At 45.5% G+C, this 109,906-nt stretch overlaps 10 protein-coding genes across 19 annotated transcripts; 8 read left to right on the top strand and 2 right to left on the bottom strand.

The window, feature by feature from the left end:
• The first annotated feature begins 2,408 nt into the window (after positions 1–2,408).
• LOC135366862 (retinal-specific phospholipid-transporting ATPase ABCA4-like) lies at positions 2,409–26,409 on the top strand. 2 transcript variants are annotated; one of them, XM_064599813.1, is made up of 7 exons: positions 2,409–2,424; positions 23,766–23,900; positions 24,248–24,341; positions 24,465–24,594; positions 25,065–25,207; positions 25,343–25,470; positions 26,210–26,409. In XM_064599813.1, exons 2-7 carry the CDS (start codon positions 23,835–23,837, stop codon positions 26,318–26,320), a joined length of 672 nt encoding a protein of 223 aa, XP_064455883.1. In that variant the 5' UTR covers positions 2,409–2,424; positions 23,766–23,834; the 3' UTR covers positions 26,321–26,409. The 2 variants fall into 2 exon arrangements, with proteins under 2 accessions (XP_064455883.1, XP_064455882.1); XM_064599812.1 differs by lacking the exon at positions 2,409–2,424 and adding an exon at positions 7,085–7,237.
• Positions 26,410–28,387: 1,978 nt separating this feature from the next.
• On the top strand, positions 28,388–33,405 carry LOC135367566 (uncharacterized). Its single transcript, XM_064600857.1, has 15 exons — positions 28,388–28,477; positions 28,560–28,762; positions 28,828–28,973; positions 29,589–29,722; positions 29,786–29,977; positions 30,583–30,791; positions 30,875–31,014; positions 31,280–31,413; positions 31,681–31,839; positions 31,941–32,104; positions 32,191–32,315; positions 32,424–32,554; positions 32,699–32,899; positions 32,960–33,153; positions 33,225–33,405. Exons 2-15 carry the CDS (start codon positions 28,623–28,625, stop codon positions 33,403–33,405), a joined length of 2,250 nt encoding a protein of 749 aa, XP_064456927.1. The 5' UTR covers positions 28,388–28,477; positions 28,560–28,622.
• Positions 33,406–33,414: 9 nt separating this feature from the next.
• Positions 33,415–52,258, top strand: LOC135366861 (phospholipid-transporting ATPase ABCA1-like). 2 transcript variants are annotated; one of them, XM_064599811.1, is made up of 56 exons: positions 33,415–33,541; positions 33,618–33,779; positions 33,870–34,135; positions 34,219–34,340; positions 34,424–34,464; positions 34,574–34,764; positions 34,829–34,956; positions 35,019–35,101; positions 36,241–36,362; positions 36,427–36,515; positions 36,592–36,689; positions 36,787–36,971; positions 37,174–37,295; positions 37,410–37,534; positions 37,673–37,834; positions 37,979–38,193; positions 38,299–38,429; positions 38,521–38,639; positions 38,730–38,927; positions 38,993–39,203; positions 39,659–39,793; positions 39,989–40,128; positions 40,505–40,621; positions 40,692–40,947; positions 41,149–41,269; positions 41,350–41,529; positions 41,614–41,728; positions 42,553–42,743; positions 42,809–42,947; positions 43,019–43,217; positions 43,290–43,415; positions 43,708–43,879; positions 43,936–44,067; positions 44,167–44,250; positions 44,506–44,702; positions 44,773–44,849; positions 44,927–45,065; positions 45,128–45,469; positions 45,579–45,864; positions 45,928–46,002; positions 46,062–46,283; positions 46,386–46,540; positions 47,080–47,140; positions 47,219–47,512; positions 47,619–47,766; positions 48,086–48,345; positions 48,493–48,604; positions 49,145–49,204; positions 49,616–49,722; positions 49,858–49,999; positions 50,079–50,213; positions 50,299–50,402; positions 51,480–51,572; positions 51,639–51,744; positions 51,810–51,947; positions 52,013–52,258. In XM_064599811.1, the coding sequence occupies exons 1-56, from the start codon at positions 33,482–33,484 to the stop codon at positions 52,202–52,204; spliced, it is 8,382 nt and encodes a 2,793-aa protein (XP_064455881.1). In that variant the 5' UTR covers positions 33,415–33,481; the 3' UTR covers positions 52,205–52,258. The 2 variants fall into 2 exon arrangements, with proteins under 2 accessions (XP_064455881.1, XP_064455880.1); XM_064599810.1 differs by having other exon boundaries at positions 45,579–46,002.
• Positions 52,259–53,422: 1,164 nt separating this feature from the next.
• LOC135366858 (uncharacterized) lies at positions 53,423–72,444 on the top strand. 4 transcript variants are annotated; one of them, XM_064599807.1, is made up of 6 exons: positions 53,423–54,659; positions 60,074–60,235; positions 69,993–70,141; positions 70,198–70,378; positions 71,031–71,409; positions 72,079–72,444. In XM_064599807.1, the coding sequence occupies exons 4-6, from the start codon at positions 70,216–70,218 to the stop codon at positions 72,413–72,415; spliced, it is 879 nt and encodes a 292-aa protein (XP_064455877.1). In that variant the 5' UTR covers positions 53,423–54,659; positions 60,074–60,235; positions 69,993–70,141; positions 70,198–70,215; the 3' UTR covers positions 72,416–72,444. The 4 variants fall into 4 exon arrangements, with proteins under 4 accessions (XP_064455877.1, XP_064455876.1, XP_064455875.1 ...); XM_064599805.1 differs by lacking the exon at positions 53,423–54,659 and adding an exon at positions 56,979–57,155; XM_064599806.1 differs by lacking the exon at positions 60,074–60,235.
• Positions 54,626–65,628, bottom strand: LOC135366857 (uncharacterized). Its single transcript, XM_064599804.1, has 2 exons — positions 65,098–65,628; positions 54,626–57,145 (listed from the first exon to the last, which is right to left on the bottom strand). Exons 1-2 carry the CDS (start codon positions 65,258–65,260, stop codon positions 56,400–56,402), a joined length of 909 nt encoding a protein of 302 aa, XP_064455874.1. The 5' UTR covers positions 65,261–65,628; the 3' UTR covers positions 54,626–56,399.
• An 863-nt stretch (positions 72,445–73,307) lies between the features above and the next one.
• LOC135366109 (uncharacterized) lies at positions 73,308–77,963 on the top strand. 3 transcript variants are annotated; one of them, XM_064598761.1, is made up of 5 exons: positions 73,308–73,439; positions 73,538–73,657; positions 74,845–75,055; positions 75,730–75,952; positions 77,619–77,963. In XM_064598761.1, exons 1-5 carry the CDS (start codon positions 73,409–73,411, stop codon positions 77,916–77,918), a joined length of 885 nt encoding a protein of 294 aa, XP_064454831.1. In that variant the 5' UTR covers positions 73,308–73,408; the 3' UTR covers positions 77,919–77,963. The 3 variants fall into 3 exon arrangements, with proteins under 3 accessions (XP_064454831.1, XP_064454832.1, XP_064454830.1); XM_064598762.1 differs by lacking the exon at positions 73,538–73,657; XM_064598760.1 differs by having other exon boundaries at positions 73,310–73,657.
• A 2,376-nt stretch (positions 77,964–80,339) lies between these two features.
• LOC135366860 (uncharacterized) lies at positions 80,340–82,139 on the top strand. Its single transcript, XM_064599809.1, has 3 exons — positions 80,340–80,734; positions 80,802–81,178; positions 81,745–82,139. The coding sequence occupies exons 1-3, from the start codon at positions 80,581–80,583 to the stop codon at positions 82,087–82,089; spliced, it is 876 nt and encodes a 291-aa protein (XP_064455879.1). The 5' UTR covers positions 80,340–80,580; the 3' UTR covers positions 82,090–82,139.
• A 1,965-nt stretch (positions 82,140–84,104) lies between these two features.
• On the top strand, positions 84,105–87,687 carry LOC135366108 (uncharacterized). Of its 2 annotated transcripts, XM_064598758.1 has the most exons (6): positions 84,105–84,196; positions 84,277–84,538; positions 84,686–84,851; positions 85,708–86,065; positions 86,165–86,237; positions 87,343–87,687. In XM_064598758.1, exons 2-6 carry the CDS (start codon positions 84,455–84,457, stop codon positions 87,622–87,624), a joined length of 963 nt encoding a protein of 320 aa, XP_064454828.1. In that variant the 5' UTR covers positions 84,105–84,196; positions 84,277–84,454; the 3' UTR covers positions 87,625–87,687. The 2 variants fall into 2 exon arrangements, with proteins under 2 accessions (XP_064454828.1, XP_064454829.1); XM_064598759.1 differs by lacking the exon at positions 84,105–84,196 and having other exon boundaries at positions 84,480–84,542.
• Positions 87,688–88,553: 866 nt separating this feature from the next.
• On the top strand, positions 88,554–93,772 carry LOC135366107 (uncharacterized). 2 transcript variants are annotated; one of them, XM_064598757.1, is made up of 5 exons: positions 88,554–88,684; positions 88,735–88,917; positions 90,888–91,074; positions 91,576–91,774; positions 93,292–93,772. In XM_064598757.1, the coding sequence occupies exons 2-5, from the start codon at positions 88,740–88,742 to the stop codon at positions 93,616–93,618; spliced, it is 891 nt and encodes a 296-aa protein (XP_064454827.1). In that variant the 5' UTR covers positions 88,554–88,684; positions 88,735–88,739; the 3' UTR covers positions 93,619–93,772. The 2 variants fall into 2 exon arrangements, with proteins under 2 accessions (XP_064454827.1, XP_064454826.1); XM_064598756.1 differs by having other exon boundaries at positions 88,554–88,917.
• Positions 93,773–104,779: 11,007 nt separating this feature from the next.
• On the bottom strand, positions 104,780–108,745 carry LOC135367565 (uncharacterized protein K02A2.6-like). The gene has a single exon (XM_064600856.1). The coding sequence runs from the start codon at positions 108,743–108,745 to the stop codon at positions 104,780–104,782; it is 3,966 nt and encodes a 1,321-aa protein (XP_064456926.1).
• Positions 108,746–109,906: the final 1,161 nt, after the last annotated feature.

The following is a 109,906-nucleotide window of genomic DNA, read 5'->3' as shown; positions in this document are numbered from 1 at the left end:
CCCCCCCCGAGTCTAGCGCGCATCATCCTTGAGAGTGCAAAAATACGCCGTAAACACAAGTGAAGAGATAGATAACAGCAACAGAAGTATTTCTTACACATAGTCATCGCTAGTCATCAGACAACACCTTATCACTTTCAGTGCACAAATGGCATATCATCCTCCGAACCATCAATCGCGTTCGTAATGCAACGTTTCTTGAAAGAGTTCTCGTTGCTGCATTCTTGGGATTCTATTGCCCTGATTCCCGTCTTCTGCGACAACGTCAATGACTTTCACTTAAACGTGGCCTCATAGTGGGCCCGCCCTTGCTTCGTCGGAACTGACGGTAGAAAATAGTCAGAGGATGCAGTGGAGGGTCTCGATCTCTATGTTCGGCAGAACTACGGGACGCGTGGTTTCGCTTTTCACCACATTAACGCGACTAAAAGGGGGCGCTGCACGTCGTCAAACTCTCAGTCTCCCTCCACGCCATCTGTTCCTGTCATCCCTGATTCTAACGCGCTTCCCTTACGTTCGAAAAAAAAAAAAAAAAAAAAAAAACGAAAGAATCCTGAAAAGAAGTGTGCGTTAGAAAGAAGTTAGATTCGAGTAAATATGGTATGTTTGCTATTGGCACTCTTCAACTGCCTTGATCATGGTGCTTGTTCATTGAGCAAGGGTTAACAATGCCCTCTTGGCATAATGGCAGGGGCATATGGCCACAGAGACGAGCCACAAATTTCCCATATTAATTGTATCTTCAATCTTGCTAGGCGTTTAAAATTTGGTTTTGCGAAGTTGCACGAGGAGCATAGCTCAGCATTTCAGGCCTTATCACACGATCACAGTCATCGGACAAGGCGCGAGTTCGGCCCCTACTACGAACTCACGTGAAGGCCGACATGGTGTATCGGTGAGGTCGATCTTGCCGGATATTAGCGCACTCACCAGATAATACCACATCTGCTCTGTTTATAAGTGTGATCTTACCCGGTGGGTGCACTAATATGCGGCATGATCGAGCTGATTGATACGCCATGTCGACCTTCACGTGAGTTCGTAGCGGGGCCTTTTCTGACGCCTTGTCAGATGATTGTTATCGTGAGTTTCGAAGGCCCGAAATGCCGAGCTATGACGAGGAGAAGTTTTGCGGGCCTGCGTTTCCGAAGAATCTAGTGTCAACTGGGTTATCATCTACGCCCACTATTGTACAGTGAAATCCTATTAACTCGAACTCGAAGAGAACCGAAGAGTTGCTCGAAAAAAAAAAAAAAAAAAGAAAAGCGGAGTTCGACATAAAGGGAGCCTCTCTGAACGAGAGTTAGATGCGCTGGCAGCACATACTAGATGAAACAGAGATGTCTCGCTAGGCCTAGCCGCACGTTCGGTCACGATATGTATTTGCAGGCGAGCATCAAAACATCTCCTTGCAGAAAATAATCTGTTGTACGCGTTTGCACTCGTTTCTTCAGCGGTGACTCTATATCAGCATTGTTTGTGATGTTGCTGCCAACTCAATAGACCTCTGCCCGAGAAACGTCATCATGACGTTGGTAGACAGACTGAAACCGAAACCAATCGGAAGCGGAGGGCTGGGTTCCACGAATGGGCACTTGTTCGCTGCCTCCCAATGTAAAGAAAAGTAGGACCGAAGGTCGCGTCCCTTCCAAGGGCCATTGTGATCCCCTCAAGACCGTGGATTTCGGACGCGAGATTGTTCGCCCCTTAGTTTCGAGCGTAGTTCAACTCTACCAAATTGGTGGCGCTGTCGAACACTATGACGTCATTTGTTTACAACCAGGGAGAGGTCTATTCGAGAAAACATGACAAATAAAGACGCTTTCGCGACCTTTCATTCTACTAGGGTCGTTTCTTACTCGTCGGTCATTTCTTCCAGCACAGGTATCCTCTTGCAAGTAAACTAAGATTAAGTAAGCAAAACAAACAAGTAAACTAATAAATGTGTCCCCGACATGCCAGTAGCGAGCAAGGTGTAAGATATAAATCGTGCACATTGCAATCTTGCAAAGATTTGTATCTTATCTGAACGTGAGAAACAAAATGCACAGTGGTGTTCGCCCAGCAACTGGCGTGTTCCATTCTTTATCTCCTCCGTTACTAGTTCATTGTAGTCTCGCTACCAAAGACGCCCCATGGATAAACGCCGACATTACGATAGCGTTGCTACCCCTCCTACATCATGTGGCGAGCAGGAGCCCACCCATGTTTTGTAAAGGGCCATGTCGTATGCTTTCGCTCGACTGAAAGGTAAAATGTGACCATGAAAGTGTACTCTAGAAACGCATGCTGCACGCTCAGCTGACCCTCCTTTGAAAAGTGAGGCCAGGGTGACGGCAAGAGCACTTTTGGAACAAGGGTCATGTTGTCTTCAAAGACACTACTGTTATCGGTACGGTACGCAAGACGTGGACTGGCAAAAAGGTGAGCTCTTCCACAAGGCACTCCTGCAACGCGGGGAAGGTGGCTTGCACTCCTGTCGTTTTATCCGTAACACAAAATTTACGGGAAATGAAGTTCTATTCCACTGCAATATGCACTGTACTATGCACTGAAATCTTGAAGGAAATACGAGAATGTGTAGAACGTGTTGGTTGGGACTGACCATGATTGAGAACGCCTTTCTCGTTCGCGTTCTCAATCACGTTCAGCGAAGGAAATATTTCGTTTCATACGTCAGTCATAGGCTGGTTCATGCGGTCGCGTCAAACTGCAAAAAAATGGAAAGTACGGAGTACAGCCTGCGGGTATGGGAGGGATGCTGTCCTCCTGTCCTGCAGCTCAAATGCTCGAGGCTAAGTGTGTTTCTCCTTGTACAGTTGGACCCTATTGGAAAGCCGCCCTCACTTCGCATGTTGCTATTGCAGACTGAAGAGCCTTTCTTTTTTCGGAGGGGGAGGGGGGAGGTTATTGCACGGTGTGCATACATGACTCCAGGAAAGTACCATGGAAGGACTTAGGTGTCAGTTCCATGGCCAACGTCCTGGAGTGATGCCACAGGTTCAGAAGCTCCCAAACACATCCAGCCCTCCTGGACATTCTATCATCTCCGATCAGGACTCATGTAGGGGAACAACATCTCCCCTATACAAACCTGTTTGTCAATACTGCCAGCCATGCTGGTTAAAAACGTCGGTTATAGCGAAGGAACCAGTATTATTGTTGACAAGTACTCCGGGCATATCCAGCGCTCCGTTCACGCAGACTATAGCGAAATATCTCTTCTTGTACATTGTCTTTGAACTATTATACCAGGCGGAACAGTGGCTCTTCTTCCTCATGTTACCTCCTGTTGTCTTCAAGGGTTCAATTTTCTTGAACCTGCGTTTTTCAGGACTGCCAGTCATACTGGTTGCAAATGTCGGTTATTGAAAAGGATCCAGTTTTATTACTGACAAGTACCCCACCATATCCAGCGCTCCAGAACTCCGTCGTCGGCGACCAGAACTCACTGAGGGGAATACCTTCCCCTGTACATTGGACAAAAGTTTACGGAGCACGGCATTGGCGTACTTCTTCGTCGGCGCAGCCCCCTGCTAGTGATCAGGAAGAGATCTCATAAGAAACGGGTGACCGGCTATTCTTTCCGTCTCCCAGTACGTGTGTCCGCTCCTGTTCGCTGCAAGGGTGTCGCCGCAATGGAGAAATGCGATACCCCGGTGTTCTGTAAGCTTTTATCAAAAGCTGTACTAGGTGGAACAGTGGTTCTTCCTTATGTTATCCTCTGCCGTCTTCAAACGTCCTTTTCTTTACCTGGGAGTCACCAGAGGAGTCACTGAGGGGTATATACTGTACATTGTCTTTAAGCTACGTGCTTCCAGTATGTGAGGGTACTATCGTACCAGGAGGAAAAGTGCCTCTTCTTCCCGCCGTCCGCATGGGCTCCGTTTTCTCGAACCTGTCTGTGCATTCTACTGCTCTCGTCCTTTCGCTCTTTTCTGTTCTAGGGAAGGGTTGCCACTATTCCTGTGTCGTCACCCTGATCGCTGGTTTATTGGCTGGCGCCTCGTTATACGCGACAGTCTGTGGTGCAGAAGGGGAGGTGGTGGTTTGGAGAAGCCACGTGACCATGTGTCTGTCCACTCATGAGGCAGCAATAGGGAGGTATTCGTAGGTCCGCATGGGTCTACAGAAGTAACCATGTGCGCTTCATCTTGAAACGATGGTGGTGGTGGTGCTAATGAGAGAGCTCCTAAGAGAACGTCCTCACAGAGGTGGGCAACGTCACGATTAAAGCTTTGGGGAATGCGCGTCCTGGGCCGACTTCTAAGTAAACTGAAAGAGTCACCTTGGAATGTTGGCCCTTTATTTTTTGGGACAGGGATCAATGAGTTCGCTCCAAGGCAATAGGGGGAAGAGAGGAACTGGGGAGCTGCGCATATAGTTGACCTACTCACATAATGTACTGCTGGGTGATCTGTCAGCCGGTGACGGCATGGTTCTTGTGGGAGATCCTGCGTCTTTTGGCAAGAACGAATTTAAGGAGTCTGTATGACCTACCGTACCTCCCCCCCCCCCCCCATCGGTTTCTGTGGCAACCGAGTGCATGATGTACGTAGCATGCTATTCTAAACCGGACAACGTTCACCGACCTGAAGCCTGCGCAGCAAGCCCACATGCCCACGGGGTCTGTCCGCCTACGTGGTGACGAATGCGCCCAGGAAGGTGTACGAATCAGGCCATAGGCTTGTTGACCTGTGGGTTCCGGCCCACTGTGGAGTGAGTAGTGGGGAATGAACAGCGGGTTGGTGAGACGTTGAGACGCTGATGTATGTTTAATTAAAAGTCATTTATGATTCACGACATATTGTACCAGATATGCGCATGTGCTTCAAGTAATTTGAAATATAAGATATGAGTTGGTTGTATTCATTTTCAGTTTAAAAACAATTGAATGTCATATCGTATCTTAAGTATCTTAAACGCGTCATATCTTAAATAATTGCGCAGGTATCCTACAGAGCTTCGCCCCCTGTTGTCACTCTAACCTGATGACTGGACTAACGTAGATGTTGCACTTCCCTTCGCCCTTCAGAAATGCATATTCAAGTTCAAGGATAAGGTGCTTACTGAGCCTAAATAGTCTGTCTGATCTTGCCATTATCATCATATTTCTCCTGGGCCTAGATTTGCTCAGCATTGACAAGGTGCTAAAATGGGGCATAGATCCACCTCGCTTTGTCTTATAGCGAATTCCACTGGTGGATATAGTGCAGAAAAAGTTACACTGGCTCGAGTGTGCAAGTTACACTGGTCCTTTGTGCAACGTGTGTCATGTTAAAAGTGTTGGTCGGTTCGTTTTTGCACTCAACTTTCATCAACGCACTACACTGCACTGCACTGCACAAAAATGACCAATGAAATTCGTCACTAGATAGATGGCGCTAGTGTTCTTTTAGCGGTTCTATCATGAACAATATGTTACCCGGGCAAGCACCCAAAGTGCAATGCTGCGCATCACACGTCTTTTTGTATTTCAGAAAACCCGTTGAAACGTTCACCTATCTATTAGTTTAATGTCTCTGTAACTGTAGATATGAAAGGTGGTGTACCCAGGGCGACGAGAGAAATTACGGACCTCGGGGCGTCGTACCCGGGCCCCATCCTTACGTCTCAGTAACATAGTACTATTTCTACTTTATATGATTACGAGGGGTCTTGGGTCTTGCAGGCCTCTGAATTAGCCCGGGCCCCGGGGCGCCATCCTCGGCTGCCCCCCTCTCGCGGGCCCTGGATGTAACCAGCTCCTACTAGAGCAGTGCATGGACTCGGACTTACCCGAAAGCCCTACTCCGGTCGTGCTGTGTAACCTAGAAAACTTTCAGGCTGGGCCTCGGCCTAAGAATACTGTGCAGGTGCAGATTGTTCTTCAATATTCCGCAAAAAGCCTTCGATGCTGTACAATCTGCACAGCCGCACAAATTTTGCATGCCGCGCACTATCCTTCCAGAAAGCTGGGTATATCGTTGCACTTGTTCCATATCATAAATACAATTATAAGGACTACATAATTTTGTGGACATAATACTTTCGCTCGGAACACACGCTAGTATCTCCACAGAAACAATAGTTTTGATGAATACATACCAGCGTTATTCTTTCAGAAAATTCGATATATCGTTGCGCTTGCTCATATCATAAACACAGTTAAAGCAACTACATAATTCTGTAGACATAATATCAAACAAATTGGATGGTATTTTCGCGGTACTTTCGCTGGGAACACACGCTATCTTCACAGAAACAATATTTTTAAATGGTGAATACATGCCGGCATTCTTCTTTAAGAAAATTCAATATATCGTTGCACTTGTTCCATATCATAAATACATTTAAAAGAACTACAGAATTTTGTGGACATAATACTTTCGCTCTGAACACACGCTGTCTCTACAGAAACAGCATATTTTTGATGAATACATGCTAGAATTCTTCTTTCAGAAAATTCGATATATCGTTGCGCTTGTTCCATATCACAAACACAGTTAAAGAAACTACATAATTATGTCGACATAACATCAAACAAATTGGTTGGTGTTTTCGCGGTACTTTCGCTGGGACCACACTCTATCTCCACATAAACAGAATATTTTTAAACGATGAATACATGCCCGCATTGTTCTTCAAGAAAATTCGATATACCGTTTCACTTGTTCGATATCATGAATACAGTCAGCGAAACTACACAATTTAGTAGGCGTTTGAAACACCAGACAAATTGGTGCGTATTTTCACGGTATTTTCACTAGGAACACACGCGATCTCCACAGAAAAAAAAAACAAACTATTTTTAAAGGGTCAATTGATGGAAGGAGTTCGCCCGCGCGAGATCTCGGCCAAATTCGCCTTCACCCTCGAGGACTGGTTGTGAGCTGGCCAGTGTCAAACGGGCCGCTGCAAACACCCTTGTCCGAAGGATCCGCATTCTAACCCCAATCATCGACGAGCCTATATCGAACACACAAGCGAAGTCATCAGATTCCCGCTCAGCTGTGCATGCGACCGTGTTTTTTTTTGTTTTTAGTTTCCGCCCACCGCTTGTTCGAAGGTGGCGCCACTGTCGAATCACGCCGCCACCGAACCGAACAACTTTTGTAAGCAGCTCATCTCTCCCGAAAGGAAAAGTCGATCGTGCTCGCTCCAACTCTTGCAGTGTCGGCTTTTGCTCGCGCAGGTGCACAGCGTGCTGTTTCGTTGGATGCGCCCGTGTGTTGTGACATCACGTGACAGAAAGCAGGTAAAACACGATTGCTTACTTTTTCTTTCTCTGTAGACTAGAAAAGTTCGGAGAGTTTGATATCGCCGTTTAACTGTATCTGGGACACAGCTAGACTGTTGTCGTGTACGTGAAGTGCGATAATGTTCGCGATATAACCAATGAGGCGGTTGATTACGCAAAGAGAATTGCAAGTAGGACACTAAATGAGAGAATTTAAGAGGGGCTTTGGAAAGGGTGGCTTCCTTGTTTGCAACAGCGATCTACGTGTGAAGACAAAACATATAAATGTGAAGACGTGTAAATGCTATTGTCGACTGTCGTACGTGCAGCAAAATTTGCTTGTCGTACCAAAGTAAAGCAATATTTCTCGTAGAATTGAGCGCTGCCGCGTAATGCGTCAGCAGAATCTTTGCCGGACAGTCGGACAGACGTCATGGTCCTTGAGGTTATCTTTGTTTCCTGAGGCTGAATTTTGTATAGAAAGAAATTAAACCAAATGGGTCACTGTTACGTTGGCTTGCTTCGCTGTGCACATTAATAATAATTCGTAACGTGCATAGAGTACTTCCAATTGTGACATATACGAAATAACGTATACTTAGTTGGAAACAGACTAAAAAAGCGGTGCGCCTGATTTTATGCGTTAAAGAATCACATAACAGCGAGAAAAAGAAAAAAAACGGGGAGGGGGGCAAAATGTTGACACGCTTGTTTATATGGTTCGCGACAGAGTTATTCTACCTCATACAACATTCACTACTGAACACTGCATCATTAATCCTTCTAGATTATGTTTGACATCGAAATATCGTTGCGCCATAATAAACAGGTGCAAATAAAAAGACCAGTTCGTGGAATAGAGGGCTTGAAAATTGCGAGATGGTCATACGGAATAAGTCACAGAATTAAGTGGCTCCCAGCATTCCGACAATTACATCAATTCTCGATACCGAAATTTATGGTTCATTTAGAAGGGAAACCTGCTGGCGTAGCAACAATGTGGTTCAAGAACAGACCTCCATTTAGATGTTGATGCATATGGCCTCATTTTCGTTTTCTCCCGTTTGTTGTTGTAGTTTAACTCTTACAGCACAATGACGGAAGCAAAAACGCACGCAAGCACCGCGTTCGCACTACTTACAACTGGAATTAAATTAGTCTTTATTTGGCCTCAGTTGCTCTTGTGCAATAAAGCACAAAAACACCTGAATTAGTCTTTTTGCAGACACTTCTTCAGGAAATAGTGGTTTTCGCTTTACGAGTTGAAGGTTCTGGAGTGATCAGCTGCTTCCTTCGGGTTATATGTACTTTTGGCCGTAATAAATTTAAAAGGCACGGTGATGGTCTTCATTGGAATTCGTTTCCGTCCAAGCAAACAGCGCGCTGTAGGAATTATTGGTTAGAAACCTATACCGGGCCGTGGTGCACAATTCCCAGGGTGCATCACACAACAACGCATACTTGCAAACACAAGGAAATCAGCGCTAATTAACACGAGGTAAATGGACTGGTCATTATTCAGTGTTGCGCCAGTAAAGAATCATTTCTTTTGCTTCCGTTTGTAAATTAAGCGTGTGCTTTTGTCATGTTCCTAAGGTATACCACTTTTAGGTTACAAATATGTTCCTCGCTTTGTGCAGTTTGTTCTGAGCGTGTGCTTTAACTGGACGTCACATGCGCCCCACATATCACACTCCGCAACGTTCCAGCTTTGTTTTAAATACGTGTTTTAGACACACCCACGTGTTCCGCTCGTCAATTGTTTGTTTTCTTTGGGACGTTTCTCAGCGTTGGAATACTGCTTCACTGTTTTGTCGCTTTCCCCACGTTGAACCAGATCACATGGCAGCGGAATCTAGAACACCGGCAGCGGTAGAGCGAGATAGAGCATAGACTGGTGAGAGATTCTGTATTCATGGTATCCTCCCTTTGTTTATTTTCTTACGCCAGGTAAGATGGCCTTGTCGACAGAAAAAAACAACTACAGGGTGCGCACAGACGCAACGTGCGTCATTGTCACGAGAAGGTCACTTATGTTGGTTGCTGACCTTTGCCGCTTTCTGAAAAACGACCTTCCGTAATGCCGTCATCTTTGCGATGTCCACATGGCTTGTTTTCTACGAGAGTCAGCGTACGCTTCCAGCGCCTGCACAAGCTGTATCCACGCAAGAGAAACTCGCATTGTAGCTTGTAAACTTTCTTTTCCTGGAATTATCTCGGCGATTTTCGCCTTTCTCAGCACAGCCTGAGGTTGCTTTCGTTTCCAAAAGTTCCGTTCACTTTGTGGCTTTCTCCGGCGGCCGCTTCTCTTACATGTCTCTAGACATTACTGCTGTTCAACGGCAACCGCTGGCAACCACGTCTTGGTTGAAGTGCTTGACGTACCAAGGACCACATGGCAGATTCTTGCAAAAGCGATCGTGGTGAAGCTCTTGTTGTCAGCATGTTTCGTTTCGTCCACTGGCAGAAGAGTCGCTTTGCCGCAGCTCTTCTGCCTTTTTTTTTTCTTTTGCAGAGCTTGTTTCGGCATTCTATTGAGCCTTGCGGGTGCTATGTACCAGAACAAATGGGTCATTACCCAAGCAGCACTGCAACTTGTCCCAATATTGGCTGGATATTGACAGTACTTGGCCGATATTGCCGATATCTAGCCAATATTGGGCTGATATGTAGTATGCTGCTTGGGTAGTCGGAGACGTTCATTCTTGTCACAAACTCCATGCAAAAAACATACAACTCTGTAGGTCTTGTCTTATGTTATCTTGGGTTCCGTGCTTCTTCCAGCACGTCACGCGGGTGCATGCCCGATCATTCCCCGATCACTCCCCGACCATCTTACAATGCTCACGTAACCCGACCTGTGCGATGTAGAGAACGCCCTTCCACAACACAAGCAACGTCGAAAACAAGGCACAACACTTTCCCTTTCTGTACACGCGGTTGCCTTCCTTACACACTCATTAAATTGCGTTTCGGCATGCAGATCGTCATTTTCATTCATGGACTCGCAGATCATTCAAGCGAGATCGGTTTTAGTGTTACCTGGACGGGAACGAAACGGAAACCCGGCCTTGGCATAAAGACAGCTCTATCGCTCAGGGCGTGAATTTGACACCCTCTTCAAGACCTTCATCGTCCAACCTTCTCGTGAAGTTCTATTTAGATACAGAGCCGACGAGATCTCAAGAAGGCAACGCTCCTTGGTCATGGCCTCATACAGGAGGTCGCCGTGCATCGACGCTTCCCGAGCGCTGACGCGCATGGCGCTCCAACAGGTGGCACACACATGCGCTCCGGTAGGCTGCCAGAACTTCAACTCCGATTTAGTGCTGTGTTTTCCTTTTATGTGGTTGCAACGCGAGCGGCAGTCGCAATGCAGTTGCCCAGCCACTGCGGTCGCGGTGCAAAGTGAGAGTGCACCGTCAGTTCTATAGTTAATATTTATCCCTATAACACACAAGCAACCTTTTGCGGCTTTTGCCCCGCATTTTGTCCGTGTGTGCTTTAGTCAAACTGAAACCGGAATACGGGGACAAATTAAGTTGAAAATCACCCTCCTGGTTCGTGGGAGCATTGCGTGTGTGGGATTAATTAATTGGGCGATTTCCATTGGCGTTGATTCGAATATGTCAGACTACCGGAAGAGCTGTCCGAGTATGTTACCGAGTTTCCCTCAACCGCTGTAAGGCGAATGTCTGCACAGTACCCAGTGAAGTTGACCCATGACGCACGATTCTTCCGACGTGCAACATTCCGCCATTTCGACGGACAGATCGCTCGGCAAAACGACGCCACCAACGAATCAGCCAATGGGGGCTTTCCATAAGACCGTCTTCTTTCGTGAACTGCGTACACAATCACTTCCTATACTTTACTATTGCATGCTTGTCCAATACCTATACTGGTCCAATCTTGAACCAATATTGGTCGAATACTGGGCCAACATGTTGTGCTGTCTGGGACATCACCGTTATGGCCCATACGTACCTAATGTGACAGATGTCCCTATTTAGGCGGGATAGGTCCCCGTGTCCCACCAGCCTGCTTGTGGACGGTGTTCTCCGTTTTTTTTTTCAGGAACAATACCCCAATGAAAAAAAAAAAAAAAAAACAACAGGTAGCTAAACAAGGGTTTTCTGCTCCCATGTTGCCCTCTTCCGGCTCACATCTTTCCACGATCTAACCAATGGAACGGTATGATCCGTGGGCTAATGAGCCATCCCTTTGGCAATACCGGCTCCGTGGAAAGCAAGGATAGTGCATGCGTACGCATCGCTCGTCAAGCTACCTCGGTGTGGGGATAATGGCGGTGTTTATATAATGATCAATCATCGCGACGCTGACGATAAGGACGAAATGGAAGTGCAAGTTAAGCGACTCAGCGGGATCTGACTTTCGAGTTCGGATATTTTCAGTTTATATCCGTATACAGGGTATGAGGAGACAATAAACAGCATTCTGGTCAAAATATTTGATGTGCCCGCTCATCAGTACGGATATTGCAAACTGTAATATGGGGATAACCTCCACATCTCAAATGAACTACAAGAGACGGAATACAAACTGGACAACAGCACGAGACTCGCGGACACCTTTTAATGCTACATCGTCCTCGTCAGTGTTCAGTTACTACAGAAACCACAAAGAAAAAAACAATTCTAAATTAAAATTCAGTTAAACGTAACAGTGGGAATTGGCGAAGTGAAATGTGTTTGATTTGCTGACTGACGCCCCTCTCCCCCCATCAATAACCCCCCCCCCCCCCCTTGGTGTCCGAAGAATAAGGACACATTACCCACACGGTATTTGTGACCGTGGAGAAAGCAGACGGCTGTGTGCGGAATCCCCACGCTACGACGGCGCTGGTATACGTAGGGTACTCCTTCGGACAAAAGTTCACGGAACACCGCGGTGTCGCATTTTTCTGTTGGAGCGACACACAAGCAGCAAACAGGAGCGGACACAAATACTGCGAGATAGATAGAATACTCGGTCACCCGTGTCTTATTCAATCTCTTCCTGATATCTAGCAGGAGGCCGCTTAGACGGAGAAATTGCTTCAGTTCCGTGTTCCGTAAACTTTAGTCCTAAAGCTGTGTGACATCGAATATACTGCACATCAAGCTTGTATTTCTTTACGGCAAGTGTACAAACTGATGGGACATTAGTGGCGCGCGCAACGAACGGCACAAAGAAAGTTTCAAAGGCAACCTTCGATATTGCGGAACTTCCCATAATTCCACCACTGCAGGTTGCCATTTCGAAATTCAAGGTCTCTAACTGCGAACGTTTGGGTGTCTTTTGCAGCGCGTACTCGGGTCCTCCATTCGAAGGCCCAAGGGAACTCAATGCAGGCTCCGACTCAATCCGTTGCCTTCCAGGGCCTTGCTTGCTGTTTTGGTCATCATTTGCATAGCTCGGTGGTTGCACGTTCAACGTTTTTTTTCTGCGCTGCCCCGCAGTGCATATTTCCGCTGAAGGCAGCGTACGGGGCTATTGAAAGTACAAAAGGGTCCGATGACTTATCTAAGGCACATTTTCATGGGTCTGCGTCTTGAACAGGATCCATCGGAGAATTTTACCTCGATTAATAATTTGCAAGCGTTCAAACCTTATTCGTTTGTGTCATCTATAGTGATTTTTTCAATAACAAAGCGGGCCTTCTCGCTCTCTGTATTTAGCAGTGATGGCCAGTAGTTAATTACATGTAGTTAAACTACCTGATTGTAGTTAAAAAGTAGTTGTCACTACATTTCTGCAAGTAGTTTATAACTACTAGTTAAACTACTATTTCGAGTAGTTAACTACAGTAGTTAGGTTACTGCAGGCGCCAACTACTTCCGATTTCGCCGCAAGCTTTACGGCACGATTGTGCTTCCGACTTTTACCTTGAGCTACTGGTTTGATGAGAACGGAGGTGCAGAGCAATTGTGCCGTGCATGTGTACTAAATCCTCACTTTTATCATTGCTTGTGATTCATATTTAGGTGTCCAAGAACACTATAGAATGGGATTGGTGTTGATGGACAACGTTAAGTAGTTATAGATATAGTTAACATACATTGCAGTAGTTAAAGAAGTTTTAACTACCTCCCCTGAAAAGTAGTTGAACTACTAGTTAAACTACTCTATCGCAAAGCAGTTGTGGCCATCACTGGTATTAAGCAACAAGGCTTACGCGTTCGACGGGAATGAAGGGGCGCGATACGTGGTTCTGACAGAATGTTTTACACAGTCAGCAAACATGCTTCCTTCAGCATGGAGGTTTCAAATGAGGACGTATGACTATACGTCCACCACGGGGTTGTCAAATATTGAGGACTAGGGATGCCGTGGTCATGACAGGAACTACGTTACTACCTACGCGGAAGGCGTACGACACACGTCGAAGTTCGACTCCTGGGAGTGGCGTGGGCTGAGGCCCATGGTCATGATGCCCCCAGCACACCTGAGCCCACTTGCACGCACGTTGAGGAAAGTCCTCAGTAGCGTCATCAGTAGCTTTGCCGGTACTGAAGAGAAGCGTTGACGACAGTAGCGGGTGTACCCGAGCACTACCGAAGCAATATGAGGACACCAATGAGGAATTTCCTCAACGTTCGTGCAAGCGGGTCCTGGCCTTCTAGGACGTTCGATAATTGTTCAACAGCACTCGTCACAGGATATCGTACTATTCCAGGGCGTTTTTAGCATTGTCGATTAAATGAGGTAATGCCGCATTGGTTTGAAACACTATTGAACAGCTATACAAAGAACACGGACTGAAAACGCCGTTTCTTCTTGCGACCTTTCGAAAATGGTGCTAGCAGAAAACAAGAGTGCGTACATTTCTGAGAGGCGGTACATGACAGCAATTTTTATTCCCTTCCTCCGACGCCCAAGGCGGTATCAACTGTGGGGCTGTCTGACGCAATTGGGACTTATCATGCTGCCTGCTTAACAGTGAAAGGATGTGCTGATTCATTGTGTGTTGGAGATTTCGCAGAAACGAGTTGATTGCCATGGCCAGAACGCAATCGGGCACGCTTTGGAATTCTCGCTTGCTTTCTCTTTCCCTGCCTTGGCACCGTTTGTTGGCTACTCTTGTTGACTTCGAAAGTACGACAAGTCGTCTTTGTCAAGTCTGATGCACTTTGATCTTCGCTGTATGCTGCGGCAGTGTTCTCCTTGTGGTGCTAATACAGTCAAAACATTATGTATGAATAAGTAACAGCTTTATTTGGCCACCTACTGTGGAAGTGCATCCGCGGCTTTATAGGGACGCGTACTCTTAAATTGTATAACCACCGCAGTAACAATACAAAAAAAAAAGAAACAATTTCACTAAACATAAAAGGGCTTTCAACCGAAATTAAATGGCATTCCAAAAGAAGTTTCGTCAAAAATCTACCAGAAACGGCACAATACCCGAAATATACAGGGTGTCCTAGAAAACGCGTCATTGAATTTTAATTAAAAAAAAAAAAACTACGCCATACGGAATCATGCGGTCAACGACATTTGTTCTTACTAGGTTTTTGCCACCTCCTGATGTGCATGTCATGTAACCTAAGTTTCATTATGTAAATTTTTGCGAACTGAATTCGGAAATTTGCCAAGTAAAGGTCACTTTGTGAAAAGCGTGCCGAATTTACTCAAATTAATGATAATTGGCAGGAACATTGAGAAGCTATCATATCGGAAAAATATCCGAAAATCATGCTCTACGGAGCTCGCAGAGGATAGCGCGCGACGAATTTTTCAGCGGAATCATTGTCAGTCTGACGAAAGGAGGTTAGAAACCCAGCCCACACCGGCATGGTAGCTTATCGATCGATCCCAATATCCCAATTTCAGGAACTGTCACTTTTTCGACTATCACTCTGTGAGCTGAGTTTCCAACCTCCTTTCGTCGGACTGACAGCGATTGCGCTCAAAAAGTCCTCGCGCGTTATACTCAAGCGCCCCGAGAAGCATGATGTTCGGCTATTTACCCGACAGGATAGATCCTGAATATCACTGTCAATTATCATGAATCTGAGTAAATTCGGCACGCTCTTCATGTTGGTAGGGTAAAAAAGTGACATTTACTTGGCAAATTTCCGAGTTCACTTCGCCATAATTTACATAATTAATCTTAGGTTACGTGATATGCACATCATGAGGTGGCAAAAACCTAGTACAAATGCCGTTGACCGCATGATTCTAGGTGGCGTAGTTTTTTTTATTATAAGTCAATTACATGTTTCCTGGGACACCCTGTATGAACTGCTAAAAAAGGGGGAAAATAGGGGGGGTGCAAGGACTTGGAGCAGGGATGCCCGAATATGTCTTTTAATCGTCTGTTACCTTGACCTGTTGGATACAGCTAGCCCAGAAGGTGCCTTCGGTTATGACGTGTTAGGAGCTTAGCAATCCGAGCGCAACATGTGTGCTTCACTTTTACGGGGGGGGGGGGAGTAATTTTATTCATTATCTTGACTAGATGAACTGCCCCAACCGTTTGTCCCTTTCGGGAGTAAATGCGCTGAAGTATATTTGAAGTTTAGGCACTATTTGCAGTACTGGAGAAGATAATTTCGGGGTCAATGGACAAAAAAATTGGAGTAATTGCAACCTAGGGAAGTAGAAGCTGTAATTGCTCCTCAATTTACTCATTTTCTTAAAATGTATAACCAAAGCATACCATATCGAGCACTCGCAGCACCTTGTTATGTGGCCGGTGACACTATTTAGAAGACGTCGTGCACATGTATACGACGTTCCATGCTTTTTGCCACTGTCTGGAAGTCATTTAGACATTAGTGTCGAAGATCAGGCTGCGGTATGACGACACTGCGCAATCAATGCCGAAAGCGCGAGCACAGACGGATTTCCATGGACGACAGATCGGTTCCCGTTTCGGCTCCAACGGTCAGTTAATGAGTTGGGCCGGTCAGGACGTCACGCATGGATATAACTCATATGCATCTTTACTCTGAAGAGGAAAGGCGGTTACGTGCCTTTCAAGGTCACTCGGTTTTGTGAACACATCGTTTTCACGGATGCTTGCACGCAGTGGGCCATTGCCGTTCCCGATCAAAGAAGATGCAACAACCGGTTTCGGCCATCACATCCGCATATATCTTTCCAACAGAGAAGGGAGGCCGAGTCAAAACAGGCCTTGGGCAAGGACGGCAGAACAGCAGGAAACAACTGCGCCACCCGATGTACACGAGGCGTACTGAAGAATGGGCGCTCGTTCGGATGAGACCATTTTCTTTTTTCTTGTTTGTTCCAGGGAGGCTGACGACGTGTCAGAGGATAATGAGACACCCAGCACGTCAGCTCCTGTGCAGCGCGAGATCTTCGAGGTATGATGGGACGGGTGTCGGAATATCGCGTGTACTGTTGCGCAACTCATACATGGGGCGCGGGGAGGGGGCTGAGCTATAGCGCTCTTGCGTGTGCAGGAAAATAAACATGGAGCGAATGATCCGGAACTGGTGGTTGAGAGCGGTGCGTTTGCTGGTGTCTTGCAAGCTTTTTCCTCTTTCTCCGGTGTTTCTGAGGGTAACAGCGAGTTCTAGTACACAGAAAGCCCTCAAGTACCCAAAGTACCCAGAAAATGATGCGGAACAGCGACATGGCCGAGCGGATTTAAGGGCATCTCGCTCGTTGGTGGTAGCCAAGGTTCGTGCTGAAGACTGGGAGATGGTGGGTTCGAATCCTACCACGTGCTGTGTTGTCTAAGGTTTTCCCTGGGTTTTCCGAAGACTTTCCAGGCGAATGTCGGCACAGTTTCCACTGAAGACGGCCCAGGACGCATACTAACTCCCTGTCCCCCACTCCTCCCTGCTATCCTCTCTCCATCTGTGCACATCTGTACGCCGCTGATAGCCACAGTTGCTTCGCAGCGCTAACACGGCATAAAAAAATATGCGATGAAGGATCGCGTCAAATAAAAAATAAGCAACGTGTCAGCCAAGTCAGAGGAACAGGTGCCGAACGACGCCGTGCCTCTTGGCGTGATTGCAGGAATAGACTTCCCAAGCAGCACAACGTCCTGAAAGCCGGGTGCAATGGGGGTGGACGGTATGTGTCTTATCAACGTCCTTTGGCCTCACCACGATTTCACGGGTCTGTTCAAAGCCTTCCACATGCTCGTCCACCCACATTGCACTCGACCTACAATACATTGTGCTGCTTGGATTTTCGCGCTTCCACACACTAGAGTGACATTAGCCAGCATATTGTGGGATTCTACAAGCGAGCATTATCGGTACAGAACGGCGAAGGTCGACCCACATCTGTCAGGAGCGAATCTGAATTGGAGGGCCATTTGGGTCAATCAACCCTCCCAGATGCTTACACCGCATAGCGATGTTTTGCGGAATGCCCCTCTCGGCAGTCTTCCTTCTACTGACTGTCGTTACGTATAGCCGAAGGACGGGGAAGTGATGCCTGCTTCTTGATTTATATTTTCGCCAGTACACAAAGTGCTACCCATGTACATACATACGTTACGTACCGGATTCGGGTTTTTCAAAGAACCTGCTTCGAAGAAGTCTCTAGTGCTGCAATTTCCATAGGCGGTGCACCAATTTCATATGTGACTGTTAAGCCTGGGTGGCAAGCTGCATCGTCCGCAGCGTGGCATCGTCTGAAACAAATGGGTACGAGGTGCCCCGTACCTATAGCACCGCTCGCGACGACAGTGATATATACTGAAAGCGAAATGTCCTTCACTTCATGATATGCCTCTCATCTTTTGAGGAACCTGCATGAAAGGGAGAAAGTAACGTCAGTGCCCCACTCCCGAACTTCTGCAGAGAATGATTCCCAGAACACGCCGCCCTTTAACCAACGTCGTAACTTAGACAAGGCTCGTTTTGCTGCAGCAGTGGCAGCAGCAGCAGCAGAAGTACGCTGCACCACCTGAGAACACGTGACAGAGCAATAAATTGTCGTGAGTCATTTCATTTACGATGAAAGGAACGTGTTTCCTCGTAGAGCACCTCGCAGATTTCCGTGAAGAAGCAGTGCTTGCTCTCTGTGTTTAGTTTTTCTTCGACTTAATTGCTCCTTGTTACTTTTTTTTTTCCGGTCTGGAACAGCCGTACTCAGCGCACACGTCAGGCGTAGCGCACTCCATCAAGCGACAGTTCAAGGGCAGCCTTCCTGTGGCTTGAGCAGCGACTAGAGCGTTCGTGACGGGGTTGGACGTTTTTTGTGAGATATGCCTTGCCTGGCGTGCAAACGTTCCTCTTACAATCGAGCGTGCGAGGTCCACCACGTGTGTGGTACGAGGAGAAACCCGTTAAGTTCTCAGTGCGACACAGGAGAGCGCTCGGAGTCAAGAAACTTTACCATAGGACATAGGCATGTTTGGCGCTACCAGAAATGGCGCATGCGCACTACATTGCCTTTCTGTGGCAAAATTTGAGCTAAAACTGAGGAAGTGAAAGCACGTGCGAGCATCAAATATTTGTCTCCAAAGGGCCTAGCTTCGGCAAGCATCCACCTGAACTCTGGAGGTGGACGCCCCATTCTAAAGCACGGTGAAGATGTGGGCCGCGGGAATGAGGTGCGTGGCGACGCCTCAAAGACGACACTCGTCCTGGCAGGACTTCAGAATTGACAGCACGAGAAAATGTTCACCGTGTGCATGATGAGGCATTAGCAATCTCCGAGTCGACATCCGGACCATTGCTCAGGTCATGGGCGTATCCAGCAGCACAACTCAACACATTTTGACTCGGGTTGACGTGCAGCAGGTACCTTTTCACCAGGACAACGTACCTCCACACCGTGCAGCTGATTCATTGATGATGTAAAAGAAAAACAAATTGAGAAATTGGCTCCACATACATGGAGACCGTGCGACCTTCCTCTGGCCATTCACTCACCATACTCGGCGGACCTAGCCCCATTGGACATCCCTCTATTCCCCAAGACGAAAAAGGAGTTCCCTCGTTTTTACTTCTCAGTGATGAAGATGTCATTGACTCCACTATCCGTTTCTCTTATTTCTTTTCGATGGGGATCTTAGTATCGTTGGGCGAATGGTGTGGGTGCTGGCGGTGACTACGTTGAACAGCACCATTGGTGCATTCCTCTCGACCACTTCCCTCCGCGTCGTGCCAACAACTTGCGAGACATCCGTCGCATACGTCAGTGAAACTTCGGACAAAATAAAGCTGTGTCATATCTCAGAGATGTGGTGCACAGGCAAACGTCCAGAATGAGATGAATGAACGCTGGAATTTTTTTTTCGTCGAACAGGGTTTGTTCTGTAAGCTTGACTGACCGGACTAGAAGTACATACATAGTTGGTTATAATGCGCGGGTTGTGCTGCAGCAACCATCAGGTACATTTTGTCGCGCTTTCCGTAGTTGTAGCAAAAGTATAAGTACTCGATATGTATGGGTCAGCTGCAGCCAGTTGTGGCTCTTCCTTTACCCAGCCCTTTGTACCCTTGTTCTTACTTTGATCTTGGCACTTTCTCTAGGTCTCTTTGCTTCGTAATCCTTGGCATCAACTCAAGCTCTACGGAGCGCTATTTAGGTTTAACATGCTCATTTATTTTCAATGCAAAGAAGGTGCTTCTAACTTCTAAGTAGCATGTGTGACCAACACGTCAATTGCTGCGCTGCAGGAACGTTTTGCTTGGCTTTGGTACGCCTTTTGAACTTGACTGCAAACTAACTAGTACTTGTGCTTACAGGATATCGTACTTTTAATCTCGAAGCCACATCTGGTTAACGTGTGCGGCGAGACATTGGACCGTGTTTATGCATGGAAATGAGCGCGAAAGTGGAACGTACTTGCACCATGCCTTTAGATTCCAAAATGTGGGACAGCTGTGAGCCCAGGGGCGGTTTTGGCGTTGCTCGGCCTTCGTGCAAACGATCTTATTTTCTTTCTTTTGCTAGTAAATCCTAGATCAACAGACATGCTTTTGATTTTTGGTTTGCTGATTTATAATGTCGTCATTGCGTACGCGCCTTAGAGTTCATGTTGAGAGGATAACTTATGCGCTGCTTTGTCTAAAGGCTAGTCTTAAGCCACCACCACCATTAAGAAGCCCATTATGCCGTGTATGCCGCGTCAACAGTGGTGAATAACGGACAGGTGAGTTAAAGCTAGAAAGATCAGGCTAAGAAGGACATTAAGGGAAGGTACGCAAGAAAAAGCCTCATCTAATGATGAGGCTTTTTCTGCAGCGACGTAATGTGAACCAACAGATAAAACATAATTGGGGTTCACGTCGTGGCGTTAACATATCACCAAGGTATGTGGCATTGTATTCAGACGACGAAGAACATGCAATATCTTGTCTCGCCGTCCACAACGGCTGCCACCGGCGCAACATGAGAAGTGAGCGATACGACGACACAGCGTCATGTGAACGTTTGCATCCTTGGCGAGCAGAGCCAGCGGACCGTAGAAACGGTCGCCGGCATTTCTCATACCGGAAGCCAAACTCCGGCGGTGACTGGCTGCCGAAAAAAAAAAGGGGGGGGGGGGTATACACAGTTAGAAGGTGACATCAGGAAGTGAAATTATAGCACGTTTCTCTCGGATCTCAAAATGGGGTCACTCAGATATTCTGCGCATTCGTGCCATTCATCAACACGTTGCTAGGCTGTCTGTCATGCGACGACATTTTATTTTTACGTGTACTTATTTATGTTTTTTTTGTCGTATTAGCTGTAGTTTGCCGATACAGAATTTAGAACAAGGGTTAAGTAGCTGAAATCGGGGAAGAGTGCAGCAAATGCCGGAAAACTTTCCACTACCTGGATAATGATGGGGGTTTACCAAAGAGCAAAAAAATTTTTTTTTGTTGGGGTGTCTATACAAGGACTGATAAATAAAATATCTAGAATAGATTAAGCACACTCCCCTATGCTTTTCTGTGCAGTTGTTAGCGCTACATGTACACCGGTACGACAACCTGGGTGTTATGACAGCTTCGTCGTTCCGTGCCATGCAACCGTTTGACCAGCTGCATTCGCGTGCGTCCTTGCAGCTGTTTAATGCCTTTCTTGTTCGACCTCACGAATACTCTTGTTTACACTAGTGTCTTCCTCGTGCAGGGACGACAAAGGGTTCCGCCCCACAGCGCTGGCAAACAATAGTGAGTTTTCGTGCGTCTACGTTGTCGCCTTTGCGTACGATGTACTAAAACTCTCTAATGAAGCCTCCTATGTGGCTGTGGGTTTCTACTGATTAGTTGCTGTTCACGGTCTTCAATGGGTACAGATGTACAGACGTAGCTAGTGGTGCTTTATACATGACAGGACGACGTATACCGTGTATTCGCACGAGCGTCACCAATGTGGAATATTCTTCTGGAAGAAAAAGAAAAATTCTGCTCATGGGCGGAAGTTCCGGCCGCGTCTTATGTTGAGCATTCGCACAGCACCGGAATATGGGGGACGTGAAGTGGGACGTTGCAGAACAGCAGACGACACCGTAGGTCCTGTCGTCTGCTACTGAATGTCTTGCAGCTGAGCCGTACGACATTCCACATGATTATACAGATTTAAGCATTCGCACAGCACTGGAATATCGGGGATCGGGAGTGGCACGTAGCAGAAGACACCGTCAAGCCTGTCGTCTGCTGCTGAATATCTTGTGGCTGAGCCGTACGACGTTCCCCATCATTACAAGGACACGGAAAGGCTCGACGTTGAGCGGCCACGAGGCAACAGAAAGCTATGACGTCTTGCGCATCTTTCACTGGCGTATTCTGGGGATTGTCGCTCGTGTGTATACGCGAATGGACACAGCGGCAACAGGATTTTGTTTACATGTTGCTACGAAGTACGATCCTACTGGAAACATTTCTGACAGTCCCTCAGGCTAATGGTCCTGATGCGTTGTGGGACCCACCGACCTCATCAGGTCCATCAAGTTCTGAACCATTAGGATGTGTATCTGAAATTCATTAGGACTGCGCTTGCGGATAATGACTGGTGTCCTTCTAATCGCCTATACAAACACACAGAATGATGATACTTTACTACCTTAATTTTACTACCTTGATTTTTTTCTCAGATGGTCACTGAACTTTTCGTTTACAGTATTCTTCTGAACCGCTTTATCCTTGCTGCTACCTCACTTTCTGAGGATCGGGATCGCCTCATCTCGGTGATGAAAAACTCTGAAACGAACCCGTGACCAATGTCAGCTGGAATGAACAGATAGTGAAGCAATGTTAGGGCAGACAGATTTTGAAATGAACAGAAAGTGAAGCAACGTTAAAGCAGACAGATGGACGCACAAGCACTAACTTTCAAGTTTTATTAACAGGAACGCATCCCTATATTTAAGTAGAATGATACTATTTTTCTTTCTTTGTCAGTGATAGTGAAGCCCTGCTCACACAGTGTACCTCTTAGTTTGTGTTACCACCGCAAAACGCAGTGCATACACGGCCGTTTCGTGAACCCTGCGAGCTAATATTGTTGTATCACATATATATTGCTTACATCGGTTTCAGACAAGTGGAGTTTGTGCAATTCTATACAGGACCAAAGTTATCCATACTGGCAAGTTACCGGTTTTACCATCATTCGAGAAATGCCGCTCCATGCAGAGATCAGTACAGAAAGCTCTGGGTTTTTCTTCCAATTTGACGTTACTAGCAGTGTGCTGTTTGTAGGAAGAAATTAATACCTATATATGCAAAGTGGAGACGCGCCAGTAGAGTCCGCTGACGGGTTATGATAGATGTGGCAAGTCTACCAGCACCTCCTGAAGAGGGTTATTTTGCTCGTCAGAAACCCTTGGTGGGGAAACATTGGCCCATCACATTATCTGTTGATTGAGCAGAGAGCACCTAATGGACCAAGCTGTCCCTTACAATCCATCAGGCTACCATCAGGTTCCACTAAAAATTATTGCTGCGCCATCAAATAGTTTTCCAACAGGGCCCTGTTCCACTAAAAATTATTGATGGGCCATCAGATACTTTTCCAATATTGTCCTGTTCCGCTAGAAGTTCTTGATGGGCCCTCAAATACTTTTCCAATAGGGATGGCCCATCAATAATTTTGAGCGGAACAGGATCCTGTTCCGCTAAAAATTCTTGATGGGCCATCAAATAGCTTTTCAATAGGTCCCCGTTCCACTAAGAGTCCTTGATGAGCCATCAAATACTTTTCCAGTATAGGGTCCTGTTCCTCTAAAAATTCTTGATGGGCCATCAGATACTTTCCAAATAGGGTCATGTTCCGCTAAAAATCCTTGATGACCCATCAAATAGTTTTCCAATGTGACAATAAGCACGCCGGATGCAACGCATGCGCAAGGAGCACTGGGATTTTCGTCAGCTTCGAAATCGTCCCTTGACGCACAGTCTTCTGACGCACAAGACGTTCTTGACGGTCTTGACGCACAAGAGGATCGTGCAGGCAGATCTCTGTCATAACAACGAAGCCAAATAAGTCGTAGGGGTATTATTACTGTTTATCACATTCAACGCGTGATACACCTCTACAAAGCATAACAAATTAGTCACGAGCCTGTCGCTGCATTAGTGATACATTTCTCTTCGTCTCATTTTGTGCACTTTAGAAGCGGGAGAAGTGAGAGGCTGGCACGGAGACAAGCATCGAAGCCCAGGCGGGTGTGGCAAGTTGTGCCATGGGAGCATACTCCCAGCTGAAATTGGTTCTATGGAAAAACATCACCCTGCGTCTTCGACAGCCAGTGAGTATAGCACAGGGCTTCCTAGCGGTGTAAAGTGACGACATGAAAAGTTAACTCTATTCATCGTTGTATTATCCTGTGTACTCATTTATTTTTATGCCTGCTGTGTAAGCACATAGCCCCACGTAGTTTGTTCTTGAACGTTTGGATATAACTCGTGCCTTTCTATTCGGAGCCCTACACTACACTGATGTATCGCAGAATAGGACTGCGAAAGGCGCAGCCTTACCCTGCATCATGTACAGCATATCGCCGCGGTGCTGTTCCTGAATATGCAGACGCCCAACGCGGACACGTAGTACTTGGCAAGCCGCTGTGAAATTCTACTTTGATTGTCCCCCGCACAGGTGCTGCTATGCCTGGAGCTGTTTTGGCCCATTACAATTTTCTTGCTCGTTTTGGCGCTTCGAAAAGTTGTCCCACCCACGACTCAAGAGGCCTGTGAGTATCGGTTCACGCTTTCCTTGTCAGTAACCAATCGCCATTTCGTAGCGAACGTTTTTTTTTTTCTCTTTGAAAAAATGAGCGACTCCAACCGAGCCTAACTTTTGCTTTCACTTTCAGGCTACTACAATGCGCGCGCCCTACCGAGCGCTGGTGCTCTTCCCGTACTACAGTCTTTAATCTGCAATGTTGACAATGACTGCCTAAATAGGTCATCGTTCGAAGATATACCCTCGTATCCAGGTTCAAAGTACGATGCGAAGGACGAGTTGAACCTTACTACAATTTTGGAAGATTGTGTAGGGAATTCAGTAAAACCTCATTATAACGAAGCGTGTGCGATAGAGGGAAAATTCGATATAAACGACAGTTGGATATAAGCGGAAGTGATAAGTTGGATAAGCAGTGAAAGTATAGCCTCAAGTGGGTGGGAGCACCGCGGAATTTTAAAAATAATATTGGGGCAAGGAAACAAATTTTGGTGATGAGCACCTTGGCAATCTTTTAGTGCAAAAAAAGAAATAGAAAAGCGAGCTGGGTTTGCCGTACGCGCTTCCATATTCAGCAATTCGAACAATCCTATACTTCGGTCGGGGCAACGTAAAACTTCGCATAAAGCGATAATTCGAATAAAGCGGTTTCGTTATAAAGAGGTTACTGCATTCTTTGCTGCAACAAAGCTTAACCGCCATTAATAACCTTTCAACGTGTCCATTTCAGGATTACGAAACTAGTCGATAACTTGTCGCCCCTCGTCCATGACCAACAAATCCTGAATGTCGTCAAAGCCCTCCCTGTGTTGGCGAAAGTACTTCAGCCTATTCAGGCTGTACTTAACGACGAAAACATCGTTAAGTTACTAGGTAAGAGAGAGTATAGCAACTGCTGCATGTTGCGTTATTCTTGTACATTTGTCTCGCATTGGCTGTTATACCCCTGTGCCAGTGGTGATGGTGATCATCACACAGCACCTCATAATAAGTTGTTTGGTTGTGCAGAGCATGGCTTTCCCTTGCATGAAGTACTGCGGAACACGAGTGAAGCTCAAGATGTATTAGTTCGTCATGCCAGGATGTCGAGTGGTGACAGCGAAGCCTTCCTCATGTCCGATCTCAACGTTCCTGCTGTAAGTGACGTCAGCAGTCAGTGTAAACTTCGTTTACTATGATTGACACTTTCCAGTTGCGTCATACTTAGAATAGTGGTGAAGTGTACTCTCCTCGAAAATTATCATTTGCAAACATGAAATGGGTTTTTCGGGAGATGGTGAACCAGCAGAGTAGCGCTGTGGAGCATGCTGGGCCCATGACTCATCCGTGTATGGAAACCAAAACTCAGCTCACTTTTCACTCCTCGCTGAAACGAAATATTTGGCCGCTGGCGAAACTTCTTATTGGAGCGTTTTAGTTTGCGATTTTACCACTTCTGATAACTTTCCGACTCATCGCTGTGCCGAACTGCGGATGGAATCGAAAGTGCTCGAAGAGGAGCTAATTGACGTTTCTGCCGCTAGGTGACGTTACGGCTAATGTCCTATCGATCGGGGATTTACCGGATCGGATTGGTAACCACAAACTAAACTTTGCTCTGGGGGACCGATATGCACTGTTGTTATCGCACTAACGTTATCGTATTGTTGTTAGGGGCACTAAAACTCGCTAATCACAGTCCCGACTCGTCTAAGATAACGTGCGTATCATCTGTTTGCCAGGAAAAGATTATGTTCGCGGTTTATCAGTAGATAGGGGAGAGGTGGAGAGGAGGAGATGCAACGGTACTCTCTCGCGTCGACAAAGCCCGAGCCGGAAATGCGTTCTACTTCGTAAAAGCTCGCGGTAGTTGCTAAGTTTTTTCGTTGTCCACAGATCCTGAACGAACTTCAACATGGAGGCATCTCCAAGCAATCGCTCCCATGCAATGAAAAGACACTGCGAAAATTCATAATTTTAAAAACGATTCCGTCGCCTTCAATGTGACGAGGACTCTCTGCCATCTTGCTCCTGATGAAGTCCACGAACTCTTGCAGAAGTTTCAGTCTAACGTGCAATACGACCGTCTAGTCGGAGTGGTAAGTGACACTCTGGTATTCTCCTGTGCTAGAGGACATCGTGACTACGGAGTTCGATCCTGGACTGAAATTTTGAGGTGCTTTTATTATTTGCAGGTAGGAGACGTCATGTCTAAGGTTGGCCGCCCAGGGATTGGCGATGCAATTCGCGGAGTCGCGGACATGGTGAAAGCCTGCATTGTACGTTATGACAGTGATCCCGGACGTGCCTGAACTTGCGGCAACCGCCGAACAACTTCAGCTGACCATCCAGTCAGCAGCGAACATTAACTTCGATTTCCGCATGTGAGTTCTGTTAATATAGTCTCGGTTACATATTTTCGAAGGCAAAAAAAATATTACCGAGGCAGGGAAACACCGCCTCTGTCATTGAAGAACTGAGAACTTTAGGATAACAATAGCGGGATAGTAATTTAGGATAATAATTAGCGTACGTGAATCGCAAAATAGAAATGAAGAGGAAAAAGTACGTCTCTCAGGATGTACTTAATCAACCAGAGGCTGCCCTAAGAACTGCAACGTATATTTGTATTATTGTTTTTACGTCGGTAGTTTTAAAGAAATCTGGAGCGATTTCGGTGGCTTGGTAGCTGCAGAGCACAAGGCAATACCGAACCGCGTATTGGGATGGCTTAGTGGAGTGTCCAGCTTTCCAGGTAAGACACAGAGTGCCCCAATGCTGGGTATTTGCTCTCTGTTAGCGCACCTAATGGTACGTCTACCCTCCGTATTCTACCAAGGCCAGGACAAGAAGGACGACTATGCCCGTAACGTTGTTGACGAGCCAGATGTGGTAAGAGCTTCTAAAAAAAGTAACGTATGGCTAGTTTCATACTTTTTTTTTACCTCAGTATGACGAGCTGACAATGTGTTTCAGGAAGATGTAGCGAAGGCCTTGAATGCGACGATAGACTACGTCACCTCAGTTCAGACGGGACGGCACGCAATGAGCGATATCGGAAACGCGTTACGTTCATTGGAAAACCTCGCCAACCTCAACGGCCGGTCGACAATGTGAGCCATCTTATTAAAGGGCACTGCTCAAGTGCAAAAGTTTCTCATCGCAGAACGAAAGACGCCGTTACGTTAAGAGCGATACAAAAGGAACGAGATTCACTCGTCGCGTCGCTCGTGACCGAAGCGCGATGAAACCGCAAATGACGCTTTCCCTCATCTATCCTTCTCAAGGGCGCGACACTGAGGGGAGGATAGGACGTCCAATCATCGTGGGATACCTTTTGCGAGCACCAATGGGAGGCCGCACCGCCGTGTCGCGCCTCTTGGGGATGAGAGAAGGGGAAAGGGAAGCGGGAGAGAGAGGGGAAAATGGCGGTTTTCTTCGCGTATGTACCACGAGCGACGCAACGGATAAATCCCGTTCCTTGTGCATTGGTGTTAAGGTAACGGCATTTTTAGTTCGAAGAGGAGGAATTTAAAGAGGAGAAAAACTCTAAGCGCTAACGTGACCTGTATAATCTGCTGTATCTCGTCTCGTTTCAGTGCTGAAGCGGTTGTGATAGTGCAGGAACTAGTCAATGCAAGCACCAACTCCAGTAAAGACATTATGAATGCTCAACAGATTCTTTTCTACACCAGTCGCTTCTTTGGAATTGCAGTTGACTTGCTGAAGCGCGGTATGTTTCCTTTTATGCAGCACTCTTTGTAGCGGTTGCCCTTTATTGTTTCCTTTGCGTGCAGAATAGTAAAATGAACCGCAGGAATGCGTGCCTTCACGTGTAACTGAAATATCTATTACAGATATTGCTGCCAGCAAGCGGACTAATATATATCCCTTCTTTCCTGTTGTAATCGAGAGTGTGGCATCTACGCTGGGAGATATCAAACGCGTAAGGCTACTTCTATTTTGCGAGTCGATTATGCTGTGCCGTATGTTTCCGTAAAGCCATTGATTTACGCAGGTGAACGTGATTTTGTCATCGGGTGGACTACTGAACTCCGTTTGCAACATGGATCGTTTCGCGTCCATTTTTGATGCAGGATCAAATGTCAACAAAAGCGTGCTGCAAGACTACACGTGTCATCTCTTAGGGACGTCTTTCCTGCGGTACGTCGCCTATATCTTCACACAAACGCACGCAAGGATACATCAATGAACAATAATATTTACGCTGCTTGCTTCATTCTAGCTGTTACGAACTGTTCAAGGACTATCAATCGTGCCAGAAGGCGGTGTCAAGTCGTGGAATCCAATGGGTCAGAACATCGACGACGTCGTTGCTGCCATAGAGGATTTCATTGCTGTCAGTCAACCGAACTACAATTGGTCTAAACTATCCGAGACTATGGACACTGTACTCAAAGCGTGGACGTCTATGCAACGAACAAAGAGGTGGCTTTCACGCGCACCGCTATTCGCCGTCACCAAGTCACGCTCGTGCATATATTATTTTTCAGAATATCTCACGCAGCCAAACTCTTGCAAATCGCATCTACTTACATTACGCCACAACGACCGAAGTACTGGAACGACGTGCAAGCTGTGTTTTACATTGCGGATCAAGTGGCACGTCTGTTGAATCAGCAGATGGAACAGATTCTAAGTGAGTATATTGCTTCACCTTAACGTTTAGAGGTCTGTCGTCGGTCCAGGACTCATACCAACACACTTGTCCCCCACTCCTTCCTACTGTTCTCTCGCCATCTGTCCACATCTGTACGCTGCTCATAGCCATAGTTGCTTCGCGGCGCTACCACGGAATCAAAAAAGATAGTCTGTCACGCAAAAAAAAAAAAGATAATGATGATTTTGGGAGTGTAAAATGTCACCGACCTTGCATTTACCCGTAAACTACAGTGTAAAGTGGGCTTCACCGCAGTTGCGGCATGTGTGTGGCAGAGCACGCTTTACAGGTACAAGTCAAGAGCAATGCGAATTTCGAACTCTGTGGCTGTGTGGTAGTGTTTGTTTAACAAAGAAAAGTGTTGCATTTTTGTAAATGTAATAGTTTCGATAATTTTTTATACCAGCAAAAATTTCGCTTTTCTTATGAAGTCGTATATCTGTGGATGGAGACTGAAAATAATGAAGTGAGGGCGTCACTTCGCTAGAATTCTCTGTACACACATTCAAGTTCTTGATTCTTATGGTCAGAGGCCCCGGGTTTTCGTGTTGCGTGAAGCGGTGTAGCCTTATCCACCCCTTTGATGTTTTTCAGAAAAGGGGCAAGTCTTGGTGTCACATCTAGGATTAGAGATCCCCAGTCTCACATCTGTCAGTCACAACATTTTGAACTTCGTCCCCGATGCCATCAACATTGCTCTCGAGGTGGTCAAAACCGAATTGGGTCCCGTAAGTATAGGTTCGGTGCCTACGACAATACCTTTCGATAACAGTATCAACGTTACTTTCCAGGTTATCGAAAAATTGACAGATAAAAACCTTAAAACCATTTACGCTCCCTGCCACAAAGGTCTGTTTGCTGACTTCCTGTCGGTGCGGAAAAAACAGCCGCTAATTGACTTCGAGAAAAACCTTTGCCGAAGCATACCTGCTCTCACGTCAGAATTTCTTGTAGAGCCTCATCTAGCGGCAATAATGACCATGGTAGGTCTATTATTTACATTTTGGGCACAGAATTTACATCTTTCGCTCGTTTATGTGGTAATACAATTATTATTTTATATAATTATTGACTGAACAAAGGTACATCAGAATTTACTGCCTCGGCTATGCCTGTGGCTGGCACTTGAGAAATTTCATGTCGCGTTTTCATGTTACAGATTAGTGTACAGTTACATGGATTAAACTAATGTATTAATATGCATTTATATCAATATGTCTCATTACTTCATTAATTAGGTGAATAATTATTTATATAATTTTAGTTAATTGTATTAGAAGTCCCCAGAGTAAAATCTACGCCCAAAACCTTGCAGACCTCTTGCAGAAGCCTTAACAGGGGAAGACGATGAAAACTGCCGAGCAATAACTTTATAACAACGTGTAACAACATTATGATGAAAATAAGACTAATGTCAGAAGGAATGGAGTGAGTGACTTGTTCTAAACATGCCTACTCATAAACAACAACAACAACAACAAATACTTCATGTAAAAAATGACACTGCTTGTAAAGCCTTAACAGTAACTGTAGCTTAAGTTAAGCTGCTACTCGAATAGTTGTATGTGACAGGATAAATTGTTTCCAGCTTCAAGTTGTGAATAGTGGACAAGCCGTCTCCTTCAACTGGATATCAGCTGGATCAAACTTAATCAAGCTGACTAGGAATGCTGACCACATGAGCAAATTCAATGGTGCAGTCTTTCCAGATGTTCCCGCTCTATCATCATCAGCGTTAGATGACGCGTTAAATAATGTTAGGGCAGCTCTTGGACTTCCGGGCAGTACTCACTCTTCGTAAGTACATGTTTCGTTGAAATTGGATGATGATCTAAAAAATGATGCTTCGTTTTATATGTGTAACTGACTTTTGTTGGCAGAGTCCTGCTGCAAGGTTTCAAAGTTGTCCGGCACATTTTCAATGAGCTTGATAGGAATTTGAATGACAGCCTCTCCGCATACTTAGTAAACGTCGAGCCGTTCATCGCTCACGCTAAAGAAGCACTGTCGCTCAGCAACGGTACTGTGCTTCTTACTTTCATCTTCCCGTGTCACTTCTGTTGTCAGTGTTAATACTGTATTTACTCGTATAATTGGCGCACTCCCGTAATTAGCGCGTCAAAAAGTCAGTGCCTAACGCGTCACTTTCAGTTTTTCAGCAGTGTACCATCCAACTGCTTGATGTACTTGTCAACAAGTCCTTCATAAAGGTTCCTTCTTATGCGAGCAAATACTTGTATGTATTTTATGTTGACATCACTCAGCACAGTGTCCTTTTCACACAGGAAGCCACCCAAAAGTGATTGAAGAGCTTTTTGCATCGGAACCTGATGTTGCTCCCTTGGTTCATTGGGTTGAGACCTATCTGATGAAGTTCATTCATTTATTACTGCATACACTCATGCATGACCCAGTCAAGGTAGGCTTAGCAGGTATTACTCACTATTATATTATTCGTTAGATACATTCTTGAAAAGTGGTCAGGTTTATTCAGCGCTAACCTATACGAGCATTGCTGTGTTGAAAGTTTGCCTTGCACAACTTTCCAGTGTCCCGCGTGTTTACTCACAATGCTCTGTTTTTGTGCAGACTGCTAACCTATGTGGGCACTGCTGTGTTGAAACTTTACCTTGCACAACTTTCCAGTACACCACGTGTTTACTCACAATACCCTGTTTCTGTGCAGATGGCAATTTTCAACAATTCTGCAGATATCATGAGTGTAGCATGCAATTATCCAGTCGATGACTATTTTTTGTTGTCGCCCGATGACCTTGATATTGCACGCACGGCGATCAAACACCTCTGCGCAATCAATATGTCATCAGTGATCAAATGGGCTCAGGTACTGCCAAATACAACTCATATAAATCAAATATAGAATATCAATTCATTGTACTGCTACAGAGTATTCGAAACTAATTATTTTTCTTCGCCCTTTGTTAGGAAAGGAACGACAGTTCAAGCGTAGGAAGACAATTAGACAGTGAGACCTTTTTCGAATCTGTTGCAGACGTTGTTAGTAGCATGTATGGTGCGGAAGACACCCCACCTTTTGCAAATATATCCGTTTGGAGACAGCTTATTGAAGAATGCCTGGGACATGACCGGTAAGTAGTTTTAATTTAGTATTGACGCCATGAAAGTGCAACTGATAAAATGAAATGCAGTCACTGCCTCCCTTTTACTTTCCCAGGAACGAGAGAAGGACAAAACTGGAGTCCCTAATGAAAGGCGCAGCCACTCTGATGCATAAAGAGCGGTTCTCTAGCCTTGATAATGCGCTGCATTTGACTGCCTGCAAAGCCAAATATTCGTTGAGTATGTGCATGATTGCTAAAAGTTCATTGCTATATTGGTGGTTGTGTGAACAGGTAGATATTTCTGAAGGGCTCGCATGATTCATTATTATATCCATATCTCATTCAGGGAACCTAAAGTGGGACTTTTTGATGGAAGCATGGAGTGGACAGCCCAACGTCATTGCCATTCTAAAAGCAATAAATGGAAGTGTCGACATTCTGAACGCTGTGATTGATACTGTCTGTGAGCCAGACCTAGTGAGTACTATAGTTAAAAAAAGAAACAAAAAGTCCTCTCTCAATCTGTCCACGTCTGTACGCCGCTTATAGCCACAGTTGCTTCGCGGCCCTAACACGGAATTTAAAAAAAATTACAATTACTCCCACTTGCTTCTGTTGCAGGTAAAAACCATAGTGTTGGAAATAGCCACGGACCTAAATGGTCGGAAGAAGTTCTGTTCTATGAAGGTTTCTAAATGGAACAAGTATTTTGCATTGAAGGACGAAGACATAAGTCTTCTCGCTAAACATGTACGCCATTTGGTTTGTGATTTCGACTACAAGGCGCTCACTGAAGAACTCAAGTCTATATGTCTGACGAGGGTAAGGATCGGGTCATATTATCCCGAGCTCTGAAATTCACTTATTTCTCCTCTCATGTAGCCAATGTTACGCAGAGACACTGCTTCGTCCCAACTTGTAGACGATACCATGACAGTATTAGATCATATCGACCACGCATTTCCAAGCAGCACTGACAAAATGCCACCGTTTCTGGATGCAAAGTACTGGAAAGACACAGTTATTGCATTTTGGAACCTCCTCAAGAACGGTCTGGTGAAGATGGACCTAACAGAGTGAGCTGCTTTACATTCCTCAAGCAGGGGGTGCTTAGAGATCAGGCCACACTGTATCTCTTGTTTCGCAGGCTCAACAGCTGGTTGTCCCTGCTGGATAGCCAAATCTCCAGCAAGAAATCTCGACAAGAATTTTCGCTCGCAGTTCATGGAGCAAGAACAGCGGCGTTTGAGATGCTTCGAGGTTTCCAAGGTGAATATTGGGCAGGCAGTAGGATCTCCAACAATTCATCTGACCTCCCTGAAATGTAGATTCTCGGAACTGCCCCTCGAGAAGGCCCTTGCCAAGCTGCCTAGGACGTTGTCACTTTTGAAAACTTGGGTTCCAATGCTTCCACTTGCGACAACGTCACTGATGGCTTCATTAATCATCCAGTACAAAAAAAAGGTAAGAACGTTGAATGAGGGTGACTGCGTGAAAACCATAAAATTAGGGTTTGGTAAACCGTGTTGTGCTTTTACAGGAGATGTCTCCACTTGAGAACCTCCTCAGGACGCAAGGAATGATTTGCCGAAACAACAACACGATGCCTTGCTCTAATCCCGAAGAAACGCTTTTCAGGGATGCATTATGCGAAGTAGACTTTTCTGGAATGGCAGTAGAGTTGATATCATTTGTTAACAGTGTAAGTACAAACAATTTAGCTTTTTAGCTTGTCAAGCCTCATATCGATCATTTGTGTTCATTCCTTTATTCTTCTCACTTCCTCCTTCAGGATGGTATTTCAGATGTATCCGTAGCTGACATCCGCGAAGTCATCAAGACCCTGTACGATGCCTTTGGGAAGGTTACAATGGATCCACAGCTCATAACTGAAGCGACATCTAAACATGCAAGCAGACTGACACCCTTTGAAAGATTGATATTTCTCAAGAAGCTACAGGGTGTACAAAGATACAGTAATGACGCACAGAACATTGCCGCTCTGCAGCAATGGAGGAGCAGTGTAGAAACAACTGACGTAAAGGCCACATGGAAAAAGTATGTTCCAGTCCTCCATGTAGCGTATTCTGTTCAGAACTGTTCATGTGGATATGATCTACAGACGCGTTTCTTTTGTTCAGGTTGAACACGTTTGTGAATGAAGTGATAAGAACATATGAGCTACAGCATGACGAAGATAAGCTCGAGGAAGACGTAAGAAAATTTTTCGGTGCATCCCAAGAGCACCACAAAGGCGCTGACGGTAATGAAAAGCTCTATTGTGTGTTTCGCATGAAAGAGAAAGATGGCACTCTTTGAACTTGTCTGTTTCATCCTGGATTGTAGCCGAGGACCAAAGTACATTTTTCAGATACTTGAACTGTGAGGTAGGCAACCTTCTCAACGTATTGTCATGAGCGTCAGAACTTGCTTCCTCATCATGCAGGACATTTGTGTCCTGCCGTTTGACAGTAATATAAAAACTCTTGTCTAAAGGAAACACGTACGAATGACACGTCACCTGGCAACATACTATCGTTTCTGAAGAAGGCAACAGAAATATCGGAGGACATCGATAATGGTCTGTCTGACACTACAGCCCAGTACATTGGATTGTACGCTAAAACACACACAACTAAAGCGATTGAGCGGTTCATTAACTATCATGGGAATCGACCAGCACATAGGTAAGTCTCCTACACGTTGCTTTCTTACTGGTGATAAGCTGTAGCATCGAATTCCTCTTTACAGTGCTGTGAGGCTATTTCTTAGCTCCTTGTGGATGATACACGCAAAGGCGAACAGTATTCCAGCGTGGAACGCTGTGGCTCCAGCAATGCTGGATATGGCATCCAGCATTAACAGACATATTGAGCTGCGTAAGTCGACGAAATTCCAAAATGTTTGATAAACTGATGTTTGTAAACTTAGTCCCTCATAGTTCCTCCACAGGATGCATATTTTGTTGACACCGCGAAATGGTCTACAGGATCACGAGGAAATACACCTGGTTCTTCTCTACAGGTATGGTACTTTTGACACTTATCGCAAATTTTTATTTCCATTACTTCACCGCTACGGTATTTTGGTCCATGTTGTATACTGTCACTATTACAGTCGCCGACCGATTTTTCGGATATGCTCGATTATTCGGACTGGTTCGCGGAACGCCCACGGGTCCCATAGAGTTGATGTATAAGAACGTCCAAAGTTTCAGATGACGTACAGCCCCTTCTTTCGATATTTCGGACTCTGTTTGCCCAACAAGTGAATCTCTCTCTTGGGATGAGGAAAAATATTGGTATCATCTGACATTCGTATCAAAAGAATTCAACCAACTAAAATATTGAGGCAAGAAAAGAGACAATGATTCTTCATTTTCCATTCCACTGAGTAGAAAAGGTCCTGTCCTAACGCTTTTGCGTCTTCATTTTTGACCAACGGCATGATTCAAGAGTCCCAGCACTGCTGTCTGCTCGCGAGTCGCGCAACAGTGTTGTAAAGTGAGCTTCACCTAAAGTACGCAGGCGGTAGGTAAAGTCGACTTGCGGAATGGTGGTGATGGCGGTGCCTCCGTCAGTGTACATGACGAAATGGGGTCTTCGGGTAATAGAGGTGATGTTATCAGCAGAGCTGGAAGTCCGTTTGGAAAGTATTGGTAAGTTCTTCCTTCCTACTACTGCTGCTCAGCCAAGTTGACTTTGAAGCGTAATTGGTTTTTTCGGACTGCTGGATTATTCGCACTTTTGCGCGAACCCCGGTGAGTCCGAAAAATCGGACGGCGACTGTAAAAAGCTATGAGGCCTACTTGAAGTAATAGACATTAAACTTGCCTAATAATATCAGCTAGCTTTATAATTTGCCAAGATGTGGGAACACGTCGCATGGAAAGAGAAAGAAGAATAATATTGGTTGTCGACAATTACCATACGCTTTTCACTATGCTCTGTGTTACAATAACTGCAGTAGTTTTTAAAATTTTAACTCCTGTAGAATACAGTTCCACCTTCCTCTCGGAAGGTGAGGTCTCACCCGCGGGGTTCCCACTCCTCCATAGGCGCTAATGTGCGAAGTGTCAGCATCCATGTTTACTCACTAGTGCAACGTCCTTTAACTTAGTGGTACTGCATTTACTGTTGTTTAATTTCAATCTTGTTTTGCAGGTGGTTACAAAAAGGCAAACAATGTTGAAGAACCTTCTCGACAAAATTATTTCCAGGAGGTATAATGACCAAGCAATGCTTAAAGAAATCTTGAACGATGTCGCAAAGATTCTGGATGTTGTGTAAGTAGAAATGAGTGATGCACACTCCAGGATGAAGTGTAACTATTTCTCAAATACGTCGTAGGAACGAGTACCTTTGCCCCGACCACCACACTCCAAGTATGCAACAATCTATCTACGCTGCGACTGTTACACTATTGCGAAGCTTTCCAGGTATTCAACAAGCACTATTAGTGTTCTTGAAATATTTGTTTGTGTTTTCTTGTTTTAAGTGTTCTTTTTCACTTAGACCCGGAAGAGTTGCTCTGCGAGCTGCCGCAAAGCACACTGGGAGATGCTTACAAATGGATTTCAGACAGAATGAACATCCGAGGTTATGTTGAAAATGTGAGCTATTTCGTTTCCTGGTGCTCCATGTACAGGATACGCAGTATGGTTGCTTGTATGTGTAATTACTGTGGTGGTGAAACGTGCCTGATTTCAGGTAACACTGATAAAAGCTGGAAAAATCACCAGTGAAAAATGCACAACGGCCTCAAAAGTATTGGCCGAAGTAGCACGAGTTGTATATAATTATATAGAGGCCATCACCAGTCCTAAGGGACAGAAGATGCTGAGTCTGTGCATAGATCGCATCTTAAACGGACCTTTGTATGACAACATGAAAAGGTAAATGTTGCCTATGCTGATACATAATTTGCCTAAAGCACAATGTCTTTGCAGTCTCAAGCAGTTTTAAACAGAAATGTCTTTGCTTTGAATCTATCTTTTGCTTCGTTCTCGAACTTTGGGCCAAATGCTAACTTGTGGTGTGACCAAGTGGTGTGCATATCGCGACTTCTCATCATAATACGTCAAATTGTTTTTTTAGAAACCTTGCTTTTGGTTCACACGTCCTGAAGCTGGGAAAAGAAGTGTTGTTACAGAATGTAAGGTCTACTAACACCAGTCTCCTGAGTTACTTAATTGACAAGATAACATCTCAATTACCTGGTGAGGGATCTTGTATGTCTTGTTTGGAACGCCTATAGCTTATAGTACTAGCATAACGGTGTTTATTTCCTGGCTGTCACGTTTGTTGAGAGGAGATTTTCTTTTCTTTTTCAGTATACGGTACATTGCGTCAAGTAATCTTGGAAGAACCCCTGAGAAATTCATTAGAAGACGGAACGTCTTCCACCAACTCGTCATCACTCGATTGGATTCTGCAGTTCAGAGTAAATTTAAACACGGTAAAGGAACCTTTTGCTTGGTCTAAATATAGAACACACAGCCATACTGAATCGCTTGTATGACCAATTTTTAGTGCAACATGATTCATACATAATGCTAGTAGTATTATCTTTCACTGCTTACTGTCATCTTTACAGATTGCTTTACATAGCTTTTCGACTGATTCACTTCGAAGCATACTTTGTGCACTAAAAAATGACACCAAGGCGCAGGCTTACCGAGGCATCGAGACCTTGTGCAATATGAACTTGGAGAATGCAACGATACCAAGAGAAGCAGTTGACAAATTGAAGAAACACGTAAGAAAATTTCATCGTCAAAAAAATCCCCCAAACAAACATTTTTATGTGAATACAATCCTGTCCCAAAGAGACACCCAGGAGAGCCTGCACATTTCAAGATTAGGTTTTGCGTGTTCACATTCAGTTTCCTTGCTGTTTCAGATAGCGGAAGCCCAGAAAAACAGCTTCTATTCTGGCAGCTGGCTCTATGACATCATAAGCAACTGGCAAGTACTTAAGAGACACTTCGGCGAGTTGCTGTTATCAAGCAAAGAATTATCCTCAATTCTGAGCATGCCACACGGATCATCTTGGGACATTATTCTGTCAGCATTCAAGTTATTTGACGGCGAGAGCATACACAGGATGGCAGAAAGGTATTGGCTACAAAGTGTTCTCTTGCGAGCATTACGTCCATATTGCATACGTTGTTTCATTTGAGCGTTCCTAGTAGAAATGTCATGCCACTTTTTTACATGCAGCTTAGGTGGTATTCTGCATGTTTTGGATCCCATCTTCTCGGGCGGAACATTAGTTGACACCATACAAGGAATAGTAAATGGCTTAAAAGGACTAGACATTCTTGAAAAGGCTGGAATGTTTGATGTCAAGTGTAAGTGATTGTGCCTGACTTTACACTTTCTGTGGCCGTAAGTGAAGAAAATAGGTGAACTCACTGGTGATTCCAATGTTTCACATTACAGATGACTTGGAAGCTCTTCTGGCTAACATAACACAAGCGATGAAGACATTAAACTGGACAGAAACAGACACAGTGCATAAAAACCCTGTGACACGAGATATAACTATTGATCTCAGTAAGGTAAAGAATGTGCCATGCTGCAAAATCTAAAATTTTGTTTGTTTTTCTCAAATCTAATGTGAAAAAATTGTTTCGTGAATTGCATGTCAGGTCAGAGTGAAAGAAGGTAGCCACAGTGGAAACCTCAATGAACTTCTTTGCTCCTCTGAGGACAACAGTCAAGTTTTTGGGAACATCACTCACCGTGAAATTATTAGGAAAATACAGGATGCATCATGCCGGAAAGACAATGCCCTGCTTGTTTCAACGCCTCTATCCGAGCTGATAGTCGGAAAAATATTGAGAAATGTGAGTCTTGCATTTTGTTTTTTACTTAACAATTATTGCTGTGCACTATGTGTCATTGTTTGCAGATCGGGGACATTGCATTTGATGGCATCTTGAAAAGCTCTGGTCTTGCTCGATCAGGAGTGTCCTCTGCATTAAATAACCTGAGTGCGGCTCCGAAAATTGTGCCCCTTATCAGAGAGAAATTTTCGCTTCTTGGAACAACACTAGATGCAAAAACATCGAATGCCCTGGAAAAACTGAACGTCAGTCATGACGGTGTGAGAGTGCTGGCAAGTAAGGCACAGTGTTCATTCCTGTCTTATAATCACACTTTATAATTTAAAGAGTTAGGGTACTAGATTTGTAATCTGCTGCAAGCATCATTGGCTGGTGTGCTGTCTCTTCCGCCTGATACATGGCTTACTGGCTAACATACTTACTGGCTAAAGTACTTGCATAGCTAAGTCATTCAAGTATTTTCACACTGCAAGAACAACATTGAACACTGAAGAAATGATATGTCCATGAACAATTATGCAATCTATGCAGCACTGACAGCCTTTGAGATGCATATGGTTTCAGTCCTCCATCAATTAAACGTCCTCTTTTTATTGCTCTTTTTTTAAGCTGTGGCAATATCAGCTATATAAGCAGTGTTATATTATAGTGTTATCAGCAGTGTTATATTATCAGCTCTGACAAGTTGTAGGATTCAGCGTGTGACAGAAGGTGAAATCTTTTTTTCGCAGCCCCAGCAGCACTTCAACTTGTGGGTACACTTATCTGTGGAAAACCATTGAAAGCAGTCCAAGAGGAGTTCAAACTTCTTGAGGTATCACCAAAAGAACCCACCTTGGACAAACAAGAAACTGAGGAGCTTCCAAGTAAGCATGCTTTTAGAAGAAATAGGCTAATTGGGATAAAGCAGGGTTATTCCATCTCAAACACCTAACATTTTTGTATGTATGCATACCTATGTAGGGTCACACTCCTAGTACGCTTGACATGGAATGAGCCCATAATGGTACACGTGTGCATGTGGATGTTATTAATTTAGTTTCCTTTTCTATCGAGTTCAGGTGAATTTTGTCGCCATGGTTACGAACAAATCATGCACATGACTGGTGGCCCCATTATCTGGGGGTTCTTGAAGCCAATACTTCGTGGCCAACTGCTGTATGCACCGAACACAGCAAATGCCCACACAGTCATGCACCAGGTAACAAGGCAGCTACCACTGCACCATAATCAGTAAATATACAGCAATGGTTGTTGGCAAATGTTTGTGATATAACTGTATGAACAGGATATGTATGGTACCACCAGAATAATACTGAGTGCCATAATTGTAGGTATTTGTGTGATACAGGTCTGCGGTTTGCTATATCTGTGGTATGCTTTTATTCTGCAGCCCTAGCTCTGTTGTGTATGTTCCTTGTGATTTCTGCTTTCTCTAAGCATTTTTAGACGGTTACCTGACTGCTTCTTAGTACATGTATATCCAACTTCAGGCAGTCACTCGCTGTGCCTACAACCATGCATGCATATATGCTTCGAATTCACCATATTCAACCACATGTATTCACTTTTCACAGCTGAACAAGACCTTTGATTCTATGTCAGTCATAATTGATGCATTGTACATATGGGGCCAGGGAACATCTGGATTAAAATTCCTTATTGAAGAGGATGGTGCGCTTACTAAACTGAAAGTAAGACCATTTATTTGGACATTGTCGAACACATCACATCTGCACACTGCTGAAGCAATTACACTTTCAGAATTTGGTGGCATCTGAAGAATTGCAAGAAGTTGCAGAGAGAATGCTGGGAAAAGATATGCAACAGTTCCTCGGGCAACTCGACGTGGACGACATTCGGCACGAGCTCGGCGGTCTAAAAGGGCTACTCGATTTCGTGGAGTTGGTCGGGAACATATCGCAGTGTTTCGAACTGAACCGATTCCGTGGGTATGACACGGAGGATGCCCTTGAAGCTGCAGCGATACGTCTCAGCCACAGAAGGCAGTTCATATCGGGTAACAAATAAGGCTGTGCAAATACTCTACATGCTGTTGTCATTTTGTGGTGCCGGTCTCTTCCAGGTCTTTACTGAACTAAGAGAACTTACCACTCATTTTTGTCCTTTTCACACTTAAAAAATTCAAGTAGTCAATAATCCCTCTGCCTAATTATGCTTGCTGTGGGCAATATTCAAAACTTACAACTACTTTTCTTAGCTGTTGTCTTCACCAACTTGGAAGATGCAAAGCCTTCAGGCAGTCCTTTGCCTCCCCATGTGCAATACAAGATCAGGATGGACATTGATAACGTACCCTTCACTCACGCAATACGAGACAGGTAACGTGATTTGACACGTGCTGCATGATAAGCTTATTGGTGGATATGTTTACAATTTACTATTTCTGTCTACTTCTAAGGTTCTGGAGGCCTGGACCGAGAGATGATTTCCTCGACGACATGAGATATCTGAGGGGATTTGCGCACTTCCAACAGCTCATCGACCAGGCTATTTTAGCTGTACAAACCTCTGACAAAATACCGCACTTTCCTCCAACATACGTGCAGCAGTTTCCATACCCTTGCTACCAAAAAGACAGGTGAGAAACACTGTCATAGAGAATGACAGCAATCAACGCCGCCTGCCCCATGATGACCTAAATGTGGTTTTACTCTGTTTGCAGCGTTGGATATTACATCAAAGCTATGCTTCCTCTAGTCTTCACGCTCGCTTGGATTCTATTGGTTGCTTTCTTCATCCGTGAAAGGGTGCTTCCAAGAGAACTCCACTTAGAAGAAGTAAGTAACCGGGTACAGGCTCTGTTCTACAGCAATTGCTGCAACACTTGTGGTGTATGGTGTAGACCATTCTTGGCAAACCTCAATGAAATAGAAAAAGTGATTCATCTCAACAGAAATGGCGTGCCATTGATTTCTGAATCATTCCTGGCTGTCATACAAGGCGACTTCACTCAAACCAAATGTGCACCGAGAGGAACGTGCCATATGTTACTGGAATATGATTATATGGTCCACGAGCAATGGTGAACATTCTGTCTATAAAATGGGCACCAAGAGTCAAGGCAAAAGGGAACAGTGCAGAACTTCTGAAGAGGGGATGGGCGTGGACATAGGCCAGCTGGAGGACAAGATCCATGGAGAACACAGCCTGAGATTGAGCAGCAACCAAACAGAAATAGCACTGTGGCACAGACGATAGCACTGTGTTGTCTGTGTTTGGTTGCTGCAAAAGCTTAGGCTGTGTTCTCCATAGAAAACTTCCCAACAGCTTTTGAAAAAGACGTTTGAGGGGGGGGGGGCAGCTAGAGGTCAGCTGGTCAACGTTCACAGTAACTGCAAAACGTATCATAGAGGGTTTGTCGTATATGGCACAAAGATGCATTGCAAAGATTCAGTAGCAGAGCAGCCATTCGCTGCAGATGAGAGCACTATAATGGCCTCCAGTGTACCAGCTTATAGCATGCAAGCACAATTCATTGATCCGAGAAAATATGAGCCTCACTATCGGAACAAAGCATACTTTTCAATATATTGGGACAAGCAAGCTGAATAATGCGATAACATACAATATATATATATATATATATTTTTTTTTTTTTCAGATTATGCACGTTATGGGTCTCAGGCCTTGGGTTGACTGGACCGCGTGGTTCATCATAGCCGCTTTCATCTCCTTTGCAATCATTTTCTGCAATACTGTCATCTTGACAACAGGAGGAATTTTACCTCACAGCGACCCACTACTGACCTTTATATTCTTCGGTGCATTTGCGCTTTCTGTCCTAATGTACTGGTAAGTAGATACCTTCTTAACATGTCCAAAGTGTCTTACACAGGCCTGTCTTTCTTTTAATCCAGCAATATGATCAGTACACTTTTCCGCACTGCCACTATAGCATCACTGACTGGAACAGTAGGATTCCTCGTTAGCTTTCTACCATTCGTAATTGCGGTCAGCATGGAAGCCAACCTGAAGCTGGGAGAGAAATTATTCATCGTGAGTAATATTTCTCTTTATAATTTTAAAGGCTTAGTGAGGTTCCTACATAGTTCACAATTCACTTTCAGTGTCTGTTTATGTCATCGGCGTTTTCTTACGGATGTTTGTACGTCACACGCTTTGAAGAGCAAGGCCTTGGAATTCATAGGGATCTCTTGTGGAGCAGTCCCATTCCAAATGATGACATGAATTTGGGATACTGCATTGCAGCGATGCTCGTAGATAGCTTGATATACTTTGCGCTTGCGTGGTATATTCAAGGACAAAGTGAGTGACACTTTCTGTTATCACTGTGCAGTAGCAAGTCTTGATGTGTGAACTTGCGTTATATTCGTCTAGGAGGAGGCAATAGCAGCCGTCCGTGGTACTTTGTGTTCTGGCCTTCCTGCTGGAATAGGCCCAAACGTGCCTGCGATGGTGACTCCATTTCTACTGCAAACCACCAAAAAGGAGACTTTCTAAAGGGTGAGCATACCCATACCCCAACAACAACGAATATTCTCAAGATATGCGAATAATGTCCTTAGGAATTCGTACAATCGATGGATATCCCTCAGATATCCATCGGACGTATGAATTCGTTTGGTCATTATTCGTACGTCCAGAGGATATTCGGTGTTGTTAAGGTAGTCTCCCTTGGCGCCTGGGGATTTGCAGGTGTAACTCATGTCACGACGATTGTTTGCATGTTTGTCATGAAGATGACACATTATTTTTTTGTTGTTCCGTTAAGAACATTTTCCCCCCACATGATTAGGCGAGGGAATTGGAGCACGTGACCTTGGAATTTCTATAAGGAACCTCCACGTGGCTTATGAACTTGGAAAATCTAATGAACGCGTTGCAGTCTCTGGACTCACATTGGACTTCAATGAAGGTCAGATAAGCACCCTTCTGGGTCAGAATGGAGCTGGCAAAACTACCACATTGTAAGTTGAGGCTTTCGAGAAACCAGTCACATCTGATACACATAATTACTCCATAGAAAGGTGCTTACGGGTCAGTACCGACCGTCTTCTGGCCACGTGTATGTCTATGGGAGGAACGTCATGGACCGCTATAACCATATCAGAGAGTTCTTGGGGTACTGTCCTCAGTACAATACATTGTTTGGCAAGTAAGCAAGCTCTTGATGCATTGCTTTCAGGACTCACCATCCTCAAGACTGAGTTGTATGTACACGCATTCTTCTAACACATTTTTACGTTTAATACAGGTTGACTGTTAGAGAGCACCTAATCTTTTTCGCGAAGCTGAAAGGACAACTGTCGACGGATGAAGCTCGAGACGATGTCGAAATGTAATCAATTAATTTATCATTTAAAGGGGCACTATAGAGCAAAAATTTATCGTCGCGGACAAATGCTGTGACCCTGACAAAAATACAAAAGGAACGGAATTGATTTGTTGTGCCATCGGTGATTTATGAGCGAAGGAACCTGAAATTTATTTATTTTTCCTCTTCAGTGCCCCTTTAAATTTGATTGTGCAATAAGATGTCTGGCATTCGTGTGTAAGATCTGCTGAGTAACGTAAAATTGTTTAATCTCAACAGCATGCTGAATCAAATGGGATTAAGACACGTAGAAGACCTGCAGGCATGTCGTCTATCCGGGGGACTACAGAGGAGGCTTTGTGTTGGCCTCTCGTTTATAGGTGGTTCGAAATTGGTAATTTTGGATGAACCGACCAGCAGCGTTGACCCGGTGGCACGTCGAAATATATGGGACTTGATACTAAAGTGCAAGGAGGGTGAGAGGCATAACAAACTTACTGAAACACTTACTTTCATGACATGTTTTGTACTTTCTTAAAATTTCAGGGCGTACTATCCTTTTGACGACACATCACATGGATGAGGCTGACATTTTGAGCGACAAGGTTGCAATCATCCACAGGGTAAAAAAAGCCTTCATGAGCACTGCATGTCTGTTAGTATTTAAGATAATTCTTATAGCTGCTTTCTGCCCTTGCAGGGTCACTTGCTCTGCAGCGGACCTCCTCTGACTTTAAAAGCCAGATTTGGTTGTGGTTACCAGCTGTCATTGGCTCGATCATCCAACGAACCCATAGGAGACAATGATTCTGGACACGCATCAGCACATTCCGCAGAAGGTAGATTGAAAGTCTACGGAAAGATTGGGCTGATGTTTCATTTGATCAACCAACCTTTGCAGATGATCTCACTAACATTAACGGTCTCCTGAAACTAATACGAAGTATCATACCGTCCGCCCTGCTAATAGAAGAACACGGATCAGAGGTCATTATCAGCTTGCCTCAGCGTGATCCGGAAGGCAATATGTATACTTTTTCCGAGCTGATTGCACTTTTGGATGACAACATGCTCGAATACGGCTTCAGCAATTACGGCCTGTCCAGTACGACGCTGGAGGAAGTGTTTCTCAGTCTGTGCACCATGTGCGATGCAGGACGAGATTTTTCTTCTGTTCAGACAGCTCACCAGTTTTCCAAGGTCATTCTTCTCAAGGCTTTGGGAAAAGCGAATGTCGAACCAGGCAAGTATGTTTTGCAATACCAGGTACTCTTGTAACATGTGTTAATGCACCAATAGGCACTGTGCACAGGTTTAATATGAAAAAGGAAATGCATGATGACTCTTTACAGGTCCCGCACTGGACGATGACGATGTGGCATGGACTGCAAAGGAGAGCTTTCCACTGACAACTCTTGATGGAAGTTCCTTGAAAATGCAGCAGTTACAGGCGTTACTGCAAAAACGGCTCTACCATGCGGTCAGCGACTGGAAGGCCATTTTCTTCAGCATCGTCATGCCTTGTCTCTTCATTGCTCTCGCTATGGGTTTCACTTTAATCGTTCCCGCCACAATGCCCGAGCCTCCGCTCAAACTGACAGCGGAGCTCTATAGTCCTGGAACTGTAGCATTCATGAGGTTGTCTTTATCAGAAATGTACAATATTAAGGCAGTATCTAATGTTTTATCTATCCCTCGCAGTGCCAGCTCGCTCCACGAACGTTCTCCGAGCCTTCTCTCTGAAGCTACAAATATAATCACAGAATCTCAGAATGAGTATGCGCGGAAGTGTCGATGCTCGAAGCAGCAACATATTTCTATTTTCAACGTTTCAGGGCAAACTTCTGGCTCATTGAGAACGTTGACTTTCACGGTAGCAATTGGAAGCAGAAATCTCATCATGAGGGTCAGTGCAACTATGCCTACTCGTCTAGCGTCGTTCCCAGAAATACCACGGGGTCCTTTGAAACACCGTCTTCCAACGTCTTGTACAACATTTCCGAGATCAGTGTTGTCGATTATCTCATCAACACCTACCCGGCATTCACAGAGAGGCGGTAAGATATTTGTGTGAGCTATGATAATCTTGGGTATGTATTAACGAAAATCAAGTAGCCATTTTGCCTGGATCCTCCACTGACATGGTATATTGCTTTAAGATACGGTGGATGGTCCTTCAACAAGACGTACGCGAAAGTATGGTTCGAAAACACTGGATACCACTCGCTACCTGTGTACCAGACTGCTTTGAGCAATGCGTTCCTGAAGTCGGCAATAAGGAGATCGAACCCGTCGATACCTTATTCGTCCGTAGGTATGTTTCCCTTTTCCCTGATTTTATTTCTGTCGTTGTCTTTGCGGCAATAAAAATATGTTGCCATGTTGTAACGTCCATCAATATAAGATTAGGGTGGCTTAATACTAGCTCCCTCTGCATAGGGTGAAGACACGAGCGTCGTCTGCTACGAATTTCCGCCATCTTGACTCCCGTGCACCAGTTAGTGATGCCCTCACCAAACTGTAGCTATACGTTTAGCGACACACTATATTTTGGAGTTGAGTAAATACATAGCAAAGGAGGTTTGAAAAAGTTAGATGAAATCAATACACAGCATTCATGCATGGTAAGCGTGGGAGTCAACATGGCGGCTCTGCGGCATTCTCTTCCACAAAGGGTGACTCCACCGTACACAGAGGGAGCTAATACTTAGGCACCCTATGCAAGATATTCTTGTAGCTCTGTATTGGTTCATGAGTAAAGAGACCAAAAGTGCTACCGTGCACCAGGTGGCACGCTTTAGAACTCACACTCCTTCAAGTTCCTGATGTATGTATTCTCACGATGTTTCACAGGCATAACAGTTTATAACCACCCTCTGCACTTAACATCGGAGCAGCTCGGCAAGCAAACTATGTAAGCTCTTGCTGTTCATCCAACGACACGCTGTAAACTATCGCTGGCCCAAATTTATTGTTTCGTTACTATTTCTAGCATCAACCACATTGCCGAAGTGGGCATCGCGATCGTTATTCTCATGGGCCTGGCTTCCATACCATCACGGGTAACTGTGTATGTCGTGAATGAACGTGCAAGGGATGAGAAGCAAGTTCAACGCGTCTCCGGAGTGGGTCCTGCCCTCTATTGGACTGCTGCTTACATATGGGACATGGGTTTAGTGCTTTGCACTGTCCTTCTGTCCGGTATCATCCTCATAGTGTTCGGCCTACCAGTCTATACCAGTAGACTTAACCTGCCTGCAGTGCTGCTGCTTCTTCTCGGTTTCGGGTCAGTATCAAGTCTGCGTGCCACACATGGTTAAGTTTATTGTATTCGCTAAGGTTCGCCATGTCTCGCGCAACTTGTAGTTAGCAAAGTTTCTTTTTATTGGCAGATGGGGGACAACTCCACTGATGTACATACTGTCAAGACTCTTTAAAGAAGCCAGTATTTCCTTCATGGTGCTCTACTGTGTAAACTTATTCATTGGGCTCAACATCGCAATCATCATGCTAGTTCTTGGTCTTATGAAGCTCGACACGGTATGTTGGCTTGTAATGAAATGAGGTTAAGAGGCACTGTATTGCTCTGTGGTACCAATTACTTTCTTGCTGTGCTTTTAGCTGGCACGCAGATTACTGGGTCTTACGGGGCATAAACAGAGCGTGAGACCCGTAGCTCTCTCACTATCTATCACTATGTCTCTTGGGGAATGTACCGCTTGCATAAATTTAGTGGTGCAGCAGCTGACAGAAAAGGATCAAAGAACTAACAGACATACACGCGAAAGAGTTCTCGAGTGCCTCTCGATCCTCGTCTCCTTCAGCATGCCATTTGCATCATCTTTTCTTTTCTCCCCAGGAGAGCCGTCACATCCTGGGCATTACACAGAAGGTCGCATTAGTATTCCCACAGTATTCACTTATTGCTGGACTGGTTGACTTGGCCAAGAACGAAATTCAGTCGGAGGTGTACGCCATGTTTGGTCAGGACACCTACGAATCCCCGTTTTCTAAGCACCTCCTGGCATACAACTATCTGGCCATGTTCCTGGCAGGCATTGGCTTCTTTTGCCTCAATCTGTTCATTGAATATGTCAACAAGGGATACGGCTTCAGAAGGTGAGGCACAGCGTCTTGTACCAACCACACTGAATACTCACATAGGATACGAGGGATGAGTTGTTGGTTCCCTCTTTATCAAGCTATAATGCATTATGTTGAGCATTGAACTGATTGGTTCTGATGTGATTTGTTAATGTATCTCAGACGAGACGAGCCAAGAGCGACAGATGAGGATAATGATGTGTATGCCGAACGCATTCGTGTCTCCAGTGATGCGGGCAAGAGCGATGTCCTCAAAATCATGGATTTAGTTAAGGTATGCTACACATTTCTCCTTGCTCCAAATAAAACTAGTCTCTATGAGCAACATGCATTACTGAAGAATGAGTCCCCAGCAGCGCCCTCGGACACTCCCACCACCACGATCACGTCAAGCATCGTCATCGCCACTTCGATCATTCCCGTCATCTCTCATCGTCATCACTGATCATTGTCACCACTCATATTAGACCCCTAGCTATGGGGTAGCATTCCACTCCTAGAGTGGAAAACCTCCCCACTTCATCATCACAATATATATGTTGTTGTTGTTGTTGAAGAATGAGTCTCTGTAAGGACACAGAAGCACACATAACGATGCGTGCTCAACCTGCAGCGACTTTTCATGTTGTGAAACCTACCGAGCTACCCTTTCTTATACCCTTGTATGAATATTGCTGATACCGAGTCAGCTGCCCCGCATGCGGGCCCCAGCAACTGGCTATAAGCCTTGTAAATTCAAATTAGCCCATCTTTCTGTTTCATCTTTGAATCATGTAAATATGAGTCCATTTATTTTATCGCTATGACTCTACAGGTCTATCACGGGCGGCACCCTGCTCTGAACCACGTATCATTCGGCATTCCGAAAGGAGAGGTGAGTATCATTTAACTGGGTGCTATGGCGATGACTGAACGCTTGACTGCACACAACAATTTTACAAATTCTATCAACTACTGGGAAATGAGAGTGGGAAATAATGCAAAATTAATTTTATTAATATTAAATTTGTATTGAGAGTTCAATAGACTAGCTTACTGCACACAAAAAGGTTCCCTAACAATAAGTGCCATTTACTCCATATTTTGAACCTCCTGTTTACCTCTATTGCTGCAGTGAAGCACTCGGAACATTTCTGTTCCCAAGCTGCTTACTTTACTTGCATGAGCATAAACAGGTTTTAAGATATGGCGTATGGCATGCGGGGATATTGCATATAATAGCGCCCAAGCCACAGAAGCTTCTCAAGTAAATACACGTCATGATTTCTAATCTGTCAATTTTTAGTGCTTTGGCCTTCTGGGTGTGAATGGGGCTGGTAAAACAACTTTGTTTCGGATACTCACTGGTCAGCTTCATCCAACACACGGATCGGCTTCCGTTCAAGACACAAGGTAAGGTGAATATGCCGGTCTCTGCCAGTCAGGTATTTTTGTTTTAGTACTTCACATCTGTCCTGTGTCACCTGCTCTGGCTCTTAGCTGTGACAAAAGAGGCTCATATGGTGTTTCTGCTCATGTTTGCTGTAGCTTGAAAAAGGTTTACAAGAAGAACATTCAGTTATTGGGCTACTGTCCTCAAGCTGATGCATTGGATGACCTCCTGACTGCTCGCCAACACCTAATAATTTACGCAAAACTGAGAGGGATACAGAAAAACGAAATTCAACCTGTAAGTACATAAAGCACGGTTCCATAATGTAAACACTGCAGGACTTCAAACCCTCTGAAAGTGATGTCGCGCATTTCAGGTGGTAGACTCTATGCTGGCCAAGTTTCACCTTACGATGCACGCCCGACATAGAGTGAAGACTCTCAGCAGAGGGAACAAGCGGAAGCTCTGTGCAGCGATCTCAATGATTGGAAATCCTCAGATAGTCCTTCTTGTAACACAGTTTCACTCATAAGAAACAACCCTTCTCTGTGCCATCCAACAAGCAATGTGTTGTAATGGTTTGCGTTTATTTGCAGGACGAACCAACAAGCGGAATGGATCCTGTAACACGCAGACTGGTCTGGAGTAATGTTTCCAAAGCTATCAGGAATAAACAGTCAGTCTTGCTAACTTCACACAGGTATGATCATAAGTATCTAGTAAAGTGCCTAGCCATTCAAATTCCACTGTATTCCTGCGACTGTCTTCGGCAAAAAAGTTTCTATAACAGCGCTCACGTGCTCTCACGATACAAGTGTAACATCCAGCATCTAGAGAGTAAATCATCATTTACTTATCAAATTTTTTTAGCAGTCCTTCTCAGTGAATCGAGAATGTCCAGAAAACCAGTCAGTATAAAAAGGGAACACCATCGTTGCAAGTTGCCAACTGTGACCAAACATGCACTGCACCACTTTTTTTTTTTGTAGTGGAACATAAATAACATCACGGCCAAAACTGTCAACGGTTCTGTATGTGAACGATAATAGGCACACCTGTATTATATTTAGCATATTGATTTGACAATTGCCTGAAGACAACAGCAGGTTATGCGAAACATTTGGTGCACATTGTGAAACGGCCAGTTTTTTGCTGTAACATCATTCAGTTTTAGGGCCCCATATTCTGCGCATCGAGCACCGGGCATATATAATTAGTGCCAAATTTTGTATGCTAAAATTTGTGGATCGATTGGCTCGCTTCCGTGATAAGCCCGAGATTGCCTGTACCACAAGCAGCTGAAATGCTCACCAGTAACATGGACAACAAACTGTTTGCTATTACAGAATAGTTTTCGAAATGTAAGATATTGTTAGAAAATTTCATGTAAACTAATTCATGATTTTCTGTCTCCGTGAAAATTAGGTGCTCACGAATGCTAAGGACCTTACACTATATGTGGTCGACGTAGCACAATCTCTTTAAGTGTGGTACAGCTCCTGTCAAAGTTAATAAAAACACTGGAAAAAAATTGTTTCATTTCCAAGCGTGATAACAGCCACCATGGGGGCACTGGGGGAATGTTAAGTGAACAAAATCCTTGCGTTAAACTAACAGAATAATTTTGTTCAACCACGATTTCCCCATTGCCCCAAGGGTCGCTCTAATCGCGCTCCGGAACGACACCACATTTTTTCCAGTGTTATTATTAACTTCGACGGGAGCTGTACCTCTGTGGAATACTAAGGCGACTAAATCCCCATGTCTGTTTTTACAGCATGGCTGAATGCGATATCTTGTGTTCCCGGCTCGCAATTATGGTGAACGGAAGGCTCTGCTGCATAGGCAGTCCCCAATACCTAAAACATAGGTGAGCATGTTGAAGAGCCATTAGATAACAAATCTTATTTAATCTTTCTCTCTTCTTACACTACAGATATGGAGCTGGTTACACTGTAACGATCAGATTGTCTGAAACAGCACTGGATTGGGAGAAAGCTGTCACATGGATTCAAGCTACCTTCCCGAGGATAGTCATTAAGGTTAGTACGCAGTATCACAGTGTTTCAGCGGTTAACTTTAGTTTTCGTCTTTCTTCATTCGACAGGCGCACCACTGCAACGTCATAGAATTCAACGTCCCCTCTAGAGAAGTTTCCTTGTATTCCATATTCAAGTTCCTAGAGACAGAGGGTGTTAAGATGGGCGTAACAGACTTTCTCGTCTCCCAAACAACGTTGGACCAGGTATGCGTTAATCCTTCACTGTAGACATCCTTCGTTCTTAACTATACCACTTTACTTATTTCCAGGTCTTTGTTAACTTTGTTCGCCTGCAAACAGAAGACGAGCTGCTATGCCAAGCTGAAGAATCTTTGTGTCCTTTGGCAGACAAGGAAAAACCTTGTTGGGAACGCCCTCAGGACATACACGTTACGTCTTTTTTGGAAAATGCTAAGGAAGCGGAGAGTGGCGACTGTGATTCCGTTCAGACGAAGCTGTAGTGTTAAGTGTTGTGTGGAACTCCATACCTGTGTGATAAAGTTGTTGCTGTATGAGTACTAGTCCCAATAATTTTATCATCCTGACGCGTGGTGATGAAGATCGCGAAACGCGGAATGACCAAGTCGTGTTACTCACAAACCCACAATCTTTGAACGTGTTTTTGGCTTGCTCCCAGGAAGACGTTACTATACTACGTTACTTGGGTGAACTTCCAAAATGGGAGTGCCCACTGCCCACTCTCCAAACATGCATTTATGTACATACACTCCCAGGGCTGTCAGTACACAGGGGAGTGGGTGAACAAAAAAAAACACAAAAATACGCAATGATTCATGACGTGCATAACTCACACTGGATATAACTTATGAAGGTAACACAACACGCTCTAAGCTCCTCGCAATCAATGACTGAGACGAGTGAACCCGAAAGGCTGTTCCACTCCACAGATCTGTAAGGTGTGGAATGATGTCCTTTCAAATAGAAGACAAAAACCGGTTCATGTCCATACAAAAGTGGAAGCTTCAGGGATCCACTCAAGGGCGACTGAAGCAAAAGCGGCAATGATACCAATGATGCCCCTCAGGATCTCGCGTCTTGTCAAAAACCTCAGGTCGGGAGCCGCCGATGTTTTCGAAATGGCGGCGGCTCAGCTTGTACTTTTCAGGAGTAGCAAGCCTGTTCGGGGGCTCGGGCTCTGCTATTGGGCTAAATTTTTTTTCACAAAATCTCCGCTTCACTGTTCCAAGCACCATCCTCCACTTTGGAGAAATTTTGGTGTCATGGTGGTCCCCATGGAAAACAGCAACCAATGAAATGCGAAAGTTTGATGGACAGGTCGAGCCTCTTTTTTAGGCTCCTCCTAATGGCCAGACTCCCTTTTAATACACGGCACTGGGCCAGCATGCATGCCAGCGCCGCCTTGCGTCGACGCTGGGGCTAGGGTTGCCACATTCTGCCTCGGCAAATACCGAACACCGTGTGTGTGTGTGTGTGTGTGTGTGAGGGGGGGGGGGTTGCAAGCGCAACACACTGAGTTCTCTAAACCTCGTACCTATGAATCAGTACGACGTATGCCATGTTTTGAACCCAAATTTGCTTTAATGATTTCAGACTACAAAATTGAGCGTGGGGCGAAACACTGGTAGATGATGGCAGCCAGGAGGCGCTGAAGGGCGAGACAAGCAGGAAGGCCCGTGATTGGCCGGTGGAATGCATAACATAGCATTTTTATTGGTCCTCTCAATTTCATTTGCATTGTGCCCAGTGCTGTGTGAACTATCTCAAACTATGGGTTGTGTAGGAAGCTGTTACTACCACGCCACCCTCCATTTTTTGCCCTGTCCTGGATAGGACGAAGTGGATTGTGAAGGGTCGTATCAAATTCTTGAGACTTGAAAGCTGAGAGCTGGACGCAGAGGGTTCTAATAATACGTTGTCTATAGCATCTTCATGTGGATCAACGTAGCATTGATTGCTCATTTTAGCTGTCGCACAATCTTTTGCGACGATGACGCAAACGAAAAACTCAAGTCGTAAGGTTTTTGCTCGGACTTGACCAATTCCTGGACATTTGATGGCCGTATTACACCTTCACCCGGACACCGAACGCAAGCCTTGAATTTCCGAACTGTTCGGGTGAAATCCGGACAGGCGGCAGCCCTAGCTGGCGCGAGTTAGTGTAGAGACTCTGGGACCCTGGCACACGAGCGCTCCCTCAACGGGGACTCGGCAAGCACGCCACGGATCACCTACTCAGTTACCTACTCTGTAGACACTTCAGCGATAAGAAATTCAGTTTTCCTCAGCACCATGAAACAAAATAAAAATTTCTGTGATAGCACATATCATAGTGAACAGAATGATGGGTGAGCCTACAGTGTTTACATACGCCTCAAAATTATTTCATAATATTGTGCTCCCCTCAAGGCGAGAGCGTTAGGTGACACTACACAGCAGGTGATCCATCCTACTACGTCGATTCCCCCGAGCTCACCCCATCGAGAGGAGGCGCTCGGATAATATGGCCCTAGATTCTGCACCCCAGCATCGACGCAAGGCGGTGCTGACATACAAACGGGCCACGCGCTTCCGCGCTATGGTTAAGCGTGGTGACGTCTGTACACGCTAGAGGTTAATTGTCGCTGCGGTACGGAACATGTTACAGGGACAGCCAGAACATACATCGTGTTCCTGTCTCCTAGACTTGCGTGGTGATGTGGACGCCGAAATAGTGCGGACGCGTTTGGCAAGATTGGATGTGTGCTGAAGCATAGGCCATGGTTGAAGCGGTGATGACAGTACAGGTTTGTGGTCCGCCTGCTTTGAAATGAGCGTCGGTCACGCCATGACAAGTCAGTGCTAACAGTCTCATGTACTCCGCCGTGTCGCTTGAAGCAGCAAATCTTATCAGGACGCCGTCATCAGTAAACCATCAACAATTTTATTTATCAACCGGTATGTTCACATTTATACAAAACGATATGTGCGTTCATTCCAGTGATGCTTATATCGACAACACTATACAGCAGCCGGTACCAAAAAGAAAAAAAAAAGAAAATGCTTGTGTGCCCATTCATATTGTATGAGCACATTTTTGGGCAGCATGCATGGAATATCCTGGGCACCACGAAAAGCATAATTAATTGCTCGCGCTTCTATTTATTGTTTGTGTCCCGGTATTTCTGTCATGAAAGTATATCAGTTAAGAAAATCAAAACTATGGAACACAGAAACGAGCGAGTGATACTGTGGTCCTCCACACATAGACGTCGTGATGTTTACTTCGAGAATAGGCGAACCTACACAGTAATGTTTTACACCTTCCGGCGTGTAAAGAGGGTGTTTTCTGAAAATAAACGCTCGCTCAATAAAGGCAAGCTCAACTGAAAGGTGTATAAACAGTGTCGAAAGATGTGTTTGCAAAAACTCCCAGCTGGTGCAGTGCTTTTCAATGCAATGCACCCCCCCCCCCCCCTTACCCGGCCTAAAATTGGCTTCTGTGAATATGCCATTTGAAATGGAGCCTTTTGTAGGATACACTATTTAGAAGGGTGGCTTACGAAACGTGTGTATACCTTCTCCACGGTACAAGCCATTTACACCCGAATTGTATAAAAATTTTATTGTGTATGACATAAGCGAATTCGTCCTTAGGCGATTTATCACAGTTCATTTGACATATCACCTTGTTGACTGGGTGAAAGGAAATTTCATGAACCCACAGAATATGCTCTAAATAAAAGGAAACAAGAAAAATCAGGTAAATGGTTTGCGAATGGACCATAAAATGGTTTCTAAAGCACTAGCCCCATCGGACACCACACAACAAAAAAAGTACGTTTAAAGTACAAATGGGGAAATACTTCATATCATTTCTAAGCGATTTCGCACGTAAATGTGCGCAGCAGCAGCAGCAGCACGACCCTTCCGTAAACATTACACTTCACCATTAGGTGTGCTGAAAAGAAAGTTGAGATGTGCGAAAAGAAATAAAACAACGTAAAAAGGTATTATCTTAAGCCATAGACAGCGCTCCGTTACACTGTACTCTCGCGTCACCTGTCTTGCTCCTTTATCTTTTTCTCGTCAGATTACGTCGCGATTCCTTGTTACTACAGGCCACGACCTACTAGATCATAATCTAGTAGGTCGTGCTACAGACACGTCTTTGCCATACAATGTTGTCTGGTTGCTATATCTGTGCGCGTGAGTTAACATGGACAAGCTGAATCAATGTGAAGGAGGTGAAATGACATGGGTACATGCTCAGTATCGGTTGGCCAACATGTGTTGTTAGTCATGTTCCCCTCACACATTACACGTACATTACAGGCTGAGCGTCTGAAACGCGCGCTTTGACGTGCCTGTCACCCAGTTCTTGTTTCCACTTGCAATTTATCCAATGCTTGAGCATGCGGGTGTCTAAACAGTAAGCACCACTTCCCTCCGTGTACAGAGGGAGCGCTCAGAGGGCTACTGGTCACTATAGTGACACTGCTTTGAGCACGTCATGTCTGAGCTGCTCGGGAGTCATATTTAACAATAAAATCAACGAATGATTCCATACAGGTAACATGCGTCAAGTGAAGCCGTTTGCCATGTGCACGTAGCGACAAGTATGAAACGCTAGACTACACCTCTTGCAAAGAATGCTCACTGCACCAGGATACCTCTGGCTATAATAGCGTTCTCATTTCAAAAAGTAGTAAAGTTGAGATCATGTTGCGCGTATATTTTTTCTAACGACGCCTGAACGCCTTCGATTCTATAGCACCGAGGTACCTTCATGTAGTGACTCAAGCCAAGGTCTTCGGCCAGGGCACAGGCGTCGTCATTGCAATCTAGCACCATCATAGTGAGGCTATGCTTTGACGGTTCAAAGTTTTCTACCAGCTCCCGTATTAGTACACCCGCAGCGTCCCTGTCGTCTGCGTACAAAGGAGAAGCGAGAGCGCCCCCTAGAATATTCGCGCTCAATTTACCAAATCCGCATACAACATCCTCTCCGTCGTCTCCTTGCCTTACGACAGCTCGCGCGCAGCCGTCCTCGTCCTGAAGAGTAAGGGTAACAGCTTTGTGTCTATCGTAGCCGTGGATTTCTGTGTCGTATTCGATTAGCTTCGGCAGAATGTCGTCGTCTATAGGAACCACCCGTAGACCTTCGGAAGAAGGCTGTAATTTCTCTGGAGTGACGTTGGTCGTGTTGTAGACGAGCGTGCTCCAGGGCTCCAAGTAGGAAAATCCAGCCCTGTCACGGTACGTGGACAGGTGCTTGGGTACGGCGTTGAGTCCCGCGTTGTTCTCTCCGACACGGTTCATGAGTACCTGCCAGACACGGGGACCGATGCCACGTCCCTGGTAGCTCTTGCGTACGGCGTACATGCCGACGAAGAAGAGGGACTCGTGTTGGCGTACAGCTGCGCACGTGCCTACGACTTGCTCTGGAAAGACGTAAGAAGCGCACATTTAATCAACTGTTCATCTTACTGGGATAGTGATTGAGTACCACCAGATATACGTTCAATTGTTGCTTCAACTTATACAGGCTCCGTTTTTTTGTCCACTGGTAGTGTTCCACGTTAGCAATGGGAAAGGATGCGTAATATGGCTTCTTGAACGCGCACCGTCGTATAGCGTAGTTGCTGTGCTTGTTTATATGGAGACGCCGCGGTCACGTCTTTTATACTTTTGAAAGCGGCATCATACTTGTCTGCACCATTGGTTTGTGCCATACTTGATATAACAAGAATCGTCATTCGTTGAAAGAAAACGTATATCTCGTACATTTTATTTCTCCTATGGTTTGCTTTCATTATTTTCCCGTCATGCTGTTATTGGAAAATCTATTGACGACAACATGCCCGAAAGACTTTCCGACAGGCACACTAGTTACAATATGTACGAGTGCTATCTACGGTCAGTACTATCACTAGTTACAATATGTCTGGTTATTCCGGCAAATATTTACATATGAAAAGTAGAACGGGATGGGATGATGCGTCATTGCTGGGCTACAATCAATTACTAGCATGAGGGGCCAACTCTTACAGAAGGGCGACATGTGAAAACGCAAGATTTCCACGGAAAAAAAATAAAAAAGAGGGAAAGAAAGAAATAAAAATATGTGTGAGTTCGAGACCATGTCGGGTCTATAATAATATTCCCATATTTTTCGTTTTTTATGTAATCTAATCCAGTATGCTGGGACCATTCCACTTCTTTCTTTCTTTTTGAGATGTATATACCATACACCTACCTGGGAATTCAAATTATATTTTGCATAATGCACGTTTGTTCAAGACAGCACATAAATTGTTTCAGGGCTATATCTTCCAATACATCAGTACATCTTTGTGCTTTTTACGCACTCTTTCTTTCGATTTACAAATGTTCCTGCCAGTGCACCAGGGCACAGTGTCGTGAACAAATACGGATGAAAAAGTGACTCAGCTACTCAGCCTCTTTATTCAACATACATGAAAAGGCGAGTTTCGCGCCAGCCATGGCAAAGCAGCTTGCCAGAGCTTAGAGCTTTCCGGCGCTTACGCAATACATATAAAAAATGAAATGAAAGCACTGGATGGGAAATGATGCCTTGTTGCGGACCGCCGTCGGGGATAATCGATATTTCCGGGCAATTCTATGCGTTCATGTAGCGGAAGCCGGAGGCCGGATTATGTAGTCACTTTCAAAAGCGTCGTGGCGCTGAAATCCTACCATGAGCCATAGCAGGAATTTAAAGAAAGACAGACCTTAATAAGAAGGCGCAGCAAGGAGAACAAGAACAAGGGAACAAGAAGGAGAACAAAGGGCAACATTTTAGAGTCGACAAAGTGTATGGTGCACTACAGAGACGAAGGTCCTAGGGACAAGGTGCTGTCTCCGCATAAAAATACTGCGAAGCTTCCACAAGACGCGTTATTACAAAAGACGTCCACGAAACTGCAGACAATCTTCTGGTCTTCGTGATAACTCTTGAACTGCCGCTGTGTTGTACGAGTCGCAGTGTAATTGCCGTTATGGCTGCCAAATAAATGTGTAGAGTTGTAGTAGGTCGATAAGCGACTCTATGCAAAACATGTAGTTTCCTATAATAGATCGATACGCGGCTCTATGCAATGTGGCAGAGGTAAACATTGCTTCCAGCACCAGGTACCTGAGATTTCAGGCGCACGTCAAAAGAACCCCAGGTGGTCGAAATTATTCGCAGTCACGTGCAACATGTCGCCACACGAATAGGCTGACTGACCTTACGTGTAAATCTACTCCTAATTTGAATTTTTTTTTTGCTCTATGAAAAACATATAGTTTCCCGTGGTGGATCGATAAGCGGCCCCATGGAAAACACGTAGTTTCCTATAATAGATCGATAAGCGATGGAAAACATTTTCCTTTCACGCACGATTGCCGAATGGAATGGCCGGCTCCACTAGAGGACTTATCTTATGTGATTTCATGCACAGTGTGTATGCCTACTTCAGCCATAGCGTTCGAGGCTGGAGTATGAATGAATGAGTGAATAACTAACTAAATAAAAAAAAACAAATAAAGCTGACACATCAAACAGCAGCCAGTTATGCTATTCATTTCGAAGGAGTAAGTCGATTAGCTTATGTTTTCGGAACCGTTATCACGAATACTTTGCGATGTATTAAACATGAACAACTTTTTTGTGGTGATGGTGATTGGGGTCTTTCGTCGGCAGGGGCGACAATTTCCCCCGTTGATCGGGTACTAAACCTCGCCAATAGGTCGTCGCCTTTTCCTAAACTAAGCACGCTGCACGAAGTGGTAGTCCCGTAGCTTCTCTATTCGAGCCGTCCGTTTCTTTCGGATAACCCGAACTGCGCCGAAAGGCTGTACTTTTTCTTCTTCTGCCCTTTCCTTTAAGGAGGCGAGAGCTTTCGTTGCCTTTGGCATCACATCGTAACCGAAACAGGGAGAATCGTAAGATGCTGAAAGCTCCCATACGGCAGTACAGTCGATAGTCTCTGTTTGCGAGACCAGCCGAAGGTAAAAGGAAGTCGCGTTATTTTCTGTGCGCATGTTTTGCTGAGGCAAAAAGATTGGGTTCCGAGGTAGTAATGGGAGTGCGGGTTTGCTCAGTTAACCCCTAATAGAGAGGGAGAGAGAGAGAGAAGTGTAACTGCGGCTAACTGTTTGAATGTAAAAGCACTACGAAAAAAATCTGTTCTCGTTTTGTTTGTTTTTGTATTAGACAACCTTGAACCTTAAACAAGCTTGGTGAGTTTTAGAACATTCATGTTGTACATTTATGAGATATTTTAAATAAACATGGTGTTTTCTTTTAACTAGTACATTCTTATCATTGCAATTGCTCATTATGACCATAGTTGTCAATGCTCCAGAAAAACCCGAAACATCATCATCATCAACATCATCAAAAGCTTGGTGAAACGTTCTGCGAATGGGAAAGCCAGGAATACCTCTGCCAAATGCGGCACACCTCTGGGCATGGACATGGAGACTGGACAAAAAACCTCTGAACATGCGGCACAAGAGCAATGGAGGTGACAGAAAACTTGTGGATAAATCATTACGAGCCTATTATATTTTTCAGAGTGGTAATGATGTAGTACGTAGATCTGTAACGGAATCAAAGTTTTGAATTATGATAACGAGGTCGAAATTAACATAGCGTGTAACGTAATTTGAAGTGGACTTGTTTTTGCATTTTAGTGCCCCTTTAAGAAAGAAATAACTGTAACATCCGCGCGAAGCACGCATTGTCCTCAACGTGCACTACATGGGGCAGCATAAATACTCTCTGAATAGCCGGGCTAATTACTCGTTATATTAATTAACCCCCTCCTGACGAACTTTCAAGGGAGCACCGCCCTTACGAATAAAGGAGGGCAGAGTACCTACCATTATTCGCGTGCCGAGCCCGTCATATCTTCTTTATATAAATCTTTATTTCGACGGCGTCCGCGCTATTTCGTCCCCTTTAATTTCACCCCCCCCCCTCCCTGGTGCTTTTGTGGACGTGGCTTATATCCTTCAAATTAATATTCGGTGCGGGGGCCCCCTCTCGCATTCCTAGCCCGGGAATGTTCCGATCGATTTCGGGGTCCGTGCTCGCCTGTCTAGACGAGAAGCACATCTCTTTGAGCCTTGAAGTGGTCCTGCCATCCCGCCTGCTGGGTTACGACGTAATGAGAGTGGTGCCTCCGTGCTTGTCCCTGCGCATGGGCACAGGGACTTCATCACCCTTACGCGGTGCGCTCTGATATACGTATGCAGCGTGCGTTTAATGCCTCGAGCTCCTTTCGGTAAAATGCTAAACGGTTTGCACGCAGGGGCGACTTTTATCGATCTTTAAAACGTTCCGGCTTTTGTGGTCGACCCGATGTTTCGTGAACACAGACTATTAAAGAGAGTTACTGTAACCGCAACAGAGCCTTGGACTCTTAGGAGGACTTAATTATAGGTCTGAAGGATGATGCCTCCCCTTTCTCTCTCTCTCTCTCCCTCTCCCTCTCTTTTACGTCGACGAGGCTAACTACTCAATGCCCGCATAATGAACTGTAACGTTACCCACGTCTCTATAGATTTTCTCGGCACGTACCTAGGAACAACGCATTAGTGATTGCTTTATGGTATGGAGCGCTTCCCCTCAGTAGAGGTTATATTGCGGTGAAGCACGCTTCGCAGGAACATCGTGTTCAGGTTGGACGAAACGGTGGCCCCTGTGTCGGAGTGGGATCATTAGGCTGACCCTTCCTCTTTTTTTCCTCTCTGTTCTAATAAGTATATCCCCTCCCGGGTCATTTCCGTCACTACTATTTCAAAAACGAAAAAGAAAAGAAAGATAAGAGGGGTATGGCAACGAAAAAGTACAACGATGAAAGGGAATCGGATTGGTAATTTTTACTAACCTAACTAATCTTAATGGAGCTAATTTTAATTACTTTTACATATTACTTTAAGTATCATTACTCGCGCCCATTTCTGTGTTATAATAATATAATTTGTACACGTTGCAAGTTCATTATACATGTGCAGGTTGTGAATAATCGCTAAGTTTGTGCAAGCGCGGTGCATGGTGAAATTCGCGCTCTAAAATATTTCTCCCATAACTTCCACTGTAAAAAAATATACTATGACCGATGTACCACTTTGCAAACCACAAATATACTCTGCATGTGGTATAAAGTTCGATGTGAGTAACATCGTATTATCCGGGCGTGTGACACAGGTACTGCAAACACCTTTGACGCGCGAATGTTTAGAGAAAGCGGCATTCATTGTTGTAGTCGTTAATTTGAGCTCTAAAACCCGGACCCAGCGCAACCATTGTGGCTATGTTGCTTCTTTTATAGGGCGCCCTCTATAAAAGAAGCAGCACTGCCACAATGCTTGCGCTTGCGTCTATCGATTTAGCGACGACAGCGTTGTATTCATGACTGCTTTTATGACCATGTTTTCTCTGTATTGCACAAAAGCTGCCGTTGTCAACGAAGCTTGAAGGGTGCGGTTGCGAAATGACGTTTTTCCCTTATGGAATATTTATACTATCACCGACGACTTGATGGCGAATCGATTGAGTCTAAACCGCTGCTTGCATGGATGCGTTGAATGCATTCATGTTTAAACGAAAAACACTTTGGGGAACGCAGGCTAGGCAATGAGGTGGTTTTTCGTTCGCTTCCCGCTTATTTTATTTATTTATTTTAATTACCTCAGGGAGTTAAGCATTGAGAAAGGAATTGGCCGTAAAAAAAAAACAAAATAAAATTAAGCATACGGTGAATATTATAAAACATTATACAATAATACAAGCTTTCGGACGAAGTCTGTACTTCATCAGGTGCGACGATCAGCTATATTCAGGTTCAGATTCAGATTAGTTCGCACATGATGAAGGAGGGACCCCGTCCGAAAGCTCGTACGGTAATAAATCAACAATCCCCTTCAGTGTTTTTTGTCTTCGTGTTCTTCAACTACGCTCCTGACTGCCCCTCTACGTCTCAACACTTAGAACATAGATTATGTGATATAATTGTACGTCACTATTATTAATACAGTCATATTGCTACACATTAGACGCTATGGGCACGATCACTTTGATCCGATGAACCTTTGAATCGAGTAGCATCTGTGGTAGAGTACACGTTTATGTACAATCCGAGGAAAGCAGAAGTAAATTGGGGAGTAATCACAGCTTTTAGTCCCCTAGATATCATTTACTCCAAATTTTAGTCCCGTCACCCTGAAGCTTACTCCCTAGCACTGTAACAGCCTCTAAACTTCGGGTAAACATCCAAGCATTTAGTCCCGAAAGGGAGTAACAATTGTGACAACTCGTCTCCAAATGTTGCCCCCTTCTTTCTTTTTCTTTCGTGATGGCGAATAGGAGCAAGAAGACAAGGACATTGCTGCTATTCGCCATCACGAACCTATACCGACTACCTCCGACGGCAAGACCTATCACCACCACCACCACCACCACCACCACCAGATTGTTCCTATTGTGCAATTTTCTTTCTTTCTTAGATTGTAGGAAACACAGACGCGCTCGCTTCGACGTTTCTCGTAAGAAGTCGGAGGTACCTAACTAGGACAGATGGTAGACAACAATGATCCAGCTGCGCTGGTTGCACAGTGGCTGCGAAAATTGTAGCTTTACGTAGAACACATGGGCATTGGGAGAGGGAACATGGGAGAGGAGGGGGGAGCGTGGCCACTCCCTAGAGCTCCAAGGTCACCCGCGGAAATTGCGGGCCTTGCACTCGCACTGCGTCAATATTTATATTTAGATTGTTGTTATAATAATCTGCATTGTATTAATTGCACGCTTTGCAGCGGCGGATCAAAGAACCCCCCCCCCCCCCCCAGCACACCACCCCAAAGCGAGGGTCCGCCCTTGATGCTTTCTGTCCTAAATTAATCAGCCCCCATTTTAGTCACCTGACGCTCGAATTTACTCCCGACACTGCTAATACCCCCCCCCCCCCTAAACCCCTAAACTTCGTATACACTTCCGTCAATGGGTGTGGCAATGCATCTGCTCCCCAGAGTGGTTAAAATTACTCCCTTTTTTATGATGTAGTTGCCGCATGCCATTACGGCAGATTTTTAAGCGGAACGACGCCTTTAATATCTTCCTCTAATATTCATCGCCAAGGCCTTATCGTGTATAACAGGAATCTCGGCACATATCCGCGTGAGCGAGGATTTAGTGGAGAAAAATGTGGAAAGACAGGATGATGCGGCAATAACGGATGTCATCTATCATGATGGGCGGAACGAACGTCGCTGGCCATGGGTTTGTACCAATCATTTAGCGTCCCGGCTTCCTCATCAATTTCGTTTTGTCGAAACAGGAAATCCATTACGTGATGATCGAAGTCAGCTTTTTAGAGCTTGCATAAAATCACCTAAATGCTATCATTTTTCGGATGTTGCGCAGTGTATAGTGCCTTGTCACGTGACGGATGAGCAGCATATATTACCCTATCAGGTGTACCAGTGGCACCGTGTACTCTAGGGGAAAAAATAATGAAAAGTTAATTTAGTCCTTGTTGGCGAAAATATGCACTGGCCAGTTAGCCACAGCCAACAATCCCTTTAGGGAGTAGTGCGCCCGAGGTTATGCGAAGTTTAGGGACTATTACCAGTGCTAGGGAGTAAATTTCAGTGTCAGGGTACTAAAATGGAGAGTAATTGCAATCTATAGGGAACTATGAGCTTTAACTACTCCCCATTTTACGCTTTGTGTACCCTTTGGAGTTCATGAACTGCGCCACCACTACCACGTGCTTGCGTGACTAGTAATTAGGTTTCGCAGCACCGTATTTTGAATGAAATGGATATGATATTGCAACGAAGTTTTAAAGTATTAGACAGGGACGCTAATTAAAAACGATTTCGTGGATATCGATTTTGCGTTGCAATGTTCTCTATCTGGATAACTGTAAACGAGTATGAGGGCAAAAAATGTGGAGACTTATAACATACAACAACACTCAAAGTGCAGAAAAAAAAATGAAGCAACTAAAGCTTCTACTTCCTTAGATTACAACTAATCCCCATTTTAAACCCCTGTCCTTGAAATTTACTTCCCGACAATGCAAATGGTCTCTAAACTTTCCAAAAACATCTGCTGATTTAGTCCCGAAAGGGACTAACATTTGTGGCAGCGCAGGTAGTCCCCGTAGGAGGACTAAAATTATCCCATTTTCACTTACGCCGCATGCATGTAGTACTGCGCTCGCATGGAGACCGTTACAACCAGCGCAAATTCAGACCGCCCGCCAACCCAGGCAGATATCACTGCACGCATCATTAACTACCATCCCTTAACCTTTGCGCTCGCCATTACAACTCCTCTGCATTCTCCGGTCCACGTGCAACCCCCCAGTGCTCTCACCTGTGTCGGTGTCGACGGCCACGTAGAACCCCTCGGGATCCACTTCGTACCATATCTTCACGTTGTTCTCCCCTTCTTCCAGTCCCTGCTCTTTCCAGATATCCACTGCCTGCGAGATCTCCTCCGGTCGCATCTGGCGAACTTCCAATCCGTCTTCAGCCATCCCGTTTCTCTTATCTCGTGCCTTGGTTACCTTTGCTTGCCGGCGACTCTATCGATTACCCCACGACTTACTCTTCGCTGCACAATGAACGGTCCCCTGTCCGCTGCTACGTTTGCACGCTTTCAAACAGCTCGCATCAAATGGCACACGCAGGCGGCGCTGCGGACTCGCCACGAGAAAAAAATAAAATAAAAATAAAGAGAGAGAGAGAGATGGATTGGTTTGTGGGTGAGAGAAAACAAAAATGGGTTTGAAACACGAAGGTGTCCTTCCGCGACTTGTATACGAGCGCTGCGCGCCGGTGAGCGCTTGAGGGTGACAAAATGTTTTCTCGCGAACGGACGTTGGGATTATCCCGTATGTCCGCCCTTCTCGGCAGTCGACCGCGCTCGCTCGCGGGGTGAGTTGGGGCTGCTGCGCATGCGCGTCTCGGCGTTAAGGCGAAGGTACAGGTGGAGAAGGAGGAAATGGGGATTCTGAAAATTTTGATTTCGCGTAGGCCGCGTCACCAGTATTGGTGTGATGGGAGCGCTTTCTTTATTAGTTTCGTATTCGCTTTCGGTTTTCCTTTTTCTCTCTTGCGCCGGGGAATTGGTAAAAAGGTTATCTCTGTATTGGAAGCTTGTGTGCTGTTGTCCTCGTTACTTTACAATTTTGTACACAGTATTGCGTGCTTAGACTGGTACCTGTCCGACAATATTACGCTTGCGAATACGAACTAAACGACTTCGTCGTCTCATGATAAGGTAATCCAGACAGGTGATAATCTGTCCTTCTGGAGAAAAAAGAAAAGCGCACATCATGTAAAGCAACGTTAACATTGGAAAGCACAGGCTCTTGAGAACATTAACACTAACTCTGGAATGCACACACGTTAACATTTCATTTCGTGATAGCGTTGATCAGTTAGTTGGCTATTCACATATCGGTTTCACTACAATGAAACCAGGGGCGCCGCTAGGCAGTTTTTCAGGGAGGGGCAAGATCTCGGACCCGGGCACCACTGCACAGTACCCCCCCCCCCCCGCCCCTCGGGGAGAGGGTGTCGTTCTGCAGCTCACTCTTGCGCAATAACTCCGAGTACCATCAGTGGCGTTCATGCTGGCGAATAGCAGCAAGAAGACAAGGCCAAAGGCAGAAGTAGCCAGGACAACTGCAGACTCTCAACTGAGGTTTAATCAAAGCATCTTACACGCTGACATCAAGGCCACTGATTATCGCCTAAAAATGTACGGAGAGGACAAAGGTTTATGCTGCCGGCTGGGAGATTGCACTCAACACCTTGTCCGTGTGTAGAAAATCTATTTCCATACCTGTCAACGTGACTGAAGGGGATTCGCCATCATGAACCTACACCAACTACCCCGGATTCTTCCTATTGTTCATCAATGACGTCCGTCATTAGAACGTTCCCGCTACTATAGAACGCCTCCCGCAACTTGTTCGTGCCCGAGATGTTGCTATTCGTTGAGTTACCACAAGTTACATGAGCCCGAGAGCCGAGACGTTTGTTATAATTTTATTAAAGATGCTGATCGATTCACCTCAGTCGATAGGGCTCTGGCAAAGTCGCGAAAAAAAAAAGTATCAGCCAGGAGGGGGGAAGGTGCCCCTCTTGCCCCCTCCCTCTTAACAGCGCCCATGGATGCAACTAAATGAACATTCGTGCGACTTCTGTGCCCAACTTCCATACAAAAAGATTAAAAACGACATGACGAATGCCTTACTTCACTGCTTCAAATAAATTTGTTTGCTTGTTTATGCAAACACCAATACGGGCATACATAGCTCTCTTTTAAACTTACTCGTAGATCTCACAAAGCAAAACAAAAAATTCAAAAGTTCTAAAAAAGGGAGAGTAGATCTTTGGGCATTGTACAACTCCGGCCAACCTTAATAATAACACCGGAAAAGAATTCGGCCTCATTTCCCACCGTGATAACAGCCACCGTTGTGGCACTGGGGGAATGTGAAGTTAAACAAAATCCTTGAGTTAAATTTGCAGAATAGTTTTGTTCAATTAAGATTTCCTCATGGCACCAATGGCCGTTGTAATCGCGCTCGGGAACGAGACCACAGTGTTATTATTAAGGTTGACGGGAACTGTACCAGACGCGTGTATATGCGGCATAGCGTTATGGGGCAGTATTCTCATGCTGATCTCCGGACGCCAGCACTCGCTTCAGTGCCCATTGTAACTTCTTCCTTTCATTCTCCGCTCATTTCCTCTCTCTACGCAACGTTACGGACTGACCTACACCGCTGTCCAGGTTAATGGGCCCCACAAAGCTATAGATTTGAAAAATCGCAACGTATGCTAACACTGTGCAAGTCGCCGCTACCGCGCACAGGACGCGTAATAAGCCCCCTGCCCCCGACTCCTTCCTGCTGTCCTCTCTATCCCTCCACGTCTGTACGGCGCTTATAGCCACAGTTGCTTCGCGGCGCTAACATAGGGTATTTAAAAGAAAAGGTCGCCACTACATAAGGGCAAGAAGACCGTACACACAATATGTCGAAGAGAGAAAAAGTACACGAGTGAGCTGGTGCTGGTGTACTCAATCCCCTTGAGTTGTGACATATGACTTATATTGGACAAACGAGCCGCTGCATTAACGAACGTATCCAAGAACACGTGTGCTCAGTTGCAAATAAAAACAATTCTTCGGAATTGGCCAAGCACTTTCTGTCCTGCTCTGCTCTGACCGTGTTCCCACATTTCCGAAAACTGAGCGCCTCTATCCTGTTAAAAATAACCCGTCCCGAATCATTCTTGAAGCTGCTACAATTACCCCATTGCTATATTGTGTAAGCCAACCCTCAGTGACCCTAACCCCCTCTCTCTCTGTGACCTCCTTTCCCCAACCTGATTTTGGTACGCTAATAAACTGTTCATTTGCTGGTTCGTGATCCTGTATGCTCCTGTATATTCCTGTATACTCCTGTGTACTTCGTTCTCCTCATGCTCAAGGTGGTGCTTCCTACTTCACACAATATTCTTTTTTGTACAGGTACCCATACAAACGTCCCATCGAGATGGACGAACCAATCACACCGCAGCAGTACAAACCCAGCGGGGAGATTGATCACCCCCTTCAGCTCGAGACTCGTTCCCGGTTGAAAAATCGAAGTAACAAGCACCCGGTGATACAGAGGCACATTCGTTGGCCTCGAGTATGTGTCACCCTCCTTGCAGCCGAGCAAACACGAACGTCGCCTTCGGCAGAGCGTGACTGACAGACCGATCCCTTCCCTGCTGAGCTTCTATTTGGCCTCTTCCGTACACAATGGTTGTCGTTCTTTTGGCGCGAATGACAACAAAAGACGTACAACAAAAAGAGAGAAAAACTAGTGTCGTCACTGTATTGTCAGGTCTGGCAACGTTTTTATTCGTACTTGTATGTGACGCCAGCACCGTTTTTAGTCGTCACGAAGCGCTAATTATGCCATGAAGGATCGAATACTTGCCAAGTTGCCACAGCGAATATCTTCGTACACTGTTTCGGATTTCCTCTCATGCTGTATACATAGGACGTTTCTTAAACTCGTAAGCCTGTCGACAGCCGCAATTGCTGTGATTTGTGGGACACATTCTATAGAGAGGAGGATCGTTGTTGATGGTACGTCAAGGTCGTAATCAAGAGCCATCCTCGACAATTCGTGTTGGAGGACAGCGCTTTCGCCAGAACATCAGCAAACTACATTGGAGCATCGGCCTAGTTCGATAAAATATCCGCCCTAGCCATGCTTGTATTAGTCTTCGAAAGTAGGGAAAAAAAATTTTTTCTGTGGCGAGCAACACTGACGGCGGCAAGTGGGGACAACAGACACCCTCACAGGGGCAATAAGGAACAAACATTTCTGTCAAGAGTCCAAAGTGAAAAGTCCGACTTTTGCCTGACGAACTGACGGCCAGTGCGCGCTTTGGGGCAGGATGCGGAACCGGACCTCTGGGAAGTCTCGGAGGTCCACTTCGTGGTTCCGTCTTGACGAAGTAAGCGCCGGAACCTCTCAAGACGCTCAGCGTTTCTTTGACAGGATGCAGACGTTCTACCTTCAAGTCTAAGATATGCTCCTCTACAGAATTACATGTGCATGCGTTATTTATCACACACACCAGCGGTTCCGAAACGCTTCTGCCTTGTAGCTTATACAAAATTTTTTGATGCCTCGTCGCGTCGCACTGAAAACTCGTCTGCTACGGACACGGCGGCACCGTTACTTACGGCGGACTCCCCAATTCACAAGGGTGACGTCAGCATCACTCATTCACATACAGGCTACTTGAATGAGTGGAGAGGTTTCTGGAGGGTGTTCAAGATCAAAAGACCCTTCTCTGGCCCTGCATGTCAGTCGCGAACACTGTTCTTGCGCGAAAGCCACTTGTTAAGCAACACGCCACAACCAAAAACGAAAAAAAAAGGGGGGGGGAAACGCTCAATTATTTGTCGTACCTTGAGGAAGCGTTTTATTTCTTGCTAGATGTGTATACAATTTTGTTTCTCTTATTTAGCTGTAGTGAAAGGCTGCTTCAAATAAAAGTGGGTGGGCGGATGGTTAGAAAAAAGTAAAAGGATACATGCTAATCGATGTTATATACGAAGAAAACGAAGATATACAGTTTTTTTTTTATTCAAGCCAAGCAGCCCTGGTCAATCTCATCCCTCACTTTTCGTCCTCTCAATCGCCCTGCAACTAATGATCCATGGTTAATTGCCCTATGGCTATGCAGTACATTGAGAAGAAGATAAAGAAGAACCTTCCTTAGCGGATTAAGGCCAGAAAGGAAGGAAGAAGAAGAAATGGGGAAGCTCTTTCATCCAGGCCGCTGCATCGCCAATAGACGTCCCGTATTTGAACCATAATCGAGACAAGGTTAATGTGAGTCGTGGGAATTCTTTTTACAGAAAGCTAATGCTAATTTCAATGCAATGCAGCGAGACCTATTGCTGTTAATGGAAGAGCCGTTTGAATTTCACATTCGACCAGTACGACCAGATGAGATACCATTGCTGTTGGACATCAGGCTTTCTATGGGTTACCTGTGCGCGGAATCTCTCCTCGAAACTCTTCTGACACTTGATCCCGATGGATTCCTGGTAGCAGTTAAGCAATCCGGTAAGGCGTTTCAGTTCGATGTCTTCCGTTGTGCCGTACTTCATCAACAAAACTGCACCCCAACCAAAACTGAGTGCAACAGTATGACAGTGAATGGAACCAGCCTAGCAAAACTGCCCGAGTCCAACTGCTCTACTCATCACTTTATAGAAGTATCATCACTCTGCGCCTCCGAGTTATCTTAGTAAAGCTTAATTTCAGTTATTTGACATCGAGTGAAAAATATGTTGTACATGTGGCATCTTTGCTTGTATTATGTATGTTGCCCGTGTAATAGATTTTTTTGGGTAAGCGCAAAAGTACTTACTGCTAAAATTAGCCCTGCCTCGGCTGTATCTGTTTTAAATTAGAGTGTAGATCGGTTACCTGTGCTCTATATTCAAGTCCGCTGAAATAAACAATCACTGCATTACGGGTACTATGTTGGAGAAAAAGTATACACTGGCAACGCTGTAGCGACTGAGCGACATGGAAAAGTTCTTAGTCGCAACTTTAGCAACTGCTTACGTCACTCGAACGTCACTTTTACACAACGCTTACGCCACTTTCACGTTTTCCTCTGTAGGTACAGTAACGTGCACCTTAGTGAATGCACAGTTTCAGTACGCGACGTATTGCAGAGGTGATGTTGGATAAGATGTTCTCCCTACAGGTGAAGTATGCGGCGGGTGCGCCATTGTGAAGCTAAACAAGACATTGGCCTACGTTGGCTTCTGGGGAATCCAGCACAAGTACCGGGACTCTCCGCTCGCCAAAGAGCTCGTCACTAAGACCATGCGGCGCGTTCAAGATATGAACGTGATGCTGCGGAGCAGTCGTGGGTCCGTACGAGACATGCAACTGGGAGGGCTCTTTCCTCACGTCTCAGACCATCTCTTTCATCGGGTCGGACCGGGACTTCCGCAACTCACCGACCTTCCCGTGGCTCTGGACGGAACGCGTGTGGTCAACTTTGACGAGGGCATACACTTAGATCGGGTCTCTTGGTACACTACGGATATTATGAAGACCCAGATGCATGACTATTTTCGGTAATATGACGTGCCGTGTTTTCGCTGTACTGTGCGAAGAATGGAACTCTTTATTCTTTGCAAAATCAAGCTGTATCAGTGGAACCAATGTTCGATATGTCACACTTTCGTTATAACAAAATCGCCGTTTTCGAATTGCTGCTTTGTTCGAAGTCGCGCGCTTTCCCCACCGAAATGCACGTGTTTCGAACGCGATTGTTCGAAGGGCCCTGCCAGCCGGCTTAGTGCGCAGCGCAAGCCAGCGGACGTCCGTAACTCCGTAGTTCAGCAAGTCCCGTACGTCTGTAACCCCAGAGAACCCAGCTTCCGCGCCTCTCTCTCTCTCTCTCTGTTAAATTAAAGGCTGCTCACCACCAAGGTTCTCTTTGCATGCTTGAATACCGCTTTCAAGGCTCCTGCGCTGTTTCCGCACGCTTCCGAAGCTTCTTACTGCATTTCCGTTTTTATCGAATTGCCGCTTATCTCGAATATTTTTCCGGTTTCATTTACTTCGTTATAACGAGACTTTGTGTTTTGGACAAGGAACTTCAGTTGAATCATGCGGTAGACTGCTAACAGTTACACATACTGCGCCAGAAGAGTTTTGCACAGGTCTTGTAACGTCTAATACGGCTGCGCTTCCAGCACGTAATTCTGATTGGTTTATCACTCATACTTGTCTCACATAAGGTGCCTGTCGGAAGAAAAAGGACTTATCTTCAAGCTGGCGTTCGAACACGACGCCCTGTGCGGAATGGGGACCATCCAGCGGGACATCGGGGGCGCTGCCCTGGTGAGGCATGTGTTCGCTCAGAGGCCGGAAGTGGCACGACTGATCCTGCGGAACCTTGTCGAGAGTTTCCCGCTGGCCACGCAAGTGGGCGTTGTAATGGTGTGCACCACAGTGCATTTCAAGGACCAGCCTCTGCTGTATACCAACATGGATTTGGAGCCCAAGAGGAATATAGCCATATGCTTTTCCAAGAAGGAAGTTCCATTTGACTACAGCAGAATTTTCGTGCTTTGAGCGAACGATAAACAACTGCCTGTTTTGTACGCAGTCTTGCTGTCTTTGTAAATCTGTAAGGATGACATTTAGTTAAGGCGTCCAGTGAAATAGTCATACAGCCATATGAAGGAAATCAAGTAATGTATTCAGAACTGTACTGCGCTTAAGGAAACAGTGAAGTTTGGCTTCAACGTAGCTCCCTTCCACGTAGGGATTTTAGGGCCTTATTGGGCCATCAGAAGTGCGCAGGTGGGCGACGGTGGGCGACAGCGAGTGGCGTCGGAAGCTCACGTGGAACATGATGTCCTCCCGTCAGGGTGAGAGACTCACCTCTGGAAGCCCAGTTCTGAAAACGGCTCCGGTATCAGGTGACGGAAGGGACCAGATGTTCTCATTGGGACAACTTCGTAGCTTTTATAATTAAAACGTTCATTATTGAAATTTAATTAGGACATTGCCTTAGGAGTTTGCTAATGCCCTCCTAAGGAGTGCCCTTCAGCATATGTGATTTCATCTAGGAAAAAGTGATATATGTATATATTTTAAAAATATGTTCGCATTTAGCTGGGACGTAACGCCTCAATTTTCGGGCGACTTTTCTGGACAAAACCGTCGTACTACATAACGTATTTTGCAGTGGGTTTCTTCAACCAGGGTCTATCTGATTTAGCAAGAAAAACGTTACATTGACTAGGAAATTTCCGAGTTCAATTCAAAAAATGTAATTTATTTCAATTAAAAGTCGTCGAAAGTAATTTTAGTAGGTGGCAAATTGAATGGCCGGAGGGTAGCCGCTTACCCAATATTTTTCTGTTGAGCCATTTTTTTTTTTTACAAAGGTCAAATGACACGTTACATGACGCACGCTGTATACAACGTAAACATATATGTACCAGTAAACAGCCAGTCGTCCAGCTGCTGTATTGTCAACCATGATGTCTGGGTGCTGCTCGAAGATGACGTTGCCTGATCCACCGTTAGAAATGGCTGCCGCAGCAAGGTCTTCACAGGATGATCTCTCTGAACGGACCATCGAAGACAGGTAGGGGAACCTTATGGCACCTTCGACGATAGTCACGCGTTATGTTATGAGCGTTGTTGTTAAAAAACGACCTTTCGTGATACGCGCCATTCGGCCAGAGGAGGTACATCAGGCTTACGAGATTCGCCTTCGGACCAACTACATATTCTCAAAAAGCAGCATCGAAACTGCGTGGAAGCTTAGCCCGGAGCATTTCTTGGTCGCAGTGACCGAAAACGGTAAAAATATTTTTCTCACATTACGTGTCCCGTTTCCTATTGATGAATGCATCGATTTTTGCCTGCTGCAAGGGGCTGCCTAGCCGTCCTGTGATTGATTGCTCACACCTAACATACGGAGAGAGGCTAGCGTCCCTGACAGCGTTGAAGGAGTTTTAACTGAAATGTGCTTGCGCTTCGACACTCGGCAACGCCGATCTCCTTCTCTCCCCTCCCCTCCTCTCATTCTTCCCCTCTTTCCTTCCTACTCTCAGCGCACGCCGCATTTTCGAGCAACAATTTCCCGAACGCTTCACGAGTGACTTGTTCAATGTGCACCATTATATATCAATCAAGCCACTGTGTACAGCTCATGACCGCCTGCGCCATATTTATAATCTATAGAACAGTTTTTTTTTTTTGCGTAATATACGTGCATACATATTTATCGGCATCGCATTACATTCGCCATGATTCACACCACCTCACAATAGGCTGAAGAGACTGGTCCAGTTTTTCGTGGTCACCCTGAGTTCTCATATCGCAATACAATATGCATTCATCTGTAAACAATCGACATTGAACAGAAAGGGCCTTACAGATAACGTTGATGAGGATTGGAAATAAGAGGGGGGGGGCTTGAATAGATCCCTGAGGTACCCCAAGGTACCCCAGATGTCACCCCCCTCTAGTGACGAGCTGTAACCATTCGCAAGTACAAACTGCTTCCTATCTGTGAGATAACAACGGCACCAACTAAGCACCAGTTGTCTCACGACGTAAACACTCAATTATTAAAAAAAAAAAAAAAACTAAGCACCGTCTCTGATGAAATCGAGGTTTCCAACTGACGTAACAGTTTGTCATGAGACTTTGTCAAAGGCCTTCGATAAATCGATCGTTCGATCGAATCTTTTCTGTCTAAGCATTCACGTTATCAGCTTACCATTTTTATGGATTGGCATTACGTTAGCTACTTTCCCCTGTTTTGGCAATCAGCAAGTATCAAGAGAAATTCGAAAATTATGCAAAAATACCAACTACAACACTCAGCATAGCGTTCCAAAAAAATTCCAAACGGAATTTCGTTTGCCCAAAAGGAGTAAAATTACTCCTTTTGTCTTCGCGAGTGCGGGATGTCGTCGGCATTCCGGAAGCCAATAGGAACAGTCGAAGAAAGAGTCACGTTTATTTTCTGACTCGTTCAGACGTTGTGATCGGAAGCGCGTCCTGGTGCAAGTTCGGCCAAGGACTTTTCCTGCTGGACCAGTTGACTGTGAGACATGAACATCGCGGACTCGGTGTCGGCAAGGAAATCCTCAGCGCTGTGCTAGAAGTCGTCAAGGAGAACTTCCTCCTCAGGCTTCCTGTACGTCTCGAAGAGCAGTTCGTCAAAGAAATGCCCCTGTTTCCTTATAGGTATGACATACCGTTGTAGTCATGCACGCAGTCAAATGATAACGTTTCCTAGGTATGTAAAAATGTACGGAGGTCTGATTTTCTGCAAGTGGGCATCTATGCGCACGGATTAAGTACCCCGTCTATCGATCCGAATGGGACGAACACTGATCACTGATCTCTTGACGAGAGATGCTCTTCGGTCCAGCTTGTCCTGAAGCATATTACTTTCCTGTGCTGCGCTAAAGAGCCCCAATTAAGGCGAAATTGCCGTCCCCAGCTTGCGTAGTTGCGAGCTTGATATTGGGCGAACACGTACACTGCATGCAGCCATTCAGCTCTGGATTCTTTTCACCTTGTATATAATACGCACATAAGTAAAACAACAAATGAGCAGAGGATTGTAAGATGAGAGGTAAACATAAACAATATATGTCATAATTAAACAAAATCATATTATACAAATGATATGACGTTGCAGCGGAAGCTCGGTCTTCTTCATGACAAAATGTATCATTTCTTGTCCGTCTGACGTGTCATTTATAATCACACACACACCCACACACAGACACGCACACAAAGATGTGAAGGGGAACACGGAGACCGTGAAAGAAAGGGGCTCGAGACGGTCACGAAGTAATGCAATGGGAATGAAAACAAGACCCGGGTTGAAGTTCATGGGTTCCTCCTTCCAGGTGCCCTGTTCCATTTGTGGGTACTTGGCCAACGATCCTCACAGAGGCAAGCTTTGTTGACGTGAACCTAATAAACGTCAGGTTAATCGATCTCTACGACGAAATAATTAATGAAGTCATAAAATACGACGAGGATGTGCTGCGCTGTAATCGAGACGCACTCGTCCAACACTTGCTGCACCTCCCCGGCGGGCAGTGCAAAATTGCGGTCAGGGAGAGAAAGGTACGTTTTCCCAACTTCCATGGCTCAGTGTTTGTGTACTTCGAGACAACGTAAGAGCTACGGTCACGGACGTATGCTCCGCGCCGGTGGACAATATAGTCCGCACGTTGAGATTGGAGACGGACTTATACACGTTAGTTGAAAAATTGTAATTGATTACCGTTACTGGATACGTTACCGCTACTCTGGTGGGCAAAACTAACCTTTACCGTTAAAAATGACTCGGCTAAAATTGTAATAAAGTAACGGCTAACAAAGTAACGCGTCCCTTTGTCCGTTACTTTCGATAACAATAAGTCATACGACTAATAAAAGTTCGTGAAATTACACAAGCCTGGACCCGCTGGACTCAGATTGGAATTTGTCGGTTTTGAGGAGGATAGGAGCTCCTCTTTGTACGTACGTAGATACAGCATGTTGCGGTCGGAAGGGATCAAGGTGTCCCCAGACACTCAAAATGCATGTGTGGAGTCCTGTTACAATGACCTCCACTCATGGCAGTGGAAAACAAAGTAAATAGGAAAGGCTTTGATTGAGCCTGTGGGTCGGTTTCGTACATGAATAACGCTTAGTCGAAGAGTAATCGATTAGTTGTAACCGATTACTCAAAATTGTAATCAGATTACTTGAAAAATTACTTGCTTGGAAAACTGATCAGATCAGTTACTCGCAAAATTACTCGAGAAAGCAATTGGTTACTTGTAACACAATTACTTGTAACACGTTACGTACAAGTCTGGATTGGGGCATAGGAGAAAACGTCATGTAAACGGGGAGGTCAATTCACATGTTTTGTTATCGCCAATGTTTTACGTGTTTGCTTACGTGTTTGCTGTTAAAGAAGCATTGAAGGGTTTAAAAAAAAGTGAGGGAAACTAACAATCGAGATTACAATCCCTGGGATAGATCCTGTAATCCTGGTGAGCAAGCGAGCTTTCAACCTGTTGGGTCATAAAAGTTGCTTCCCGTTGGCTGCCAGTCTCCATTTTTCTTTCTATTTTATCCCGTCCTCCGTCTGAGGCAGAGCAGTCGACCGGTCGCCTTGCTCCCTCGCCGAAGCAGACGATTCTCGGCGTCCAATGAGAGTGCTCGATGATCTGACGTCATGGTAGTTGGTTCAGTGCGTCTTTACGCAACCAGTGTTTGCCCAAAATGATAAGTGTGCGAGCAACAGCGTTAAACATAATCAGAAAGCACAACGTTGTGACTCGCCGGGGTCACGCGAGTGCTCTAAGCCAGTCACAGACGTCTTTAGATTTGTGGGTGAAGTTTGCCCTCAGGAGTTCACCAGTCTCGAAGTATAGATAAAGGTATTGCCTTGCAGAGAAATGAAACGAAATCAAACGTGTTTGTGTCGTCCATGTTTGTAGCCTGTCTTGGCTAATAGATCATTTTAGAAAAGCAAACGCCACCTGTGGCTCGCAAGGGCTCATGGGAACTTATAGCGCCTTAAAGCATTACGAGACGACCAGAGGCGGAGGTAGAAGAACAACAACAACATTCCAGGTTCTCGCAGAAGCAGCGCCAGCCGGGGTAAACCATAACCGAAGCAGACGACAGAGTAGTCTACTCAAAGTTCCCATGCTGCTTTGCGCCGCGCGCTTGGTGGCGCGCACATCTTTTTAAAATCGTCTATTCTCGTTGTTTACGTTGTTTTGCCTTACAGGGCGTCGAGTCTGTCATCGGCTACGGTGTGATTCAGGAGATGAGTAACGGGTCCGGAGACGTCTCCGTGCTGTTGGCGAACGGACGCAACGTGGCAGCGATTCTTTTGCGCGCACTAGTGGCGAAGTTTCCTCTGGCTGTCACTGCGGGGGTGATGGTAACGTCACCAGCGTTGCCAGACGCCAACCGCAGCTTCGCCCAGCAGATGGGGTTCAAAATGCGACAGTCTTACGTCTGCAGGTTCAGCAAGAGGGAGCACCCGTTTGACCTCGTCCGCATCTACTCTCTAGGAGGTGTTTAACCCGTGTTTATGCAAAATGTAGTTGACGTGACGGGTCGATATGTTTATCTTGTGTTATAATGCTTGCAAAACCTGTCGCATAGCATGCAAAAGAAAAACGAAGGAAGTCAGATCCTTTGTTCTCCATGTCCTCCTTGTCGGACGTTAAGCTTCAATTCACGAAGCACACAGTTTAATCTACTCTCATAGCTGTTCATTAATCACTATGTTCCTCTGCACACGCAAGCAGAAGTTATTCGGATTAAGTACATTATCTTAAATGTGCGGTTGCACTTGCTGACTTCAGCATGCTTTCATGGGAGCAGACGTTTGCGTTCCTGCTATGACACTGTCCGTATTCTATGCCGGAGATGTGTGCGCAATTCGCAAACACGTCAATGAACGGGATACGAAGCAAAGAAGAAAGACGAATACGAAGATGAATACGAAGGCGATGTTGGGGAGGTAAACATATGGTATAGTATTGAAGCACCCTAGGTAAACATTGCTTCGAGCACCGTGTGTCGGACACTTCCGACGCACTTCGAAGGAACCCCAGGTGGTCGAAATTATCCTCAGTCCTACCCAGCGGCACGTGCAGTATGTCACCAAACAAATAGGCCGACTCACCTTAAGCGTAAATCTACTCCCGATTAGATTTTTTAAATGAAAGACTATTTTGGACTGGGGGCGATCTTCTCGAGGAATCAAGTCATACTTGGAACGGAAAGACCGCGACGGGAATTTTATGAGGCACGGACATTCCCTATATAGTAGTTGGAGACTCAGGTCACAGGTTGTTACGGTCGTGGCCCCTAGAACGAATGACATGTACATGATGATGATCATGGCTACTGTCTAGTCTGCTGTATGTATCTGCTGTCGTCGTGTCATGTATCTTCTCCGTCGTCGTTAACAATGTCTCGGTTTCGGAAAGTCACGTGACGACCAATAGTGCCAACCCCCGCAAAATCCCATTGCAGAGCGGCGACCGCCGTAAATACAGCACCTCGGAGCTGGGAGCTTTATGTATGTCCAGGTCGTGTTTCCAGCAGACGCCATAATGCTAAACCCTGCTCTTCGCGAACACTATGACGTGGACAGACATCGTGATTTAGAGTGCCGCGATGCCCTATACGAGGTGCATAACTCGCTGCCACATAAATGGAAGGCGCTGCGCCATTAAAACACGAATAATCATCATCAACAGAAATGGAAGGATGATAGTCAACCATATTAGTCTCTTGATTCCGCTTGAAGATTCGGTTAGGCACGGTTTCTTCTAAGGAGTGTATAGCTCTGCTCCGACAACAGTTGCTCGGATTGAACATGCGATTTATCACTTATACACTGTAAGAAAAAGAAGAAAAAAGGAAAGAGTAAATAAAAAGCAAATAAGAATAAACACAATGTAACTATAACATTTACACTCTTTCTGTACTCTCTTCTGCCCATCTTTACTCTCATGACCCCGCCTTACTCTTCTGACACTCTTTTTACCCTGCTATGACGACTATGACGCTGCCATACCACGCCGAATACACAAGTTCTCGTCCGTTGACTACCTGTATTCTAAAATCGCGGCTTGTGAGTGACCGCCAAAGTATTTGCGTGTTAGTGAGTCATCCTTTGTTAGTCCAGATCTCAACGTCTGTACGCCCGTCCATATAACCCACTCAGTGCGTGTACGCCCAGGGCGACGTCATGCATGCACAGGAAGTTGATGTTAAAGGGGCACTCTTCATCAATAAACAAGAAGCGGTGAGAAAGTAACACAAGTGAAGGACAGTAACATAATTTTACTCCGCATTCACGCAGTGTAATTTTTACTCTCTTGCTTTTACATTCCTCGGCGACAGTGTAACATGCTTTCGAGAAAAGGAGTGAACATTACGCTAAAAAAGAGTGATCTCAGTGACAAAGATTTTACGCTGCATAAGAGTTGGGTGTACTCTTATTTTGTCTTGCAGTGTAACGGTGTACCAGGTGCTAGAAGACGTTCAATTCCTGGATATCATAAACCAATTTTGTAAATATCATAGATGACGATGATCATAAACTAGTGAATGGTGGTCGTGAAAGGGCTCGACGTTGTCGACTAGTGAACGTATAAGTGCACCACCCATAAATACAACGAATCAGTGTTGAGGGAGAATGACTCCGAGGCATATATTTCTCCGCGTCAGCTGACACAAATGAAGAAAATAAAATATTTGTGATCAATAATATAACGACGTGAAGTTGGAGAAGCTCAAAATGCGGTGCAGATAATATCAGTGTGTGCCGAGATCAGCCAGAACGCCGTTCCCAAAACGAATCATGCGACATCCGTATCTCAGGGGCACAGTGAAATAAACGTCACAAAATGCCGTCAATTCCTAACTAGCTTACTACCTAATCGATTTCGTCACTTTCTTGACCCATAATTGGGACTGCATCGCTTATTTATGTTACGGCTTTTTGAAATTATAGTTCAGTTTGTTTCTGCCAATTTTCTTGCTATCATTCTAATCGCCAGCGATATCATTAGGAACACTGTCTCCCGCAACCAATGAGTAGTCCTGCGCGTGTAACATCACGGTACCATTACCATTATTAGTAGTCCTACGGAATGTCATAATTCTTGCGCCCAAGCTCCTGAATCGAGCCGTTTCATAGACCCGATACTCTCATCATCCCAGCGATGGAGGTCTTTAAAATGCGACCAATAAATGAAGAGGACGAAGAAAAACTGCAGAATATCCAACCTTGCGTTTCGTCCGAACTGCTGCCGGAGGACCACCTGATCACGTTGAAGACCATGGGATACCAGCCACTGCTCCTGATTGACAACTTCGGTAAGAATGTATCTTTTTCTCCGTAACCTGGTCCTAATCAGTAGCCATGCGCTCTGATTGATTCCAGATAAAATGTTGGCTGGCCTAGCCGAGCTGGAAGTATCCGAAGACGTCGTCTACCTCGGCCTCCTGTCGGTCCCGAAAGGCATTCACGTCTGGAACGACATCTCTGAGCTCTGCAGACTCTGCGTGGAGAGGCGCCCTAGTTACAACATGTTCATACGAATCATCGAAGAAATGAACCAGACGGGATATTTTGCCAGCAGCTTTCCCATAAGGAGCGAAGTCACCTTACAGCAGGCCGTGGCGCAGAGAATTGAAGCGAACAGGCTGGTGGTCCGCGTACCAGGAGTGGCTGTGGTCGACCTGACGCAAGACCACCTGCGAGACGTCGTCGCCTATGACGAAGTGATCATGAGTTATAAGCGCTTTAATTACATCAATGTAAGCAAGGCTATACACTCTTAAGAAAAAAAAGGAGTAAAATGGGGAGTAATTGCAGCTTCTAGTCCCCTTGAATGCAATTACTCCACATTTTTGTCCCCTAACCCCGACATTTACTCACCAGGACTGCAAATTGTCATTGAACTTCGCAAATGGTCTTTCGAATGCAACAGTCTACGGAAATATGTGCTCTTGGTTAATTTGATGGCATAAGTCTGTATAACTCAGCCAACTTAGCAATTTTCAACCCTCACAGAGGAAGGAATAGTTAGAGGTTCTTTCTCGCGAAATTGTGACGTGTGTATGTCGCAAGATGTCGATATATCACGGTTGACTGTTTGATTCCGAGTATTTTCCTGTATGCACACGAATTATGTAGCAATAGTCTCTTAGAACAGAACGTGAAATGCAGTCTCCACTCCGTGCCATTCATTTACGTGCCATTTGTGGCAATGCATTTAGTCCTCAAAAAGAGTAAAATTACTCAACTTTTTTTCTTTGAGTGTAGATGAGGGAGAACTGATAGTGAGCAGACCGTTCCTCACGATTAACTGTTCTTCCACCAGACTCTGACTCGTGACTCCAGGACACTGACAAAGTTGGCTTTTGAGCAGAACGCCATCTGCGGGTTTGTGATCCTACAGCAGCTAGCAGACGGGCGTGCCCTTGCGGAACACCTGGTTGCCGACGATAGGCACGTTGCGAAGCTCTTGCTGAAGAAGGCCATGGACGAGTTCCCTCCCGCGAAGATGGGCATTATCCTCGTCATACCCCGCCGGCCACGGGAAGAATCAGTCAACTTCGCCGATGACTTGCAGGTTACGGTAGAGAGGCGCTCAAGTCTGGCCTATTCTCGCTATTCCGTGCGCTACAGATACCAGAAGATATTTTCTATAGCTGAATTTGTTTGATGCTTTATCTACAAAGAAGTTTGATGAATGAAATGACGTTCCTCCTCTTGTTTCATGCCTCGTTTTACTTCAGCAGACGGGTAGCAAGCAGTGCTGCCACACGTAAAAAAAAAAAAAAAGTAGATCGTGCTAAAGATCTGTAGCCCCTCAAAACCCAGTTTGTTGGACGTTTTGCCTCCAAATCTGGAATGTCTGCCTGCGTCTCTAAATTAGCGGAAGAGCAAGGGCTTATTTCGTTCCACTGCTGAAGACCACAGCCGGAATTTGTGGGTGCGCCCCACCGGCATTACGTTGGAACTTTCGGTTTTGTGAAGTCGCGCACTTAAGTCTTCTACAATCACAAAAAAAGAGCGTCACTGCACGTAGATTTTAATACTTCGACATGTGCATTCACATCTGCTGTGGCACTCCAATGCAAGAATAACGCAGGGGCGCTGTGTCGCGTGTAGTGGGAACATTTCTCCCTCTCGTTCCACCAGCACCGTGGTGAGCGAGGACCGCAATAGACCACAGAAACAATAAAGCTCGATATATTATTTCCACAGACGTAATAAAGCGTACATGCGTGACGCGAACACAAAGACTCAGGAAAACTTATTTAACGTTGAGGCTCGCGAATGGTTCAGTCGCTGTAGTTGTCCTTCTCCTCCGCCGAGCCCCGCCAGTTTCGTGATCGACCGGGGGGGGGGGGGGGGGGGGATATAGGTATAATGCAACGAAAAAACAGGGAAAGGTTAGCCTGGCTCCAAAAGCCGACTTGCTATCCCCGCGTAAAAAAAAAAAAAAAAACGAAAAGAGCGAAAGAAAAGAGGAGCAGTCAAGCCAATTATGGTTGTCGTTGCGAGGCTCTTTCATTGCTTCGTTTTCATCAAACTAACTGCGGAAAATATTTAAAAAAATAGTCGGTAAAGCACAAATTCTCGCGTTCTGCTGACGTTTTTCATCGTTGTCGTTCTGTGCACTGATGCGAAACACTGGGTCGAGTGACTCATTCGTTGGAGCAGAAAAATCATGAGACTTTCAGAAATCTCTGTAGATCTGTAGATTTTTCAAAAAGTAGGTAGATCTCGTGATAAATCTGTAGGTTTGGCAAAACTGGTAGCAAGTACCGCGAGCATTCGCAGTGGGGCGCTAGTTGCAAGAGAGCATCGGGAAGACCAGGACATGTGCTGCCACGCTCCGACGGGCAACGAAGGTAGAGCTGTATTCATGGTCATGCAATAGAGGTGGCGCGATGAAAGCTCTCTGCCTCTGATAGGAAGTTTGATGTAAAAAATGAACACATTTTCGTATTCGGTTTTGTTAGTTGAGTTATTTTTTGGCGCCATACTCCTCTATTGTTCTGTTCCTGGGAAATGCACTGAAGCAAGCAGACGATGTAGTATTTTGGACAGATGTATGATTGTGTCCTTTTACTTGCGATTTGTACAATGCGCCAATATGAGATGAATGTGCCTTCTGCAATATGTTGCCACACAGATTAGAAATTAAACCTGGCAACCTGGCACAAGCGTCACGCTCACCTACGTTATTGTCCATCATGTTTGAACATTGTTTCACAAAGTTCTAAAATAAGTTATTAAAAAACAATTGCTTTCCCTTGTTGTCTCCTTTCCAGTTAATTGCTAATTACGCGATGGACGTTGTTACACATTATAGAGACAGTCGACATGAACTTGTGTAGTGCTTGATGTTGGTGGGGTGTAGAATATATCTGTGTACGCCGTCTACCACTGAGAGCACAAAGTAGATAGAGTTCCTCGCACACATGTGAGACCCCGTAGCATGGCTGGCTCATGGTTTCAATAGCGTACGTGTAACAGTCCTAGTTTCCGTAGGCTTGCTTTTGGTTACGACCCAAGCAGCACAACGTCTCGGTCCAATATTGGGCTATGATGTTGTGCTGCTTAGGGAGGGACACTTTATAGATACGCGACGGATAACATGGGACGGGAAGTAACTGTCGGTCTATTTCCCTCGCATTATTTGTAAGTAAGGCAGTTTCGTAAAGGAAGCAAAAGAGCATAGCGCATCGCATACTGTCCCCCTCATTTGCATTGTTGCCTTACCATGCAAAGACGCAAAACAAGGCTCATTCGTCTTCCCTGTACGTATTTCAGTTTCGACGAAATACACAGGAGCAGTGTCAGTAATCCCAAAGCGTAATGTGAATTTGCAATGTTTCAGACGTGCTCACCGTTTCACGGCGCTAAGTTTACATTTCATTTAAGAAGAAAGGGAAGAAGAAGCACGGCGACGATATCAACAACTCAACGCCGCTTAGAGTGGACACAAAATTTCTGAACCACCGTTGTATCAGACATTTAGCGTTGCCAATTAAGTAACGGGTCAAGTTCAAATCGATATGGCTACCGGAGAAGCGGTGAAACAGAGTGACAAGAAGGACCCACCTGCAGCAACAAACCTGGAAGCGCTGCATGTTCATAGGGCAAGTTAGTGCTCTGCTACTTTCAAGGGTACTAGATATCTAGAGCGCAACATGTGCACATGGCCATGTCGAGAACACGCGGAATCTTATGCACGGGTTGTGGAGACGTAGTTCTGCAATGCTATGTGCTCTCTTTTTGCAATTCAGCTTCCACTTTCGGAGAAGAAATACACGATCCGGGAGCTGCGTCTGGAAGAGCTGCCTCAGCTGATTGAGCTCTGGAAGAAGGTGGGCTTCATGGTGAGCGAGTACTGCATACGATCGCTCTGGCAGTCAGATCCCAGTGGGATCTACGGTGCAGTCTCTGATGGAGGTAAATTGATTATGCCTCGCATAAATAGATGGGTCACTCAAGAATAGGCTGATGAATTGCGACTGAAGCGAAATAAAGCAATAAAAGAAACAGCAACACGAAACAGAGAACCGCTCATAAGGGGATGCACAAATTCTTATCAACATGCGGGGGAAGGGTGGTGTTCGGTAACTTATCGACCTAAATAAAATGAAGCATTTTTCCACGTAATCCTCTGACAATTCAATGACCTTTATCGACGTTTCTTGCAATAAATTTGTCCGCTTTGGAAAGATTTTTTGGACGGGTTGCAACATTCCCAAGAGGAGCAATGAGCTGAAAGTTCAAGTACATCTACTCCGAGGAAAAAGAAGTAAACTGTTGAGAAATTACAGCATCTAGTCTTCCAGTGGTATGAGTACCAAGTTGTATATGTCCCACTTCGTGGTATGACCCAGATGGCGATTACCCTCCATTTTCGTCCCCCGATCCCGAAATTTGCTCCCTAGCACTGCGATTAGTCCCTAAACTCCGCACCAACTTCCGTCCCATTGGCTCCGAAAGGTACTAAAGTATGTGTCACTGAATCAGTGTTATATCAATGCGGTGCGTCATTTGACGGAGCGGTCCACGAAGGAAACAACGACGGTCTCTGTGGTCACACCTATGCACTCGCACTAGCAGTACATTGCGCTAGCGTGATTTCAGCACGTTGTTATATGCTTGAGATATATGGCCATATGTGTCCAAACCTATTGACTTCTTACTCCATCGCAAAGTCTTCCTCATTTCTGGAGTGAAGTGACAGCCTTCCTATGCACCGCTTATGCAGGCGGAATGAGTGAAGTTACAGACTTCCTACACATTGCTTTCGCAGGCGAAATCCTTGGGTCGTGCTGTAGCCCTTTCCTGGGTGAGAGCATGGCCAAACTTTGTTTCCACGGCGTACGCCCAGAATACCGTCTGCAGGGCTTGGGTACCCAGCTCTGCGACAAAGCTATGGAACACGTTGGAGACTGCAATGTCTTCACGTTGTGCATACCTGAACATGAACATATCTATGTGAACCGGTACCAGCTTAACGTCAGCCCGAGGGTGTTCCAGATTTTAGGCCCTGGTATTCCACGCATGCGCAGCGTCCTGTCTTCCGTACCTGGCATCACACTGGTAGAGCTCACACCAGGTCTGAAGGATGCCCTCATGGAGTACGACAACGAAGTTTCCGGGTACAGCAGGTTAGTCTGTCTTTTCAAAAGGTAAAACACATGACGCCCCACCGATACTGCTACTAGCTATCGTGCCGTCGTTTAAATTGAAGTACTACGTTATTTTAGGTTCACAGCCCTGGAACACTTCGTACAAGAACCTGCCGCACTAGTTCGTGTTGCATTGCGAGATGACAACCAGGTAAATGCGGCCAGTTCATCGGAATAGAAAATAACACCGGGCAGTGTGTCATGCGCGTTCCAAAGGACGGCAGTACTTCTCCAATACTTCTTCCAAGGGACGGCAAAGTGCTCCCAGGGGTAGGGGGTTGGGGGGGAGGTGTGCAATTCCTACAATCATCCCGCCTCTTTTCCTGGAAATGGACGGACTGTGTGGGTGTTCAGAGGTTGATATTATTAAGACATCTCAAATAATCATGACGACCTATGACTGAAGGGCACAAGGGCACAATTTTCACATGTGGCTTTGGGCTTCCAGGGAGGGTTGCCCCCCCCCCCCCTTGTGTACCCCAATGAAGTGTGTCCAAGTCGTGTCCAAGCTAAGAACGACACGCTAAGCCACGCCTCGCGCTTGTTCCTATTGGCTGCAATAGCGACGCGCAGTACCCTACATCGTGGCAAGTAATGCACCGACACCGAAACTATCTGAGCCCTGTAGGCGACACATGCAATGTTACAGTGTAATTTCTCCCGCGGAATAACTCTTTTAGCATTGACCCACTGTTTTTTACGCTGGTGTTAGGTTTAACATGGCTTAGTCAGTTAGCGGTTCAGCCGGTCCCCCTTCATACGGAACTGATAATGGCGTTCGGAAAGACTATGAATGATATTATATGTATTTGCTTTTGCAAAGCGTATAGGATTGTTGATTGTTATCTACGCTGAATAATCGTAAAAGCAAAGTATTTCAAATGTCTTGGACTGCGATGTCGCAGTTTTACTTTTATTTAGTTGTTCCCCTGCCACAGTCATGGTCTTTGAAAGCAATGTTATTGAACATGCGAACCTGAACATGAACTTCTCAAGGAACATTAGATCCAATGCTTAGTGAAGTAACGCTCTTTGATCTCGTAAATATGCAATGCTCTTTGAGAGGATGACAAGTTGCACGCATGGCCTCGCAACGCGCGCTTTCAATGGCCATTTTCCTCAAATATGGACAGACACTGAGGTATTGGTTCTTCATCAGTACATCAGTGGACAGCATGCATCGTGCACTGAAATATTCATCCACTGCACAGATATAACACACTGAAACAATTACGACGCTATATTTTTCGCTACAGATCGCTGGCTTTGGCATTATCTCCGAAAGCATCCACGGCCCAGCCATCGTACGCACTATTTGTGCCGATGCTCCCGACATTGCCGAGATGATTCTTGGCCACCTGTTCAAGCATTTTGCTACGGTGTGGACGCACGGAGTTTGGATGGTCAGCTGCATTCAGACTTACGAGACGCACAATGTTCTCAAGAAGTTCGGTCTCAAGTCCATCCATGAGATGAAACTGCTGCGTCGCCGACCTGTCTTTGACAATGACCTCGCCCGAGTCTACGCCGCGTACTGATACGAAGGAAATGTGAAGTCGCGGCTGGCATTGTATAAATAAAGCTATACACGTTCATATTGCGAAAAAGATAAGTTTGTGTGTGCTGACCATAGGGCTCTGCTAGAAACGGAAAAAGCGCTTCCTGTAAAGCGGGCTTTTCCTGCACTGCGCAAGGCCGCCCAGTGTAGCCAATCTGAGCGCCCGTTTTCGTCAGTTCTTGTCGTTGTCTTCTTTGTTTCCGATGGAGAATGAAAACGTAAACCAACAAAAGGAACACACAAACATACACACACAAATGTCACCGGCGCCCCTTGGTCGATTATAAATGAAACTACCCAGAGGCGATTTAGAGGTAAATGTGCGAGAAATGCGTTAGCATTAAGCGCCTTTTCCAGTCCATACTTGACTTCCGGTACCACTTCCGGTCCAACTCGACTTCAGGTTCTCCACTTCCGGTCTATCCCGACGTCCGGTTGTCCGCCTCCGGTCCATACTAGACTTCTGGTTCGACACTTTTGACTACTCTATGTAACATGTAGACATTTATTTAACCTTTAATTATCCTCAATTACTTTCAATTGCCTGTTAATTTCCGATGGTAACCGTAGTATACCTGAGGCAACCCTGAATTTCATTTAATTCACTTTAATTACGTTTACTTGCTTTAACTACTCTCAGTTCCTCTTTAATTGAGTTAATTACCTTTAATTACATTTAATTACCTTCGGTAATCTTTAATTTCGTTTCATCTTTCTCTTGATTACATATATCTTACATTCATTAACTTGAAACTCAACTTTCTTGCATTAATTGCCTTTAATTAACTCGAGATCCGAACAAAAAGCATGGTTAAGAAAGCAGATTCAGAGAAAACAGATCCGCTTTAAATAAAATCATAATCCGTGTTTCTTTCTTCCTTTTTTTTTTTTTTTCAACCCTGCCTGCAGCACACCCAATATCGCAGGCAGCCATCGTGAAAAGTACACCGAAAAGCGTAGACGACGTCGGTTATCGCGTGCTTATATGCTCGTGATATTCCGTTGACGGATTCATCGCCCTGTCGGCCTTGATCAACCAAGTACGTACGTTTTCAACGCATTTAACGTTTTATCGCAAAGCGTTACGCAGATACAATGTCCGCCGCTACGAAGACCGCAGTCGGCCCTTTCACGGTACGCCCTTTATTGTGGGAAGAGCTCTCGCTGTTGGATCCTGTTCGCAAAGACTTTGGATTCGTAACTGGCCTTCACCAGCTGGAGACGCTGTGGAAAACAGATCCCGGTGGCATCTTCGGCGCCATTACCGAGACGGGTAAGTCCATGCTGTTCTGTGACATTAGGGGCCTAAGTCATAGTGGATGCTGTACGGTAACGCCACTGCGCCGGCGCAGTCTGATGACGGCACCGCCTAGAACGTTTCCACTAGTCCAACCTAACATAGCCTAACCTAAACTAATCTAGCCTAACCGATATTGGGCATTGCCACGAGCGCCGCCGCCACTTACGCTCTATACCGGCGCTGGTCGGTGTCGGTGCCATAGCCGAGCTGCAATATTTTTGTGCTGGAGTAATGTTTCTAATGCGTTAGCGTTAGAGTCCTAGCTACGAAAAGATCGTGGCGTTTTATGTCTGTAGCCACGGCGCGGCGCGCATGTGCGATGAGTGGAGAGGGAAGGAGAGGGCGCGTGGAGAGCGCGACGCGGCCCGTCGGCAGTGCAGCCAGGGCTGCTAAGCTGCCATAGAAGCCTATTGTAGCGGAAAACTCACGTGACCTCTGACACTGGATCAATCACTGAGGATTAGCCACCCTCTTTGTCGCAAATGACGTAGAATGACATATATGCGTTTTTCTAGCACTACTTTCCTCCCGTCTGGTCTGCTTCCGGCAACAAGCAATAACAAATTACTTACCAGTCGACTCTCTTTGTGTATCAGGAGAACTAGGTGTTCGAACTCTCGAATCGTTCCTGCACCAAGAAGCAGAGCAGAAATGTTACGCAGGCATCTTCCATGTCGGCTCTGTCTTTTCGAAGACACTGACATGGTCCGGCCAGCGTTTTTAAATAGGAAAAATCGGAATTCATAGACCAACCCAGCCGCTACACACATGAGCCATGCAAGACTCACGCCAGCTACTCCGTGGACGCCGGTTCCAGCCGGCTCTGCCGATGCGCTGTTGCCTGTTTGAGCGCTGGCGAACAAATTTGAAAACTGCCAATCATTGCTCAGAACACAAATTCATCCTCGTGGGGACAAAACAGTAAGCACTAACCACCGGATGGCGTCCTGATGTTAAATATATGACATTTACTGACGTCCGATGATGTGAAACGCATGCAGCGCCTCACTTTATCCCGCAAAGAAACTCGCGAGCTCCGGGGCGCTGGTGCAGCTGTGATGGCCGACAGGTTCAGACGTGTCTGCATGGGCGCTCCATGGGTGATGAAAGCTGTGCAGAGGAGCGGCGGCGAAAGAAGGATGAGGCTGCGAGAAGGCGCCGCCAAGCTGAATCGCAGGAAGCCCGAAGGGCTCGTTTAACGGCGGATGTTGTCTTGAGTTGGGGTTATGTAGGGTCGTTTTTTTTTTGTTTTTTTTAATTCCGTGTTAGCGCCGCGAAGCAACTGTGGCTATGAGCGGCGTAGAGACGTGGACAGATGGAGAGAGGACAGCAGGAAGGAGTGGGGGACAGGGGGATTAGTATGCGTCCTGGGCCGACTTCAGGGGGAACTGTGCCGACATTCGTCTGGAAAGTCTTCGGAAAACCCAGGGAAAACCTCAGACAGCACAGCCGGTGACAGGAATGTAGGGTCGTGTCGCTCGTGTGAATGGTTGTGTTGCGTTTGTGAAGGGGAGTTCCCAAAGGGTTTTCAAGTCTTTTGAAGTGACGGTCTATGTGGCACGAGGTGTAAAATGTCAGTCATCTTTTTCAGTCGGCCATTCATTTCATTTTCATTTCGGCATTTCAGTCAGTCAGTCATAAGGACACTGTCATTTCCTGGACGGAGTCACCGATGTGCTTCGTGACATTATAAAGACTACACATGCAACCTGCACACATTTTTGTTCTGACCTTACACAAACGCCTGCATTTAGATGTAATTGCAGATCGATATCGCAATGCTAATGCAGTCTGACACTAACAAGCGCCACTGCAATAGCGCCTAACCAAGAACTTGGCAACAATAACCGGAATCTGGCACACTTTGTTGCACAGGACATTGACATACGGCAGCGGCAGTGAGCTGAAAGTTTGCTGCCTCCATAATTTTCTGCATGTTTCAGGGGAATTGTTCGGGGCCTGCGTCGCTCCAGTCGTCGGCACTGATACCCACTACTTGAGCATGATTGCGGTATTGCCCCAGTACAGAAAGTGCGGCATAGGCAAGAAGCTCATGGAGTCTACCATGGTGTACGCTGAGAAACGCAACGTGTACCTTTTCTGTCCACCAAATCAAGTACCCTTTTACAGGTACCCCTTCTAGACTCAAACTAGAATAAGTATAATTTCGTTCCCATATGGCTATAGAAGGCGGCTAATTTGTGGTCTGCGGTACGGCTAATTGGGTTAAGATTTCTCACGAGTAATTTCGTATATTTCGCATTCATTAGTATGGGAAAAGAACAGCTCCTGTATCGCTCAAGATCACGGTGTGCTAAAGTATAAAAGCAAAAATGACGTTTGCCAATTCGTTACCTATAATTTAGAATTTAATACATTTACTGACAGTTGGGATCCAGAAGTATTGTTAAAGGTAACGTACTAGTAGCGACTGCAATACCAGATCAGCCCGTGGCAAAGGTGAAGCAAGCTTAGGAAGCTTAGTAGTAGATGAGGCGATTAAATATACTAGATGAACGAACCCAACATAATGAGTCGTGTCGTCCCTCTGTGTGCCCAGAGTCAGGCTTTCACATTATGGAGTGTAGCAGTTTTCAGGGTTTCTCAGTGTACCGTGTTGGCGGATTGCAGGGACAAGTGGAAGTTTCAGCTTTACTATCGTTCATTGCACGTTCTCACTCCGGGTGTCCCGGATGTAACACAACTGAAGCTGGTCCACTCCGGAGTCACCATCAACTCGTTCAGCGCAGATTTGTTGCCACTCATTATCAAGTACGACGAAAGTGTGTTCGGAGTTTCGAGAAAGAAGTTGGTGGAGCTGGAGCTCAGCGTAAGTGAATCTCTAATGGTGAATTCCGGTGGCCGTTTCAAACACTTTGCAAACACGGCCTAGCGCTCGTAAATTGCCTGGGCTGGGTCACATGACCATTGCCACCCGAACATGACTGCCAGAAATCTAGCGGTTTTATCCGCTTGGATCACGGTAGGGGCAGCGTGGCCGACCGTCGGGTTTTGTCGTGTGCTATAGCCCACGTGAAACTGCGGGCATGCGTGCGGGCCATTGCGGACCCTCGCCACCCTTGCAGTGCGGATGTGACGTCGCTGGATATAGCGGAGCAACCCGCTGCCCGGTCAGGCGACAAGAGTGCCACGCGAACATGCGAGATTGCTTGAACATGTTTGTTGTTATTGCTTACAGACAGCGTCTGCATACGATCACCTGGTGATATGAACACCTCGATGTCGAGATATTCCATGACGCGGTCGGCAGGGCAGCTTTCGCTTGCGTCCCATCGTACTGTCTGCCTTGCAACAACTGGCTGCCCTTTCCTAGAAGCCAGTTTGTGTGTCATCAGAAGACAGTTTGTGTGCTATTCTTCTACAGTTTGAGGGGGGTCGGAAGCACGACTCACAGAAAAAACAAAACAAAAAAAACCCTAGACCATTCCGCATACATAGTCTATTGTGTCAGGGGTGTGTCAAGAATCCCAAGCACAGGGTGGTGTAGCATAGATGGGGTAGTTAAATTATAAATTATAACTAGTTAAATTATAACGGCTTAACGTGTCGGCACCGACATGTGTCTAAAGCTGAAGTGACAAGCTCCCCCCCCTACCCCTGTAGGGAGTGCGCAGTTAAAGTCAGGTGTCGCCAAATGTTTGCGGGTGTTTGTGTCTGAGCGTGTGTGTGTGTGGGGGGGGGGGGTGTATGGGGGTTTGGATAAATCACTGGACGCAAGGACTAGTTACCAGTGTACGCTATTTTTTCAGGAATAGCGTACTTACACTACAAGCTATTGCGGGAGCACATCGCAGGATTCCGGCAAGACTATTCCTAGACGGAAAGAGAGAGAGAGAGAAAAAAAAATGACACGAGAATTCGATAACTTCATCGTGTACTAGTTCATGCGAAGTACCTCAATCTGATGTCAGTGTCCTGATTGAGAATATTCCTCGTGATTCATGAAGTGCGGGCTGCACGAGAGTTCTGCCAATTGCTGTTGACTTCAGCTCGCCAACAAATATATATTTTTTGGCGACTCATCGACAAGATTACTAAAGATTATTCGACGTTGCCATATCGCGTTGGTCCTTGGTGGAACCCTTTGTCAAACGCTACTACCTTTCTACGGAAAGGCTTTTAAGGCTCTCGTACTCTCACGTGCTGTCGCGTGGCCTTATAAAGCAATAGACTGAACCTAGAAACCGGTTGGCATAAGGGTATCGCTTTAAAAGATCACGACTGGGCTGTAGGTCGCAATAATGACGTAACAACACTAGACCAACTAAGCCGTGATACGTAGAGCCGGTGCGCTGTATTCTAATCTCGGTCTTGTATACGGTATAGGAACCGGAAGGAACAATCGCCGTTGCCACGCATAACCCGCTCAAAGTCTGTGGCTATGGCTTCATCACCGGCGATATCTACGGCCGTTGTATTGTGCGTTCCGTCTTCGCCGACAGTCAGGACATTGCCGAGCTGATATTGGGCTGGCTACTGAGGGAATGCTCGCAAGTACAAACAACGGGTGTGTCTATCATTTTGAGACCCAGCACTGAGGAGGACACCTATTTTCAGAAGAAACTGAAGATGACCAAAGCTGCCGACTTGAAGTGCCTATTCCGATGGCCTTTGCCTCAGGGGGACTTCACCAAGATTTTTGTCTTATCGTAGGAACTACGTGCGTGTGGGCTGTGCTTGGTGATGTGTTACTTTCTAAACGGTACGACAATTAGAATACTGTATTTGACTGACATTGCATTGTCAGTCCGACTTTGAGGGCACTCGGTTCATTGTGAAAAAGTTTGAATACATTTATCTGGTGTAATCACGTTGCAAATGCGTTATCTATCAAAGAAAGATGAGGATAATTTCTGAAGATTGCGGTGCTTGTGTTTTAGAGTTCTGCAATATTAATCATTTACCCCCTTTCACCCTTTTTTTTCTTTTTTTCAGTAACGTAGTGAAGCTAAGGAAATTTGCTCCTCTAAAAGCGCTGTCAATTGTGCTCTCGTCTATGTTTATTGTTTATTTACTTTTATTTATCCACGGTAAGGCGTACAATGGTCATCTCACCAGAAATAGAAATACTCATGCAGAAACGTAGGATTGAAGGAACCGGGTTATCTCTTGTGAGGCTACGATGTGCTGCTAGAGAAACTGTAGCAAATGAAGGGTCCAGGAGTGATGGCTGGAGCGTAAACTTTTTTGCAAATGCATTTTTTTTTTCTCTGGTTTCGTATCTGGACGATGACAAACAAAGACAACAAAAAAAAAGACACTTTTGACGTCTTGGTTTGTGACCGATTAGGTGTGTTCTGTGGTGCATATATAAATGCATGTTTTACGCGTTATGAGATATCCTGCATGAAAATCCACGTTTAATGCATATTTTGCCATATTTGCGGCCAAGTGCGAGAGCTTTGTTCTCCATCTTGGAAGGTTTTGCTTGTTTCGAGAAGGCCTTGTCTTTCGGAAAAATTCCTGTGAGAATCAAATATTTTCATTGTTTCCGTGGTATATGATGTTCACCCACATTGGCTGCTGCGTTGTGCGAAATACTACACACAAATGTCGATATCTTTTAGTACAGCGGCGCTCAACGCTTACACCTTCGCCTGGAGTCTGAGTAAATTCTCTGTTCGTGCAATGCCGATGGGCCGTACTTCGCCTTGGACACTTTCTTTACTGCTTACCGTTTTTACCGTTCCGAAGATCGGCGACGTTCGTATTTGGACCTGCATGATTAATATACAGGGTGTCCCAGAAAACGTGTCATTGAATTATAATAATAATAATAATAAAAAAAAAAAAACTACGCCACCTAGAATCATGCGGTCAACGGCATTTGTTCTTACCAGGTTTTTGCCAACTCCTGATGTGAATGTCCTGTATCATAAGTTTAATTATGTAAATATTTGCGAACTGAACTCGGAAATTTGCCAAGTAAAGGTCACTTTTTTACCCCACCAATATGAAGAGTGTGCCGAATTCACTCAAGTTTATGGTAATTGACAGTGATATTCACGAGCTATCCCATCAGAAAAAAATAGCCGAACATCATGCTTTTCGCAGCACCAAACCATAACGCTCGACGACTTTTTGAGCGCAATCGCTCGCAGTCCGACGAAAAGATGTTGCTAACCCAGCCCACAGAGTGATACACTGCTAAAACAGAACTTCACCACATAGCAGGTTCCTAGCCAACCATCATACCAAATGATATCATGTCATGATCATACTGTGTCATGATTTGTTCAAAACAGGGGGGATGCGCCTATCTGGGACAAGATAATCTGTCCCAGATAGGCGCCTCCTCCCATTTTCAACAAATCAATGCACAGAATGATATCATTCGGAATGATGGTTGGCTAGGAACCTGCTATGTGGTGAAGTTCTGTTTAACAGTGTTGTAGAAAAAGTGACAGTTCTTGAAATTGGGAGAGGGAAAGTGCGACCCCAGCGGAAGTCGGACGCGATAAGCCGTACCTGTGTTATCTCTTTCTGCGTTGCAGGTGCGGGCTGGGTTTCCAACCTCCTTTTGTCGGACTGACAAGGATTGCGCTGAAAAATTTGTCGCGCGCAAGCTCCATAGGGCATGGTGATCGGCAATTTTTTCTGATGGGATATCCCCTGAATATCTCTGCCAATTATCATTAATATGAGTAAATTAGACACGCTCTTCACATTGGGGGGGGGGGGGTAAAAAGTGACCTTCACTTGGCAAATTTTCGACTTCCAGTTCGCAAAACTTTACATAATTAAACTTACGTTACACGGCATTCATATCGTACATTCAGATTCGGTGCTATTTTTTAACGAAGTACGCTGAATATTTTTCTCAATAGAAAACCATTTCTCGCCAAGGGTAATATTGATTCATCCTACGGAAGCATTGAAGAAGGGGATGCTGGGATGGAGGCTTGTTCCAGCGAATATCGATCGGAGCTAATGGTAGCTCGGAGGGCGCTGTTTCTGACAGGTCCGCCCTGCAACTCCGTAGGACGTCGCCTGCCCCTGGCAGGCGACAAATTACTCCCTCAGCTACGTCAGCGGTCTTAGGGTACGTTGTTTCCCAGACAAGCCTCATACGACAGGAGCGTTCGAAGGCTGGATTTTCGCGCTTCCTGTCCTAAAGGGTAGTTTCAAAGGAATATATACAAATATATTCAAATAAAATCTAGTTAAATATAGTTTATTGCGCAGCAAAATTCCAGGAATGGTGATACGACCAGGCTCTATAGTGACATACGCTAGTATATTGCAAAAACAGGGCGACATAAAGTAAAATATACAGGGTTATTACAAAAGAAATATACTTCCAACGTTCAATAGAATCGAAACAGTTAAGACGAAAATTTTTGTGGCCGCGGCTTTACAAAGGTATGCGGGTCGTCTTTCTTTCTTTTTATGAGAAGGCAATGACTGGAGACAATTACTTTCGGGCATCATCATGAATACACCAACGAAACGCTGTCCAGGTGCTGTCAAAGAGCCAGAGCGGAGATACTTTCAAATCCTAATGATACCCTTGTTTGAGGGGGATGCCTCTTGTGAGTTTTGCATGCACTGACCTCTGTATGAATGTGCCAGCATTCTAGAAATTTTTTCACCCCTCCATTTATATTCTCCAGACGTCCCGTTTTAGTACGTGTTCAGTACTGCGATTTTCCGCCGGTGGCTTTGTGACTTTCCCCCTCTCTATCAGAATTGCTTGGTCCATGGGCAAATCCAGCTAACCAACGCTCTGCCCTCAAAGCTCTTTTGACCTTTTTGGACACTGTAAGACTTCGATCCTTATTGTGAAGGGGCTCATTATTTCATCCCTCACATCACCACCAGCAATGGGGTAGAGCGTCGCCCCTGGCGATGAAATTCCCCATTCGTCACCTTGAAGTGAAGTTGTTGTTGCCTCTTGTGTTCTGATTTTCTATGCCAGCTGGAACTATTTTTTGGGGGAAACCGGTGCCTCCTTTGGATTCTATATTTTGCGTTTCTTCTACGTTTATTTTTTATTTATTTATTTAACGCATATTGCGGCCCTTTAGGCCCAAGCAGGAGGGGGTACATACCAGGCATTGCATAAAAGCATACACTTATACAGAACATAGACACGTTTTATCAGAAAAGTCAATCATCATACAGCTCAATCGGAGCTTTTTCGAATTTTACGTTGTTATCGATAGATACCACTGACACCGGCAACCCATTCCAGTCTTCCATGGTTCTGACGAAAAAGCGAGCAAAGAATGGCACAAGAGAGAAGCAGTGTCTGTGACGCGTCCTTCATACAGGCTGTGGCCTCAGCAACGTCATAGTCTTGCGGTGAACCGGTCGGAACATGAATTTCAACCCTCGGTAGTTCTACGTAACTTAAGAGATGTAATTTGATGAATATTTTATTATTAATTTATTGAACGCATGATGCTGTGAACGAAGAATTAACGCAAAAGGAACCTCACTAATAAACAGCACGAAAGGCTAAAAGGTCTGCCCCCGCGTATGAACGCAACATTCCTTACGTATGGGGGCCTTCCTGCAAAAAGTTGCCACGGCCCAATTCCCAAAGTCCGACCACGAATTGTATTCATCCACTTTGCCTTACGAGCGGAAACATTGCACCCGCGAAACCGCTCTTTCTATACCCTTCACAATCCCAGCATTGAATAACTCTGTTGTAACACAAAACTCGCCCAGTTCCATTCACACTTGCCCCCTTCATCTTTGGGACGTCCGCAACCTTTCATCGGTTTTCCCCTCCAAGCGTATTCATAGCGACCGCAGGGGGGCGCCTTCTACCACAACAGCGCACGTGGCGCACGCGGGAAAAGTCGGCAACTCACGTGCCCTCGTGTGTTTCTGGAGAGGGTGGAATTTGCATGTCACAGCGAACCTGGAGGGGGCGAAACGTGCTGATCGTTGGTACCAATTACGCGCTGACGCAAATCAAAGCTTTTTGCGCTCACTGCGGGCAGCTTTCCCTCAGGAGAAACTGTTTTGATTGGTTTGTTTCGTGTCCTCGCTTTCACAGTGACCATTTGAGATGGGACTTGTTGATGCTTATTTGATTGCTCGTGAATCCAGAGAACCCGAAACGGTTGCTTGAGCGCCGGCGGAGAAGCTTCGTTGAATTTTATCTGTTGGATGACAGCTGGGAAAAATTTGAGCGCAACTACCAGGAACATGACAGAAAGGAGATAAAAACTGTACCATATAGTCACGAGCGAAACGAAGTTACACAGATCCAAGCAAATGCTCCGCGGGTCACAAGCCGCCGATACTTCGAACAGAGACTGTTGGCACCACTTCTTGGTCGGGGGATTACGCGATAAAGAAATGTTGGGCATTGTGGATCAACCATTGAACCCTTAGACGGAAAAATCGTCTACATGCAGCTGTAACTAAGGTCTATCCGTTGAAACTTTTGTGAGGAACATCGACTCAACTGCAGCAAATTAAATGCTGCTAACGAAGTCGCTTTTATCTTAAATGTTTTTTTTTAACACGGCATTGAATTTCAGCCATCTCATTTTCACGGGTTGCAGTCACCTCTGGAACTGTGATTATATGTGTAGTGTGTATGATAACTGGGCATTGTTTTCTTGTTTCTTATTTCTTCCTGCGCTAGTGTGAAGTCTAAACTTCGGCATTGTTTCTTTTTGGTGTAGTTCGAAGTGTAAACTTTGGGGATGGGAAGTTGTCAAGCTGTCCTACAGCTTTTTTTCCAATCTCCCCGTCCTAAGGATGAAATAAAATTGAATTGAATTGACATAATAAAAAAGTCGACGAAACAGCCGTCACCGATTCGATAAAACAAGGTTCGCACCTGCACCTGCACCTCAACTTCTGCTTAAGCTCTACAGATCCTACCAGAGTCGACTGGTGTGCAGGCCCACCCGTAACAGTTGTGGAGAAAAACGAAGAGAAGAAGTGAGATAAGAAAAAAAGAAAGAATATGTCACACTTTACAACCACACGAATGCGAGAGCGGAGGCCCGAAGATCAGGGTCGGAAGATAGTCTTTGAAAGCTAGTTCATTCCGACGCCTTTTGCAGAATGCCCAAAAGATGTAGCCATTTTTTGTTCTACTAGATTTATTTTCCACCTCAATGCGACGAAGCTTTAATATGAGCGACATCATAGTGTATATAGGTACTTCACATTTATAATGCCGTGACACGCACTTAGTGGGCAACCTCCCATATACATTGTATATTCACACGATCAACACTCCCCAGAATACTCCAGCGGAAGATGCCTGCTTTTCTAACCATGGGGAATGTTCTGCGGCTCAGCCACAAGATATTCCATAGCAGACGACAAGGCCGACGGTGTTGTCTGCTACGTGTAACTTTCGCCCCTTGAGCACTTTTTTTTCCTCCACTAGAATATTCTGTCGGAATGTCTCTCGTGTGAATACCTGTTAAGGGTAGAATGGTAGAACATCCCAGCGGAGCGATGAGGAAATGTTAAGGGAAAAGCCTCAGGACGAGAGGCACCGATATTTCGAACAGAGATTGTTCTTATATAGAGAGTGTCCCGCAAGCAGTCTGAATATAGGGTGTCCCGCAGGAAAAGTTAAGGGAAAAGCCTCAGGACGAGAGGCACCTATATTTCGAACAGAGATTGTTCTTATATAGAGAGTATCCCGCATGCAGTCCGAATATAGGGTGTCCCGCAGGAAATGTTAAGGTAAAAGACTCAGGACGAGAGGCACCGATATTTCGAACAGAGATTGTTCTTATATAGAGAGTGTCCCGCAAGCAGTCCGAATATAGGGTGTCCCGCAGGAAAAGTTAAGGGAAAAGCCTCAGGACGAGAGGCACCGATATTTCGAACAGAGATTGTTCTTATATAGAGTGTGTCCCGCAAGCAGTCCGAATATAGGGTGTCCCGAAGGAAAAGTTAAGCGAAAAGCCTCAGGACGAGAGGCACCGATGTTTCGAACAGAGATTGTTCTTATATAGAGAGTGTCCCGCAGGAAAAGTTAAGGGAAAAGCCTCAGGACGAGAGGCGCCGATATTTCGAACAGAGATTGTTCTTATACTGAGAGTGTCCCGCAAGCAGTCCGAATATAGGGTGTCCCCGCAGGAAGAGTTAAGGAAAAAGCCTCAGGACGAGAGAAACCGATATTTCGAACAGATATTGTTCTTATATAGAGAGTGTCCCGTAAGCAGTCCGAATATAGGGTGTCCCGCAGGAAAAGTTAAGGGAAAAGCCTCAGGACGAGAGGCACCGATATTTCGAACAGCGATTGTTATTATATAGAGAGTGTCCCTCAAGCAGTCCAAATATAGGGCGTCTCGCAGGTGGTGGCGGACATCGTCGCACGCATCGAAGAGCGGCCATCGTTTTATAATCCCTAGATGCGTCCGAAATACACCGTTCCAATCTCCATCGCGCTTGAACATTCTCACGCTTAATCCCCACCCTCTTGTGGGTTCACACACAACACAGCGTCGTCCAATTTGTCACTCTCGATACCAGGCTCGAAAGCGAAACGGGTTCAAAATCAGTGCACAGCCCATTACACCGATAAGAGGTATACGGACAATTTCATGCTCGTCACGCTGTGCCCGGCCGAAACCCAAAACATTGGCTGGGGAAGGGGAAAAAACGGAAACTGTTTTCCCACGTGTTTCAATGGGCTCCGGAGGTTTGTCCCTCTTCCTAATGAAGCGTAAAATTATTTCGACGTAGTAGAGCGGGGGACGGGAGAAGGTGGATGCTGTGGAACTGGAGGGGGCAGCCGTGGTGGTGGGACAAACATTCGATACACCGGCTTCACTTGAAGGACGGGAGTGCAACAAATGGTTCGCGTCAGTGACGCTGCGGGTGTGCTCACGCTGTGATTTACATGGTGGTGCTTATGCTTGAGAGATAAAAGGGAAGACAGAGGTCCTCCGGGTATTTATTCGCTACAAGCCGTATATTACCACTACTAGAATGGGGAGGACTATTTCCACGAACAATCTCTGGAAGTGTTAATTGCTGTGGTAGCGTGTGTTTTGGAATTTCGTGATAACTTTGAGGTACTTTAGATGTTTATTTATCTATTTATTTTTTTACGCCCCTGAACAACATGATGTCTCGAGCAACGAGGAGCACTGGGCCTGTTGGTATGATACCATAGAAGGTGGCATGAGCTATATGATTTAAGCATCCTGAATGGTTTTCAATAAACAATTGTTGGAAGTAGCGGCTATGTGTTGTGTACCTCTCTCCAATCTGTTCCAGTACTGCCTTAAAACCAAGATGATGCCTTGGTTACGTGCACCACACACAGCTCGACTGATTAACAGTAGTACATAATGAATAATCGATAATCAGTGACCACCACAATTAGTGCAATCGATACAATGCGCATGAATATATTTGATACGACAATAAATTTGACAATACACTTAATAGAATCGATAATTACGGCCGAAATTTACCTGGATGTCAAGTGCTTATGCAAACGCGCTGAAATCGTTATCTAGATTTTGTTTAAAATTATCTTTGCGTGATGCTTCACTTTTTATGGGTACATCTTAGGTACCTTATGTATCTTATCAACATAGGTTATTAAACTGCCTTTTCATAACACATTATTATTAAACACATTGTTATTAAAAGCCCTTTAGAGGACGCAACAACGACGACAGCCTTGTAGGTCCGTCTGTGACAGTTATGGAGAGAGACGAAGAAGATAAGGAAAGTGGAGAAGATTAAGGATCGGGAGTACCCCCTATACAGCTACATCATTCCTGACCTATTTTTGTGTCACATCAAAGACTTGGCTCATTACTCACTCATCACCTCATCATTTCACATCACATATATTACCAACATGCCTGTGGCAGAAAGCCACAAATTAAGTGTGGATTCGATTGGATTAGATATGAAAGAAAAATATGGAGAGGTTAGTCCAGACCCAGTCAAATTAAGTGTACCTCGTTTCTCCACTATCCCTCTTTCGGCGTACTCGAAATGAGACCTACCGAGCGGACGAGGTAGCGTTCTACTTAACCGAGGGACCATCACACGAGCTCTTTCCCGACAGTAAACCGGCATGTTGATTTTGGTCGCTACGTTAGTTTCGAGTCTCAGAGAAGCGACCTCAGCGGCTGTCACAGTAGAACACAGAGGAAACCCAGTTTTCACAGGCTCAAGATCCCACACTGTAAACCCGATTAACCACCGACGGTCCATGTTTGTTCCGCACACATAGACACACACACAGAGTAGGAAACCAATCAACCTGCATCACTTTCACACCGATTAACATTCCCATCGCGCCGGGTATTTTCCTTGCGGATCAACTAGGGCCCATTACGTCACTCACAATGCCGATTCCCTTCCGCTTATTCTGCTACCGAAACAGTTCCAACCTACCCTTCACACTCTGCTGCACAGTCAAAAACCTCAAACGTGTGCTCTAATCTGTGTGAACTGTATTCTGAACCAAAGCCCTCTCCAACAATACTACCAATTTTACGAATCCAAACTCCCCATTCTCCCCTCTTCTCCTCCTCCCTCTCAAACCACCGTGTGAGGACTGTATCGACACGTGACCTGCGCGTGCCGCCATGTTGGGGAGCAAGTACCAGCGCCGCCTGGTGCTGACGCTTCCAACCCCTCCTCGTCGTTTGTGCCGCATGCGCAAGTTTCTGTCGTCTGCGAAAATATGTTTCAGCTTTTTTTAACTGCGACGACTTTTTCGTCTTTTTTCTCTCGTGGGGATCGTTACAAAGGAAAATTTGGTAATGGAGACCATGATGTTGGTTAGGGTAGCTCTTTCTCAACGGGTAGGTTTACGATTAATCCCCCGGGAGGGATAGAGCAATTTAAGGGTGGCTTTTTACTGTAGGGACCCCCTATTATACATTGGCGCGAGCGAACTAAGTATGCGAATTTGAATGTTAAAAAGGAAATTCAAATCGGAGCTTCAATGAACTGCGGCGCTGAATTTTTTTGGCCTTCCCGGTGTCGGCGCACAAGCGGACAAGATGAATGCGGTTGATGAACAAGCTTCGTGAGAATAAGATTACGAGTAGCTGAACAATTCTTTTCGCGCGTCACATAAATTTTTTCGCGTGTAAGCTGAATTACACGAGCTTCGTTGTTCAGTGTTTTGTTATTATCTTCATTTGTCACGAATGTGTTTGTTTTTCACCGTTCAACAGTACAGATAAAAGTATGTTTTTTTTTATAGAAACTCGGGTAATATTTTATGCGACGAAAAGTGAAAAGCCCTACATTACCAGTCAGCAGACACATTTACTCATTCATTTCATTTTATTGTTTCTCAAACATATATAGAGACACAAGTTATAACATAGGTCCGCGAGGCATTTGCCTGTGGTGCAGTGCCCTTTGCAAACAAGAGAATACGTCTTATATTAAACAGGCATATCTTGAGGGTGGAAATTGCAAAAATATATATAGCAGCTTCCTTTGCTTAAACAATACAAAACAACAAATAAAACTGCTGAATAACAGTGCATGATTATGAACATACACTTGGCAGGTGCCTTCGTGACACTGAACAAAACATATCTGCACAACTATAGCTCTGACAGAAAAAGTAGCTTAAGGTGTTTCCTAAAAGTATAATAACTATTTATCTTTCTTATTAATCCAATGGCAAAGAAGACGATGAAGAAGGGCATTGTGAAAAACATTGTGGAAATTGTGAAAGCATTAACTTTGTGAAAGGGATGCCCACCGCGCAGCTCTATGTTTAGAGAAACACAGGACCCACAACCTGAGTTTTAGCCGTGATACTTTTCAATGTTATTGCACAAGTAGTGTCCCGGTATTATTGGTTATCAGGTACGCGAGATCGTCCGCATAATTCGTTGTCGACAACGCCAGTATGATACTTTGTCTTGTTTTATTCTTGACTTGCTGGATGAGTCTCCAAATGGTGAGCTCACCTTCGTGAACGTCTAGCTCACTCGGTGAATGTCTTAGCCCCAGTGTAAACGAATCATAGCCTAATGTTCTGCTGAAGACTGGAGGATGGATCGGTACGGCGATGTCCAACCACATCAGTTTCAAAAGCCACACTATTCTGGCCTTACAATGCCCTGTAACGAAAAGCAATCACAGTATAATCTAATGTAAATGCCAGTACAACTGAAGACTGGAGGACGGGCTAACGCGCAATCCTCCCCCATGCATATGAGACGTTCCCGAGTACAAGACAACAGACCTCTTATCGTCATCAAGTGGGGGGGACTACCTAAGGAGGTGGCATCCCTTTAAAGCGACGGAAACTCTACCCTACACTCTTAAAAATGAACTTCACCGCATAGCACGCTCCTAGCCAACCATTATCTCGAATGATATCGTTATCTGCCCTGATTTGTTGAAAACGGGGGGGGGGGGGGGCGTACGCCATTCCTGTGACACTTATGCTGTTCATAATTGTCACAGAAAAGGCGTACGCCCCCTGTTTTCAACAAATCAGGGTAGATAACGATATCATTCGAGATAATGGTTGGCTAGGAGCGTGCTATGCGGTGAAGTTCATTTTTAAGAGTGTACATACCGCATAACAACACTTCCCGGGGCAGATTGCTCGTTGTACTACTGTCGTGTTCGAACTTCTTTATTCATTACCGTACATGCTTGTACGACGAACAGCGCTCGCAACCTGCTGAGCAGCTTACAAGGAAAAAGACTCCCGGCTTCAATGCTCGGTCCTTTTTAGGCAGACATGGGAAAGGGCGCGCGGCATCACCTGATTGCAGAGTACGATAACAAGATATCGATTGCAGCACAGCAGATAATCAGGACATAACATTCCTTCACCCATAGTTACAACAATATATTTCCCGTGAATAGTTTAAGTGTCCAAAACACCATAGCGCAGGGGTCTTGTTCTTGGACGAGTTGATCTTCGAGGAAGGACCGGCACTGCTTCTTGGTAATCGGAGTTGCGTTCCGGACATGGGTCTTCCGCTTCGAACGCCTCTGCTGTATCTGATTGCGTGGAGACCACAGCTTCGTATGAGCTATGCGGACTTGACGTCTCCGACGACGCGTTGAACTTCCAGTAGTCGTCGTCGTGTTGCATAGTGTCCGCCAGACATGTGGAATCCCGCCGCAGTTGGTTCACGTGGCAACGGCGTTGAAAACCCCTAGCGTCCTCGACGAGGTAGATCCAACGTCCTACCCTCGAGATGACTCGACCCGGCTGCCATACTGGTTTCTGACCTGGTGGTTGACGAACCTGGACAAGCTCTCCAACTGCAAAAGAACGAGCTGGGACAACAGGGTCATGCTCAGTACGACTCGGGTACACTAAGTCTAATATCGTTCGTAACTTGCGACGCATCAACAATTCTGCTGGGGACCGGCCAGTAGTTGAACTTGGAGTGGTCCGCAAGGTTAATAAAATACGTGCCAGTCGTGTAGAAAGGTCGCCAGACTGACGTTTGCGGAGTTCTTGCTTTACCGTTTGCACTGTTCGCTCCGCTTGCCCATTGCTTGCAGGGTGATAAGCTGGGGATAAGATGTGCTGTACTCCATTGTTCCTGAGGAAAGCCTCAAACTCTGCTGAAGTGAACGTTGGCGCATTATCAGTCACCAACGTGTGCGGTATGCCGTGAGTTGCGAACATGGTTCTCAGGTGCCGACACGTAGATGCCACAGTCATGGACGACACCGGAACCACTTCTGGCCATTTTGAAAATGAGTCCACTACAATAAGAAATGTGTTCCCATTGAAAGGTCCTGCGAAGTCTGCATGCAGTCTTTCCCACGGGTTATTCGGCAGCGGCCATGGATGCACACAACGTGACGGTGCATTTCTTGTGGCTTGACATGCCCTACATTCGCCCACGGCCTGTTCAATATTCCGGTCTAACCCCGGCCACCAAACGTAGCTTCTTGCCAGGGCCTTGGTGCGCACTACTCCTTGATGACCTGCGTGTAACAACTGAAGGACCTGCTGTCTGCAGCTCTCTGGGATCACAACGCGGTCACCTCGTAACAGACATCCTCTGAGGATAGAAAGTTCGTTTCGTACCTTGAAAAAATCAGGAGTCTCTTGTGCCTCTTTTGACCATCCCTGTAGAACCCAACGCGTAACTCTTCTCAGCACTCTGTCTTTGCTGGTCTCATCCGCAATCTTCTGGGCAGTCAAAGCAGTCCAAGACGTGTCTTGCATAGCCTCCACCATAAGGACTTGCACGCTGTCGTCCACAAGGTTGTCCTCAATGTCATCTTCAACGGGAAGGCGACTGAGAGCGTCGGCGCACAGCATCTCTTTTCCGGGCCTGTAGATGATCTGGTAATCCAAAGCTCCTAGTTGTAGGCTCCATCTTAGCATCCGTGGTGAAATCATCGTAGGTGTAGGCTTCGCCGGGTTGAACAGTCCCACGAGAGGCTTGTGGTCTGTGTAAATAGTCACCCTTCTGCCTGTAACAAACTGTCGGAATTTGGTTATCCCAAAGATAATCGCAAGAGCTTCACGGTCTACTTGGGCGTAGTTTCTTTCACTTGTCGTCATCGTTCGCGAAGCGAAAAACACCGGCGCATCCTCCCCGTTATCCATTACATGTGATAACATTGCACCTAATCCGTACGGTGACGCATCCACACTGAGTGTAAGTGGGCGTTTCACGTCGTAGTGGACGAGCAGGCGATCATATCGCAGCAACTGCTTCACTCTGTGGAATGCTGCATCATGTTCTTTTGCCCATTTCCACGTGGCGTTCTTGTCAAGAAGGCGGTAGAGGCACTCCAGTTCTGTCGCTTTGTTTGGCAGAAACCGGTCGTAGAAGTTTAACAATCCTAGAAATGATTGCAGCTCCCTCACATTTGACGGCTTCCTCGCGTTGCGGATTGCATCCACCTTATCTTGTGTTGGGCGGATACCTCTTGCATCGACGCAAAACCCAAGGAAGGTTACTTCCCGTGTCAAGAAAACACACTTTTTCTCGTTTAACTTTAATCCTGCCTGGCTTAACCGGGTCAAAACTTCTGACATTCTTTCATCGTGTTCTTGCACGGTATGACCACTGATGATTATGTCGTCTAATAAAGCAGCGACCCCAGATATCCCCGAGAGCAGGTTCTCCATAAATATCTGAAATATTCCTGGAGCCGCAGATATACCATATGGTAGTCTTTTTACGCGGTACAGGCCTCGGTGTGTATTCAGAGTGAGCACATCCGATGACTTATCGTCTATCTCGAGCTGCAAGTAGGCTTGGTACAAATCTAGCTTTGAGAAGAACTCTCCTCCCGCAATATTTCCAAAAATTTCGTCTGCAGTGGGTAGCGGGTATCGATCCGGCAGTAAAGCCCTGTTCACTGTTGCTTTATAATCACCGCAGATTCTCACGGATCCATCTTTCTTGAAGACTGGTACTATCGGTGTTGCCCAGTTAGAAAATGTAACCGGCTCCAATATACCATCCGCAATCATAACTTCTAGCGCTTCATCCACCTTATCGCGCATGGCGAACGGAATCTGTCTCGACTTGAGGTAGATAGGGCTTGCGCTTGGCGGCATGTTTAAAGTCACCTTCGGCCCAGTGTATCTCCCAAATTCTCGTTGGAACACCGGATATTGCATCCATTTACGATCCATTGACTCTACTGTGTTCACGACATCTACAGAGATGTTCAATGCCTTGAACCAATTTCGTCCAATCAGACTTGGGCCGTCTCCCTTCGCAATCAACACTTCAAGGTGGTGTACATCATTGCCATGCCGGACTTCGACGGGAAATGCCCCCAGAACCGGAAGAGTCTCTTTGGACCATGTTTTTAACACGACATTCTTGCGGACAAGTTTCGGGGGTACTGGCCACAGCCTTCTGAGCGTGGCCTCACTTATCATAGAGTGTCCTGCCCCTGAGTCAATTTCCATTGAGAGGGGTTTTCCGTTAATGTTCACTGACATTATAATTGGTTCGGTAACCTCGCTTGCTTGAGTTCTGTTGATTATTCCCACCGTAAATTCCTCAGCATTGCTAATCCTAAGTGCCTTGCCATGGGCTGGCCTTGCTCGTGAGGCACTCTTCCTTCCCTTCCTGGATCTACATGCTCTTGCAAGATGACCAACCTTGCCACAAAGGTTACATTTATATGTTTTGAAACGACAACTAGAACCATCGTGTTCGCCTCCGCATCGGTAACAACAGTCTTTGGACGCCCTTGATTCAGCTGACAGTTTTATCTTGTGAAGATTTGCTGATAACACTTCCTGGGCTTGCGGAAGCGGCGTTCGGACGAGGCTTACACTTTTTCGAGAAGCTTCTGCTGCCAGCGCTAGCTCATACGCTTTTTTGAACGTTAGGTCTGTCTCTTCGAAGAGACGCCTCTGTATCGTTTCTTCGCGTATGCCTGCTACGAATCTGTCACGCAGCATTTCTTCCAGCAATGAGTAGTTACAAAACTCACTCAGCTTCTTAAGTTCGGCAGCGTACGTAGCTATAGACTCATCCTGTCTTTGTGTTCGGCGCATGAAAAACACGCGCCTAACAATTTCAGATGGCTTAGGCATGAAGTATTCATCAAGGACTTTAACAATATCCTTGTATGGCACCTCCGATACTTGCTTAGGTTGCAATAGTGAACGTAGAAGAACGTATGCGTTGTCGCCACATACCGTCATGAAGATAGCGCGCTGCTTCTCCGGTGCAGCTACGCCCGTGGCTTCGTAGAAGAAGGATAACCGTTCCTTGTAGCTGCTCCATGCCTCGGGGTTTGATACGTCCAAGGGCGATATTCCGTACGGCAGTGACACTGGTCCAGTAAGGTTACTTCCTAGGCTGAGCTCTGACTTCGGAGTTGCCATGTGCTCGGGTAGTCCACAACACTCGTCGCCAAAACTGTCGTGTTCGAACTTCTTTATTCATTACCGTACATGCTTGTACGACGAACAGCGCTCGCAACCTGCTGAGCAGCTTACAAGGAAAAAGACTCCCGGCTTCAATGCTCGGTCCTTTTTAGGCAGACATGGGAAAGGGCGCGCGGCATCACCTGATTGCAGAGTACGATAACAAGATATCGATTGCAGCACAGCAGATAATCAGGACATAACAACTACCATGCCGTGCGAACAATCTTGAAGCTCCGGAACACTCTAAGAAAAATGGGTGTGAAAATGTGATAACTTCTATAGTTACCACCTAGGTCAACATAGCGTTTGATAACGGGTGTAAAAGTGTGGTAAAAGCAATGATCGTATATCCAAATTGCTACAGAAAGGCGTACGCCCTTCTCGCTCACCGAATCAGAAGCGATAACCCTTATCATTCGTGGCAATGGGTGGCGGACAACGTGCTATGCGGTGAAGTTCTGTTTTGAGAGTAAGGTAGCAGGTAGAACTCTGCGACCTTTTAGGCACAACATACGCGACAACTATTACCTCCTAAAAGGTGTAACTGCTCTACCCCTTTTTCTAAGAGTGGAGGTAGTTACGGAGAGCAGTACAGTCATACATTTTTAAAACCGTTTTGTTGTACCATTAGTGAAAAATAACTACGGTGCGCAAACTTTGCATTATTTAATCCCAGTTTTTTATTGAGTCTATGAGAAATAAACAGCACTTGAAGAAAGTTTTACGACATAGATTACTGTAATGTAATAAATTGACCCTTGTAAAATGTTTGCTTAATCCCCCTCTTTGTTATACATTAAATAGACCCTTCTAATTTGCTTGCTTACAACCATACTCTCTGTTACATGTTCTTGTCATTTATATGCGTTCATCATGGTTACATGTTGAATATGGTAAATAATACATTATGGCTACTTGCCTGGTGTATACAGTGTATGTGTTTAATATAACTGTATGTTTCTTTTAATATTTTATATGTTTGTTTTTAGGACTATGTTCCCAAGTAATAGACAGTGATAGACATGGGTTTGGGTAATAGACATGAGACAAGCCTTTAACGTATGATCAAATAAATAAAAAGCACGAGGAAAAATATTGAGAATGAGATGTAAGAAG

The sequence above is a fragment of the Ornithodoros turicata genome, chromosome 8 (genome assembly GCF_037126465.1).
Source record: "Ornithodoros turicata isolate Travis chromosome 8, ASM3712646v1, whole genome shotgun sequence".
Taxonomy (NCBI): Eukaryota; Metazoa; Arthropoda; class Arachnida; order Ixodida; family Argasidae; genus Ornithodoros; species Ornithodoros turicata.
This window is presented reverse-complemented; position numbering and strand designations above follow the sequence as displayed.

Coding starts and splice junctions, on each gene's coding strand:
- LOC135366862 (XM_064599813.1), top strand. CDS start 23,835: ATGGGAGCATACTCCCAGCTGAAATTGGTTCTATGGAAAAACATCACC. Junction 25,208..25,342: donor AAACATCGTTAAGTTACTAG/GTAAGAGAGAGT, acceptor TTGGTTGTGCAG/AGCATGGCTTTCCCTTGCAT. Junction 25,471..26,209: donor CCGATCTCAACGTTCCTGCT/GTAAGTGACGTC, acceptor CGTTGTCCACAG/ATCCTGAACGAACTTCAACA.
- LOC135367566 (XM_064600857.1), top strand. CDS start 28,623: ATGGGTCAGAACATCGACGACGTCGTTGCTGCCATAGAGGATTTCATT. Junction 32,105..32,190: donor GAATGCCTGGGACATGACCG/GTAAGTAGTTTT, acceptor TTACTTTCCCAG/GAACGAGAGAAGGACAAAAC. Junction 32,555..32,698: donor CTGTCTGTGAGCCAGACCTA/GTGAGTACTATA, acceptor CTTCTGTTGCAG/GTAAAAACCATAGTGTTGGA.
- LOC135366861 (XM_064599810.1), top strand. CDS start 33,482: ATGCTTCCACTTGCGACAACGTCACTGATGGCTTCATTAATCATCCAG. Junction 42,744..42,808: donor CTTTCTGTCCTAATGTACTG/GTAAGTAGATAC, acceptor CTTTTAATCCAG/CAATATGATCAGTACACTTT. Junction 45,470..45,578: donor AAAAGCGAATGTCGAACCAG/GCAAGTATGTTT, acceptor GACTCTTTACAG/GTCCCGCACTGGACGATGAC.
- LOC135366857 (XM_064599804.1), bottom strand. CDS start 65,260: ATGGCTGAAGACGGATTGGAAGTTCGCCAGATGCGACCGGAGGAGATC. Junction 57,146..65,097: donor GGCCGTCGACACCGACACAG/GTGAGAGCACTG, acceptor ACGTCTTTCCAG/AGCAAGTCGTAGGCACGTGC.
- LOC135366858 (XM_064599806.1), top strand. CDS start 70,216: ATGGAAGAGCCGTTTGAATTTCACATTCGACCAGTACGACCAGATGAG. Junction 70,379..71,030: donor GGTAGCAGTTAAGCAATCCG/GTAAGGCGTTTC, acceptor TTCTCCCTACAG/GTGAAGTATGCGGCGGGTGC. Junction 71,410..72,078: donor CAGATGCATGACTATTTTCG/GTAATATGACGT, acceptor GTCTCACATAAG/GTGCCTGTCGGAAGAAAAAG.
- LOC135366109 (XM_064598760.1), top strand. CDS start 73,453: ATGGCACCTTCGACGATAGTCACGCGTTATGTTATGAGCGTTGTTGTT. Junction 73,658..74,844: donor GGTCGCAGTGACCGAAAACG/GTAAAAATATTT, acceptor TGACTCGTTCAG/ACGTTGTGATCGGAAGCGCG. Junction 75,056..75,729: donor ATGCCCCTGTTTCCTTATAG/GTATGACATACC, acceptor TCCTCCTTCCAG/GTGCCCTGTTCCATTTGTGG.
- LOC135366860 (XM_064599809.1), top strand. CDS start 80,581: ATGGAGGTCTTTAAAATGCGACCAATAAATGAAGAGGACGAAGAAAAA. Junction 80,735..80,801: donor GCTCCTGATTGACAACTTCG/GTAAGAATGTAT, acceptor GATTGATTCCAG/ATAAAATGTTGGCTGGCCTA. Junction 81,179..81,744: donor AGCGCTTTAATTACATCAAT/GTAAGCAAGGCT, acceptor TTCTTCCACCAG/ACTCTGACTCGTGACTCCAG.
- LOC135366108 (XM_064598758.1), top strand. CDS start 84,455: ATGGCTACCGGAGAAGCGGTGAAACAGAGTGACAAGAAGGACCCACCT. Junction 84,539..84,685: donor AAGCGCTGCATGTTCATAGG/GCAAGTTAGTGC, acceptor TTTGCAATTCAG/CTTCCACTTTCGGAGAAGAA. Junction 84,852..85,707: donor CGGTGCAGTCTCTGATGGAG/GTAAATTGATTA, acceptor TTGCTTTCGCAG/GCGAAATCCTTGGGTCGTGC.
- LOC135366107 (XM_064598757.1), top strand. CDS start 88,740: ATGTCCGCCGCTACGAAGACCGCAGTCGGCCCTTTCACGGTACGCCCT. Junction 88,918..90,887: donor CGGCGCCATTACCGAGACGG/GTAAGTCCATGC, acceptor TGCATGTTTCAG/GGGAATTGTTCGGGGCCTGC. Junction 91,075..91,575: donor AATCAAGTACCCTTTTACAG/GTACCCCTTCTA, acceptor GGCGGATTGCAG/GGACAAGTGGAAGTTTCAGC.
- LOC135367565 (XM_064600856.1), bottom strand. CDS start 108,745: ATGGCAACTCCGAAGTCAGAGCTCAGCCTAGGAAGTAACCTTACTGGA.